At 38.6% G+C, this 144,179-nt stretch overlaps 3 protein-coding genes across 4 annotated transcripts; all 3 read left to right on the forward strand.

The window, feature by feature from the left end:
- Nucleotides 1-333: 333 nt before the first annotated feature.
- Nucleotides 334-21,446, forward strand: sptlc1 (serine palmitoyltransferase, long chain base subunit 1). Its single transcript, XM_084745780.1, has 15 exons — nucleotides 334-484; nucleotides 2,159-2,266; nucleotides 2,352-2,446; nucleotides 4,743-4,836; nucleotides 4,965-5,037; nucleotides 8,320-8,452; nucleotides 8,646-8,775; nucleotides 8,979-9,068; nucleotides 12,528-12,635; nucleotides 12,757-12,852; nucleotides 14,118-14,214; nucleotides 14,618-14,672; nucleotides 17,673-17,790; nucleotides 18,684-18,757; nucleotides 21,236-21,446. The coding sequence occupies exons 1-15, from the start codon at nucleotides 431-433 to the stop codon at nucleotides 21,330-21,332; spliced, it is 1,422 nt and encodes a 473-aa protein (XP_084601906.1). The 5' UTR covers nucleotides 334-430; the 3' UTR covers nucleotides 21,333-21,446.
- A 16,695-nt stretch (nucleotides 21,447-38,141) lies between these two features.
- Nucleotides 38,142-119,080, forward strand: ror2 (receptor tyrosine kinase-like orphan receptor 2). Of its 2 annotated transcripts, none has more exons than XM_084745743.1 (9): nucleotides 38,142-38,539; nucleotides 83,955-84,026; nucleotides 96,777-97,064; nucleotides 98,712-98,742; nucleotides 109,693-109,814; nucleotides 109,944-110,258; nucleotides 113,286-113,540; nucleotides 114,235-114,440; nucleotides 117,123-119,080. In XM_084745743.1, the coding sequence occupies exons 1-9, from the start codon at nucleotides 38,476-38,478 to the stop codon at nucleotides 118,578-118,580; spliced, it is 2,811 nt and encodes a 936-aa protein (XP_084601869.1). In that variant the 5' UTR covers nucleotides 38,142-38,475; the 3' UTR covers nucleotides 118,581-119,080. The 2 variants fall into 2 exon arrangements, with proteins under 2 accessions (XP_084601869.1, XP_084601868.1); XM_084745742.1 differs by lacking the exon at nucleotides 38,142-38,539 and adding an exon at nucleotides 67,641-67,716.
- An 11,163-nt stretch (nucleotides 119,081-130,243) lies between these two features.
- nfil3 (nuclear factor, interleukin 3 regulated) lies at nucleotides 130,244-132,184 on the forward strand. The gene has a single exon (XM_084746392.1). The coding sequence runs from the start codon at nucleotides 130,698-130,700 to the stop codon at nucleotides 132,069-132,071; it is 1,374 nt and encodes a 457-aa protein (XP_084602518.1). The 5' UTR covers nucleotides 130,244-130,697; the 3' UTR covers nucleotides 132,072-132,184.
- The last annotated feature ends 11,995 nt before the right edge of the window (nucleotides 132,185-144,179 follow it).

Raw genomic sequence — 144,179 nt, forward strand, 5'->3', positions numbered from 1 at the left:
AACCCCATTGTTCTCAGGTCTGATCTAGAATAATGTCTGACATTACTCATTACTCATAATGTTTTTTCACATTGGTTTAAATAGGACACTAGTTCTGCTGAGGAAAAGTATATTCACAAGTATGTGCACAGACACGTATTAATGCAGTGTCATATAGGGGTATGTTTGAAAATATGGTAAGCGAGGCTGGACAAGGATTGTATTTAGAGGACATACGGAACAGAGACACTGTGTGGGGAAGTGCTTTTGAGAATTGTTTTTTCTTAGCCAACTACCATAGACAGTGTAATCTTTAGGCTTTTGCAGACCAATGTTAACTCCGGCCTGTTGTACATGGTCCGGTACGGTAGGTGGCGGTATGCACGTAAAAGTTGGTATTTCAATCCACCAGCAACAGAAAGAAGAAAAACGCTGCTGAAAAAAAATAAACATGGCGTCCGGACAGCAATGGGTGTTGGTGGAAATGGTTCAAGCGTTTTATGAGGTAAAATTGTTTTCTCTACAAATCGGTCCGTTAGAACAAATTTCAAAAGTTGAGTCCTCGTATGTTTAGCTACACGTTGATGTTTTCATTTTGTCCTGGCGGTTGCTTTAAAACTTCTCAGTCAGGAAGTGTCCGTGGCCTGGGGAAGGTGTTTGATTCACTCCCGCAGCCACTCGCCTGATGTGCGTTAGCTGCTCCCTGTGGTAACATTACTGTTCACGTAAGAACTAGTGAGTCAACAGAGCAGCTAAAGTAACAAGGAAGTTAGCTGATCCGGGAAAATCCTTTGCTTTGTCTGTACCTCGCGTTAAAAGTAGAAACTAGTATTGAAACGGTTTAATTTTTCGAGTATGGAGTTGACGCTGAAATTAATACTTAAACTGAAAGTAGTGAGATTATTTTCTGATGGCCTGATATTGTGCTTTGCATTGGGTCTGAAGATGGGCGAGTTCAAGGAATACATTTAGAGCAGTTTTCATTATTATAAATCTGCACAAGTGGTATTTTATGTAAATAGCCGGTTAGTGACGTACAAACCCCAATTCCAATAAAAGCTGGGTTAAACGTAAATAAAAGCGAATGTAATGAATAATTCATTTTCATGCATTGTATTGAACTGAATACAATACCAAGACAAGACATTAAAGGGATAGTTCACCCAAAAATGAAAATTCAGTTATTATCTGCTCAACCTCATGGCGACTGAAGGTCGGGTTTATTTTGTTAGTCCACAAAAGACTGCTGGAGTTTCACAGGAAAACAGCATTGCAGCATTTTCCAAACAAAAGAAGTGACTGGTGACCTGTATGAATGGTGTGCAATGAAGCAGGTTTTCACATACCCAGGGTATCTTTAAGTGAGCTAGCTTGACTAAACCTAACAAAGGCTATCAAGGATAAGCAGTCACATAAAGCTGGTTATCAACCTCGTAAGTACACCCAGGGTTCCCCAATCTAGGCATGAGTGTTTGCAGCATCTGACCAATCACATCATGGACAAGACTACTAATGGCACCCCAGCATATTTAACAAATGAAGAGTAAAATATAATTCTAGACAGATAATAGAGAAGGCGATCATAATTCAGACAGAAAGAAACACTCCTGCATCTGCCACATGCAAGGAAGGACAGCTGACAAAAGCTGCAAAAAATCACAGACTTTGTGAACAATAATAATAATAATAATTATAATAATAATAATAATGATAATAATGATAATACATTTATTCTTAAAGTCCTTATTTAGCAACCAGAATTCCCCTCCATATTTAGTTCATGTGTGAGTTATGTATTGTTACAGCGTTTGGTTTGGTTTAGTGACAACATACTGCCATGATTGAGTCCTGGACTTCTTTCCATCATTGTCCCGAATGTTTTCTCACAGTCTAACATCTGTGTATCAAGCTGGAGATGGACATTAAATGTCTGATATGAAGAAATATTAGAAAACAGGAGCTTGAAAACTAGAAAACTAAATCATATGAAAAAAATATTTTTCATGGTAACAAATTCAAAAGTTAAATATATTGAAAGTAAAGTCTGACTGGTCCACTCTGATGCAGTGCATTGTGTGTGAGAAGAATGCAAAGAAACAAAGACAGTTAGTCTGAGCTGTGTTCAAATTGAATATGGAAGTGGAGAGGTTACTTTTCTTCATGTCCCTGTCCTCCACAGGCTCCTGCTTATCACCTGATTCTGGAGGGGATCCTCATACTGTGGATCATCAGACTTGTGTTCTCTAAGACCTACAAACTTCATGAGACCTATAAACTGACGGAGAAGGTAAACTCAGCAGAGTGCAGTGAAAAACAAATGGTGTTTGTGTGTATGTTTCACCAAACAGCTGTCATGTGGTTCCCTGTTACAGGAAAAGGAGGATCTGATTGAGGAGTGGCAGCCAGAGCCTCTTGTTCCTCCTGTTTCCAAAGATCATCCCTCCCTCAGCTATGATGTTGTGACCGGGTAAAACACACAGGATACCCTTCTTCTTTACTTATTCATTTTAATTACTGGCTGAAACCAAATGTCCACAAAAGCCAAGGGTCCATCTTAGTCTGTTCACAGATGTGACCTCTGCCATTACACTGGGTCCGCGAGGGGATAAAATTCAATTTGAGATGATAGGGCCTCATTCACTTACCATTCTTAAGAATAAATGTCTTCTTAAAAACCACTTACACAGTTTTCACAAATATTTTGACATTCACCAAATTTGGATTTGTTCTTAGGTAAGAACAAAATCTAAGAACACTCAACAGCGTACTTACGCACAATTGAGTGCTGACATACTTGTGCAAAATAATTTGTAATTGCATTTTCTTCAATTCCACACTTGTATAATATTGTAGAATTTAAATTACCAAAAATATTTTATTTTATGATTTATAATATTTTTAATAATTATTTTCAATATTTTAAAAACTATTATGGTTTTTAAAAATGTAATTTTAAATAAAAATAAATAAATAAAATAAAGTTAAATTCTTTATAGTGTGATTATTTAGAGCTTACATTTTATCTCAAGAAAGAAACATATTACAAATCAAACAGATTTCAGTGCATATCTTTATTTTTTTTTTTTTAAATATGTATTCATTTTTAAGTGTCTCAGAGTTCTTGAGACTGTGCAAGTTTCTGTGGTTGTGAGAGAGGTCAGATCTGGGGCAGTTGAACAGGACATGGTGGTAAAAAAATTATAAGAATAGAAACATTGTAGTGACCTTTTTGGTGTTTTTAATTCTATAAGATAAAAGCAAGTGTTTAAAAATTGAATACAAACTAAGCACTTTCACACTTTTTAAATACGACAACATGTATAAGAGAAAATTTCATTAAAATAATCACCTGCTTTTAGTTTTCTCACCTGGGTGTTTACATGTGTCAAAAAGTTATGTGGTTTTACAGCTTTTAGATAAAACATAATGTCAAATTATGTTAACTCTGGAAAAAAACAGCTTACTTTCTGATTCTGAGATGGGGAGGAGATAAATCTGCTGACAGTGGTCCACCATCTTTAGATTTTTGTTTGGGAATTCTTGACTTGTCTCTCAACTTGTCTGTGTTCACATGTCCCTGTAGTCTCATGTCCTTATATGTGCTTTGGTGGGGTGTATACCAGTGCAAATGAAGAACAACTGGCATTTATGAGGACATTGGCATTCATGATTCTGAGAAAACAGACTGTTCTGTGGTTTAACAACACCTTTGTGAATCTGAGTTAGACTTTTCTTAGGACCTTTGTTAAGAACAAATATAAGAAAAAATTTGCAAAGACATTGTGAATGAGGCCCAGTGGTTCTAAACAGAACTCGTATTGTAAATTTTAGAGCAATATCAAGCCTTGCTATATAAATGTGATGAAGTTAAACACTGATAATAAAGAGTTTTGAAATTTGTGTCTAATGTGAAAGTGGTCCCCAGACAAAATAATAGGAACACCTGTCAGTATAATGAAGTACATTTCAACAACACCACAAACTACAGCCTCCAAAATGATCTCACACTTAAATAAGCACTTGTCTAGAACAGTCTGAGCAAAAACTGGCCTCGCTAACCTTTTATGAAGGTAGAATTTATTGCAGTACTGTTGTATTAGACTTCTTTAGCTTGCGTGCTGTGGAGAATAAAAAATTCAGTCCACAGGACTCTATTTTAGATTATAGTAGAGATCCTAAAGTTTCTAAAGATACCAAATCAGCTAGGCTGAATGTTTTGTCTAAAATAATGCTTCAAACATGTTATATATTTCCATCTGGTAAAATCCTGCAGTGAAACAAAATGGATCCGTTTGAGATGACCTTGCAGCACTAAAGGCTCCAAAGCATGTAGTGAGGAGATACAACCATGAAGACATTAAATCTACATTCATATTGGCAGACAGTGATGGTTAGCTGAAAGCACAGTGTGTTGAATATTATGATTTTTTTTCTTTGTTCTTCTTCACGTTGCGCCATGCCATATTGGTGTTTTTTCTAAGTTTTTGGGAAGGTGTTCCTTTCTAATGTAGCTAATCTGGAGACTCAGATACTTGAGAATGCTTAGTGTCTCTGTTTGTCACATGCCTTTCTGTCCAACAATAAACATACCAATGTTTGTGCAGGTTCTCGCCACCTCAGCCAAAACTCACCTAAAACTCTTTACTGATGGTTCACTCCCATGTGACACTGTTATAGTGCTTGGACAAGAAGTACATGTTTTTTGTGCTCTGAACTCTATTAATTGTTACTGTAAGTAACTCAAGTAAACTGTTCCATTACAGACCTACCAGCCACAAAATCATACTCAATGGAAAAGAGTGCATTAACTTTGCATCATTCAACTTCCTGGGCCTCCTTGATCATGAGCGGGTTAAGGTATTTATTGTTCAAGCTATTACTACCTGTAGTTGTATTTTTTTCCCCTTAATTTTTACAATGAGAAAAAATGAAACAGTGTATGATTGAAACTCTGAATAAATCTTCTTTTCTCGTCCTCATCACAGCAAAAAGCTTTGGCATCACTGAAGAAATATGGTGTGGGCACATGTGGTCCAAGAGGCTTCTATGGAACTTTTGGTGAGAGAAGAATTCTTTGCTTTTCATCTTCTGTTAATATTCAGCCTTCCTATATCTAGATAACACAATAGACGGTGCAAAAAATACGGAGACTGTCAACCATATTTTTCTAGAGGTTTGTTCAAATTTGGATATTCTGGCTCCAGTGTCGTTCAAAGGAATGGAACCTCAGTAGAGCTAAGGTGAGACCAGCTAGTGGCAGCCACCAATAGGGCTTTTCCAAGGGCGCTTTTTCCTGCGATGACTCAGACCGTGCTGCACTGATTTGCATTTCTGTTACCACTTTTTTCAAACTGAGCTGCCAGCCCATGACAACCCTCCTTTTTCCCACTTGAACAAGCAAGTGTGTGATACTCAGCTTATGTGTGTGCAGGAGAGCAGAGATGAAGACGTTTCTTAAAGTCTCTTTATGTTTAGCTCTCAGTACATTTCCTGTTCATGCTGTTTCAAAATAAAAATGTTTAAGCCGTGAAACAACAGGGAAATTTTATTGTAAAGAATTTAAGGAAATGGCGTGCTTACGCCAGAGATGTGTGTGAACGGTTTATCTAGTTTATACAGCTGCTTGACTCGAGTCTCCTTGAGCCTCCTTGAGCTTGCCTTCATTTTCATATTGTTCATATTGTTCAGTTAAATAACATACCTTCAGATGGGTAGCCCTGTTGTAATGGAAATGCAAACCCCCGCTGTGCTGGGCTGATGAGCTGAGTCAAGCCACACCAACCCTGTGCATTGAAAAGGGCCACCAAGGCTGACAGTCATAGACTGAGACCTGCTTTATTGTGTTAAAGTCTTGTCCTGCCCTACATAGGGCCACCTGTGGGGCACTGCCTCAGTTTTGCCACACCCACTACAGAGGCAGAAATATTCATTGTGAAATGTTTAATCAATTCATAAAGAAACAGAAATTAGAGAAATCACAGCTCTAATTGACAGCACACTCTCCAGCCTATTAACCTACAGATTATATTCATCATCTGAGACACTGAAGTGAGACAAAGTTAAATAAATATGATTTATGTAGGGGAAATAAACAAACAGTTTGCTGATGTCATCTTTATTATGCAATCTTTATTTCACTAAAATTCAGCTTGAATCCTTTTTTACCAGTTGCTTCCCCAATTATTGTTAATACTTGTGGGTTGTGAACTCTTATCAGCTTCTGAAGGGGGAAAAGTTTGGGAACCACTGCTCTGAGGAAGCCTACAGAAATCTTACCTGTAGTTCACATTTCAGTGTTTCAGCAAAGCTCTGAGCCTCGGCTCACTTCATATGTACAAGGTTCAAATTAGAACTGTCTTCAGTTGCTTCCTCTCTATTAATATAGCCAAAAATGCGGACCATAAGTATTAGTGGATAAACTAAACAGGTATTTGAGGCAATGGTATTCATTAATTTTTTAAAAATATATCATGGATAATTTGAAGAAGCTGTTCTTGTCAAAAAAAAAAAAAATCATAGCATTTGGAAAGACATTGAGGCTTATCCCCTTAACCAACATATGGTTAGTTCTGTTGGAGCCATCATACATGGAATCTTTGTGCAGCAAAGCTACTTTTTTTCTTTTTATTTGATTTTTTTAAATAAAACATAGGCATATATAAACAGACAAAACCACCCAACATAAACAACACATTCAAAATAATAAATAAATACATTTTGAAAAAATTACAATGAATATACATACAAAACAGAAAAGTCCCACCCAAAAAGTACGGATGCTGCAGGTAGGAATAATAAGAATAAATAAATAAAAAGATTTTGCACAGAGATGGAGCAATCAGTTACTGCCCTCCAGGGGTAGGCAAGCCAGTCAGGCAAGTAGACAAGAGTTTCTGAGAGAAAAAGAGTGGGTTTCCAAAGTTGCCAGACCTTGTCTGATTTGTTCTTGAGATCACGAGTCAATTTCTCCAAAAGAAGCACAGCTGATATCTGTGAGATCTATGTCAACCGTAGGGACCAGTGGGGCAGAACATTATATCAAGATATTATCTCAAATAAAAGAAGTGTTAACAGAGATTAGGCATCCTTATCAAAGAAATTGTCCAAAATATGGTGCAACAAGTAGAACAATGGAGTCAGTGAGAACCATTTGCAGGTAACCTGAATTACAGAATGAACCTCTTTTCTTGGATACGACGACATGACCAGAGCACATGGAAAAATGTAATGTTATGTATTTTACATTTAAAACACAGGTCACATTCACATTGGTGTAACCTGTGTCACCAGTGTGCATGAAATAAAACAAAACCGTGACTAGCTTATGAAGACATTGCTTCATATCACTGCTAGTGGTCCAAAACTACAGGATACCAGTATACAGTGGATATAAATCTGTAGTGGTTGAAATAATAATCATATTAAAAATGACTTGTTTTTATTTACACCAAACGTTGTCCTTATAATCTGGGAATTTCAGTGTATTGTGCATAGGGCTACCTGGCCAGTCGCATGCCCAAACTTAGAAACTGTTCCATTTACTTAGGAAATCAACTTAATATATTGTGCTAATCTTCCAAAAAAGGAATATAATTGACATAGGACAGAATCAGATCCCAGGTTTTGTAAAAAAAAATTTTAGAGTAACCCTTATACTATACTTAATTTTCTAAGTATAGGACAATGAGTCTTCCAACCAAGAATAAGAAGATGGAGGCCTCTTATCCTTCCAATAAAGTAAAATACGCCTGTGGGCGACGACAGAGGCAAAGGCAATGATATTGCTCTCCTTTGAGATAAAACAGATAAGTAAATCAGGAACACCACAAATAGAGGTCAAGGGGCTTGGGGCCACAGGTTTATTGGGGGTTTTCAAAAGTGTATCATAAAAAGAGGACCAGAAAGAGGTCAGCCTTGGACAGGAGAAAAACGTGTGATTGGCAGGAGATAAACAATATATTTCACACACATCACCTGTATTGAACAGTTTGTCAAGTTTGACTTTGGATAGGTTTGTCCTGTGCAAGACTTTAAACTGGATCAGTGTCAGATTAGCACAGGATGCAGTAGAATTGACCCTGTCAAGGGCCCTCTGCCACCACTCTGCTGAAAAGGGAGTACCAAGTTCTTTTTCCCAAGTATTCCTGGATGTCAGAGGAGATGATAATAATAATATGATTGATTCACCAGAGCTGAAATGAATCTGCAGACAACAGGGGAGGCTAGAATTGTATTAAAAAGAGAATCGTTTCTAGACTTAATATGTTCTGTCATTGCAAATGCAAATAAAATCTGCTGTAACATATTAGTGCCAACTACTTTCTCGTTTCCCTCCCCTAGATGTTCACCTGGACCTGGAGAGTCGTCTGGCCAAATTCATGAAAACAGAAGAGGCCATCATCTATTCATATGGTTTTGCTACCATTGCAAGTGCAATCCCTGCCTATTCTAAGAGAGGGGACATCATCTTTGTGTAAGCACTGTCTCTGCTAATGTATCTAGAGCAATATTAAACCAGGATTCAGTGATCAGATTATACATTGAATGTCAGTCAGGCTCAGTCCCTCTGCACAGAAAAGCATGTCTACTCTATGCAGCCTTTTTGGATTTATATTCCCTAGTTGTGTGGCTTTAGTTTTCTGTTGTGTGATTGGTTGCATGTTCAGGGATGAGGCAGCCTGCTTCTCCATACAGAAGGGTCTTCAAGCATCCCGCAGTTTCATCAAATACTTCAAACACAATGACATGGAGGACCTGGAGAGGCTACTCAAGGAGCAGGAGTTGGAGGACCAGAGGGTTAGTACAGTGTTATCTACTTTAAGAAAAGAATTATTGTGTGTGTCTCAATGTACCCTGTGGTTCCATGCATGTAAATGTAGTTCAGAATGATTAAACTGCAAATTGTATTTTTTTTTTAATCCTGTTTTCTCCTTTTCTTTTAATGAACACTGTATATATTTCTGTCACATACACCAACATACGTTTTCTTTCTGTTGCAGAATCCTCGAAAAGCTCGAGTGACTCGGAAGTTCATTGTAGTGGAGGGGCTGTACATCAATACTGCAGACATCTGTCCTCTTCCTGAGCTGGTAAATGGCAAACTAATGGACTTCAAAGGAAGCTAATTGTCCTCTACAGTAAACCTAATCTCGTTGATTCTTAAAGTGGCCAGGTTTATTTGCTGTCAAAGAGCTTGAGATTTAGTGATTAGCAACAGGCACATGCACATCCATAAATCTTTGCCTGTGCCAAGTAACATTCTGCACAAAAAAACTAAAAAATATCTGCACAATTCTATCTCATTCTCAGATCATGGACATGACAACTAGGACTGGGCAATATGTCAGTATCATATCAATATTGTGATAGACAATGGGTCTCATGCAAGAACATATTATTATTCTTGTCTTAAATTTGTCTTACGTTTTTTTTGTAGAAGGGCTCATAGGATTCCATGTCAGATTCAACAAATGCTTGTGATCAACCTGTGCATATTTGAATGCACATGCATGAGAGTTGTGAATTAGCATAATTAATGCCCCACTAATACCAAATATGGCTGCGCTCCCTGCCCCATATATCAGGAAGGGTTCTTTCATGAAAATGGCATCATGGAGAAAAAAGAAGAATTTGAAGAGTTTGGAGTTTGATATCCTGCTTTCAGAGATCCATAAAAGAAAATCTGTCATTATAAGAGAGTCAGCAGTGGAATTAAAAGACCTGCTAAAGCAAAGGAGCAGGAAAAGCAAGTGCTGTAATGCTGCGTTACAATGGAGGGTTGGGCTGTCACTGAAATAAAGAAGAAACGTCTCGATATGAAAATGACTTAAGAGAAAGAAAAATGTTTCTATGACAGTTCAGGACCTCATAAATTGTGTTTATATCTAAAAGAAAATTCAAAATAGAGAGAAAATTGGTGAATGACACAAATTCTCTTGAATCACTTATACACACCACTGAAGAACAAAGCTGTTTGTATGAGTGGTTCGTGCATGAGGCCCTATCATTATTTCATGGTATGTACTGTCGTTTTCTGTTTTTTAAGGCTGCATTACAGTATAGTAGTGATGTAATTTTCTGAACTTAACAGACTCATAGCTTTTCTATTATTTGTTCTTACTCACTTAGCCATTATCCACATTGCTGATGTTTATTTAGCAAATATATTAGGACACTAAAGTGTCCAGGATTTGAACCTGGGACCTCTCACCATACCAATATTGAGCTATTTGGACATTTTGATACTTGAGTTTCCCCATTTAGTATTATAATTTGCAAATTATTGGCCTGCATCAAGCAAAGAAAATAACTAAGGAGATTGCTGATACTCAAATTGAGTCAGGAACTGTGCATGCATTATTAAAACCTGGAAGGATAGTGGTGAACCATCATCTTTTAGGGGGAAATGTGGTCAGAAAAAAAATCCAGAATGATTGTGATCTGCGATCACTTAAAATGTTTGGTGAAATCAAATCATAAAAGATCAGCAACAGAACTCACAGCTATGTTTAATAGTGAAAATAAGAGCATTTCCACACACACAAAGTGAAGAGAAGTCAAGAGATTGGGACTAAACAGCTGTGCAGCCTTGAGAAACCACTTGTCAGTGAGGCTAATCAGGAAAAAGGGCTTCAGTTTGCTAGGGAGAATAAAAATTGGGCTCTGAAGCAATGGAAAAAGGTCACGTGGTCTGATGAGTCCAGATTTACCCTGTTCCAGAGTGATGGGTGAATCAAAGTAAGAAGAGAGGTGGATGCAGTGATGCACCCATCATGCCTAGTGCCTACTGTACAAGCCTGTGGGGGCAGTGTTATGATCTGGGGTTGCTTCAGTTGCTCAGGTTGAGGTTCAGCAACATTATGTGCCCAAAGAATGAGGTCAGCTCACTACCTGAATATACTGAATGACCAGGTTTGTCCATCAGTGGATTTTTTTCTTCCCTGATCACACGGGCATATTCCAAGATGACAATATCAGGCTTCATCAGGCTCAAATAGTGAAAGAGTGGTTCAGGGAGCTTGAGACATCATCTTCACACATGTATTGGCCACCACAGAGTCCAGAACTTAACCCCATTGAGGATTTTTGGTATATGTTAGAGAACACGCAGCTGTATCATCAATACAAGATCTTGGCAAAAAGAATTAATGGAATTCTGGACAGAAATAAATGTTGTGACATTGCATAAGCTTATTGAAACGATACCATGGCGAATGTGTGCCATAACCAAAGCTAAAGGCGATCAAATTAAATATTAGTGTCTGACTCTCTTTTTGGCCAGGCAGTGTATGTTGGCACTATTTGAGAATTTACATTATGTTATTTTAGAGAAAATGTGTTTATCGAGATACATATTGTATGTTGTTGAATAGTCTAAAAATATTGAAATACTATTTATAAGTCATATCGTCCAGCCCTAAAGTCTCAACCACATATGGCTTTACTCAGGCAAACAAAAGCATTAGTAGCTTTAGTTCATTCAACTTAAGAATCACTTTTGAGACAACAGTCTCTAATGTTGGATGTTGTAACCACAGCTTTCTTCTTTTCTTTCAGTGTGACATCACTTTTTTTTAATACTTTTTTACCTTGGATTTAATCATTGATTACAGGCAAACCTGAACATAGCTTATTTCCAAATGAAATGAACAATCAGTTATCCTGTGCTGTGTATACATTTAACATTTAACTGAATTTACTTAATTAGGTTAAACAAAAATGAAGAATTTAACCAGCAGGCTGAAAGCAGCACAGCGCCAGCTGACAAATGCAGGAAGGACAGCTGAAAAAAAGCTAACTGTGTGAATAATTGAACATTTATTACGTAGAATGCTTTTCAGGAGATTAGATGTATTCTTATGACTTGTGAGACGGTTACCCTTTAAGGTTCCAAGTATCAATACAAATGTGTTGAGTTGTTTTATTTATTTATTTATTTATTTATTTTTTACAGTTTTTTCTGAAAATGTTGTCATTCATCATTAATGTTTGCATCAACAGATTTAGGAGATAAATTTATCATTTAATAAATTTATTGATCTCTCCATCATCTGATCTGCCACAAAGATGATTAAGTAAATGTATTTAATGATACATTTCTAAGTGTGACCCCGTTTATATTGGTACATGTATTTAGGATAGCAGTCAGTCGAACCAGTCAGTCAGAGTGCAGGAATAAAACTGACTTTGGAGCATATAAAAAATAAATTTAAAAAAATATCATTCAAAGCTGTCAGTAGGCTTATTTACACAAATCCTGCTTTGCGGTACAGGCCCCAGTTATCCATGACTGTTGATCACAAGTGAACAATCAGTAGTCTGTGCCAGCTTGACAGAGGTCTAACAGTCAGCCTCTCTACAGTGAGCATTCAAGACTAAAGATGTACAGCATATACTACACACACACATACTCTGTGTCCATGCCTGAACTGGTGCTGCATAACTCACAACTACACAAAATGTCTCTAATATGGAATGATACTCCAGGCCTGTCATGTTTCTGGATGTCTCTGCACTATTGCCCATTTATTCTGTTTGTGAACCTTCAGGTGAAACTGAAGTACAAGTACAAGGTGCGGATTTTTCTGGAGGAGAGCATGTCATTTGGCGTATTGGGAGAACATGGCAGAGGAGTCACAGAACACTTTGGGGTCAATGTGAGTACTCTCAACTCTAAATATAGAATTACTGTATATTGGCATAGTAAAACATTAAGCAACTAATTAAAATGTTCTGAGTAAATGTACAATAACTTTTCACTATTTCTGCCCCATACAGATAGATGATATTGACCTGATCAGTGCTAACATGGAAAATGCCCTGGCCTCCATTGGAGGTTTCTGCTGTGGACGCTCCTTTGTCATCGACCACCAAGTAAGTATTATTTATAATTATATTTATACTGTATATGTTGAAAAAATGACTAGAAAGCTCTACTTATTAGTGTTGCACATTATGCTGAAGGCTAGGTACTTTCTTTAAATCAAAAACAGAATTTTCCAACGTTCTTTTCAGGCTTTAGGACATCTATACTGTGACAGTAGACAGGTCATCTGAGAGACTGGGCCTCCTATTGGCTGTGCTACTAGTGCAGCTGCACATACATGTTTCCTCTGTGAAACCCTGTATCACTGGCGGAAGCTCCTGCAGGAAAAGTCACTATAGAACGTAATTATCAGGAAGAGAATCTTAAAAAGAGACCAGCTAATGAGCACCATGCTCAGCCGAGGAGTTTGTCAGCTCACCCAGTTACTTTTGACTTCACCTTCAGTTGCATTCATTCATGTCTATTGTGGAGCTTTGCTGAGGGCCAAGAGGACCAGGTGGAGCTGAGACAGTGAGCTGGCAGACAGCTGCTCAGTGCTGGGGAGCTCTGGATGACAGGGTTGGTGGCAGACTGGAGCTTCTGGAGGAAGAAACACCAGAGTCACTCTGATGCTGATTCCTTTATTGGCAGGAGGACAACTCAGAGTGTATTTTCAAACTTTTTGGATTAAAAAGAGAATTTATTTTCTCTTGTATGCCTTTAATTGATAGGACAGGAAGGGGGGAGAGAGAGCAAGTGGATGACATACAGCTAAGGACCACAGATCATGGCTACTGCAGAGGACTGATGGCCCTGGCACATGGGGCAAACACTTCACCAACCAAGCCACCAGAAATGAGCCTTTTGTGTGCAGTCTCGAGATACTCCAATTTTGTACATGGTTACCGGAAATTTAGCCAAAATTCCAGTAGCCATAGTGAACATTATGTCCCTGGCTAAAAAACCTGGGTTGCTAGAGTAACCCTGAACTGGAAATGACCTGTTTAGAGAATGAGAATCATGTTTTCTCATTTTGGAACTATTCATATAATAATACAAGGGTATTGTGCAGGGTTGGTCTATAAAACATCATGTATTAACATTTAACGAAATTAATATAACTACAGATTAGCAGTTTGCCCCCATAGGTAGTGCTGCAGCTACTGATTATCTTAGTAATGGAGTATTTAGCAATTGAGCAATCAAGCAGTTGGAGAAAAACTATATATATTGAATTGGTGACACTTCACAAGTAGTGGGCAAATCCTAATGACATCCCCTGTGATCCCCTGTGTGCACAACAATTGACATAACTGTCTCCTGTGTTTTGTAGCGTCTGTCGGGCCAGGGCTACTGTTTCTCTGCGTCTCTGCCTCCCATGCTGGCTGCTGCTGCCATTGAGGCACTGAACATCATGGAGGAGGATCCAGGTACAGACTCGCTCTTTGATTTCTGTCTCCTCCATGCACCTTTCAGTTTTCAGTTTTTGTGGTTCGTGAACACTGTGCACTGTACTTGGGTCTACTTGAAAAGGTAGTCTCGAATATGTTTAATTTTTACTAGAGTATGGTTCACATTAGGTGTGAAAGCTAACCATGACAAAACAAGGAAGTGTAGGTGATGATGCAAGTATATTCGGGTCCAGAAGAACATTACTAATGTGAAAGCTCAGCAGGAGAGTGATTAGGGGGCAATCATACTCATGCACAGTACAAACCAATCTTACCTAATATGAAAATACCTTAATTCACACTGGACTACAAGTTCATTGTAGTATGAAGAAGTTCTCTTTTCAAATCAGTACCCAATCATCCATCTTCATCTGTTTTGCAGATATTTTCACTGTTCTGAGGGAAAAGTGCAAACATGTTTACAAGGCTTTACAGGGGTAAGTTCATTGTTTCTATCACTACAGTCATTTTGGTAATAGCTGCTAGCTTGTTAGTATTGTTAGCAACCAGAAGGGTGCTCCGTCAATGCGGATAAAGAAAAAGCCTGGTTTATCTTGATAAATTTTAAGTGACAGATCTGTTCCACGACTGTGGCTTATAGGGATCCCTGCTCAGTTAAGATGGCAACTCATACCACTGAACAAGCCTGCTCTGTGGCAGACTAACTGTCAAGCTTCATTTAGGTGTGTGTCAGAGAATTCCAACCAGGCAGAAACAGGATCTCAAAAGAAAGTTCCATCAAGTGTCTTTTTGTGCTCCTGTTACATCTGACCAAGTAGAAAGACAGGTTCAGATCTTTTTCTGTGATCAAGCATGAAATTACATATTTACTTCCGTTCCAAAGAACATATTAATTTAAAAAAAGTTAAGTAAATCATGTCCTACAGCTTTTACTGTCTTTAAGGACCAACAGGTTATTGGACATGGAGTGAATCACTTTATTTGAAACTTTAATTTAAGAAAAAAAGTCTGCCAAAGTTGTGAAGAGGTTATTTATTCATTCACTGATTTTGCTCAAACTATAAAGACAAAAAGCATTGAAGTCCAATCCATGATGTTCTGCTGTTTTTAAATGTGGACTTCTCCAGTTTCTTTCATTTCCTACTTCAACTTATCATTTTTAAATTTCTCTGCTTTATGTCCAGTTTCTAACTTTTAATGCCAATTAGCACATAATGATCAGAAGTCAAATGGACATCCTGTGAAAGAGAAAACATTTTAAAGAGAAGCTGATTATGTGGTGGGTAATATCAGTATGAACAGTTATTCACTTATGTGCTACAGCAAGGTTAGACATAACAAACACAAATAAAACAATAAGTCAGCTTGTATATTTTTTTCTAAAATAATTTTTGTGCTGTTTTGTGATGTTTCTATTTCATTAGTTTGAAGACATTTTGAGCTTGAAAATAAATTACACTTCATAATCATGTTGACATTATCATGTTTGACTACATTTTAAATTAATATATATATATATATATATATATATATTAATATAATTGTTAATGAACACACAAAGTCTCTAATGATTAATTTAGAAAGAATTTTAATTTAGAATTTATAATATAATATATATAATATTTATAATATAATAATAATAATAATAATAATAATTTAATATTATAACCTGCTGTCAGGTGTGTTGGCTGTATCTTCACATGCAGATTAAGTCATTGTCCAGGGGATCGTCCTCACTATTCTGTCCTCTGTCTCCATGATGGAAACTTCCCCTGACCGTCATCCCGCTGCAGTCATTGATCACGTTTTTGTAGAGAGATTTCTTTTTTTTTTTTTTTTAAGTCATTTTCATATGGAGACATTTCTTCTTTTTTTCAGTGACAGTCTGACCCTCAGGTAAAATGGCATTAACAACAACTCATTTTCCCATTCTTGGCTTTAGCAGATCTCTAATTCCACTGCTGACGCTGTTCCTTTATAAATCTCTCAAACCATCACGTTGAAGTCCGGACTCCTAACGTTCGTCTTTTTACTCTTTGATGCCATTTTCCTGAATGAACACTTCCTGACATATGGAGAAGGAAACATAGAGTTATATGATATTATTGGAGTGTTATTTATACTGATTTCCAAGTTTGTTGCATGTGCACTCAAATATGAACAGGTGAATCATTTACATAGGTATCTGAAGTTACAAGCATTTGCTGAATGTGAATCTGAAAAAAAAGTCAAAGAAATTTAAGATATGTGAAAATATTCTTGCATGAGGACCAATATTTGGACCAGGGACCTAAGTGAACCTTTACACAGGTTACAGCCTCCCTGTGAAGATCATTTCTGGCTGGAGGAAATAATAGTATCAAATAAATACATGACTGTCCACACCATAACCAGGCCAGCAGAGGGAGCTAACAGAGACAACTAGAAGAGGTCACTTATTAGAGTGCAGATTCCCACCAGGGAACAGATGGTGAAGCACCTACTGCAATGCCACCACAATTTCCATTTGGTGGCTGGTTAAGAAGAGTGAGAAGTCAGCTGCTAATGGTTGTATAAAACAGAGCAGTCAAAAAACAAAATTATTGCCTTGTATGTGAAGTTGCATTTTACATCCATGTCTGTCCAGACTCATATAATGTTTGTAGTGAAGACTGAAGGAATTGATAATGGAACTGTTAACTATATTGACCTGTAGCAAGAGGAATTTAATGAAAGGTTTTAAGTGTATTTTTTGAGAAAGTGGAAGTTCTCACTATACATGTGTGATTCCAGTTTGGTTAAGTTTAGAATGCAGAACCTTTACTTGTAGTGGAGATATGGTCATCAGCTGTATTGCACAATTATTCATACTGGAATATAATCAATATAATGAATATATTGCTTTGCCCTAATTCCAGCAAATAATTTTCATTGAGAAACATGCTATCTGCAGTTGGAGACTATTTTTACAGAGGACAGAGAACTTACACAGTGAACTTTTGGTTATAAAATGTCATCACTTCATCATTTTATCCTATTAAACATTTGTGAGTAATTTTGTTTAATTAGAATATGAATTATTGAGATATGGACAAATATGTGTTTAACGAGATCACCTTGACTTTTGACCACCAAAATCAGTTCATGCTTGAGTCCAAGTGGTCGTTTTTGGAGAAATTTCTTCAAGGTGTCTTGAGGTATTGCTTTCAAAAGAATGGGATGACCGTGGAGGCACTAAAACTGTTTTTTCATTTAAAAAAAAAAAAAAAGTGAATCACAGAGGTCCTTCAGCACACAGTTAAGAACGTGGACAAAAAATTTGGCTGATCAGTTCAGCAGTATGTGAAATTAACTGCAGGTCTGTCAATCACACACGGAAGCAATCACATGGAAGTGATAAAGATACAGCATTGCACATCAAAATGATGTTTCAGCCTTGCTGTTGTGTTTTATTTTGTCCTGATTTTTATTTGTCCTGATGTATACATGTGTGACAGAACTCCAGGTCTGAAGTTAGTTGGAGAACCATTTGCCCCAGCTCTTCACTTACAGCTGGAGAGAAGTTTGGGCTCCAGAGACTCTGACATGCAGCTGCTTCGCGCCATTGTCGATTATGTAAGTCCTCTTTGTTCCAGCTGATTAAACCAAGGCACATAATTATATTTAAAGTTTATTTATACATTTCTTTCACTTGTACTCTTAAGTATTCTATTTTGTCAAAACATACACAAAATAGAACTTAAGATCTGTGCCTGAACCCAATGGGACCCAACTGGTCTGGGTCAGGTCAAGCTCTCTTTCTTACATATTTCATGGGCTTACATCGGGTTTTGGCTGTATTGTTATTATCATTTATTAATAATTAAGTCATTTTTTAATTAAGTGAAGTAAGTAAGTAATTATGAATTATAATCATTTCTAATAAATTGTTATTATTATTATCAGTAGTAGTAATATTAGTCATATCAGTAGTAGTACTTTTTTGTTTGTTTTGTTTTTTTCCCTCCCCAATTTAGTTGTTGCCAATTCAAATTCCCTCCATGTATTGTCCCTGTCACTGCCAACTCCTTCTGTTTGGTACATAGAGGAAAGCTTGTTAAGAAAAATGTTGGGCTGAAAATGTGCTAATGAGGGATGGGGTCAGGTCAGGTCAGGTCAGGTTAGGACAGAGATTTGTTGGGCTTGGTCCTTTTCAGGCTCATCTTTTCAGGCCCAACGAAAGTTCTAACACAGAGATTTCTGTAATGAGAAACTGTTCAGAAGTCCAAATGTAGCAGAACAATATCAAGATGAAACTTTTTTGCTGACTTTGGAGAGGCTCCTTGTAATCATTCACCTTATGCCCTTAAGGTAAAAAGTGGAGCAGAAATATCTTTTGTGTGCTCTGTAGTGTTTTTTTGTTTGTTTGTTTTTTTCATTTTCATTGAAGTTTTTCCATATGATTTAGTGTTAAAGTACAAAGATTGTTATTTAGTGTCTCATAGTATTTTCCGTGTTTTGTGTGCCAGTGTTTGGAAAGACATGTGGCTCTGACCCTTGCTCGTTACCTGGAAAAAGAGGAGCGTTTTCTCTCTCCACCCAGGTAAGGGACTCTGCCTCACTGTTCACTTGGTACAGTGTTTGATACAGTCAAAATGTATGATTGTCTCTTCTAGCACTTTTTTCACTAGGTTTCTCACTTTCCCACTGTAGACCAGCAATCCTAAATCCCTCACCCTGGAATCACACACGATCTCCATTCTATTCATTCTGGCTGCACCTGTAATGATTTAGCTAAGTTGAAATTTATACATGTAATATACACTTATACCTTGTGGCAATCAGCACCTTTAAGTGGGGCTGAACGATTTTGAAAAAATATCTAATTGTGAAGTAATAATTTTTACATCATTATTCTTATTTTCATTGAAAAACATATTAAAGTTTTGCAGTGAAGTTTGCAGTGATCAGTGCCAAACCATGTAGAACTGTGATGATTTGTTGATTAATCAATTAGTTGTCAACAATTAAATTACTATTTCGATAATCGATTAAAACTGCAGTAGGTAGAAAGCCTAAAAACTGGTGATTTTTGTCCTCAGTCCCTCCCACCAGATGATAAGCACACACTTCATGAGTGCAAGCAACAGTTTACGGAGGCAATTGTGAGTGAGCACAGACCGACAGACATCAGCCGTGTGAAATAAAACAGACACTTGACAGTAAAAAACACCAACAGAGGAGAGAAACTACATTTAAAGACATAAAGATTCAGTGTGAAGGTACAGAAATACTGAGAGCTGAAAATAAAGAGACATTTAAAATTTTCTTTCTCTCTGCTGTCCTTCACACACAAGCTCAGTATCCCAACACTTGCTTGTTGGAGGGGAACATAAATTAGGCTCAAAACCGTTGCAGGCGAGTCGGGCTCACGGTTCATGTCAGGTGCAGCTCATTGTCATATAAATGGTCATAAAAATACAACTGAGCAGCAACACGGTTTGACTGGTACAGCTAAAAATGTCAGTACAAAAGCACGGTGTGAGTAATTGTGTGTCATTTACTAACCCTGTAAACAGTGCGGTAGGCTCCTTGTGCTGCTGCACACAGGTTTACAAGCAAACATGAAGATAAATCCACTTTTTAGTCCCAAAAGTTTAAAAAACAAACTCTGAGCTCTCATCTGGCCGGTCAGCACATCTGGAATTGTTTCATGAACCGCTGCTGCAGAGGGGCTGAGAGGCAGGAGTAAAAATAAATCCACTTTTTCATCTCAAAAATTTCAAAAACAAATGCTCTCATCTGGCTGGTCTGCAGCTCCATGATTTCTTTGTTGTTGCTGCAGAAGGTTGAAGCAGGAGTGAAGATAAATCCTCTTTTTAATACCAAAAGTTTGAAATATACACTCTGAGCTCCTCTCCTGCCAATAGCCCAAGTAGCACCATTGCAACTCTGGTGCTTTTTCCTTCAGAAGCGCCAGTCTGCTGCAGACCCTCCTCTGCAGAGCTCCCTGGCTCTGGGCAGCTGTCTGTCGGCTCTGTGTCTCAGCTCCACTCAGTCCTCTCAGCACTCTGCAAAGCTTTGTAATACACGTGAATAAACACAACTAAAGATGAACTCAGAAGTAACCAAGTGAGCTGACAAACACCTTGGTTGAGCATGTTGCTCATTAGGCTCTTTTCTCTTTATTATAATGCTGTTGTATAGGGACTTGCATCCTGCAGTAGTTTCTGTCATTGATTCAGAGTCTCACCGAAGGAATGTGCACACACAGCTGCACTAGTAGGAGGAGTCCCACAGGTCTTAAAAGACATGTTATTGGTTTAAGTGTACTGTCACAGGTCAGATTGTCTAAATGCTGAAAGACAGAGCCATGGAGGAGGTGCAGAAGTCTAATCTGGTCTCAGAACACCTGATTTAAAATATGCAGATGGTTTCTATTAAATTATTTTTCAATTATACCGCAGTGTTGCCTGCTGTAGCTTTAATCAGTTTGGGTCTTTATTTTTAATAAAAAAAAAGTCCAAATTCTCAGATTACAGCTTCTTTAGAACTGTATATCTTTGAGTTTTGGACAAAACAAGACATTTGAGGATGTCATCTTGGACTTAACTACAGACAGAAATCAGTCCCACTTCTTTTCTCTTTTGCTGATCCAAAACATGATCTGCTCCGTATCACAGTTTTGAACCATGAATTTTGTGATCTGTTGCACCCCTACATACAAATATCCACCTTCCTTTCTTTCTCTCACTTCAGCTGCCCTATCCAAGTAAAGCCTCAAAGAAATAAAGATCATGTTACAATGGCAAAGGGTGAAGCGAACATAGAGTGCTTTGTGTTCACAATGCACAGGTTTGGTGAACTGCAATGGGGATTCTAGAGTGAACTGTATTCATACCTCCTGAGGAGGTATGAATACAGTTCACTCCAGAGGGATCTGGGTCTTTTTGGGGTATTCACATATGCGCAAAAAATACCGATTCCTCACTCTTGTTAAAAAGAAATAAGTTGTTGTGTAAATGACATTAGCTTTGACACTGCCTTTTTGTGTCTGACTGTTCCATCTGTGTGTGCTCAGCATCAGAGTGGTGGTGACCGTCAAACAGACAGAGGAGGACATCCAGAAGGCCGTGTCTTGTATCAGAGAAGCTGCTTCAGCTGTCCTCAAAGGATGATGTTTTTCACAGCTGAAATTAAGTGGACATCACTGGAACTTCAGCAGTGGACGGGATCACTCTGAAGCACATGCTCTTATCCACAGACTGAGCCCTAGTCTTAGCTTTGCTTGTCTCTATATAATTATTTGCTTTTGTTATCATCTATCATGTGTCATAATCATTTTACTTGTTGTATATTGTTGTGAAAGTAAGTGTGAGCCTTCAGCCGGAGTGTTAGCGTTTGTCTTTCTGCTGCGAAAGATAATGGCCTCCTATCACTAATAAAGAAAAACAACTCCAGTGAGAAGTAGACTTGATTTCCACTGACCAAATGACTTATTGCTTTGTATATAATGACCAAAGAGGAGACACTGTGCTAATTTTATTTTTAAATTTAAAATGTCTGCTGTCTTTTTTAAGCCACTGGTTGCTTTACCACAGATAGACAGATTTTTTTTTGTTCTATGTTTTTCAGTGGATGCTACTTGTTTTTTGTCAGAGGTCATTCCATTTATGACCAATTTATTTTCATGATGTGTAAATACATCTGATTTAAATTACGTTGTAGTGTCTTTTCTGTGGAATGATCATGCGTCTGATTTGGGACAGGATGATTTAGGTGTTTGTAGCTCTACAACCACATATGAATGAGTCCACCAACTGAAAACTTAACAGGATTCTTTGTTTTGTTTTTTAACTTAAAGGGATAGTTCACCCAAAACTGAAATTTCAGTCATCTACTCACCTTCATGCTGATTCAGGGTCGGGATTATTTTGTTAGTCTGCAAAACACTGCTGGAGTTTCCCAAGAAAACAGAGTTGCAGAATCTCCCACACAATGGAAGTGAATTGTGACCAGTTTTCAAATGTAAAAAATCAACTGGGAGTCCCAACATGCCATTTCCACACCGTCACACCACACACACAGTTAAGGATCTACAGTGAAGATTCAGACTAAAAACGGTGTAAATGCTTTTTAGTCAACTTGGTATGCTGGGACTTTAAGAGACTTGGAGGCAGTTTATGTTTGTATTCTGTTGTTTTTGTACATTTGAAATCTGGTCATCATTCACTTCCATTGTTTGGAAGATTCTGCAACACTGTTTTCCTGTGAAACTCAGTGTTTTGTGGGTTTAAAAAACTAAATCTGACCTTGAATTGGCATGAGGGTGAATAGATAATTACTGAATTGAAAATGACTGAACACAGCATCAACAGTACAGCATCAATTCTTCTGGGTACACTTACACACAGTTTTTGAAGGAACTTGGCAGGTCTTGGCACAGACCTGTGGATGTAGGCTGCCTCAAATCCTCTCTCTTCATGTAATCCCAGACAGACTCAATGTTGTTGAGATCAGGCTCTGTTGGGGCCATACTATCACTTCCAGGACTACTTCTTCTTCTTTACGCTGAAGATAGTTCTTAATGACATTGGCTGTATGTTTGGGATTGTTGTCCTGCTGCAGAATAAATTTGGGGCCAGTCAGACGCCTCCTTGATGGTATTGCACAATGGAGAAATATCTATCTGTCCTCAATGCTGTGTCACAGCATTGAAGACGTCATTAATCCTGACCAAATCCCCAACTCCATTTGCAGAAATCCAGACCCAGACTTGCAAGGAACCTCCACCATGCTTCATTGTTGCCTGCAGACACTCATTATTATACCGCTGTCAAGCCCTTCAGCGAGCAAACTGCCTTCTACTACAGTCAGATATTTAAAATTTTGACTCCTCAGTCCAGAGCACCTGCTGCCATTTTTCTGCACCGTGCGTTTCGTGCGTAGTTGAGTCACTTGGCCATGTGTCCACGTCAGAGCTATGGCTTTTTTTTGCCACAATTCTGCCATGAAGACCACTTCTGGATAGACTTCTCGGGACAGTAGATGGGTGTACCTGTGTTCCACTGGCTTCTGCTAGTTCTGAGCTGATGTCACTGCTGGACATCTTTCGATTTCGAAGGGAAGTAAGCATAATGTGTCTTTCATCTGCTGCACTAAGTTTCCTTGGCCAACCACTGCGTCTATGGTCATCAACGTTGCCCGTTTCTTTGTGCTTCTTCAAAAGAGCTTGAACAGCACATCTTGAAACCCCAGTCTGCTTTGGAATCTTACCTTGCTGATACAGTATAACCACCTTGTGTCTTGTTGACATTAAACTGTCTTCCACAACCTCACCTTGGTAGCAGAGTTTGGCTGTTCCTCACCCAGTTTTAAGCCTCCTACACAGCTGTTTCTGTTAGTTAATGGCTATGTTTCAACCTACATATGAACTTGATGATCATTAGCATCTGTTTGGTATAATTGGTTAATCATACACCAGACAATGATCTCACAAAATCCCTGACTTTGTGCAAGTGTACCTAGAAGAATTGATGCTGTTTTGAAGGCAAAGGGTGGTCACACCAAACATTGATTTGATTTAGAGTTTTCTTCTATTCACTCACTTTGCAATTTGTAAATCGATTAAAAAAAAAATAAACAAATTTTATATTTTTGAAAGCACTCTTACTTAACCACATTTCTTCACACCTGCCTAAAACTTTTGCACAGTACTACATATTCATGTAAAAAAAAAAACGTCTCTCAACCGCCCTTTTCCATGGGGACTTGGTGTGTCTTCTTCAAGCTCGGGTCCTCTACCAGAGGCCGGGAAGTTTGAGCATTCTGCACAGTATCTTAGCAGTTCCTAGGATTGTGCTCTTCTGGACAGCGACCTCCGATGGTGTACCTGGAATCTGCTGGAGCCACTCTCCTAGTTAGTGGGTCACAGCCCCCAGTGCTCCGATCACTACTGGAACCACTGTTGCCTTCACTCCCCACATCTTCTCCAGCTCCTCTTTTAGCCCTTGGTATTTTTTGAGGTTCTCGTGTTCCGTCTTCCTGATGTTGCTGTTGTGTTGTGCCTCTGTGCAGTCTTTCAATCCAGCATTTTCCAGCCACTGGTAGGATTTCTTGACATCAACTACTTCTTCTATCTGACGGTGGTACATGTAGTGGTGGTGCCATGTAGGGGCTTGTCCCTCCATGATGGTTCATCCTCCTCCTCTGCATTATTGGGTTTCTGCTGCCTGAGGTATTCACTTAGAATCTCGTCTTCAGGGGCCATCTTCCTGATATATTTGTGGATCTTGGTTGTTTAGTCCTGGATAGTGGCTCAGACACTCACCAGTCCCCGCCCTCCCTCATTCCGCTTAGTGTACAGTCTCAGGGTGCTGGACTTGGGATGAAACCCACCATGTATTGTGAGGAGCTTCCTTGTCTTGATATCAACTTCTGGCCTCCATCTCTTACTTTGGCCAGTTTATTATGCCAGCAGGAAATCTGATGACTGGCAGGGCGTATATGTTGATGGCACGGACCTTGTTCTTCCCATTCAGCCGACTTTTCAGGACCTGCCTTACTCTGTGTAGGTATTTGGCTGTGCCTGACACTCATTGCGGCCTCCTCATGGTTCCCATTTGCCTGTTGCCTTGTAGCTGTCCTGGATATCTGTGATGCTTCCTTCTGGTAGTTCAACCCCCTCAGTTCTGATCATCTTTCCTCTCTTTGATACCATCCGACCGTACTTCTCTAGCCCGAATGACATTCCAATGTCACTGCTGTAGATACTGGTGATGTGGATCAGTGAGTCGACATCCTGCTCATTCCTGGCATACGGTTTGATGTCATCCATGTAGAGGAGGTGACTGATGGTTGCTCCACTTCGGAACCAGTATCCGTAGCCACTCTTGGAGATGATCTTACTGAGGGGATTCAGGCCTATACAATCTCCCGGTCCACTGATTGGCTGAGGTAAAATCCCTCTCTCCACTGATTTGCTGAGGGAAAATCCTCTTCTCTTATTGGGTGAGGGAAAATCTCTCTCTCCTCTGATTTGCTTTTGCAGGATGCCCCTCTCCTCTGATTGGCTATTGTAAAATCACCCTCTCCTCTAGCTGGATGATGTAAAATCCCCTTTTCCTCTGATGAGCTGTGGAAAAAAAACCCTCTCCTCTGATTGGATGAGGGAACATCTCCCTGTCCTCTGACTGGCTGACAGAAAATCCCCTTCTCCTCTCATTGGCAGAGGGAAGATCATGCTCTCCTCTGATTGGCTGATGGAAAATGGCCCTCTCCTCTGATTGGCTGAGGGGAAGTCATCCTCTTCTCTTATTGGCTGAGGGAAAATCTCCCTCTCTTCTGATTCAGTTTTGCAGGATGCCCTTGTCCTCTGATTGGCTATTAAAATCACCCTCTTCTCTGGCTGGATGATGCAAAATCCCCCTCTCCTCTGATTGAATGAGGGAACATCTCCCTGTCCTCTGACTGGCTGACGGAAAATCCCCTTCTCCTCTCATTGGCAGAGGGAAGATCATGCTCTCCTCTGACTGGCTGATAGAAAATGGTCCTCTCCTCTGATTGGCTGAGGGAGCATCGCCCTGTTCTCTTATTTGCTGAGGTATAATCCCCTTCTCCTCTGATTGGTTGTTGCAAAACCCACCTCTCCCCTGATTGGCTGTTGTAAAATCCCCCTCTCCACTCATTCGCTGTTGCAAAATCCCCTTATCCCCCTGTTGAGAGAGGGAAATTCTGCATCTCCTCTGATTGGCTGAGGGAAAATCACCCTCTTCTCTGATTTGCTCCCTCAGTCAATCAGAGGATAGAGGGATTTTGCAACAGCCAGTCAGAAGAATGTGGGATTTTGCCATAACTAGTCACAGGGGAGGGGGATTTTCTTTCAGCCTTTCAGCGGAGAGGTGAATTTTGCAACAGCCAGTCAGGGGAGATGGGGATTTTGCAACAGCCAGTCAGAGAAGGGGGGGATTTTCCCTCAGCCAATCAGAGGAAAGGTGATTTTGAAATAGGGATTTTCACTAACAAATCAGAGGAGAGTTCAATTTGTCCTCAGCTAATCAGAGGAGAGGGTTTTTTTTCCCCTGAGTTAATCCAAGGACAGCAGCATTTTGCAACAGCCAATCAGGGGAGAGAGGAATTTTCCCTCAGCCAATCAGAGAACAGAGGGATTTTGCAACAGCCAAGCAGAGTGGAGTTAGATTTTCCCTCAGCCAATCAGAGAATAGAGTGATTTTTTCAATCAGCCAGTCAGAAGACAGGGAGATTTTCCTTTCCTGTGGGGGACTTTCCTTGAGCCAATGACAGGAGATGAGTATTTTCCCCCAGTCAGTTGGGAGATTTTCCCTCAGCCAATCAGAATAGAGGGGGATTTCCCCTTAGCCACTCAGGGGAGAGGTGGATTTTCTAGGAAGGATCAAGGATCAAGGATTTTTATTGTCATTTTCACTGTGCATTTACATACACAAGAGAACAGTGACTGCAGTGCAATGATAAAATAGTAACATAATAAAATATAGCATCATAATAGACAATAAATAGGAATAAAATCAGATAAAAACAGTCCATTCTCTCAAAAAGTGCATTCAGTATCTTAACTTGACAGGTGACTAGCTGTCAAGGGTGAGTGTGGGTGTGTATGTGGGGATGGGGGACTTCGCTGACTCAGAAAGTTGTAGACCCATTTGCAGATGCCGTTGTCCACTTTTAGCAGCTGCAGCTTTTCCACCAGCTGCTGTGGGATGATGGTGTTGAAGGCACTGCTGAAGTCTAAGAACAAGAGCCTGGCATGTTCTTCTTCTCAAGATGAGACAGCGTGAGGTGGAGCATGGTGGAAATTACATCTTCTGTGGATCTGTTTCTTCTGTAAGCGAATTGTAGTGGGTCCAAGTCAGCAGGGAGGCAGTTTTTAATGTGCTGCATGACCAGGCGTTCAAAACATTTCATCACTATGGGCGTGAGGGCTACAGGGCGAAAATCAGAGAAGCCGGTGGCATCTGTTTTTTTCGGGACAGGAATGATGGTGGCACTTTGAGGCAGGTGGGCACCACAGCCTGGCGGAGTGAGATATTAAAGATGTCTGTGAAAACATCCTTCAGCTGCTCAGCACAGTTTTTCAGAACGTGTCCAGGGATGTTGTCTGGCCCTGCAGCCTTGTGTGGGTTGACGCTAGCCAGGGTCTTCTTTACTCCAGCTGGCAGCGGTGTCTGTGAATGACCTCACTGACCACTAGCTTCTCCCACTTCACTCTGGGTCTGTATGCTGGTATGAGTCTGACAGTTATATGGTCTGAGTTACCAATATGGGGGAGAGGCTCTGCTTTGTAAGAGTTTTTAATGTTTGTATAAACCAAGTCCAGAGTGTTGTTTCCTCTGGTCGCAACATTTACATGTTGGTAGAATTTAGGCAGAACAGATGTAAGACTTGCCTGGTTGAAGTCACCAGCTGCTATGAAGAGAGCATCCGGATGTTCCTGCTGCTTTTCGCTGATGTTGTTGTAGAGCTCCGACATAGCTTCTTCCACGTTAGCACTCGGTGGTACGTAGACAGCTGTTATGAAGACAGCCGACAGCTCCCGCGGCAGGTAGAAAGGTCGACACTTCACAGTCAGCAGCTCTTTATGTTGTGAGTAGCAAGTGGAAACAGAGACGGAATCCTGACACCACAACCTGTTGATGTAAACAGCCAGGCTGCCTCCTCTCCGCTTGCCAGTTAGCTCAGCTGATCTGTCTGCTCGGTGTAGCATTAGCTCCTCCAGCTGTACTCCAGCATCTGTGATGTTCTGATTCAGCCAGGTCTTGGTGAAAACAGTAATGCACTGGTCTCTCACATCTCGTTGGGAGGCTCTTCACAGTCTAATAAGGTCCATCTTATTGTCGAGGGATTGGACGTTCGGCAACAAGAGTGTGGGTATGGCTGGCTTGTGTGGATTAGCGGCTAGCCGAGCCCGGACACCGCCGCGCTTGCCCCGCTTCCGCATCCTGTCACACCGCTTACGGTGCCTCGCCCTGAGCTGTGCTCCCGGGGTGTGTCTACCTTGGCTCCTGTGGCAAAGCAGGCTGAGTTCGCCCAGTACACTCAGCAAGCGTTTGTCACAGCCACAGACTCTGCTGTTAATGTCCAGCAGAAGCTGACGCTCATACCCTAGCACAGACACACACTTTCCTTCCACACATTGTTCAGTCACACTATTCGCTCCACTAACATTCGAAAGCACTGTATTCCCACTGAGAGAGGCCGCCGCAATCGTCAGTTGCGCCGCCATATTGGATTCCCAACAGCCAATCAGAAGACAGGGGATTTCCCATCAGCAAATCAGAGGACAGGGGGATTGCAACAGCCAGTCAGAAGAATGTGGAATTTTGCAATAACTAGTCATTGGGGAGGGGGATTTTCTTTCAGCCTTTCAGTGGAGAGGTGAATTTCACAACAGCCAATCAGTGGAGAGGTGGATTTTCCTCCAGCCAATCGGTGGACATAGGGATTTTCCCTCAGCCAGTCAGAGGAGAGGTTGATTTTTCCTGCAGCCAACCAGAGAATAGGGGGAGTCAATCAGAGCAGAAGGGGGGAGGGGAGGAGCCAAAAAGGGGACAAGGGTGCAGCCATCTTGCTACCACAAAATCATCAATACCCCACATGTCCCTTTGGCTGCCCAGCTTCTCTAAGCACGTGTTTTCCAGTCCATTCAGTTTTTTTTAAACACTTTTTTTATTCATTTTCCCAATTTAACACAATAAAACAAGACATCCACAGCACTAATAAAACATAAACAAAACAAACAAACAAATAAACAAAAAAGGTGGGACAGACATATCAACGAGACCCCCATGAAGCATTGACATAAAATATAAGTATAGGCTTAGAGTCCACTTAAGGTTCCTCAGAACAAATCAAGTCTATCACATACAGCGGTGAACTATCTCTGTCACAGTTAGGTAGGTACAAGAATACATTGGGGGGGAGGCAAAAAAACAAACAAACAAACAAACAAACAACAACAGCTGTGCAGTACAGTAAATGCATCGTACAAGTTTTCAGCACTCAGAAAAGTTAAAGAATCAGAATCAGGTTAGATCATTAGCTCATGTGCCAAAATTTGGCTTCAGACTGCTGGGAAAGCCAAGTTCTCCACATAGTCGATAAAGGGAAACCAGGTTCTGTTATAAATTTTAAGTGACCCTCTCAAAGTGGATCTCAGCTTCTCCATTTTAAGGCACATCATTACTTCCTTAATCCACTGTATAAAAGAGGGAGGGCTGGCAGACTTCCACCATGTTAAGATTAATCGGCGTGCTAGTAATGAAGTAAATGCTATAGCATTTGATTGACATGAAGTGATGTTGTCAGCTGTGGAGGGTACACCAAATATCGCCACATGTGGATTAGGATCTATCGTTTTGTTGCAGATATATGAATACACTTAGAATATTGAGGTCCAGAAACTGTTTAGTGTGTTACATGACCAAAACATGGGCCATAGTCGCTGGTGACTGATGGCATCTGGGGCAACTGTCATCAGAAACCAAAAATATTTTGGACAATTTTGCTTTAGTAAAGTAGAGACGATGAAAAACTTTGAACTGTAACAAATGGTGGCGAATGCAAATGGATGAGGAGTAAATGCAATTAATGCTAAGATCCCAGATGGAGTCGGGAATAGTCAACTCCAGGTCCTGTTCCCAGTCGTCTTTTATCTTGGTCAGTGTTGGAGGATTGATATGTTGAATTATATCATATAGTCTTGAAATACAACCTTTAAGGTTTGAAACAGGCTTTAAACAATCCTCTAAAGGGCAGTCTGGTGGAAGAAGAGGAAATGTAGAATAATGTTTTGTGGCAAAGTTTCGAACTTGAAGATATCTAAAAAAGTGAGATTGTGGAATATTATAATTTCGAACCAAGGTATCAAAGGAGGTAAATGAGTTGTTTATAAAAAGATCTTTAAAGAAAATAATACCATTCCTAAACCATAATTTAAATGTCGGGTCTATCTGAGCCGGGAGAAAAAGAGGGTTAAATGTTATCGGAGCAAAATTCAGCATTTGTTTATAGCCGAAGTGACGCTTACATTGGAACCAAATTCTTATGGTGTTCTGAACCACTGGGTTACTAAGGTAGTTATTTAGGTTCAAGGGTAGAGGGGAGCAGATCAGAGATATGGGTGAAACTGGTAGACTTGAATGTAACTCCATAATTGACCAGACAGGGCCTTCACCATCTTGGAACGTGGAAAGCCAAATTGGGAGTTTAGTGATATTTGCTGTCCAGTAATAATGTAAAAAATTAGGTAGGGCTAGACCGGCAAATTTTTTTGAGTTCTGAAGATATGTTTTACTGATCTGTGCAATTTTCTTATTCCAGATGAATGTGGATATCAATTTATCAAGCTTTCCAAAAAAAGATTTGGGCAAGAAAATGGGAATAATTCGAAATAGGTACAAGAATCTTGGTAATATCGTCATTTTGACTGAATTTATACGACCTGCAAGAGAGATAGGTAAAGCTGCCCAGCGTGTCAAATCTTGTTTGGTACGATCCAATAAAGGGTTAAAATTATGTTTAAACAAAGCTTTAAAGTTGTGTGTAATTTGCACCCCGAGGTAAGTGAAAGACACTAACTCCACTTTAAATGGAAAGCGGGTATGATTAATGTCTATTGCTAATTGATTTACAGGGAAAAGCAAACTTTTCATGAGGTTCAATTTGTAGCCTGAAAAAATACCGAATGTCTATAACACTTCCAGAAGTTTAGGGATGGACTCGTCCGGGTCCGATATATATAAAAGGAGGTCATCTGCATACAGTGACAATTTATGGATGACACCGTCTCTGCTCATACCCATAATCTCATTGTTTGACCTTAAGGTAATAGCAAGAGGTTCTATAGCTAGATCAAACAGTAGGGGGCTGAGAGGGCAGCCCTGTCTGGTCCCTCTATATAGTGGTAAATATACCGATGTAATATTGTTAGTGCGAACTGATGCTACAGGTGAGGAATAAAGTGTTTTAATCCACAAAATGAAATTTAGCCTGAGTAAAGGTTTGTGGTAATAAGCCTTTTGTGTGTATTTCAGCAAATACTGCACATAGCTGAGGAGACAATTTAGACGATAATGCTTTGTAAAATTCACACAGGAACCCGTCAGGGCCCCGTGTTTTCCCACTTTGTAAAGAACTAATGGCCTGTAAAATCTCATGTTCTGAAAAGGGGTTCTCTAAAATTGCACGCTGATCTTGGCTGATAGTTGGAGTGTTCAAATTTGTCATAAAAGAGTCCATGTCAGAAGCCTCTGCAGTACTTTGAGAGCAATAAAGGTTTGAATAATATTGTTTGAATGTATCATTTATCTTTATGTGGTCTGTTTGTATTAGTCCACAATTATCGTTGATTTCTGGTATTAACCTACTAGATAATGACTGCCGTAGTTGGTGCGAAAGAAGTCTACCAGCCCTCTCCCCATGCTCATAAATATGTTGTCTTGTCCTCAACATGAGTCTCTCAGTTTCTTTAATTGAGAGGGTTTCAAATTCAGACTCAAGCATAAGCTTTTGTTTGAACAAGTCTGCAGAGGGTCTGTCTGCATATTGAGAGTCAAGGTTAGAAATAAGTTGAGTTAGATCAACAAGCCTTTCCTTATGTTTTTTATTTTTATATGAAGTATATGAGATAATTTACCCCGTAAGAAGGCCTTAAGAGACTCCCAAATTGTGGATTTAGTAACATCTGGGGTATCGTTGACCTCTAGGAAGAAATCTATTTGCGTTGAAAGATAAGCAAGAAAATCTTCATCCAATAACATCAAGGGATCAAGTCTCCACACTCATTGGGGTACATGACAATCTGGAAGGGAAATATCAATCTGTACTGGGGAATGATCTGATATTACAATTGCATGATACGTACAAGACGATACTAATGGGATGAGCATACTGTCCAACAAGAAATAGTCAATCCTAGAATACAAATGGTGTACTGGTGAAAAAAAAGAGTAATGTCTAGAAACAGGATCAATAATACGCAGTGGGTCTGACATATTATATGTTTGCAGGAATGAATTAATAGCCATAGCTGATTTAGAGAGTGAACTATTTTGTCTGATCCCATATCTGTCTAAATTCGGGTGTAGGACACAGTTGAAGTCCCCGCCAAGAATTAGGTGAGAATTGTTAAGGTTGGGCAGCGTGCCTATGAGTTTTGAAAAAAATTGCGGGTCGTCCCAGTTTGGAGCATAGAGGTTAGCTAAAATGACTGATGTATTATACAGTTTCCCAGTAACTATTATATAATGACCATTAATATCAGAAATTATATTAGTGGAAGTAAAAGGCACATTTTTCTTAATAAGTATTGCTACTCCCCTAGCCCTTGAATTAAATCTAGAATGATATACTTGAGTTATCCAGTTCTTCTTTAATTTACATAGTTCTGTTGCTCGCAGGTGTGTTTCTTGTAGATATATAATATCTGGTTTATAAGTTTGAAGAAGTTTATTAAGCCCTTTAACATTCCAGGTAATGAAAGTTGTGGAGGGAAGCTTAGACTTAGAGGTTAAAGTATTAGAGGTAGTCACTGAGTTGGTAAGCATTAACAATATAAAGAATGAGTGCCAAGTAAGTTGTATTTACAATCAGCAAAAATATAACCAGACAGCTGAAGACACAGAAATAGAAATAAAAAATACCGACACAGTTCAAGTATACATAACATTTACCCTTTGGTTTGTCTCCCCCCAAACGGAAGACCACCCCCTCCCACCCCTTAAATGAGCTATTGTCTAACATGCAAAACATAGGTTTGCAACCACACTCCTAACTCTGCTGAACTTAGCTTTTTGCACTGCCCCTGCAGAGAACAGGAAGGTAGAACTCAAACTCAAACCTTATTGGTAATATTATGTTAACTTGAACAATCTGAATATTACTTTAAAAGAAGAACAGAAATTAGGAGCACCAGGATTTTTTTTTTTTTTTTTTGATAATATTTTTAAACTTGGTGTCCCTTATTATATGACCAAAGACACTCCTCTGGTAATACCATTCACAGAGGGAACATAATAACAAATATAACATTTTGGGCTGTGGTACAAAATATGAGGTTTACACTATTTTCTAGCCCACGCCTTGTTTATCACTTGTCAATTCACACTCTGTGGGTGGACCATGTTGTGATTAGGATAGAGTTAACAGAGAGCACTTAGCTGTCAGCTGTGCGATCCTGGTTTGGGGTAAAGTTTTTCGTAACATAGTCTCTGGCGGCTGTTGGGTCGGTGAAGACTTTTTCCCCCTGCGACGAAGAGACCCTGAGTCTTGCTGGGTAAAGCATCCCGAATCGTACCCCCTGGCAGCTGTGTAGAAGCTCCTTTACTTCTTTGAAAGCAGCCCTGCGCTTCACAACTGAATGGCGGCAGGTCCGGGAAAATCATTATCTTATCACCGTTGTATGACAGTGGGCTCTTCCTAGCCGCCCTCTGGAGTACTTCCAGCTTCTCTTGATAATAATGGAATTTAACGATGAAAGCTCTGGGCCGATGTCCTCTTGCTGGTTCTGGCTGTAGACTTCGATGTGCTCGGTCCAGCGTCGGTGCCGTGTCCAGACCCAGTGATTCTTGAAGTAGTTTGGCCACCAAATGGGTAGGATGAGAGCCCGCTTCGAAGTTTTCTTTTATCCCTATAATTCGGACGTTACACCAATGCTGCCTGCCTTCCAGGTCTTCCGTTTTCTGGTTAAGATTGGTCACTTCTCCCTTTAGCTGGAGTACTTGGGCCTCTAGGTCTACCACTCTGTCGGAGTATGTGTTTGTAGCATCTTCGAGGCTATTAAGGTGAGCGTGTTGAGCGGCACAGGTAGAGCTAACCGATTCAATTTTAGCCATGAGATCAACACGGACCGCGTCGATCTGGCCTTTCAAGTCCGCAGACAGAGAATCAATCAAATTGTGCAATTGGTGTGATTCCATAGCCCCATGGCTCGTTTCTGGGTGTGTCTCCTCAGGTGGGCTCTGTGCTTTACAGGCCGCTTTCGAAGTGTCTATTTTCTTCTGCATTTTTGCTCCAGACATTGCAGGAAGATGAATGAGGAGTCTCTACGGCCAACTTTACTGTTGTAGCAGTTCACAAGTAGTTATCAGGATAAAACCATACAGGATTTATGTTGAAATTAGCTTTTCTCTGCGGAGCGGCAGGCTAACGCGTCTTCACATGTTGCTGCTCGGGAACGCCTCCCAGTCCATTCAGTTTTAACCAAAAACTCAGGCAGAGTTCCTCTCCTTTGTCTGGGAAGCAGTCCTCTGAGCGCCAGCATACTACTGCATGAAAAAGGGGAGAGATGCAATCAGAAACCCAGCAGCAGCTGTATCATTCAACTCACCTGACACTTTTCTTGTGAGCAGTGTTGGGGCTAGTTACTCAAAAAACTAATATATTACATATTACTCTCAAAAAATAACTTACTTTATTACTCCCTGGAGAAAGTAACTAGTTATATTACTAGTTACATTTTTTTTCTTAATTATTCTATAACTGCCTGAGATGCATCAGATGGAGGGAGAACAGACAAAGGACTTATCTTTCGAAAAGACAGTGATTCGACGGTGGAAAGAGGTAACATTCTTCTACTACGTACGAGGCAACAAGCTTATTTATCTCGGATTTTGATGTTGGTAGTACTTTATGTTCAAATGAAAGTTTTTGCTGCTTGCGAGGCTGCTCGTTCATGTCACTCCGTCGCTTCGCAACAAGCTTGATGTGTCTGTGCTGTCGCTCCAGGTGCTTCTTCAAGTTGGAGGTAGAGTTACAAGCAGTGGAGAGCAGCTTTCTCCCCAGGCAGAGTGTGCACTTCACCATCAAGTTATTTTCCTTCCGTTGAACATATTCAAAATAATGACTGAATCTCCACCCATCGAAACTAGCTTTCTGCTGCTGGGAACCTTCCTCTGAAAAAGAGCTTGCAGTTGTTGATGCTTCCATTTTTTCTCATCTGTCTTTGCGGGTGCCGCTCTGCTGCTGGCTGCCGGGTGTCGACCAATCGGTGATGGTAAATGATACCTCGTGCCAAACCCAGACCAATCACTGTTCCATTCACGTCCCCTTCCCCTTCCCTTCTGTTCTCTGTGTTGTGTGCGTTGTGTGTGATGAAGGTGCTACTGGCAAATGTAACGCAAGTAACTAGCTCGGAAAAACTGTAATAATATTACCATTTTCAGACGAGTAATGCCTTACACTACTAGTTATTGAAAAAAAGTAATGTTATTGCAGTAATGCGTTACTTTGCAACTCTGACAATCAAAGGAAAGAAGGGTTTTGCAACAGCCATTCTGAGGAGAGGCCATTTTCCCTCAGCCAATCCGATAAACTTTACTGTGATTAGTTGTTGTAAAATCCCTCTGTTGTGATTTGCTGTATTAAAACTCTCCTGTGCTGTGATTGGTACTATTTATTTGGAACACCCATGGGCTTACAGCCATTACATACTTTTGACATATTTTGACAAATTAAACAATAGAAACCTTAAAAATGGCTAGAAAAGAATTGTAGGCATTTCAAATGAGAGATTAGACGTTTATTCAACTTCATTATAACAAAAGTATTCACACTTAAATTGGGGCAGTATAAATATCTGAAAAGCAGATTTTGTGGTCTTAATATGGACCCCATTTCAGGCAAAATATTTCAATGTCTATTTGTGAAATTTACTTGGCTGTGACTTTCCAAAATTGCTCTTTGATTACAGCTGTCATGTCTCTGGAACAGTATGTATATGTAAAATGCATTTAGATATCTAAAGCTTTCAAATTTGACTCTCTTTCACCCAATTTACACACAGTGAGCAGGCTACTGGGTACTGACCATGACTTTCACTTCCTCATAAGGAGTTGAGGATTGAATCACCAACTCTGTGACTAGTATTATCTGCTGAGCCTCCAACACACTCGATCCTTGCCTCAGGCTAAAGTTTGATCCCACAAACTTATAAATATTAATACAGTTACATGAAAGGACAGCTGATGCCAATAGTAATCTGGGAGTTGAGGAAGCTAGCACAATCATGTCAGATGATCAAACATATTGTCTTTTTAGATATGTTAATATTAAAGTTATCAAGTTCATTTCATAATCTTTTAGTTTGAGACTGCATAGATGCAGGAATCTTTTCAGGATTTCAAAGTTACATTGTTTGAGTGGAGAAAAAAAATAGAAGAGGGGCATTATTTTGCACATTTAAATTCCTAGCTTTACAGGTCAGACAGGGGAGACGTACATGTTCGGCCTCTTGGCACTTTACCTTTTCAAATTTGGCCCTTCTGAAAAAAACATATCTGAATAGGCTTGACATTTGTGTTTTATGTGCCAACTAAAATGTTTGATCTGATGGCAGACACAACCAACATTTTCTGCTTGGTGAGTTTCAAGTCTGATTGGAGAATATTAGGATCCTGATCAGCCTTAAGTCATCTGTAAAATTAAATACAAAGATAAAAACAAAGCTGCTGACAGGATTCTCCAATAGTTTTATTTTCCAATAAAAATAAAACCATGACCTATATTTGTAACAGTCCCACTATGTTTATATTGTAAAGGTTCATGTTTAACCAAATTTAGGTTATTTAGTTCAACAACAAACAAAACATTCTCCAAGATCAAAGAAATCATTCAGGTCCTCATGTTCATAAATAATATTTTAAGACAATATAATGGAACAGTTAGAGAGGAGGAGCAATGTGAGGAGCTCATGTTAATGCTGAGTTTGGAAACAGACAGTGTTTTGTAGAGGGCAAACTGTAAACCCTGTATGGTGCAGTGTTGCCTTAAGGTAACATGCCCATTTTTGGCCCTTTACACTCAAACAAATCCTTGATTATGGAACAGTACCTTAAAAATAGGCAGGACCCTTAAAAGACAAATAGCAGTGTTTTAATGACCTCTGGAAGTCATGTTGAGTCCCCGGCTTGGTTCAGCTCTATCATCTCTCCCCTCAAAAATGATCTGAAAACATATTTTTCTGTCATTCTGGAAAGAATTAGATTCACATTTGTAGTGGAGTCAAGATTGAATTTTAATTGTTTAATGTACTTGATTTGATAATAAAGAGATGGAAAACTATGTAATGTAAATGTTAATGTAACACTGTACCATGAGGAATTCACACCATTTTTGTTATTGTGTACTTAAGTTTATATACTGTTCAACCACACAAAGAAACTGAAAACAAACAAAGAAAAAATTAAATGTAACACAAATGTGTAACACTGAAATGTGACATAGTAGGCTACCTTGTTTTAAGGAGCGTTATGATTGTTTGGTTTGATAGACTGTTGATGTTAAGTTTGCTGAAATATGCTGACACCCTTAATACATTCATTTCTAAAGACATGTTTCCCAAACTTTTTTTCCTGGGGACCCACTTTTTTAAAAATGACAAATGATTGCGACCCAATTCACAACAGGCCTTGTGAATAAATCTCGAGAAGAGTTCATTTATACATAAATTAACATTCCTGACAGTTTTACTGCCATTTTCTCATCACCTTTTATTATCTTCATGTTATTATCTAAATGTTTGAATTAAAGACATTTCACTTTAACAAGATTAAAAGTTTTACTTTTTAAGTCCATTTTGGGGGGTTTCTAAAACTCAAAGATTCAAGTCTATCTAAAAAAGGAAAAGTAAATCATCTCAAAGAAACATCATTAGCTGGTTTTTTAAATAATGAGTTTCAACTGGCCTTAATTCAAAACTATTAGTAAGTTGCCTGGACATTTTGAGTTTTCTCAACTTTTTGCTTGGATATTTTAGCCTACTTCATAAATGATACAAAATAAACACATGTCGGCGAAATTAAAAATGTAAACAAAAAAGGAACTTTTTTTTTTTAACCAAGTGGCATCATAATGCGCATCACAGAGAGTGAAGCTTCCTTGGTTTTGTCTCTAGATGGCGCCCTTTACAAACACGTCACAACACGTATGAACGTTCATGCCAGTACGCGTGTGCGTCCGCTAAAGTTTTCCAGGCTCGAGGACAGAGGATCTGCGAAGGAGCCGTGGCTCTCGACGTCTGTAGCAGACTTCACACGGGATGAACGCGGCTTTGTGTCCGTCTGTGATCCGACATCTGTCCCGCACCTTCCTGTTTGAGCCCTCCGCCACCTGGAAAGTGCGCTCTCTTCCTGGGCCCTGTTGCTGACTTGGAAAACAAGAAAGAGAAGATCCAGCAGAAGAACGGCAGCTCCTGAAATTGGACGAAACTATTTTAGCCCGTATTTTTTTTTTTTTTTTTTTTTTTGTATTTTCCTGCACACTTGACTGTTGTGAGTGTGGACTGACGCTATGGCCGTGTCCTGGAGGAGTTTGCTTTGGATGCTTTTCTTGTTTCCAAATCTGAGATGTGACGGTAAGTCTCTTTATTTCATGCTGCAAAATTCTAAACGTCCAGATTAAACAGAAGGGATGCCCTGAACAACATGGAGCACAGAGAACTGAAAAATTTAAAAAAGTTTTGCATGGACTTCCTTCACATTTTTCTGTGAAACTTGGAAAAGAGCTTGTCAATGCTGGGATTTCTTGCACAATAGATGGAGCCTTTTCTCTTTGCCTTTTCTTGCAGGGGTTTCAGTAAAACGTTATCAGAGTCGTATCAGAGCCATTGTCCTACCTGAACTTGGACATTTCACATATTATTCGCAGAAAAGGACTCGACGCATTATTGCTTTTCACTCATTGCATCCCTTAAAACCGCGTAAAATACCTTAATCGTCTCAACTCTCAAAAAGTGGCACCCACTTAATTAAGAGTTTCAAACGTTTGAACATTTAAGAACAGACTGTTTTAATTTTGTAGTTTAAAGGATGCGTTTCGCTTGAATATTGAAAATGTTTTTTTAATGGTTATTACGAAAAAGGTGTGGGGTGGTGGGGGCGGGGTACCCCCCCCAACATTCTGTGATCACTTAAGGTCTTTGTCCTCTTTCAGCTTGTTGACATGTGTTCCTTGCAGCTCTGAGTCTTCATAAAAAAGGTCTGACTCAAAGGGACACTGTGTCGTTGTCATGTTAATTGAATGCATAGCTCGAGGTGATCTCGCCTCTTTGTCAGTCATGCTAATTCATTTACTCTCCCTGCGGGGGATGAGAGCGCTGGAGATTTCCTGTTTTCAGCTTTGGCTGAGAACTTACCATTTGGTATGAAGTGAAAGGGGCACAGGAGGTGGGGTGCAGGAGTCTGAGCGTTTAAAGAACAAAACACAATGAGGTTCCTCTTCTAGGAGGAGTCAAAACGAAGCCCTTGTCTCTATTAGTAGCTTATGTGATATATTTATACATCAGTAAATGTGTCCATCCTTTTGTGCATCAATTTGTCTCAATAAGACATCGCAGTATTTATCCATGTTTGAGACCAGGGCAACAAGCCTAAGGGCTGGGACAATATGGTCAAAACCAATACCATAATATTAAGGGATGTTTTTCAGTATTGGAAAACATCACTTAAAGGGGTTGTTCACTCAAAAATGAAAATTCAGCCATTATCTAATCACACTCATGCCGACTGAAAGTAAGGTTTATTTTCTTAGTTCACAAAACACTGCTGGAGTTTTGCAGGAAAACAGTGTTGCAACAGTGCAAGTGAATGGTGACCAGTTTTCAAACATAAAAAGACAACTTAAAAAGGCTTTAGGAGACTTGCATTTCACCAGATGAGCAGTATTGAGGCATTATATATATATATATATATATATATATATATATATATATATATATATATATATATAGTTTTTTTTGTTTGTTTGTTTGATTGATTGTTTTTTTTTTTTTTTTTTTTTTTACAAAACTGGTCACCCTTCTGCAACTGAGATTGTTGCAGAGATTCTGCAACACTGTTTTCCTGTGAAACTCCAGCAGTGTCTTATGGACTAAAAAAGTAATCCCAAACTTCAATCTGCAAACATCATTTCTGCTTTTATTGTTTGTATTGTTTATTGTCTATGCAATATAGTTTTCATAGGTTAGTGCAGGGGTCTTCAACATTCTTCAGCCTATGGAGCTCTTAGCAGATTGAGAGAATGTGAGCAGGGACCCCCTTATACATATATTTCATTGAATAGTTTTGGGTATTCTCTTGTAGCTGCTAATTCAGCAACAATTGTACCATGGCTAATGTTAGTTGTGGTAGCCTCACCTGCTGCACTTTTCACTGGTGGTTTCTGAGGTAAAGAGTATGTCAGAGTCTCTTCCTAATGAAGTTACAAAATGATCTATTGTGGCCCACATATTGTCTGTACAGCTAATTGGCCAAAATGTTTCATATCAATAACTAGCTAACTTGTTCGACATTGTGGAGAGGTGCCACACAGTGATATAGTAAGTAAGCTTGGTCACATGCATGCACAAAGATTAGAGCTTGAGATCTGTGCCCAAATGGTTTGAGTTATTTCATGAGCTTATGTTGGGTTTGAGCTTCATTATTAATATCATCATCATTATTATTGTCATCAATAGTAATAGCGGTAGTATTCATTCCTTTTTAATTTTTCTCCCCAGTTTTGTTGTTGCCAAATCAAATTCCCCTGAGGTATTGTCCCTGTATTATTTGCTACTTAGAGGGAAGCTTGTTAAGAACAATTCTGGGCTGAAATGTGCTAATGAGGGACTGGTTTGGGATGGGTTCAGACAGAATTTTGTCAGGCTTGGGTCTTTTCAGGCACAACTTTTCTGGCCTGATTAAAGTTCTAACAAAGATTCATGGTTAGGCTTTTTATAATGTTTTGTATATGTATTTATTTATTTATTTATTTATTTTGTTTTAAATAGTCTGGTTTATTCTTTGTGTGTTGGATTCATGTTAATGTATACTTTAAGACATTTAAATTTTTGAAAAACCTGCAGTAACTCTGAGGCCCCCTAGGAGTCCTGGACTCCCCGTGGAGGACCCATGTTTTAGGGAAACTAATGGAAACCAGTGGTTGCCTAAAAGTAGAAAATACACTTTCAGAAAGTAAGGGCACTGACACACTAAGATGACATCCTAAACAACCACATGCATATGAGTGTTGCAACCGCGTGTGTGGAGACAACTTCTGAATAGTCTCTGTTCCAGTACTAAGAACATATTGGAAAGACAAAAAGGCCAACCTTTTCCACACCACTGTGAATCGGATTCAATTAAATTAATGACTTTTATCAGCTGTCATGTGCTAGGAATGGTGGTTTGCTTTGCACAGGCTGTGTCCTAGATTGTGGATAAAGAAAACAAAAGACAGAAATGAAGATAAAGAGAAATAGCAGCCATTTAGTGAAATCACTGATTTCCTAGGATGACAGTAGGTGACTCAACTTGCTAGTGGGGCGGTCAGTATTTAAAGTACATTAATTCTGTGAGAGTGATTTTAATAACAAATTGACAAACTGAAATGATGTGAGAACTCTATATGGAGGAAGAGCCACAAACAGCTGAAAGCACAGAAGTGCATGAGGTGGAAGTTACTAATGAGCACTCACAGTGACATGACTCACCATGTTGGGGTAAAGTAGAAAGTCTGAGCTGCTGGTGGTAGAAATGGGGCCTTTCTTTGCTGTGGGGGGAGGTTTTAAGGAGAGTTCTGTCATCCCTGTGGTCACATTTAACAAAAGCCTGCTGGGGATACTGAAAAACCAGCCCAGCTGTGTATCATTGTTCATTTAGCAAAAAAAACAAGTACTGAATCTCTAAACATAAGCAGCTGTACAAGAGCTAGTCATTATGGGCAGTCTTGAGCGCTACATTGTCATATCAGGGTCGACTTGCAGGAACTCTACCTAACCAGGAATGTCTGGAGCTGAATTGCTTTTGATTTCAGGCAGGGACAATCTGATAAATGATGATTGAACAAGATAACAACTCTAAACAATCACTAATCGCCACATTTTTATATTTGTACTTTGCAGTTTTTGATACAGTTAGTTACATTTCTGCTACTAAATTATTGTTCAGTACCAAGTCCCATTCATAAATCTACAGGGTCTTTTTCTAGTACAACCAAGTGCAACACCATGTAATGTAGGGCTTGAGATCTGTGCCAGAACCTGATGGGACCCGACGGGTTTGGATCAGGTCAGACTGTATTTCTCACATATTTCATGGGCTTTTGTCGGGGTTGGGCTGTAATAATTATAATAATTATTATTATCATTAGAATTATTATTATCGTTATTATTCCAACTCTTACTGATTGCTACATAGAAGGAAGCTTGTTAAGAGAAATGTTGGGCTGTAATCGGTCTTGGCTGAAATATGCTAATGAGGGACGGGTTTGGGTTGGGTTTGGACAGAATTTTGTTGGGCTTGGGCTTTTTTGGGCTCAACTTTTAAGGTACGATTTGTCAACAAACAATGGCGGAAGAGGTTAGGGTAGACACTGTGATAGCATATCAGAAGTGGAGAGTATTTCTTCATTGAAAGAAGAGCAAAGAATGACAAGTCTTTCCTCCGTGAAAAAGATGTTTTTGCTCTCCCTCTGGCCGGCTTTGGAGTTTGCTTTGTTTTGGTGAGTTGATTTGATTAGTTGAAGTTGTTTGTGTTAGACATGACAGATGACATCACCTGCCAACTGTTTTTTTCCTAAAGTGCATGCCCTTTTCCAAACATTTTCTATGGACAGCTTCCCAGATGGTTCTGTGTGACAAACAATCTGGCTTGTCAGGTTAACAAATGTCAACGTAGTGTCAAGGGGTATTGAAATTAATCGCTTCTAAGACGCATCACGGTGCGGATGTGGAAGTTTCTGCATTGATGCAGTGACAGAACATAATTGATTATAGTGTAGAAACATTCCGTTTTGATTTTCTGTCTGCGGCTGGACAATAAAGTTTTAAAATTCAAAATAACTCACTTGTAGCACCCAGTGCTGTAGCAACATCATATTGAATTGGGAGAGACCAGGGTGAGGGCAATATGTTGGAGGAAGGTGAAAATCAAGAGCAAGTGATAAAAAAACGCACCTAGTACTTTCAAAGCAGACCTCTGGGCACATTTCTGATTTTATGAACTTGCTGAGAAGCATAAACTGGACAAGACACATGCTGTGTGTGAAGTCTGTCACACAAAAATCAAACAACTTGAAAATACCACTAACTTGAGAAACCACGTTAGCCATTTTCACTCTGAGAAGCTAATGCCTGGCACAATTAAGAAAACAGTGGACCCAGCCCAGCCAAGAATTTAGGAGACGCTCTCAACTTTGCCACCCAACTCTGAGAAGGGGAAGAGAGTCATCCAGTCTTTCTCTGTTAATTAAACAGAACATTCAATTTAGACTACTCTATCAGTAAGAAAATATTCAGAATGCAGTTAAAGTTGAACACAGCTTACTAACTAATAATTTTAAACGCTGTCCAAAAAATACTGTGTGTATTAAGAGCCATTTGAAGCTGTTAATCACAGTCTACAGTCGCCAAATCGTATTTTAAATGCGCCAGGCAAAACAAACTTTGCACATTAACAAAACATGACAACATCTCACTAAATGCTTCACTTTTTTCAGACCAAAAAGGATCAGAGTGTCTGGTTTTTTTTTTTTTACCCGGAGCTGACATTAGCTGACAGCCTGCTTCACAGTGTGGCTAATGTAAGCAGAGCTAGCGGTAGCAGCTGCTCTGCTTGTAGGTTAATGTCTGTATTTGTGCTTAATGTGGTCACACATCACTCCAGTCGAGTGATTATGTACCAGTTTATTCTGTCACAGCCTACATTCAAGTTTATTTCCATTTTCTATATCAAAACACTGCGAAACCGTGCTGATTGTATGAGCCATTATCTGTCCAACTTTATTGATATTGGGTGGGCCAACAGGACATACATGCTGGACGAGAGGGGCTGATGTCTGGTGCAGCTGCAGCCCCGACTAGTGGCTGGCGGCTGCATAACACCTTAGAGGCAACCGTTAACTGGCATTGTACATGAATAAAATATTGATAAAGAGTTAGAACCAACTACTATTTCTGGTGCCGACTAGCAAGGGTGGCGACGTTTAATCATGTACATCCCTAGTCTGTGGTAAGGCTGCAACTAACAATTATTTTAATCTTTGATTAATCTGTCAATTAATTCTCTCAATTAATCAATCACAAGTTTGGTCTGTAAAATGGTAAAAATATGTTGAGTGTTATTTTCCAAAGCCCATGTTGATGTCCTCAAATGTCTTATGTCCAAAATACAAAGATATTCAGTTTAGTGTCATAAGAGGACTCAATAAATAAGACTAGGCTAGACTTTATTTACTTTACTTTATTTATTTATTTACAATTTAATGTTAAAACTTTTATGTTATTGCTTTCTGAAGCACTTTCTAAACAATAAAAAAGGGAAAAAAAGGGATTTATCTGATTGGTTGTATTCTTTGATGAAAAAGGAGCCATGTGTAGTAATATAGAAAATGGAGGATGCAATGCATCATGAAATTGAATCAAATCATGCGACAAGTGAAGATGCACAGCCCTAATAGTCATACCTTTTTATGAAATTCTTCACTTCTTATATTATACAGAAATGGATGTAAACTGGAACCTGTCTGGTTGGTGGAGGCATACAACCGCGAGGCAGTCATTCTAGTTACTGATGTAACTATATTAAAGCTTACCTATTGCTTTAGTAATAGTTGAGCTTTAATATAGTTCACAGTTTTACATCTATAATAACAAGTTATAAAACTGTAGTTTTTCTTTAAACATGTGTGAATGAAGCACATTCTAAACAATGTCAGGCCAGCCAGTTTGTTTTTTGAGGGTAATAATCTGCTCCTTTCCTGAAATGGTTTAGAAAGCAGACAAAAACCAGCAGGTGGTAGTGACTAATGTGCAGTCTCATTCTTAATTTGGGGAAACAAACCATTCATGCTGTCATAATCAGGTGCCCCACTAATTAAATTAAAAGCATTTTAACAAATACATCTGCCATTGTGGGGCGGAACCTGCTTGTGGTTTGATGTACAGTATGAACTAATGGCTTTGTTATTTAGGTACAGATCTGGCACTGATGTAACTCACAAACATAAGGAGAGATGATTAACTGTTGCATGGCACACACAGTATACACTTTTTGCCTACTTTTATCACCCACGCCATCTACTATATTACTCTGTGGTTTATGCTGGCAGCACTGAACAAGCTTCACAACCTAGCCAGTGGTCAGTCCATTAATCTGGAGTTTGTGGAAGTATGAGGGAAGTGTTTATTGTCTTGACTTTTCCCTCAGTTTTTAGAGTAAGGAACATTGTTCTCTGCTTAACTTTGGAGCAACAGTAAGGAAGACAGTTGAGTGGCTGTCTGTCAAGGGCCACAAGACAATAAGCAAGATCATATAAGCAACACAATATTCCCTTTACAAATGAGAAACTGGTTTCATAAGCAATAAAACACACCGTCTTTCAGCTCAATTCTCTCATGGATTTTTACTGCTACACTCTTACTTAATCTGGTATGACCTCATGGTTGTGGTGTTTGCTGATGTTAATAGACTTGGCTTGATAATGCTGTGTAACTGACATTACTCAGTCAGTTCACTGATGTTATGTTAAATTAATAAATACAAACCCTTCCTGCTTTAAGAAATTATAATGTAAGCAGTAATTACTGGCCTTTACAGCTGGATTTGTCAGATCAAGTTTTTCAGGCATCTCTTTTACAATGGTGATTTCCAGGGAAAAGGCTTTTTGGGCTGCAGGGGGGTTATTTTTTGTTGCAATATTGCCAATAGTGTCCACTAGCGCACCTTGGCAGTAAGACTAGTGGTCCTTTTCCAGACACAGAGCTGGCCTGCCTCAACTCGATTTCACTTGGCTTGTCAGCCCAGCACAGCAGGGGTTTGCATTTTCATTACAACAGGGCTTCCCGCTCAAGTGTGTCTTTAAAGTAAAGACAAGTTGAGTGACTGTAAAGCGGTGGATAAAGCATTCATACACGTCTCTGGGATAAACACACCATTTCTTTAATTTCTTCACAATAAAAGTCCCTTGATGTTTCATTATTTAAACACTTTTATTATGTAGCAACACAAACAGGAAATGTTTTCATTCAGGGGTTTCATCATCAGTAACTTAATATGACAGTGATGCAACAGAAAGCGAATATGAAACAGTAAATGAATAATCTGCAAGTACAAACAGCATCAAATGAGAGAAACTACATTTCAGAGAGATTCAGCATCTTCAAACTGAAGGTGGAGGAAGGCAGTGCTGGAAAATAATGGTTGCCACACAAAATATTGACACTTTGGGCCCAATTTGGACATTTTCACCTAGGGGTGTACTCACTTTTGTTGCCAGCAGTTTAGACATTAATGGCTGTGTGTTGAGTTATTTTGAGGGGACAGTTAATTTACACTGTTATACAAGCTGTACACTGACTACATTGTATCAAAGTGTCATTTCTTCAGTGTTGTCCCATGAAAAGATATAATTAAATATTTGCAGGAATGTGAGGGGTGTACTCACTTTTGTGAGATACTGTACATACAATTCCGGGCAATAGCATGCACATATACACACACGCATGACAGCGCGCACACATGCACACAATGACACACACAACTTCAGCGATACATTTACTGCTATTAATGAGTAGTATATTGGTATGGGAATACAAGGATGCAAGCATTGGACGCACTCAAAAATTTGTCTGAAATTTTCTAGTCTAGTTCTTCATCTTCATCTTTTTATTAGTTTTCTTCTGCTGGATTTTTGGCATGTAACTATTCCTGCACCGGTGGGGGCATGTACACAAAAAGCACATCAAAATGTGCAGAAAATTTGGGAATAGTATGCTATATGATTTTTGTTAATGAAGCAAAGTCATTCAAATTTTGAACGTGTCACAAGACAGAAGACTTTATTGGCATGAAACGGTATTTTCAACTACTTTCAACAGTTTTAACAAAATTGCAGTTTATGTTTCAGGAGATTTTCAGTCCATTTCAGACTTTATAATGAGCGTGTATGGCATGGAATCGTTAGCGCTAGAGTGGGTGATGTCATCGGTCACCCACAGTGTTCACTCCACATACGCAATTTATACATCAAATTGTAGTAAACGCCATGCCGGACACAGACATATGACCACAGAAGCAAACAGACTTATAGTTTTGGCTTGGTGAGGTCAAAAATGACACCACAAGAATACAATTTATGTGGCCACATTCAGCGTCTTCTCTTCTCACTCAACATGTGTCTGGTTCGGCTGAGGGACTTGCTGTCTGCCACTCAGAGGCAGTAGTTCGAAATGTATATTTAGATGAAATGCCCATCTTGCCTACACAGTGAATACATGTCCACTCACAGTTGCTGGGCAGAAATTGACAAAGCTGATTGTGACTGGCTTAATTGAATATCTAGCTCCAAGTCTAATATCCATGGCTGCAGCAACCCATTTTGTAAACGCATTTATTTGTATATATTGCGGGGAAGTGAGATCCGATTATGTTAAGTGGTCCCTGGAGAAACATCTGGAGATGCACTGTAATGCCAGAGGTGTGACCTCATGTACATACAGTACTGCTGTCCACTTATGACCTGATCACCGAGGATGATAATAACAATAACCTTACTTTGTCCACCCAACACAGTGCAAAATCCAAATTTTCCATGATCGTCAACTTTGGTAGAGCAGGTCATATGGATAAATGTGACATATAGTTTAAGAGGACGATACATTATACACTGCAGAAAACCAGCAAATCTTCACATCTAACTAGTGAATGTTGGGTGTTCTTATTTTAAAATGTTTATGTTAACAGTTTAATATTCAAAACACTTGCCATGTTTATTTCCTTGTTTATTGATTTCTTTTTCTATGCATGAGGATAAGTAAGTTATCCCTTTATTTTTAGAGTGTATTATTTGTTGCATACTGCCTCTCTGCCAATAGAAGCCTGAAGTCATTGCTTTATTAATTATAATATGTGTTTATTTTTGTTCCTAAATTTCATCTGTGGTACTTTTAATATTCTGTCCTCAGGTGCTTCATCGCATCAGGTTTTATACAGCTGACCCTATCAGTGCTAGTGCCTAGTCATCCTGACTGCAACAGTGGTGTCTTTGTTCTACTTGCAACTGGTTTCTAGCTGGTGACAAACAGTGTGAAACTGTTGGAGGAAGGCTGCAGGGTGCTATTGTGTTATTGATATATACAGAGCTGTACCACAACGTAAAGACAGAGCCCTTGAAGGATCCAGACTCTCTGGTATTTTTACATTTCCAATAGGGCTACAACAAACCATTATTTTCTCAATTAATTGATTAATAGTTTTTTGTTTTAAATAAATAATGGTATGAAATGGTGAAAATGCGTTTCCCAAAGATGACATCCTCACACGTCTCGTTTTACTCACTATCCAAAGATTTTCAGTTAACTCTCAGAGCAGAGTAAAGAAACCAGAAAATATTCACATTTAAGAAGCTGAAATCAGAGAATTTGAACTTTTTTTCTTTAAAAAATACTTAGAACAATTAATTGATTGATTAATCCTGTCACAATCTTGTTGTATTTTTGGACCTATTTTTCAAGGCTTTTCTCAAACAATTATTCTCACAGTAAATCGATTAATTATTTGGTCCATGAAATATCCAAAAATGGTGAAAAATTAATCTTGTCAATATCTTGTCAATTGAAAAATAGGTTTCAAGGCAACTTATTTCAAGGACTTTACTCAGTTTTTGAAATACAACTTTTGGTGGTTTCTAAAACTCAAAGATTCAAGTCCATCTAAAGAAGAAAAGTAAACATTATTCATTGGTAAAACTTTTTAAGAGTTTGAATTGGGCTTAGACACATAAATTGCCTTGAAATTTTAAATTTTTTGAACTTTTTCATTTTTACAGTATAGAACATTTTAGCCAACTTTATAAATGAGACTAAATAAGTGCATGTAGGCGGAATTAACAGGCTCTTGTTTTTTTCCTCTCATCAGTAAAACAAGCAAAATTTTGGGGAATGACTGGTCAAAATGGATCAGCAAGCCACCAACAACAGCACAGCTGTACTGTCCATAGTCACAGCCACGGGTTGACTCATATAGACTATACATACAGACTCAACCACATCTCCAAAAAGTGAGGTTGACAGTTATTGCAACAATGCAACAATCTGTTTCACAGAGTTTGGTCAGTTGTGTGGCACTGATAATGTAGTTAGGTTGAGATCTGAGGTTCTACAAGGGAAGCTCAACACAGCCAGGCTTTCTTTACATGAGCTGGCTTGACTAAACCTAAAACGTGAGTCAGAGATAACAAGCATCACAACAGAGGTTGTTAACTTGCTTTGTTAACCAAACTTTCTTCTTCAGGCTCTGTGTGCATTCACATAAAAGGGGGTGTTTGCTGCGTCATTTGACTTTTTTCCTGCATCATGTGCACTGATCCTGTGATGCCTACTTCAGTCAAGATGAACAAGTCATTAAAATGTAATGCTGTGTAGATCATAAAAAATATATCACATCAAAAAGCAACACTATTACTGCAAATAAGGCAAGAGAAGAATCCTTGCAGAAAACTACTAATCGACCATATGCACTCTTAATGCCCCCTGTTTATTTCTAATGTGACAGCTGCACATTAAGCAATTAAACTTGATATGACAGATTTAAACATGATACTGACTTTCCTATAATGAAGAATATGTGGACATCACTTTAGTTTTTGGCCAGATCAAAGTGAAATAAATTTCAGTGTTGAAACAGACTTGGCAACAAATCAAACTTAATAACATCATTCAGAGTTGTCTGAGGCTGTATAAAATTTGAAGTGTTAGTATGATCTGAAGCAAGTGGAAAAAAATATATTCAGCATACTACTACCTACTGATATCATTTTTTCCTGTTTGCTTCACTAATGCTTTAAATTTTGCACAGCAGATCAACCACACACTAACAGGGTGATGAAGCAGTTTAAGACCACTTTGAATTATTTTTTTAAAGCTTGACTCTCATTTGCTGCCAAGTCTGTTTTGCCCTGCTGATACTGCAGCTCAGAACATTGAATAGAAAATTGATCAGTTTATCCCATTTATTATGGATAATAGTCAATGAATAAAAATAATTTCACCTTGAAAAACTTAAGTGGTGTAAATGTCTCTGTCATCATGGGACAGCATTAGACTGGCAATAATATCAAGTTTATTGTTTAATGTAAAGTTGTTGAGTTACAAATAAAAAGTAGCATTAAGATCTGTAATTTTATGACAGCACTCTTTGCACCTTATTTGCAGACAACAGTGTTGCTATTTGCTGTAATATATTTATATATTATTCTTATGTCTCCATTATAACCAGTGGTGGACAAAGCACTCAACCCCAGTACTTGAGTCAAAGCATAGATACTCCTGGTCAAATATTACTCAACTACAAGTGAAAGTTGCTCAGTCAAAATTTTACTTGAGTTAAAGTACTAGAGTACTTGCTTTTAAAAATACTTAAGTATTCAAAAGTACAAATTACAAAGTACATTTTCTAATATCAATACATGCTGTATTGTTTTCATGATGCATTTACAGAAGCTTGTAACTCTCTGAAACCATCTAATGATGCACTGATGCTTGTAGAACCACTCTGCTACACAAAGTCTATAGAAACACCTATAAAAACTTCAGCATAGAAATACAATCAAAAACAAAAAGCTGCTGTCATTTTCTGATGTAACTGTATTAAAATCAGATCATAAAATTAGATTGAAGCCAACTGTAAGGAGTTCTCCAAGTTAAATAACTGAGATTTCTTTCTGTCTTCAGAGGCAGTATATACATGAATTATGTGGTATTTTTCACCCCGATAAAAACAATCCCACTTTAAAAGCTGCCTGGAAAAATTAATAATTCTAATAACATCTTGAGATTTAATTTTGTCTTTCTCCTGCCGTCACCATTACTGCTTTTTGTTTGAATGACAGAGGGAGAGCTTGCTTGTTCTTGTTAGTGCGCCTGGACGTATTTCTGCTTTTACATCAGTCCCATTTGAGAGGAGCTACTGTGATTGGTTTGTTTCTGTGAGGAACACAGCATGTGACCAGCTGCATTTTAGTAAAGAAAAAACAGTAACAGCTGACTTCATAGCTGTGCTTAGTCAAAAAGTAACAACAACCTTCCCAGAACTGTAGTGGAGTCAAAAGTACAATATTTGTCTTTGAAATGTAGTGGAGTGAACGTCAGAAGTTTCCAAAAAAAAAAAACAAATACTCAAGTAAAGTACAGATACTCAAAAAAATGTACTTAAGTACAGTACTCAAGTAAATGTACTTCACTGCTGTCCACCACTGATTATAACAACCTGGTCCTCTAGACTGAAATAGTCATCATGTAGTCCACTTTGTGCAGAGAGAATAATGCACCAAACACCTCTTTTTATTTGAACATGAACACAGCCTGAAGAAGAGCCTGGTTAACAAAGCAAGTTGATAACTACCCATTATCTCTAACTGACATCTTAGATTTTGTTGAGCCAGCTAATGCAAAGAAATCCTGGCTATGCTGAGCTTCCTTCGTAGTACAGCCCCCTGTGCTGCACCACGTAATGTGTTCAGCAAAAAAAAAAAACACTTTTCAATGTCACCTTTGTGACATTGAAAAATTTGGCTAGAGGCTCACTATATCTTGGCCAACGCTGTGAATTCCTCTGGGGAGAGACTGCTTGAAAGCATCCCTCATTTGTATGATTCATTATGTCAAAGGCTGACACTTTCTGTATTGGTCGATTGGGTGGTTGATATTAGGGGTGTGCCATATTGTATTGTTCACAATATATTGTTGTGTTTTTTTCACCACAAACAGTCATTGCGATAATGGAAATATTACGACATGTTGACAGAATAATGCCACATCATCACACACAGCAACAACAAGTGTTACTAAAAGCACAACCAGATGTACAATAAATCACAGTAATAAGGAAGAAGTGCAGGAGAGTGTAACAACAAATGGGGCCAAATATAACAAACATACTTCACCACCTCAAGCAAATAAGCACCAGATTGATTACGAGGCGAGCCAAAAATCTCATGAAGAGAGCTCAACAGTGTGAGTTCTTAAACAAAAAATATTTTTCAGTATTTTGTCATTTTGTCAATCAATATGTTGACCCTGAAAAATCATTATAGTAACCTGACATGCCAGACAGTTTGTTACACAGAACCAATGGAGAAGTTGCCATTAAAAAAAAACTGCTTGGAAAAGGGCAGGCACTTTAAAAAAAAACACTTGGTAGGTGATTGGATGAACCATCTGTCTGTCACTTCTAACAGGGGCTGCCTTCAACCATTTAGATCAATCTCTTGCCATAGCTGGTTGAGAAAAGAACAAAAACAGCTTTTCCATGGAGAAAAGTCTTCAGTGTTGTTCTTTGCTTTTCTTTCAATGAAGAAATACAGTTCTGATATAACTTGATGCTATCACAGTATCTATGCTAACCTCTTCAGGAGCCAAAAATAAGACTTTAGAAGAAATTCTGCCAAATTCATGATGACAGGAAAAAACAAGCCTGTTGCATGCACTTATTTAGTCTCATTGATGAAGTAGGCAGTGGGTCCCCAGAAAAAAAAAGTCTAGGAAACACTGACATAGACAGACCTGCCATTTAATGTCTTCAGTTTATCCTTTGAAAGCTTTTATTGCTGCCCACAGAGAGGAGATTCATACAGTTCATCAGTGAACATGGACTGTGGCAGGAGTAGGAATGTGACAACCGTGATGGCAAGAATGTGCCTGGTCACAGTGTTCAGTCAGATACATCAGTAATACAAGGTCTTTTTAACTCTGTATGTGTTGATGTGAAGTGCAAACACAGAGCGAATGTCAGGAAACAGACTGCAGTATGCTGGTATGTCTTTGGGTCTGGTACTAATTATAATCCCAGATCTGGGACTAATTAAAGCGATGCAAGACATTCCCATGGACCAGGCTCAGTGTGGGTTGACTTGTAGACGGGACTCTGTTCGTGTAGTGTTGTAACAAAAGTTGTGTGTTTAGACAGATTTGTTTCCTGGCTTTTTGCACAAACGTCCTCAGTTGTTTAAACAATCATAGAGCTAGGTTTTAATATAACTGTGCCAGCACTGCTGCTTTAAAGACTTTATCTGATCATAACATACATTCATTTCATAGATGGACTTATCTTGATTGCAGTTTGAAACAAAACCATGAGGTATGAGGTTGACATATGATGCTAATGACTGGAGCTGGTATGCAGAAACAGAGGAAGAGGTAAAATGTTTGTCGGAAGAAAGGCAGCATGACATGGACTGACTGTAGAACACTGTGTTCCTCTGATGCTTCATTGTGTTGCTGTGCTGTGCATGTTTATTTGTTTGTGTGTGGGGTGTAAACAGCACACACACTTAAGAGCTTTAGAGTACAACAAAGCACTACAGAGGTCAACAAATAGAGGAGAGAACAATTTCAGAAGAAAACTAACAAAAGCAGAGAACTTCTTTAATGCACAGTGTGAAGTTGAGACATTTCTGAAGCTTTGCTTAGTGAAAAGGATTTTCAGGCCATGTTGGCTTATAAGGCTACTGCTATATGCCAGACAGTAAGATAAAAGAAACATTTGGGAGACAAAAAAGATTCAAAGTTGACCCAAATTAATCAACAGAGACAGGGCACAGGTACAGTAAGTGATTCTGGATATAGATAGTTGTTTGTTGTTTGAAAGATAGTTTGTTTGTTTGTTTTTTGTTGAGTCTCATTTCCATATCAGTCCAAACCACCAATGCTATTTGACAGCCTGGGAATTAGACTTAACAACCAACTATCATTCTCCAGAATTCTCTATCTTTAATGCTGAACTTCAAAAGTAAAAAGAGATGAAATGATCTTTCAATAGAGTTTTAAGGTTAGTCAAGAAGGCAACAAGACAAATTTTAACAGGCAGGAGTTACAATGTGCAAACAATTCCATGTGTGCAGACATCCAGTGTAATATAAAAAGAAATGCATGCATATCCTCTGTAGTGGGGTATATTGATGGACTATATAACCTTTCTGTTGAAAACAGACCAAATTAATCATTAAATTCTAATGAGTTTAATCACCCAAACAGAACTGTTGTCATATTTTTCATCATATACATGTAAGGAGTTATTGGACATTTGAGGTCAATCAGAAAGTTTGTTGCAAATGTGCTTGTTCCTGATACAGTTACATACAATTGAATCAGGATGATGGTTTTGTCATGATTATAATTACTATTATGATTATTATCCAGTGAAGAGGGAGCATGTAGATACCAAATACAAGAGGTCCAAAGACAAGCCTTGGACTTCACCACAGTTCAGAAGGGAGAGTGTCTTAGCCTCAAGGGGCTTAACAATCTATACAGTTTGGTTTGGGCAATAAAACAAGAGCAATCTGTGATAGACACATCATCAGTAGTGATAAGGAAATAGATTGGTAAAATGTTTGATAGGTTCACTTAAATGCATTAAATTCAAACCACCATGAAAGCACATAACAGATACTCCCCGGCTCATAATTGGCATGTCATATCCCTTGATAATGGAGTATGCTATGAGTGACAACAGCCAAAACTCCAAGCATGCTCCCACCCTGGCTCATAAACAGCCTATCATATCCCTAGGTGCTATAAGTGATACACAAATAGCCAGTTACTTAATTGTTGTGTATAGGTGTAGAGTTACATTATTTTACATTACATTATTATACATTATTTTCCACTTTAATTTTCTAGCATGTATAATGTGTTTTAGAAAAGAAAGAAAAACTCTGAATTATGTTTACTTGGACTTTAAAGGGATAGTTCACCCAAAAAAATGAAAATTCAATCAATAAACAGCAGGGAAAAAATGACATGAAATGCCTCCATACTGCTCATCTGGTGTAATCCAAGTCTCCTAAAGCCCCAACATGTTGATTTGAAAGATGTAATTTACACCATGATTTTAGCCTGAATCTTCACTGTACATCCTTAGCTTGGAGCCACTTTGACATGCACATGTTCACTGTCTGAACAGGGTGCATGTGGTGTGACGGTGTGCAAACAGCATGTTGGGGCTTTAGGAGACTTGGATTTGAGCGGTATGGAGGCCTTTTATGTTTTTATTTTGTTGTGTTTTTTACATTTGAAAACTGGTCACCTTTCACTTCCATTGTTTGGGAGATTGTGCAGTGCTGTCCTGCTGTCCTGTGAAACTCCAGCAGTGTTTTGTGGACTGAAAACTCAAATACCCTCCAAAAAAACCCAACCTTCAGTCAGCATGAGGGTGAGTGGTTAATGACTAAATTTTCATATTTTGGTGAACTATCCCTTTAAAGCATACTGGGCGCTAAAGACACATTGCAGCATTTTGGTGCTAATAGCTTTTGTAGTAGTCTTTTTTGTTCATATGTTGATACCTACACTGTCTTGGCAGTTGTCTGTCAAATACACAGTGTCTGATTTGACACCTATGGCTACCTAGCGTATTAGTGCAAGAAGTGGGTGTAGCTGTGGGGATACACCCCCTCTCTAAAGGCAAATGTAGTTAATACTCAAAAGAAGAGGTCTTCAGACATTCTACAGGCAATGAAAAGCTCCTTTCAGGCTCATATGGAGGGGTAGGGGTTCTCCTACCAGCACCTTTTTTGGAGTATATAATGTCCTGTGCTCACTGTGCTCAGAGCTCCAATTATCACTCCCAGCTGTTATGGAAGGAACTGTGCTCAATCCTGCATGGAGCCGGTTTTCCACCAGTGTTCTTACTCACTGAAGAAGTTCATTTAGGCAAATTGGGTGAATTTATAGAGTGTGCAGACTTGAGGAGGTAGAGCATGTCTTTGGAAATTTGTCTGGCTGGATTTTTATGGAAAGCACTAGACAAAACACATCATAGATCACACTCCCTTTAGTGTGATCCTGTGGGAGATTTTTATGTTGGGAGGTTTTATCAGTTGTTTGGATGGGAAGTTGGCTGAATCACCTCTTGAACTGTATTACATAAATTGTATATTCTGTTAAGTGAGAGAGAGCCCCACCCCTCCCTTCCCCTCTACAAACATTCTAAGGTCAAAGGTCAGCTGAAGCATTTGGGAAGCAGGCATTTTGTGACTTAGTTTGTATATTTAAGACAATTTTTCACAACAGTTATTAATCAAAACTGTTTTGGTGGTGAAGACAAAAGTTTTTTTTATCTATGTATTTCCCAGAAGAAGAAGCAGTCATGGGTGTTTTTAATCTCGCTGAATTCCAACATGTGTGTGGCAATCTTTTTTTTTTTTTTTTTTTGGATCAGAAGATGTTTGAAGCCACAGGCAGAGTAGTTGAGTCTGTTCATAATTATCCTGTTAAAGTGTCTCAGGATGTGTGCTTGTATTTTATGGTACATTCTTCTCTACCTGTGTAATTGTCTTCAGAGTGTGTTTTTTGTATTTTGTATCATATTTGATTCCAGATCTCTCACACGTTCCCTCTTAACTTAATTAATAGAAAAGAAGTTTATTTCCAAACATTTGCAGTTCTGTTTAGCCCCTTTCAATCATGCACTTATTTAGACATTACCTGGAGGAGCTCTAAGTGTGAACGAATCAGTAAACATATTTCACCCTACCAACTCCCTAGTCCGAAGTCTGTGTGAGCCCATGTCTGAATAGAGCAGGCAAGGACGCCAGATTCAGGAAAGCGGGGGGCCGAAATAACACACATTTTATTAGAGCAGTGGTTGGCATAGCATGCCCCCCTTAAAAGGCTGAACACCCCCCACTGATTATCTATTAATAGTTTTGGTAATTCTGACAGTAAACTGAATATCTCTGGGTGTGGACAAAACAAGACATTTGAGGATATCATCTCTGACTTTGATCAATTTGATCAACATTTTCTGGCATTTTATGAAACAAAACTAAGAACAGCTCTGACTCTTCAAATGTATGTTAACAAACATACTTTTATTGAGCATTTTGCCAGAGAAATCAATCAAATATTTTGACATAATCTGTCCAATCAGATATTATTATGGCTGATATTTTTATATATATGCTAATATCAATATAGACCTATGTAGCTGTGCTACAGTTGGGTGATAATAATTGATATGATATTTCAGTGCAATCTGTGATAATCGTATTCTTGACAAAATGATGAAATATTGAGAAATATTTTTAGTTTATAACTCACAGTAGCTGTTGAGCTCGCTGTACAGGATTTTTGGCTCTTCTCATATTGAACAGGGGCTTCTGTTTGAGATGGTGAAATACACTACCAGTCAAAAGTTTTAGAACACCCCAATTTATCCATTTTTTTTTTATCGAGAATTATACAGTTTAATGTCTCATTGTACTCTGAAATGAAAGCATTGAAACAAATAAACAATTGAAGTTAAAAAATAAATCATGGAATCAATTTATAAAACAAAATGTATTCTAAACTTTTGACTCATCAAAGTAGCCACCTATGACAGATTTAACAGCTGAACACACTTGTGGCATTTTTTCTACAATGGAAGTCAAATATTCTTCAGAAAGTTCTTCCCAACTGTTGCAGAGGTTCCGGGAGACTGTGTTGGCCACTCCATGTTTCCAAGCTTACCATCTTCTTCTTTTTTCCTAAGCTAGTTCTGGCATCGCTTGGACTTATGTTTTGGGTCATTATCTTGCTGTAGGATGAATTCCTGACCTGTTAGGTTCATACCAGAGGTTACAGCATGGTGCTGCAGAACAGGGGTGCCGCCAGAAATCTTGGGCCCCCTGAAAGATTGCATAGATAATACTATTAAAATAATATTGATAGCCCTCAAAGGGCCCCCTGTCAGGCCCGGGCCCTTAGAATCGTCCTGCCCCTGCTGCAGAATGCTGTGGTAGTCGTTTTGGTTCAGGGTGTCTCTGTACAAGTCACCGACCCTGGATCCAGCAAAACAGCCCCAGACCATCACGCTTCCTCCACGTTTGACAGTTGATGTCAAACACTGAGGAACCATCTTTTCGCCTACTTGATGGAGTACAAAAATCCTGCGTGATGAACGGAAGATTTCAAATTTTGATTCATCAGTTCATAACACCTTCCAGTCTTCAGTAGTCCATTGGCAGTGTTTCATGGCCCACGCACGCCTCTTTTTCTTATTCTGACATCTTAGCAATGGCTTTCTTGCTGCAACTCGACCTGTCAAACCTACAACTCAAAGTCTTCTCTTCACAGTTGAAACAGACTTGTTTACTACGACCACTATTAAACTGTGCTTGAAGCTGTTGTCCTGTGAGCTGCCTATCACACAAGCTGTTGACTCTCAGAAACTTGTCTTGTGATTCTGTTGTGGCTTTGGGTCTGCCAGACCTCTTCCTGTCAGAGTTTCCTCCAGTTTCTGACAGTGCCTTTTGATGGTGAAGGAAACTGTACTCACTGACACCTTGACTTTCTTCACTGCTTCTCTGTAGGAAAGACCTACTCTTTTAAGTGTTATGATGGTCCGTCTCTCTTCCATTGTTAATTGCCTTTTTCTCGCCATTTTTATGGCAACACACTACTTTCTGCAGTACAGTACTGTTCAAATAATGCTCATGAAGGTATGGTACCATAGTGTGTTCAAATATTACTTTTATGCAGACAGAGGGGGTTGTAAGGAATCAAGAAAAGTTGGGACACCTGTAGGAATTGATAGCACCAACTTTCAAGGCTTGATTAACCTCCATTGCTGCAGAACACCTTTCAGTTGTTAACCCATTTCTTCTTCTTCCCTGAAAAAGGCATTTTTGTATAATTCTGAAATGTACATTATTTTTCAGTTTTGGGTAGCCTTACCATTTTTTTTTAACCTCTGGCAGTTCACCACTTACGTTTGTATCATTTCAAGCTATTCATTGGACTCGAATGCTTGAATTTCAATAAAAAACTGGAAAAATTGGGGTGTTCTAAAACTTTTGACCAGTAGTATATGTTTGTTGTATTTGGCCCCTTTTGCTGTTCAAGTCTGCTTGCACTTCTTACATGTTACTGTGGTTTATTGTACATCTAATCGTCTTTAACCAAACCACTAGGGTTGCACAATTAATTGAAATGTTATCAAAAGCACAAGATGACTTTGCAATTTTCACATTGCAGGAGGTGCAATATTTGTTGATGGCAAAATGTATGTAAAAAAAAAACATTTAAATGAATTAGTGTGGTGATCATTAAAACTCTTCATTTGATACAGATTCCTGCAAAAAAAAAAATCACATCATAGTCATTTTGATGTTTTTCAAATTAAATAAGAACAATGATGTAAAAATTTTCATTACCTCTAATATCACAAATCATATCACAATATATCAATATCAGTCAAAATAATTGCAGTTAGATATTTTTTCACAGTCATTCAGCCTTACAAATCACTTCCACAACACAGAAGTTGCTCCCTTTTTTGGAACGAACTTCTCCACAATGGAGCCTGTAGCAATGTTATTTTCACTTTCAGCCACAGTTGTTGTTGCTGTGTGTGACGTCATAATATTGCCATTATCACAATATTCTTTCTTTTACAATTTTCTTGGCCAATTCTGATTTTCTTAAGGGTCCGACCTGCCAACTACAATTAACAGCATTCACAAATATTTTGTGCAATTTTTCTTGTAAAACTAAATTGGATGTTCATAATAAAATACTGACTATTAAATAACTTATACATTTTCTCCAAATATAATATCAGACCTTACTGATTATGTATATAATATTATGCATGTAGAGGGAACATGATCTCACAAGATTTCATGGGATGCGATTTCTCATGATCTCGTCTGGAAGCAGATGTAAACAAACTGGAGACAGACACACTTTGCTGCAGTATAGCTTTGCAGTGAGAAAAACAGAAGTTAAATGAGTCTGGATGAGAAAATGTTTGAGGAGACACATCAACACAGGTTGTTTATTCTTCATCCAGAACAGGAGGTGAGATTTTAACTGTCCCCCTGTGAACAGCAGTCTGCTGCTGGCTAACATTAGCATGAAGAGCTAGAAAGTTTACGGCTGTTTGGCGACACCGTCAGCTGCTCGGTCTCATTGTAGACTGTCTGTCTTCTCTTTGTTCTGTTCTTGGAGTCTGTTGTTAACACTGATTTCATTTGAGCTGAGTGTGTGTGGCTGTGATCAGAACTGTGAGTGTGTAGTTAAGTTCGTACGAGCCCTTCATATGGAGAAGAATACGAGAAATTTAAGTATGAGTATGAAAATGTTCTTGTATTTCCCCTCTCACCAAGAAAACAAACCTAAAAAAAGTCAAAAGTCAAAATTTCAAGTCAACTCTGATTTTTGAATTCTGAGCCCAACTCAAACTCTTCAGTTTTCAGAATCAGAAGGAAATTGTTAAGTTCTGACATAAACTAAAAGAAAGTTTTGTCAACCTCTCATCCATAGTTGAGATAATTTTATAATAAATTTTCTTCTTTCAAAAATTGTTCACAGTGAGCTGTGAACTTGAATTATTTGAGTGCCTGAACTTGAACTAAATGGTTTTAATTAAAAAAAATATATTAACCATTATTCACTTTCATTTCAAATTGAATTAATGATCTTTGATCCCCAATTCTGGGGGGTTTCTAAATCTCAGAGATTCAAGTTTATCTAAAGAAGAAAAGTAAAAGATCTCAACAAAATATTATTAGTTGGTAAAACATTTTCAAAACATAAGAATTTCAGGTGGTCTCAAAGCCAAAAAAAAATCTATTGAAGTAAATTGCCCAGAAATGTTGAGTTTTCTCACCTTTTTTTCATTTTTACAGTGTTGGGCATTTTAGCTTCCTTCATAAATGAGACTAAATAAGTGCATTTAGTCCGACAGGTTCTTGTTTTTTCCTCTCATCAGTAAAAGATTTTAAATGCTTTATAAAATCTCCTGTGAGTCACAACCCAGTCTTTGGGACTGACTGCTCTATTGCTTCAAGTCCTTCTTGACATTTTACAATGTATGACAGAGGCTTGTTTCATTTGATTTCACAGAATTTGACCTATTGGCAGACCTTAAGAAATAGAAAAAGGCAATCCTCTTGTGGAGCATCTTGTTTGCTTATGTAGGTCTTTTAAAGGCATCAATATTAAACTGAGACTGTTTCCTAACCAGTTAAACAATACTTTAAATGAAATGAGGTGCTTAAGTTCTTTTTTCAACATCTTTTTATTTCCGAAGAGTGTACCATAAGCCAGCACCAGTATGTAATCATGCAATCATAACAAAGTACCCTGAGTTTCTGCATTAAATACCAAATAAATAAACCAAATAAACCACACAAAACTGACAGACAACAAGCAAGACAGCAAATTACAGACAAAAAAACAACACCAAAAAGTATACTTAGAACTGCACAGAACAAAACAGAAACAAACAAAAAATAAATAAATAAATAGATAAAATTCTGAAAAAGAAAGATGAGACAAAAGCAGTGACAGGGTTAAAGGTAACAGTAATTTCATAATCCATCATTTATGGTATGTATATAAAGGCTCTAGGCCATGAAGTTCAGGTTAAAGAAAGTCCACAAAATGTCCATTATTGATCTCTTCTTGAAATATAAGAAAATAATGGAGACCAGAGTTCTTTAAAGACATGCCCCCGATTATTTATTTCTAAAGTCAGTCTGTAATGATAGGAACTGTGATAACTGGTCCAGGAACAGCTGAAAAGTGGAGGAGATTTCTTTTTCCAAAATAAAAGAATACTTTTCTTTTCTAAGTATGTTATGGTAATTAGCATTTTGCATTTTTGAGATCTAACTGGAAATCTGGCATATTTAAGAAATACAAACACGGATTTAAATTTCATTCTATTTTAAGGACTGATTTAGTGAATGAATAATGAATTCCAATAACTTTTCAACAGAAGACATTGCCAAAACATATTTATGAATGTTCCTTCTGCAGCTCTCCATCTTGGATAGTTGGGTGTATTTTATGCATTTTTGTGGGCATGACATAGAATTTATGGATAAACTTAAAGAAAGTTTTAAACTTCTAAATGTATTTTATTCTCCCACACTGTGGAGTTTTAGATATGGTCAAAGTGAAACTGTGGAGCCTGAACCACAAGTTAATAGCAAACATGGAATGAAGGGTATGTGTGTGATTCAAAGGACTGTTATGGGCTTTACACTTCAGTTGGCCTACAAGAAGCAAAATAAGACTAACAAAATTCTGCTGGTGTAGAAAGAAGAAAAAGGTAATATTTTGTTTATATGTAATATAAACAAAATAGTCTGTTTATAAAGGTAATATTTTGTGAGTTTGTGTTGATTGATTCATCTGAAACTGAAGCATATCTATTCATGAAGACAACTAAAATATGCTGAAAGCTCTCAGTATGTGGTGGTTGACTTTATAGTCTGCCATGAGTCTGTGGAAAGATGTTAACAGCAGGTTTGTCAAACTAATAGCCTGTTCCACCTCCTGCAGCAGATGCTTTGTTAATCATAGTTCAGAAAAGGGGGCCAAAAAGAATGTTTTTGAGAAAAATAGGAGCAGTGTTTTCTCATTTGTTCACAACTAAATCTCTGTAATATTCTGCAGCATGGTACCGCTCCACATTCTGGCTTTACCCTCAGACTGCTTGGGTGAAGGAAAGAATGACTAAGAGCTGGTTTTGTGAAAGATAAACAATTGACACTAGAGCTTTGTTTTACGTGCATCCAAATGCTTTCTTTTTCACGGCTGACCCTAGTTTTCCACAGACTTAGCTTGGTATGCACACACTTAATAGAGAGCCAATAAAATTCAAATGACTCAGCTTGTCCCATGTCACGACCTTCCCAGTCTTTTTTATTGTCTTGTCTTTGAGCCTCCAAATGGCTAAATATTTGAAGGGAAGTGCCTGCTTTTTATGAGATGGCTATTGTTGTTTTAACTCAGGGGGATGGAGTTACCCCTGTGTATGCTGCCTCTGTGATGAGGGCTCTCATGCTGGGAAGATAGTATCAGAGCCAGTAAAGTGGAAATTCCATTGCAGGCAAGTGATCTGACAATCCAGAGAGTGCCATGATACAGCCATTATGTCAGAAGGATTGTAAACTTGTTTTACATGTGTGTTTATGTCTAGATGATAAGAATTATGGAGCCTGTGTGACAAAAGTAGTCACAGCTGGATGTGGTTTGTTTCAGAGGAACTTAATCACTGTCACATTTCTGCATGGAGCTTGGTGTTGTAGTCTTAAAAGTTCTTCCAGTATGGCTGGAAGTTCTCAGTGCTGTGTAATTATCTCTGCTAGGCATAAGCCTGGAGGAGATCATGTGATGGGTCCTGTGTGTGTGCGTGTGTCTTTGTGCATGACCAACAGGGCGGGAGCTTGTCCGCAGCTAATCTCGCATACTACCAGACCAATTAGCAAGTAGCCATTAGGGATGTTCCAACTAATTTCCCTACCAATTCAATGCAAATTTTAATTTATACTAGTTGACTAGTCAAATGGGAAGGAAAGACTTAGAAATCAGTTAAACTTGAGCACAATGTATTAATTGTTCATGTTAAACACTGTCTGAAAAAATATTGCGTTTAAATGCTGGTGAAATGTGTGCCACTTTGCACTGTGCAATATGAACACTGCACATCTACAAAACATGACAACAACTCAGTAAATGCTTCACCTTTTCAGACCGAAAAGGATTATCATGTCTGCAGGTTAACACCATTGTTCACCCAGTGCTGGTGTTAACTGCCAGCCTGCTACACAGTGTGGTTAATGTTAGTACTGCTAGCAGCAGCAGCTCTGTTTCCAGGTTAATGTCCATGTCTGTGCTGAATGTGGTCACATGTTGCTGCAGTCGAGTGGTTATATACCAATTAATTCTGTTACAGCCTACATTCAACCTTATTTCCATTTCCTTTTCAAAACACTGCCAAACCGTGCTGGTTCTATGAGCTGTCATCTGTCCCACTTTGCTGATAACATCCAAGGTTGCATGGGCCATCGGGGCATATGCACTGTACAAGAGGGGCTGCCATTTGACAGGGCTGCAGCTGGATAACACCTTCAACTGACATTGTACATGAATAATATATTGGTAAATAGTTTAACAGACTAGTGTTTCTGGTGCCAACTAGTGAGGGTAGTGACATTTAATCGTGTAGTTTACAGTTGGGTGATATGTTCAAATTTTCCAAACGATCATTGTCAGTCCATCCATCAGCGATTGGCGACATCTTCGTCCCCACTCTCACTTCCTCTTGTCCTTTCCGGTCTCAGCTGGAAGATGTGTGCAAGCATCAAATTCACTATGTTACGCAACAGTGTTGGGCAGGCTACTTGGAAAATGTAGTGAGCTCAGCTACAAGTTATTCTACATTAAATGAAGCTTCACTACACTGAAGCTACCCACCTGAGGAATGTAGCAAGCTAAGCTACAATACAATGACAAAAGTAGCTTAACTACATCAAAGCTATTTTTTAAGTAAAAACAAAGTATCTATGTACCTGTCTGTCTGTGTTTAGTAGTATATTTATTGTACTAGGTGGCTCCTAGTACAAAAGGGACCACAACAATTTTGTTTTGTAGAGAAGTTTGTAAAGTAATAAAGTAATATTTCTGAGTAACACAACCCAAAGTTATACTTTTCAGCTTCTCCTGTCTTCTCATTTTTCTTACCTCTTCCTGCCTAAATTCCCTTCACACATGCACACACACGCACACACACACACACACACACACACACACACACACAGTTTTATTCTTTTTGCTGCCAAAGGACATGTTGCTAGCTAGCGCCATGTTAGCTGTTGGTGTTTGCTGACTGAGTTGTGATGATTAGCTTAGTTAGGGATGGTTGTGTTAACATCGGGAAATACCTGAATGTGTGTCCTTAAATTTGCTGGATGTCTTGGATGTTGACAGGAACTTTCTTTTAGGGTTCCACAGTAAACACCGGAACTTGTAACTGTTCTGTGAGGATTCGATAAGTAACATGAACTTGTTAAGGTTTGGCCATGGAGATTCATGACACGTACACGTCTCTGCCCCCTCCTCTGCCATTATCTCCTGCTGCGCGCTTTCCATCCCGCCCCGCTGCATCAGACAGTCTTTTTATATCCAGTCTATGGCGGGCATCAGCAGGAGGACAGGTACGTGACGTCACATGGAAGAGATGCATTTAAGGTTTAGAAATGCATGGGGAAATGTAGCTCTGTGGGCACTACTGCGTTATTTGATCACTAAAGTAGCTTCACTACTGAAAAGCTATTTGATGTAGAATACAGCGACGTTACGACCACGTTACTGAGAAATGTAGCTAAACTAGTAACGCTGCTACTTGTAACACCGCTGCTGCCCAACACTGTTACACATGCTGTGTACATTCACTACGTCCAGTAGATAAAACAAACTCACAAACTTTCTAGAAATTACATGTTCTCACCTTTATTTTCCATTTTAAATTGAGAAATACAACCATACATCTTCTGAATTCAAGTTTTACTCTTTTACTGAACTAAGATAACCTTAATTGGCGTGTTAACACCTTGAAAAACACACTTAATTCAAACTCGACAGAAAAACGTAAAATTCTTTGTTAGTCTGTCCACTCTTCCAACAAGCACCAACTCTGGTTTGGTCAAAATAAATCCTTAATTTACTGCATGAAAAGAGTTTACTCTGCAAGCTGTTTTCCTCTCACTCATCACCCAGCTCAGCGCGCTCATGGTCAGCTGAGTGGATGTGTACTGTGCCACCAGATGAGAGCGCGGTGCAGAGCAGAGGCTGACACTCTGCAGACTATTACATTAGCAAAATAAAATGACAAATATTGCTCTAAAACTTGGCCAAAAAAAGTAATTAGCGATGGATTCAGCCCATCGTTGATGGACAATATATTCATCTAATCACTCAACCATAGTGTAGTTGACTAATCATGCACATCCTTAGTAGAAAGTAAATTATGACTCTATGCTCATGGATCTCTTATGGTTGCGGTGACTGACAAATTTTCAAAAACTCATATAAAGTCTATATAAAGCCTATACCGCCTGCCTACTCTTGACTCCTCTTAACCAAATGTTAAGAAATGTAAGTCATCAACAACTGCTGAGTTACATCTGAATATTCTTTCTTGGTTGCCTGGTAGAGATCTGCAGTCTATTGAGTGGCATCTTCTAGTAGCAGTAAGTTTATGGGTCAACATGGAAAATTACAGATGTTGGGCACCATAAAGGGACAGTTCAATTGGCATGAGGATGGTTTGGACATCACACCATACACACCCAGTTCAGACAGCGTGCATGTGCTCATGAATGTGGCTCCAAGCTAAGGCTCAGCAGTGAAGATTTAGGCTAAAAACATGGTGTAAGTAACATTTTTTAGTCACCTTGGCATGTTGGGGCTTTAGCAGACTAGGCAGTGTTGAGGCATTTTATGTTCTTATGTTTTTGTTTGAAAATTGGTCACCATTCATTTCCATTGTTGGGGAGATTCTGCAACACTGTTTTCCTGTGAAACTCCAGCAGTGTTTTGGACTACAAAAACCCAACCTTCAGTCAGCATGAGGGTGAGAAGATAATGACTAAATTTTTATTTTTGGGTGAGCTGTCCCTTTAATACTTGATGTATTTTTTTTAAAACCGCAGTTCAACATTTAGGAAGCAATATGTCCTACTCTGTCTGAAGCTAAAAAAAAGTACACCTGCCAGCACCCTTGTGGATCGCCACCTTGTGTTTTGTTGGTTAAAACCTTATGGACATATTTGTGATCACAGCACAGCAGTTTGGGATTTTAATGTGAGTTATGTGCTGGAACCTTCATTTAATGACCAACAGTTATATGCAGTGGCTGTGTGTAGCTTCCTGAACATTTTTTGTCATCACAGTTAGATGGCCAGGTTTGTTAGCATTGTGCCTGTACAGAGACTAAAACCTGTTATCAACGACTGTATCTGACAAATCATGGCCGGGCAAGCCCTAGGCTGTGGCTTGGGTGTTTTGGTGTCCTTTAGGCTCTGCACAGACACATCAATGATGCTCAGTAGGTGGATACCGATTATGTTCTGGGTGGTTTTAATCACCCACAGCAGATTCTTCCTGTCTTGGGTCGTACATATCCCATGATGCCAGTTTGTGTTGTTTCCAGTCAAGATGTTTTCTATTATTCCTCTGGAGAAGTTAAAAAGAACTCGGCTCTGGAATTTTGCCCTCTTACGTGGCCTTAAGAAAGCTTCAGCTCTGTGCTTAACACACAGACATGAGACAGGTTTCAGTCTTCTCTACTCACTCTCAGAAAGAAAGAAAATAAACTTGTTTCCCAAAATATTGAAGTATAGTAGACAAAAGTGCTGTCGGTCTCTGAACCAGCTAAAAACAGACAAGTTCTGATCATGCAATCATTTTGTAAACCCACAAAATGTAAGTCACCTCTTTTACATCCATACTGAGTCACAGTCTGCTCTACAGATTCCACCTCAGACCACAGCTGCTACAATGGCAGTGGGGCTGACTACAGGGGTACAGTCAGCATCACTAAATCTGGTCATCACTGCCAGCCGTGGAGTGCTCAGTACCCTCACAGTCACCACCTGTCCCAGGAATACCCTGAGCTCTGGGGAAGTCACAACTTCTTCCAGGAGGCCAGATGCAGGCACCCTGGTGCTTCACTCTGGACCCTCAGGTTAGGGTGGACCTGTGTGACATCCAGCCCTGCAGTAAGTACCATCATGTAATAACTGTACTCTTAAAAGGATAGGTCACCCAAAAATGAAAACACTGCTGGAGTTTCACAGAAAGAAAACAGTTTTGCAGAATCTCCCAAACAGTGGAAGTGAATGGTGACCAGTTTTCAAACTGAAAAAACAAGAAAAAAACCCATAAAATGCCTCCATACTGCTTGTCTGGCATAATCAAAGTCTCCTAAAGCCCTAACATGCCACTTGCACACCATCACACCACATACACACAGTTCAGACAGTGTGCATGTGCATGTGAGCATGGCTCCAAGCTAAGGATCTACTGTCAAGATTTTTTAGGATAATTAAACCAGATGAGCACTATGGAGGTATTTTATGTTTTTTTCCAGTTGTGTTTTTTGTTTGAAAACTGGTCACCATTCACTTCCATTGTTTGGGAGATTCTGCAGCCCTGTTTTCATGTGAAACTCCAGCAGTGTTTTGTTGACTAAAAAACTAAACCCAACCTTCAGTTGGCATGAGAGTGAGTAGATAATGAATGAATTTTCATTTTCGCGTGAACTATCCCTTTAAGAGTTCAGTATATTTCAAAATAAAGTGGGCATCCATCTTCTTAAGCACTTAATTTGAAGCACTCTGTCTCCTCAACATCAACATTAAGGTCACAGTAATCAGTGTGTTTTTGATTAAGTTTGGCTAAGTAAGTCACATCCATGAGACACAGAACAGCATAATCACTTATTTAGAGTCAGATTTGTATCCACCTGATGAATTTAAGCTTAATATTCACCCTTCATTCAGCTATTGCTTGGGCTGCTGTTTGGTCCTGTGCTGGTTGTGTACAGTGGATGTATCAGACTGAAAACTGGTGGAAATTTGAATATTACTTCTGGATATGTAAGATGCATTTCTGACTTAACAAGGTCACAGAAGGTTGGCATTGTTGCCTGGTTTAGTAGTTACATTGTTAACACACTGATGCAATATAGCTAAGGCACTGACAGTTTGCAATCTAATTAGAGTGACAAGCATTCAACAAAAAAAAAACAAGTTTCAATTTTGGAGACAGAACTTTATTGTTATTGTGCAAAAGGGAATTCAAGTGGTATTTTTACATATAAGTCTGGTTACACATATCAGCAACCATGATCAGCCACAAATGCTACTAGTATGTGAAGGGAATGCAAGCTGAGCTCTGCAAAATCCAGCTTCAGTCTTGATCTTTGGCTGAATACCGAGGTGCAGTTAGTACTACCCTAATAGAAACACCTCAACACAATAGGAAGGTGAAATGTGTAGTAATGTGTACCATGCCATTTCAGAAACAAAATTTCTTGTGTTAGCAGTTATATTGCTCATGCTGTTTTGGGGCATGCCCTGAAGTAGACAGGAAATAGATCTGCCTTAATCTATATTTTAGTTATCAAATGACTACTCTGTCAGTTGAGTCTAACACACCCATGAAGTTGTGAGAAAGAAACTGTTGTTAAAATTATTTTTTTGTAGATTTAATGTCCATTGAGCCACAGAACCTGGTCAGACATGATAATAACATGCATCCTGAGTAATCAGATCAAAGGTGGCAGCTTTTGTTATTTTTAATTCGGTGCCACACTAAACTGCTCTATTAGCCCACAATCAGCCTAATATCTTCCTGCACTGTCAGCAGCCCGTGGCACACTGGGAGCAGGACATATACTTTTACTTCTTCTGACTGTGTGGAAATACAGTATTTTCACATCACAGATGACCAAGAAAGGCTATAAAGGAGAGTGTCTGTACTTTTCAAGTACTTTTCACCCATGCGTATGTGTGTGTGATTGATTGATACAACTCATTTTGAAACTGGTCCAGCACTGAAGGAGACCAATGCAGCTGGCAGCTGAAAAACAAGCTACAGTGTTTTTCCTGGGGCAGATGTGGACTGGCCAACTAAAAGTGCTTGTTTTCACCACAGACAGATTGATAGTATAGATCTCTGACAGCATGGAAAGCATTTCTCTTACCCTCTTGTTATGGGCTATGTGTAACAAGTCTCCTTCAAAGGAAACTCATTCTCGAAGTTTCACAGGATCTTGCATGTTGCTGGAAGACAGTCACACCTTAACCTTCCTTTGAATTGGCCTGTGATGTGCTGGCATTGGTGTTATGGTCCATGTTTGTCAGCTGGGTGTAGGCCCTCATGGAGTCATATCTGATGTGCAGCCTCTTCTCAGCATCCTGCAGGTACTGTATTGGTGCAAGTTCAAATACCACAGTTGGTGCAACATCCAAACATAACAAAAATTACCTTATAGACAAGTTGGCAGAAATTTTCTACAAAAATGGACATATAGGCCATACTATACCTCAGCATAAATTATATTTTTACACCAGACACACACACTTTGGCAACAATATTAGATAGATAACTTTTTTACTCTATCATCATGAATGTTTACTACCAAAAGGAGAAAATAATTAGATCAATTTTTTATAATCAGGCATAAATCTGTTTATATTTTGCACATGCTACTGGCTTATTGAGTGATTATTTTGCCGTTATCCTATACCATTTACTGATGTTCCAACTGTGAAATGTGCAAATATAAACCATAGTGGGGTTTTTTTTTATTGTTTTCGTAACACTAAACTACATTTCTGTGCTCCAAAATGACTCACTCGGCTCCTGATCAGTCTCACTCACATCTCCTCCATTGTTTTCCTGCAACACGCAAGACCTCGCAAGACTTCAAGAATGAGACTTCCATTTGAGCGAGATTTGGTTACACACAGCCCAGAATATGTGAAGAGAATGTTAAGAGAAATGCTTTCCAAACTGTTGTCAGAGATTTAAACTAATGACTTGAGCCTGTCAGTGGCGAAAACAAGCACATTTAGTGGACGAACTTTGACGGTGCACATTTGCCCTCAAGAATCACGTTTTAGCTGTTTCTCGGCTGTCGGCTACAATAAAAGAAAGATATTTATACTTTGAATTTAATGTCAAATTTACAAGAAGGCATGAATGTTAAAGACTTTCCTGTAGATGTTTCACTTGCCTGCTCTTAATGCAAAGAAACACATTTTCAGAATGTGTTGTTTCTAACTGGCAGCTCAACAGTGTGTTTGACACACTGGGACAAATGGGCACAATCATTTTTTCCATAAAGAAACTAATAACCTAATGTACCTATAATATTTGCTGAATTTACAATAAGGTGTACATAACTGATAATTTGTTGTAGACAGCATATCAAAAGTTTATCAAGTTTTTTCTTGACTCAAAAGCTCTCAAAATAGCATAATTTTTTCAGAGAGTCTTGGAATATGGCTGCAACTAGTGTGTTGACAAACATGCTGAAGGTAAGAGAGCCCAAATACATCATTTGCATTACAATGAACTGAATGATTAACTGTCAGAACACCAGTTGAGCAGATAGTCCTTCAATGTTGTTCAGGCCATATTGTCTTCACACTGCTAAAAGAATGTGGTCACATGCGGACCAGACCACCTTTGAATGTGGTCTGAGTGATCTGATGTGCTTAGAGCTGTCCATTTGTGAACTGATCACCCAGGACACATGTTAACACCAGGTCTGAACAGGCCTTAGGGCTGGAAGCGGACCAGAACATACACTGAATGCTGTGTTACCACACAAGAATGATGCAGGTCTTATCTTCAGCAGTTGAGCCTGGCTAACTTTCTGCAGTCATTCCCTGTAAGTCTAAACGCTTCGCTCAGCTCAAACAACGCCATTGCCAAACCAAAGTCTGTAGAGCAGCACTTCATATTGCGGCAGTGACATTCTGTGCTTACTACTGAGCAGAATGGAGGGGCAACACGGCTTCTGATAAGGCATGTCTTTGAAAAAATATAAGTCAAAGGTATGTTCTCACCACCATTTAGAGATCTCCAGACAATCAGGTTATTGGTGATTGTCTGGTATAACAAGACTGCCTGCAGTTTCATCCTCTCAACTATGGCAGGCACGCCCCTGAGAACTGAACTTAACTCCATTGCATTCAGTTAATTTGGATTAAAGATAGAAGAGAAACATAGATAGAAAGTAAGCCAAAATACTTAAGGGATGAGAGTTACACAGTTATTTGCAGCATGCCAATCTCATGCACCCTCATTTCCACTCTCCTCTTCACCTGTGACCTCAGACCAGCTTGTATTAAGTACTTAAGTTACTTAAGTTAAGATCCTCCAAGATGAATATCCTGGTTTTTAGGCCCAAGTGTGGCTCTAAAATGATATGCAAAAAGCTAAAATGTGTTGTGACAACTTCCAAAGGGACTTAAGACAATGTTGTGTTGTTCATATGGAATTGTAGCAAATGACTGTACATGGGCAAAAGGGACAGTCATACACAAATACAGACATTAACACTCAACCTTGCAACTCTACAGAGCTTTTTAGACTATTGTTTTGTTTTTTATAGCATGCAACTTTATTTTTTATGTTCTTCCATAGCACTCTCATCACCTGTGTTTCCAGCTGCCGTAGGAAGCTGTTTTAGTTAAGAAGCTCCCATGTACCCGCAGTACTCTAGCTGCCCACTGAGTGAATGAGTATAGACTAGCTCAGTGGTTCACAAACTCTTTTTGGCATGCCCCTCCCCCCCTGGGGAAAAACTATTGCCAGATTGATCACTAGTTGAAAAATAGGTCCAAACTGTTTTCACATGTTTGGACTTGTTTTTCATCTGACAGGATTATGTAAGGATTCATTTTTCATCATTTTCTGATATATTATGGACCAAACAACTAATTGTCTATTCGAGAAAACAGAAAAGACAGAAAAATAGGCCCAAAAATACAACAAGATTAATTAATCAATTAATCATTCTGAGTTATTTACAAAGAAAAGAAGTTCAAATTCTTTCAGCTTCTTAAATGTGAATATTTTCTGGTTTCTTTACTCCTCTCTGACAGTAAACTGAATATCTTTGAGTTGTGGACAAAACAAGACATTTGAGGACGTCATCTTGGACTTTGATCAACATTTTTCACCATTTCCATTTTATTTTATGACACAAATAACTAATAACTAACTAATAACTAACTAATTAATCAAGAAAATAATGAACAGATTTATCAATAACAATGTCTAGAAGGTCCATAACATCCATCATATAAGTAAATCATGTTATTTAATGAAGTTTATCTTTTATTTAACCTGTTTTCTCTTGAAGATACATTAAAAAAAGCCTTGAGTGGTATGAAGTGTTGTTTTCACCCAATGGTGCTTCCAACAGCTACACTTACCCTTAGCTTTTATGGCAGGCCATAACTTCAGGGCTCTGTGTCTTCTTTCACAGTCAAGAGAGGGTGTGTGGTGGACAAGACAAAGGAAGTGACTTCTTGAAATACCATTAACACATCACATTCAGACTTTTCATCCCACGGTTAACAGGCTTTAGAGAGTAATAATTTCCGATTTCCACTCTCATTGTTTTTGGCTTCATTTCATTCATTTTCCCTGATAGCTCAGTACCACCAGACAGCATTACTTGTGGTGGTGTGTAAATAACTCCTTCGCAAAATTGCCTGTTATTAAGTTTATGGAAGGGGAGTTCACCATTTCTGTTTTCTGCCGGTCCTACATCTGACTTTTCAGTTACAACCAGTAACAGAGTGAGGACAGTATGCTCAACCCACATTGTGTACTTATCTATTTCATAACAGTTCTGCTTCAGCTACCAGCTCTGTCACGGAAGAAAGCAGAGTAAGTAGATCTTCTGAAGGTTTGGTTTCTTAGCAACAACAACAACAAAAAAAAAAACTCAACAGGAACAGGTATTGGCCAGATATACAGTATATAAAATGTGCTTTTCACAATCATTTGAAGATGATTCATTTTGGTGACCTTTCCTCATAGTGGCATCATCATTGCCCAAAATTTCTGGTGTAGACCGTCAGAAAATATTAAATGTAGTGGACATATTGCTATTAAATTCACTGGACGCTTTCTTTTTTTCTCTTGCACCACTGTCATAATCGCACAGCTTTTAATTTGCTGACCACATTGACTCAGAGATCTAAGCATGGAGGGGATCATGCCTTTTGGTAATTTGTGTGCAGGTTGTGGGTGTGAGTGTAACATCTGTCCATCTCTCAAAATCTGGTATTATACTTTCCATGTCTGTGCGTGCAGAAAGGTCTGCTAGGGTCCCTACAGAAGCCGATCTACTGTGCATTGCTTGCTTCAAATGAACTCCAAAAAGTACTATAAACAGAACTGATAGGCGTCTGTGGGATCTGCAATTGCCTGTGCATGCGTCGGCCCTGACCTACAGCGCCAACTGATACCAGCCCTGTCATGCAAGCTTGCCAGGAAGGGAGCTAAATAACACTCCAGACAGTATCTGAATTGCATTTAATTAAATCCATTAAATCACCAAATTTCTAAATAAATAACAATGTTTAAACTGAGAAGTTTAAAGTTGAAAGAATTATTCTCCCGTTTAGTGTTCCCTTATTAAGTTACCCAGAACGCTCAGTTACAAAACCATTACACAATCCTATGCAAATCCTTTTCAATAAAACTGAGACAATACTATACAAAAACACTTTGCATACATCTAAATAAGAAAACTTGCACTATACTACACTGCTATAATTGCTGGTTTCATATGGAACCAAACAGAGCTATACCTGTATGAAACAAAAATTTTACTATTCTGAGAATAATCTAGGGATGCCTGAATGCAATGATCCCATTAATACAAAACCTCAAAACAGCAGTGCGGGCTGTCTTTCTAAAAGAGCACTTATCTCTGTAACTGAGGAGGCCCTGAATAACTCCCATGATAGAAAATTGAGAGGCTAACCAGGCTGACAGAGACAGAGGAGGCACACAGTGTGGTCTGAATTGGATATCTTGAAGAGGGAGGTTGACCAGGACTTGACTTATTTAGACTGGGGAGATAATGTGTGTCCCTCCAGCTACTCTGAGACCATAGCAATGTATACAGAGTCTGAACTGCAGCAGGTCAAGTGCCAGATTAATAGATAGAATGCAATTGGTTGCGCTTATACTTTTGGAGCAAGAAGAGAAGTAAATCTGAAGGTAATTCAGAGATTTGTTTCTGAACATATAATATATATATATATATTATTATTTATTTATATATATACATATATATATTTTTTTTTTTTGGGGGGGGGCTGTGTTATTACTGCTATTATTATTATTATTATTATTATTATTATTATTATTATTGCTGTAGTAGTAGTAGTAGTAATTTCCTTATGTTGCCAATTCAAATCCCCCTATGTATTGTCCCTGTCACTGCCAACTCCTACTGTTTGATAGGAGATTGAGAGGGGTTCAGGTCAGGTTCAGACAGAATTTTGACAGGCTTGGGCCTTTTCAGGCTCAATTTTTCAGGCCCAATTAAAGTTCTAAGATAGCATAAGCAATCAAGTGATGAAAACAAGACACAAGAGAACTGACTTCTGAAAAACTGGGTGGTTAATAACATTTTTTTTCTGTGTGACAAACTCAGAACACATTTATTATCGTTTCACATGGATTTTAAAATAAAGGAATGCAGTCTGACACATGACACAAGTTAGTACTGTGGAGGCAAAAAAAAATGCTGTAGAGAGAGCCATATAAGAGCCATGTAAAAGTTTGTAATGATTAAGGGAAATAAAAATTGGCAGTCTCAAATTATGAACACTTTAATGTAGTTAAATGACAACTTTTTCTTCATGCTTCGGACTTTCCATTCACACTAGTAGTTATTTTTTTTCCACAGTAAGTACTTAACGCCCTATAACCTGGACTTTCCTATAAACTGAACTTTTAAAAACTTTGTGAGGTCTTGATAAGGTGTTTCTACAATATTTTAAACATTTAATTATTCAGTGTATGGCAAACAAACCATGGAAAAAGTGGTCATAGGTCAGGGGTCTTTCTGAGAAAAAACTCTTTTTTTGATGGAAAATCAAAAAATATGTTTTCCCATATTCATATTGAAGTGGATAAACAAATAAAATAGAAAACCAAAAACAAATCTGGTCAAAGAGTGAAGTCTATAACTGACTTGAATCCCAACAAAAAACCACTATTATGTTCAGATTTTAAAAAAATACAAGGCTACAACTGGGCTCACTGACTCCTCAAGAGTCTCAGCATTCCAGCCAAAACCAATTTATGAAATTCCAATACTGTTTAGGTACTGTTAAGCCTAGTATGCATAAATATTTGAATACACAATTTTTAGAATAAGAGAAAATAATTCAGTTATACTGCATGTTTTTTGTCCCAAACGGCATGGAATAAGCATAAAGTAGGTATGTCTGTTTGGTATTTCTTGGGTGCCCACAGAACCCATAGTACCCATTTTCATTCAGATATTTTGAGGTGAGAGGTTAAGGGACCCCTTTGAAAATGGCCATGCCAGTTTTCCCTCGCCAAAATTTAATCTTTGGAGCATTATTTAGCCCCAAAGCTAGCATGACATGTTTGGTACAAATGGATACCTTAGTCTAGGCTTGGGCAGTGTCCAATTTTTCATCCTGTAATATTCTTCTGACATTTTACCTGGTACATTATATTATGACAGTATTTATGTTAAACAACTCAACTAGACTGTACTCCACTTTACTGTAGTAGTCCTTCTGCAGCTCTTATTCACTGGCAAACACAAACCTAAATTGTACCTTTACATTTATACCACATTAGAGTTGGGCAATATGTTAAAATTTTCCAATTGATGATAAATGATATTTTTGTCTCCACTCCCACCTCCTCCTGTCCTCTCCAGTCTCAGCTGGGGGATGTGCTCGAGTGGCGTATTCACTATGTTATGCATACTGTGTACGTTCACTACATCCAATAGACGAAAAAAAAACCTCTAAAAAGTGTCTAGAAATTACATGTTCTCACTCTTATTTTCCATTTTAAATTGAGAAATACAACCATACACCTTCTCAATTCAAGTTTCCCTCTTTTATTGAACTAAAACAACCTTAATTAGCTTGTTACGCACTCGACAGAAAAACGCAAAACTCACCAAAACTGTCTTTGTTGGTCTGTCCACTCTTCCAACAAGCACCAACTCTGGTTTGGTCAAATGAAATCCTTAATTCACAGCATGAAAAGAGTTTAAAGAGTCTGACTCTGCAGGCCGTTTTCCTCTCACTCATCACCCAGCTCAGCTCGCTCATGGTCGGCTGAGTGGGTGTGTACTGCGCCATTGGATAAGAGCGCGGTGCAGAGCAGAGGCTGTCACTCTGCAGACTATTACATTAACAAAATAAAATGACAAATATTGCTCTAAAAATTGGCCAAAAAAGCAGTGTGTGATGGATTCAGACCATCGTCGATGGACGATAAATTTGTCCAATCTATATTAATACCACCGCCACCGGACCAGCAACTTCATGGTTCACCTTTCCCTCTGCTTAGCATGCAGTCACCACCACACTCTGTTACCATAGACAGTAGGGATGCATGCGATTAGTTGACTATATGATTAAACTTCCCCACCCTCTATAGTCAGCATATGCGTATCCCCCAATCGCCTAGGCGATGTTTATATCAGCAAAGTTGGACAGATGACAGCTCGTAAAACCAGCGCGGTTTGGCACCGTTTTAATCTAGAAAATGAAAATAATTTTGAATGTAGACTGTGACAGAATAAGCTGATATATATTCATTCAACAGGAGAAACATGCTAACATTCAGCACAGACATGGACATAAACCTGCAAGCAGAGCTGCTGCTGCTAGCTCTGCTAACGTTAGCCACAGGCTGGCAGCTAATGTTAGCGCTCGCTGAAGACACTGTCATCCTCTTCTGTTTGAAGAGGTGAAGCATTTAGTGAGTTGTTGTCATGTTTTGTACGTTAATGTTTAAGGCTTGTATTGCACAGCGCAAAGTAGCATTTCAGTGGCATTTAAAGGATGATTTGACGATTGAAGTGATTAATGGCTTCAAATGACTCTTAATACATACAGTATTTTTTCAGGCAGTGTACAACATTATAAATTAATTAATTCTGCTAAGTTTAAACTGTTTTCTGAGTGTTTTCTTAGTGTTAGACTAGTCGACTAGTCTACATTAAATTTAGCTTTTTACAGGGTAGTCACCAGGAACATCCCTAGTAATTAGCCTGTCCCTTGCCCTCTGTCATGCTTGCTGAAGTTACACACCCACTGTGCTATGCCACTCTGACCAGTCAGTAGTCTGTTTGTTGGCTTAACTTAATCGTCTGGACTAAACCTGAAGTATTCCCAAACAGAAGCATTTTTCCTCTTTTTAACTAGTTAGGCCTGTAACTTTATCCCCCAATTGCCATCTTTGTTTGCTTAGCTGCATTGTGGCATGGAGATTAACCCATGGTGGTGTGTGCTGCGCACTACACTACAGCGCCTCCCTATCAGTTTGGTATTAACAATCATACTATCTGGATTTCTTACCCTGGCATACTGTAATACCTTTATACCGCCCAAATCTAGTCAGCTAGATTCATGTGATACCAGTATATAACAGCAAATTCAAACTAACCTTTGAAGACACCAGTGTCACACAATAATGCAAACAAACAAACTGATCAAGGCAGTGGTCACCTAGATAAAAAAAAACAACTCATGTTTTGCAAGGTAAAATGTTTTTGGCAAAGGAGTTTGGTCGCTTCGGACAGAGTGGTATTTGGCTTATTCAACAGCAGTTTCCTGTGGAAAAAGTCTGCCTGACACCAAGGTAAAGTGGTGAAAATATTCTAAATATAGCCTACATTTAAATTGATATTGGTGTTTTGAGATGGCTAAAATCCATTTTACTACTGAAAAGAAAAACATAATAGCTGCTTGTAGCTTTAAAGCACACCAGTGACCACTCACATTCTTAAAAAGAGAAGAAAACCAGAGATGGAATTTTCAGGCATGTTTTCCTCCTTTGACACTCTGTGGTTATTTGTTTCCATCCATTGAGGTTTAACACAGCCAATAACATAATTCTGCATCTAAAGTAGCTCTGCTTTTAAGAATTGTTCATATAATTCCAGTCTGCTCTCACTGACCTGTTAAATAGACCCTTGCTGAAAACTCAAGGAAAGGTTGGAAGAGAGGGCAGAAAATGTAGAGGGGTGGAGGATGGGGAGTAACAGAGACAAAGGTTATAGGGCTGAGAGGCAGGAGGACGGACACACACACACACACACACACACACACACACACACAAGCGTTTAAACAGGAGAGGGAAGGAAAGTGTTGAGGTGTGCCAGAAAGCCCTCAGTCAAAACCCCAGTAGATGGAGCCGTGGCCTGGCCTCTCAGCTCTCAAAGGGCCCTTTCATGGCAGAGGCAGTAGGCTGTTGGAATGCAGCAGCCAGGAGTCTTATTCAGCTCTTGGTGGAAAAGCATCCTATTGCCCCCAATCCCTCATTTTCCAAGGATGTGGATACATGTAATCAGTCACAGCCACTGCCCGATGTGATACCTGTGACCAGGATTTAGGAAGCTGAACTCAGCTCCTGGTTGTCTTAGTTTTCTCTATACTGACAAAACATTAATATACTCTAAGACACAGTACAACTTTACTTTTCTTCTTCGTATAAACTTAAATCTTTAGAAACCCAAAAAAATTTGGGCGATGGCTAAAATCTTAATATTTTAAATTGAAACCAAAATAATGACAAATAAAGTTCTCAACTCACTGTGACCAATTTTTTGAAAATATTTTGTTTCTAAAACTCAGATTCAAGTTTATCTAAAGAAGGAAAGTTAATCATCTCAACTAAAGATTACAGGTTGGCAAAGCTTTTTAAAGTTTATTTCATGGCTCAAGAGTATAAGTTGGACTCAAAACTATAAAACAAACTAAAATCAAAAATCTGTTGCAGTAACTTGACTTGAAATATTGAGTTGTCTCAATTATTTTTTCTTACAGTGTAAACTGATTCTTACATTTTTTAACAGCAGAAATATGTAGCCTATACATTTTGTCAACAAAATTTTAATGCTGGCTAATCTGCTGCTATGGATGCCAAATCAAAAAAGAGAAGTCCTCGAGGAAAAGGGAGAATTTAATAGTTGTGACTCCAGATTTTCTTTTTGGTCTTTTTTTGGCCAAAAATGGCTCTTTTGATCGTAAAGGTTGCAGACCCCTGGTATAGACAAAACCCCCACAAGTGGCTTCTAGAGGCTACAGTGTTTGTTACAGCCCACAGTACAAGAATGTTGGAAAGGAAACAAAAAAACTACAGATGATTTTGTATTTTAAGAGTCATACTGGTAGTGGCTGTTCCATTTAAATTCAGTGCTGAGTGTGCCACTAGATGAAAGTTCATTATAACAAGTTATTTAACTTGAATTATGGCAAAAAATGTGTTTAGTGAGGTAACCATTGACCTTGACTTTTGATCTTAAAACACCACCCAATCTAATGAGTTCATCCTTAAAGCTGATAAATTTGAAGCGTTCCAGAGACGTCACCTTCATAATATTGGAATGGACATGAGTTCACAGTGATCTTGACCTTTGACAACCAAAATTTAATCAGGTCCCTCAAGGTGTTTCTGAGATATCGAGTTCACAAGAATGGGATGACCTGAAAACATAATGCCTCGGGCCCTAAAAATATAAAAATATAAAGCTACATAGGTCAAAAAAGGGTTTTTCAAGGTTTTTCAATCACAGAAGCACAGCATACAGACAGCAATCTGCCAAAAAAAAACAAAACCTTAGCGATCTAGAAGTATTCACACACGTACTCACTCGAGTCAGTTCTTAATGTAAACAGTAATATTTTTAATAATGTAGTAATCACAGTACATATGTTCAGTAATCACAAACAGGAAGTAATCATACAGTATATTTACATTACATTTCTCTCCTATGTAAACTATCACAGCATTGCAAACAATAATCACAGGGGATTCCTATGCATATTAGCACTGTGTTATTGGAACTTATTGCTAATGTTCACAACACTTCCTGTTATTTAGTAGAGGTGTTATGTCTTCCCACTGCTGAATGGACAGAAAGCCTTTAATATGAAAAACCAACAGGCATGCTATGTTCTGTCATGTAGCCTTAATTTGCAGTATAGTTAACAAAGCTTGGCAACAGCAACTTTATATTTCAACTTAAACACAAAGCAACTGACAGCAGTACTACCCATATAACATAACCAGCAGTGGATGCACAGATTCCTGAACAGCACATTCGATATTGCCAACATTACTTCACCATCATTAACTTGGGGCCTTTTCTACATTTTATATCTGTTAGAGGTACACTACATAGATTTTAGACATAAAAGTCAGTTAGTTTACTTGTCGAGAAGTAGTAATCAGAAAACAGTTGCAGGGGAGGGTTTGTCAAGTCTGAGGAAAAGCTCTGAGGATGTAATTAATAAATCTAGCTTTTTCTATTTAGATTAATCTCTCAAATGTTAAAAATAATTAAAACCTTGTTGTTTGTCATTTGAACTGAAAAAAGTTGCAGCTATAAAGTATGTACTTACTTACTATTTAATTATTTTTGACACCATTAATCAAAAAAAACAAGGAGAGGCAAAAGATTTGAGAGAGGTTCTTTAGCCGCAAAGCTTTGTGAATCCAAGATCACTCCTTGTTGTTTCCATTCAGTTTTAGTTGGTGACTTCTGCGGTACACCTGAAACCTATGGGAATAGTGGGCTATGTATGATCAAGCAAAAAATCAAACAAAGAGTTGTGTTCTGTTTTGATACCTGTACAAAATATTTGTAGTGTGATCATAACTGTTGGGATGTTTAGAAGACATTTCAATGATGTCTGTAAAACTGTTAAGATGCACTCACCTAATATCTTTGAGGACTGCGCTTAAGGTAGCTGTGGCTCATTGGGTAGAGAGGAGTTGTTGGAGAAGATCAGTGGTTCGATCCCTGGCTCCCTTGAGCCTGCATGCGGAATCATGGGCAAGATACTGTTGAACAATTAATCACAATTTTGTCAAAATCGCAATATGGTCTACTGCAATTTCAAAATCACAGGAGGAGCAATATTCAATAAAAAAAAACATTTTTGTTTGTAAAATTATTGTGGTGCTGCAGAGATTTGCAGGCCTACACATCAGATTCTACTGACTGATAATTAATTATTTTCAGTATGTCCGTGTGCTCCCCTTGTTTTCTCATGTGGGGACCCATTTTTCAACTAGTGATCAATCTGGCAATAATTTTTCCACTGATCAATTAGTTGTTTGGTCCATAAAATATTGTCCAATATTCAGTCCAAGATTATGTCCTCAAATGTCTCGCTTTGTTCACAATTCAAAGATATTCGGTTTACTGTCAGAGAGGAGTAAAGAAACATTAAAAAATTATTTAAGAAGCTTTCTTAAGGAAAAAAGATCCAAAATGTTTAATCGATTATGAAAACAGTTGCCAAGTAATTTAATAGTTGACAGCTAATCACTTAATCAACAAATTATTGCAGTTATACATCATTTGGTATAGGTCAATACAAAAAAAACTTTTTTCAATGAAAATTAGAATAATTATGTAAAATTATCATTCCTTCTGATATTGCAAATCATATTGCAAATGCAATTCCAGTAAAAATAATCATGTGAATTGTTAGTTTCTGAGCAGAGGCACCTTACATGGCAGCCTCTGACATTAGTGTATGAATGTATGTGCAAATGGATGAATGTGACTTGTGTTGTAAAATGCTTTGAGTGGTTGGAAGACGAGAAAGGCACCATATAAATGCAGTCCATTTACCATTTATATGTCGTGGCTGTACGAGAAGACTAGAGATGATCTCCAGAGTATGGCCAAGATAGAGTGAAGCCAATCTAGCATCTGCATCTGATGCAGAAATCTTTAGTGAAATAATCCATCCTTCTTATACTGAAGGAGACTTGTCTGCCTACATCTATGGCTGAATTAAACTCCAATCTATACAGGGAAGTGTGGCTCCTGAAAGGAATGCTGTAAGGGTTTGTTCACTGAAGTCCTCAGCACCACCAATTTCCTCCACCACCCACATCTGTCAAGCACATGCTCTGTATCACAGGCAAGGCAAGAGCCAATGCCAAGTCAAGTCGAGCTAATAAACGAGCCATACATTGTGTCTGCTCACATGTGCCTGATCCTGATTAGCTCCCAGGCAGAGCCAGGCCCAATCATGCAGAGCAGCCAGGGTATCCATTACACATATTCATCATTTGCATGTATTGTGTATATCAGAGCAAATGTCCAGTTTGCCTCACAGCTGAACTGAGGTGGCAGAAAACGCTTAAAACTTTTCAATGACTGTTATTGTACTTTACCGTTATGTTGTGTGGATAGTTTTAACAAAATGCCATCATTAAATCTATATACCCATAAGCTATTTTATGTATGTCATGTTTTTCTGATGCTGCATTATTACCGGTGTGGCTCTTTCTGTATTGTCACCCTATCAGTGCAGAGGCCTTAAGGTCTCAGTATGCTTCAAATAAACAAGCGAAATCTTTCTTCATTAATCTGGTTTATGTAATGCCTGCAGTTAGGGAGAGTTCACCATGCACTTTGAAGTCTCCACAAAAACACAACCTTTTAAACGGATATATAATATATGTACATTACCCCAAATATGCTCCCAGTGGCAAACAATATCTAAAAATCCTGTTCATTCATGAAATGTTTTTGTGCGCTGACACAACTACAGAAACTTACGAGTACAATAAAATGAGTTTTAATTTTTATTATTTGCTGTTTTACTTCATTTTTCATTTTAATAGAGAGGTTTTGTTCTGTGTATGAATACACTTACATATGCAGCATTGTCACTACTGCAAATATTGAATAATTGCGAAAAAATAAAATAAAATGTTTATTAATCCCCTAACACGACAGAAAGAAATGCAAATTTGATTTCCTGATGGAGCACAGACCGTACCCTGAGGACGGCTGCTTTGTTCCAAATGATTTCACCATTAAACTATTAAGCTGTGTGTTACACCTTATCTGTCTGATATGTGTGTATGTCTGTATAAAAACACTGAACATTAATCGCTGTACTGAGATGAAGGGGGCTGAATATTCATGGCTCAGTGGCTTTTCCAAGCACCACCCTCAGGACAAACTTCAATTTTTTACCTCCACTGCTGCCCCCAAGCCTCCACAAATAGTCACCCATGTAGTTCCTTTTGTCCAACTCTTTTGTATTGTTTGTAATAAGCTTTGCTGCCTCAAAGGACCACCACCACTACAGAGTCAGACATGTCTTGTTTGATTTCAGCTTTAGTTTTAATTCTTGTATCCTCTTTATGGCTGTTTCTGCAGCTGATCCAGGTCTGTCAGTGGAAACAGATGGTCTGGCTGAAGCTCAGAGTGGAGCTGCACCCACATCTGAAGGTAAGATAAACACTTCTCTTTTTGTTTTCTGAGCTGTTTTCAGTTCAAAATATCACCTACCGACATTTCTACAGCTTGCTAATCAGTATGTTGTATGTCAATTGTTAGTTCCATAAAAAATAGAAATGTAGAAATATTTTAGGGGGATTGTGTCCAGCATGTGGCATGCTGGATACAATTCTTGAAGAGTAACAGCCAGGCTCAGTGACTCTGTGCAGTTTCTGGAGTCTTGTCATCATGCTGAGGGTACCAGGTTTGGCACTTTTGTGCTTATACAGAATCTCCTCAGGTGTATCTGACAGCTAGCACTACATAGTCCCTCCAGGATTTCATTGGCTGTTTTTGTGATTTTTGCAGCCTCAAATGCCTGATTTCACGACAGGTATTTTAAAGAATTGCGATGCATGTTTCAATGTTTTGAGGCAGTTTTGGCAGTGAAATCGCAGGACAAAGTGAAAATTGCAAAAGAAAGTGGTGATTTTGCAATAATTAATTAAAAGGCAACTTGTTCCAGGGACAATAAACACTTAACACTTTATTACTAGTCTCAGGATTACAAAAACTCTGACAAAATATGCTCTTTTGTAGATAGATTTTGTAGCATTTTGTAGTTGCACCTGCAGGGGCACAAAATTCTAAAAGAGAAATGTACAGAGCACTGATAAACATCAATAACAATGAGAAATGTCACAGGGAGCAACAATGATTGGTCAAATTTACAGAAAAGTTGCAGAGTGTGGACAAAAGGTCACACAGAATTCACTAGGCTTGGTTGAATTTGCTTGAATTGTTGCGATCGCAACATCACAACTTAAAGTTGATATAGATTATAGAGTATAGTTGGTAATGCTGCTCAGAACAACTTTACAGATGGATAAAATGTTGTTTGTGAAGAAATGGTTCCAGCACATAAATTGTAATTTTTATTAGTTGGTCGGTATGTTTTTGAACTTTGGATGGAGGTATGAAAGCTGTTTCTCAGTCTTTTTGCTAAGCTAAGCTAACCAGCTTCAGCTGAGCATTGACATCTTAGGCACCAGACATGATCAATGCAAATAACAGAAGCTTCACTACATGGTTGCAGACAAAGATGTGTGAAGAAGCTTAATGGAATGCACATGCAAGCGGGGTGAACATTGCAGCTAGCGGTGTTATAGCATTAAACCTTTTCTGTTTGGATCCTTGTTTGCTCAAAACAACCATGGCTGACAAATACTACTCTAGACTACAAAAGTACTACTAATTAAATACTTCAGATACCAAAATCTTGTCCCTTGCCCACAGATTCTGCATTTATATGCAGATATCTGTTAGTAGAGATTAAATATGATGTGACTGTGGTGATGTGCAGATTGTATGCCCTATTACTCCCAATGTAAATCATACAAAGTGGTCCATGAGTTGTCAGACATTTTTATAGTGTCTGCTGTTGATGTTGATGTTATTCCATTATCTAGAAATTTTGCCATTGAGGGCACTAAATACACATGCATTATACTAGCAGTCCTCCAATTTACCTGATTTAAAAACTTGACATGCTGATCTAAAAGGAATAAATCATATTCTGGTGAAGCACAACCTTATTAACATGCCTATTCATTAGTTAAGCATTAACTCTTGCTTTCTTAACAATGTGTTTATTTATGTGTTGATGTCAGCAGAGATACATTTGAAATCAAGAGTTTCCCTGAGTATGACTCTGTAGAGAAGCCTGTAGTATCATGATTATCAACTTCTGTCTTGTCAGCTTCTGTTGGATAGATTGACTTTCGTTACACTGTAAACCCGAATAAATCTGGAGTAGGTCCATCATGGACGTGACTCGACACAGCTCAACACAATAAAAGTGGTAATGGAAATGCAAATCAGTGTGGAACAGTTTGACTCAGCACAGCCAAAAGTGCCAGTGGAAAAGCCCCACAAAAGTCAGTTATGAAGCTTTTCCATTGGCACTTTTGGTCGCCGCATGTCAACTTGTGCTGCGCTGACTTGCATTCCCATTACAATTTTTACTGAATTGTGCCATTGTGTGGTCACCATTCACTTCCATTGTTTGGGAGATTCTGCAGCACTGTTTTCTTGTGAAACTCCAACAGTGCTTTTTGGACTAACAAAATAAACCCGACCAGTGGCAGCTGGTCAATAGAGGGCGCCAGGGTGCCGCCCCACCTCTCTCTACACCTTAAAACTTCATTGAAGAAGACTTAATTACTTAAAAATGTATACTGTATATTTCTTTGAATGAGCAGCGATAACATTGTATAGTTAGTGTGTAAAATGTATAATCTGCAATAAAATGTGTTGTTAAAAATGTTTTAAGATGTCCAGGTAGGTCACACGTTTCCGGCTTGGGGCACAATTTTTTGCCCCATTTAAGGCGGAGATATACTTGCTTTTAACTACGCTTTCGCATATGCACCCCTACGTATCCCTACGCTTCATGGCTGCCTCACGTATCCTGCGTCCATTTGGAGTGGTGGTTGTGCGCGTCCTCAGAAATGAACGCTACACATACGCAAACGCAAACGCATGGTTAAGCAGCAAGTATATCTCCGGCCTTACTCTTGCTATAAGTTGTAGATGCACAGTTGGATCCTCGAACAACACGAGCTTCGTGGGGCCACATAATCTGCGCCCTCAGCATTTATCTGAATGCTGCTGGTTTACACATTGTCAACCTCTGGGTGGCAGCAGAGAGCGACTGGCTCGATCTACATCTGATATTTAATACAGCAGAGTGAGATGTGGTGATAGTTGGAGGAATTTAGCGCGTTGGCTGTTAGAATGGAGATATAAATACACAAAGTCACCAAAAGCAATGTGTTTTGAGAGGAGAACATTAGAAGAGAAGCTCAGAGTTAAAGAACCTGATCCGCTGACATCGTAAAGTAAAAACAATCAGAGGAAGATGATAAACTCTCTCTGGAGAACATAGTGACAGTGGAACTCAGCCTCACTCTGGGACCAAGTGATCTTCATAGAGCTGAGCAGCTGGATAAACTATTCACTCTCTGCATTGCAGTAAAAATACAGATACCACACAGTGAAAATACTCCACTACAAGTAGAAGTCTTGCGGTCAAAACCTTACTTGTGAATATTATCAGCTGTTAAGTACCCACTGTGCAGTAAAATGCTGCCTGTCAGTAACTAGTAACTGTACCTGTCAGGTAAATGTAGTGCAGTAGAAAAATTAAGTAGAACTATAAAGTAATATAATATGGTTGTAATTTGAAATTAGACTTAGGTAAAGTACTTCAGTAAATGTACTTAGTTACATTCCCCCACTGGAGATGTAACAAGCTGAATGTGTGGTTTTGGTCTTTTACAAACTTTTAAATAGTTGCTGTTTTGTGAAGAAAAATGGGTGACACACCTTAAAATAAGTACTTCATATAAACCTGTCAAAGACATTTAACCACAGAGTCTCTCAGAAATTTAAATCTCTCAGGGAGAATTTAATGCAGAAGTATGTTTTAAGCCACAAGATGGCAATTTTTAATTAATTAATTTATTTATTCTTAAATCTTATTTTCTAATAGGTTTTTTGTGTGTTCATGATTTTCTTCCATTGTCTGAAGGTTTGTGGTATCAGACTTCTTTCATACTTATTGAGGTATTTTGCTTACTTTAGTCTTTCAGCATAAATTGTAAAATGAAATATAATTATTATAAAAGATTTGCACAAATTGAAGTACCTTAACGTACCTTAACTAAGTAAGTTCCATTAGGTTATAAAACATGTTCATTTAGTTCTGCACGTACAAATAAAGGTCCTTTTCATATATTAATATACACTGGTGCGATACCTTAAGATGCTGCCTGATTTTTGCTATAGCAACCCCCTGGAGAAAAATTCACCAGCCGCCACTGAACCCAATCCTTAATTGACATGGGGGTGAGTAGATAATGGCTGAATTTTCATTTTTGGCTGATTTGTCCCTTTAGGTACAAATTCGGTACGTGCCTCACAGAAGTACAGCCAAGTTATGAAGGGCTCCAGAATGTGACATTATGTAACATCATGCTTCTTACTCTGTCGTTCCCTTGTCATGTTGCTACTGATCTGTCAAATAAAGTCACTTTTATTTATATTTGAAATTTAGCTCACAGACCTTTACTGTCTGTACAGTATATGACACTTAGACCCATGGTTCACAATATTTTTGTGGTCAGATTATCATGATGTTCCCAGAATTCATATTTCCTTTCCAGTCCTCACACACTCACATTTACCATTTCAGAGAATTGTAGTACATCTTTAAATGGATGAAATTGTTATAATTAAAGAGCTACATGGTGACATCACTCATCTGGAGTCTGCTCTGTGGAGAGCTCTGCTGTGGTCAGGATAGGAAGCTGGCCACACATCTCTGTTTTTCCATTGCGTAAACCAGTCCAGAGCCAGGCTGCTGCTCGAAAAGCAGATGGTACTTAGAGCCAGGGGACTTCTAAGTATATGTGTGTGTTTATCATTGTCTGTGCACACCAACCATTCCTTTTTATTTCCTTATACAGTAATCTGCATAACTGACAGGGATCCTAGCAGAGTCAAGAGTACTGTAAAAATCTCCAAACATTCCTGTGTCAGCTCTACGGTGTTGAGGGCCTGTCAAAACACTGTTACTCTGACTGACATTAGTTTTGGTTGATCCTTGCATGTCTGAAAAGTCAAAACCAGGAACTCAGATATTTAGTTGGACTAATTGACCCTTCGCTAACCCCCACCTCCAAACAGCAACTGCCCAATCATAGTTTAGCAACTGTAACTAGAGCATTCAAGCTTTCCATTTCTCTACATGTTGAAGGTGTGCAAGAGACTCTGAGAAGAGTGATAGTCTCATGAGTTTGATGAGTCTGAACGGTAGCATCTTTTTGGTTGTCCCTCAAAAACGTGAAACACAAGAGCACGTGTGGGGAATGGATTAAACTCTGTCTTCATCTGCTCTAACATAAGCGGCGAACATTAGCATGTTCACTGATACTAGCTCACTAGCTGCAGTAACTTTACCTCCAGAGAAACTTGTTAGATCCCACTGCATCTGCATTTGTTCTGTTGGGGTTTGAGGAAAAGGATGTGGGCTGATGCAGAATCAAAGTGGGTCGATGATGATGCATCTGTCTCTGGCTCGCTGTCTCAGGTCTAAGCCGGGTTACCTTAGCTCTTAGCCCGGCTGTCTTCCGCGATCACGGTCTGGCTAGTCTGGCTGAGTGACCTGTCTTAATGTCCTCTGCACTAAACCAGTCCCAGCGCTTCCTTTTCTCACGTTAATGAGTGTGTTTCTGTCATCTATCATGCAGATATACAGTATCTCACAAAAATGAGTACATCTCTCACATTTCTGCGAATATTTAATTATATATTTTCATGGGACAACACTGAAGGAATTACACTTTGCTACAATATAAAGTAGTCAGTGTACAGCTTGTATAATAGTGTAAATTTACTGTCCCCTCAAAATAACTCAACACACAGCCATTAATGTCTAAACCGCTGAAAACAAAAGTGAGTACACCCCTAGGTGAAAATGTCCAAATTGGGCATAATTAGCCATTTTCTCTCCCCGGTGTCATGTGACTCATTAGTGTTACAAGATCTCAGGTGTGAATGGGGAGCAGGTGTGTTAAATTTGGTGTTACCGCTCTCACACTCTCTCATACTGGTCACTGGAAGTTCAACATGGCACCTCATGGCAAAGAACTCTCTGAGGATCTGAAAAAAAGAATTGTTGCTCTACATAAAGATGGCCTAGGCTATAAGAAATTGCCAACACCCTGAAACTGAGCTGCAGCATGGTGGCCAAGACCATACAGCGGTTTAACAGGACCAGTTCCACTCAGAACAGGCCTCGCCATGGTCGACCAAAGAAGTTGAGTGCACATGCTCAGCGTCATATTCACAGGTTGTCGTTGGAAAATAGACGTATGAGTGCTGCCAGCATTGCTGCAGAGGTGGGGGGTCAGCCTGTCAGTGCTCAGACCATACACCACACACTGCATCATATTGGTCTGCATTGCTGTCGTCCCTGAAGGAAGCCTCTTCTAAAGATGATGCACATGAAAGCCCGCAAACAGTTTGCTAAAGACAAGCAGACTAAGGACATGGATTACTGGAACCATGTCCTGTGGTCTGATGAGACCAAGATAAACTTATTTGGTTCAGATGGTGTCAAGCGTATGTGGCGGCAACCAGGTGAGGAGTACAAAGACAAGTGTGTCTTGCCTACAGTCAAGCATGGTGGTGGGAGTGTCATGGTCTGGGGAGCTACAGTTCATTGAGGGAACCATGAATGCCAACATGTACTGTGACATACTGAAGCAGAGTATGATCCCCTCCCTTCAGAAAATGGGCCACAGGGCAGTATTCCAACATGTTAACGACCCCAAACACACCTCCAAGACAACCACTGCTTTACTAAAGAAGCTGAGGGTAAAGGTGATGGACTGGCCAAGCATGTCTCCAGACCTAAACCCTATTGAGCATCTGTGGGGCATCTTCAAATGGAAGGTGGAGGAGCGCAAGTGTCTAACATCCACCAGCCCCGTGATGTCATCATGAAGGAGTGGAAGAGGATTCCAGTAACAACCTGTGAAGCTCTGGTGAACTCCACGCCCAAAAGGAGTAAGGAAGTGCTGGAAAATAATGGTTGCCACACAAAATATTGACACTTCAGGCCCAGTTTGGACATTTTCACCTAGGGGTGTACTCAGTTTTGTTGCCAGCGGTTTAGACATTAATGGCTGTGTGTTGAGTTATTTTGAGGGGACAGTAAATTTACACTGTTATACAAGCTGTACACTGACTACTTTACATTGTATCAAAGTGTCATTTCTTCAGTGTTTTCCCATGAAAAGATATAATTAAATATTTGCAGAAATGTGAGGGGTGTACTCACTTTTGTGAGATACTGTACCTGCTGTGTTTGCTGAGGTGTAAGCTAGCTTTAGCCTCAGTCTGTTGGCATTAAAGTTATATCACGTATGTAGCTGATAGCTAATTTTGCATAAACACAAGGTTCTTGTTTTAAAACATGTCAGATGGAAACATTAAAATGTCAGCTGGAGAAGGACTTCCCAGGCAACTCAAGGACATGAAATCTGCTTGTGAGTCATTATTTTAGCAGTCTAAATCTATTGTTGTCAGCTAGAAATGAGAAGTTGCTTTTGTGTACATCTCTCAGGAATCATAGACCTAGTGTTTCAACAATTACTCCCAATTTTGATGTTAAACCTGCCACTGTTATCACTGTAAACTGAATAAATGCAATATGAGAATGGAAAGTTTGGCATGCTTGGCAACAGTAACTAAGGAGGGCTGTGCTTGGCGAAGGGTCAATTGCAGTGCTGTTTTAAGCCCGTTGGGGGTCAAAAGCTTCACTTTTCATACCCTGTTCGTGTCATGTTTCTTTTGCATTGTTGCTGAACACCAGCATGCTATCACAAAATATGTACTGGTCCAGCATTATGCATTAGGCATTGTTTGGTTCAGTGTAAAAATGCACTAAATGATTTTTGAAGAATTCATTTTTAAGTAATTAAGATTCATCCTCATGAGATCATGAACATGATTATATACAAAACATCATGGTAACACAGTAAGAGATAGATATGAACCAAAACATTGGAAAGATAATTGACCAACATCACCATCATTTGGTCCTGCGTAAAGGGCAAGAACACATGGGGAAAAAAACGATGGTCTGTTTTGAGAATAACAAGAACCATATATCTGTCTGACTCCAAGGCTGTTTAAGGCAGAATTGTTTGAATCAACAATTGGTGAGCAGCCAGCTACTTTTCAGGCCTCCAGCACTGGAGTCATTTTTCCACTGGAATATGAATGGCTCACTGCCCACTGTCTAGTGGCTCACTAAAGTTTTTCCCTTGTTTACCTTTGTTTTTTCTCCTCATTGTTTTTCTTTCATTACCCAAGGCCAGCTTTATTTCATCTGCTGTCATCTACACTCAGATGCTGCCTCCTTCTCACTGAAGAACTCCAGCATGTTGTCTCTAATCACTTCTTGGAGGGAGAGCTGTTCTGGGGATGGTAGTGGCTGGTTGGGAGAAGGTTGGCCGCTGTGTTGGTCAGTTGGTCCATCTGTTCCCAAATACATACCTTTACCACAAAATACAAAATGTAAACACATTTTCACACCCTACCCACAGAGAATGAAGAATGAAGAGAGGGCATTGTCCTCTTAGTGACCCAGACCAATTTCTGTCAGAGAAAACACTTCAAATTCAGGGGAGGGTGGCATTGTATTGTGCTGTACCATTACATCACCACCAGCAGCCTGAACCATTGATACAAAGCAGGATGGATCCCTGCTTTCATGTTGTTTACGCCGAATTCTGACCCTACCATCTGAATTGGGCAGCAGGAATCAAAACCAGACCAGGCAACATTTTTACAATCTTCTATTGTCCAGTTTTAGTGAGCTTGTGTCAATCGTAGCCTCAGTTTCCTGTTCTTAGCTAACAGGAGTGGTACCTGGTGTGGTCTTCTGCTGCTGTAGACCATCTGCTTCAAGGTTCAACGTGTTGTGTATTCAGAGATGGTCTTCTGCATATCTTGGTTGTAACGAGTGGTTATTTGAGTAACTGTTGCCTTTCTATTGTCTCAAACCAGTCTGTCCATTCTCCTCTGACCTCTGACACCAACGAGGCATTTTCACTCAGAGAACTGCTGCTCACTGGATATTTTCTCTTTTTCTGATCATTCTCTGTAAACTCTATAGATGGTTGTGAGTGAAAATCCCAGTAGATCAGCAGTTTCTGAAATACTCAGACAAGGCAGTCTGGCACCAACAACCATGTTCAGAGTCACTCAAAACACCTTTCTTCCCCATTCCGATGCTCATTTTAAACTTCAGCAGGTCATCTTGACCATGTCTATATGGCTACATGCACTGAGTTGCTACCATGTGATTGGTTGATTAGATATTTGTGTTAACATGCAGTTGAACAGGTGTACCTCATGAAGTGGCTGGTGAGTGTATATGCACTGACCACACGTGCAAACAGGTCTGCATACACAGACACCCAGCAAATAAAACAAGGCCAGATTTGCATCTGCTGTCCACATCTATGTTTCTGTTGGAGGATATCTGGGCCAATGGCTGGCACACAGCAATTATTATGCTGACTGTTTAGTATGTGATTCATGTGTATAGTAGTATATTGCAGGACACTGTATTTTTGAGATTAACTCTAGGTAGGACCCATGGATTAATCATAATTAACTAGATAGTATATGCACAGATGGTGCCCACTGAATATGCACAGTAGTGTTTACATCCTTGCCCCCAACCGTGAGGTTCAACTCACCCTACAGTCTGGTCATTTCTCAAAATGACATCACTTACCTGTAATGCAGCCTTTAAAACTAGGAAAAGACAACACTTATGACATATCACGATATTCAGAATCTATCTATCTATCTATCTAATATGTAGTCTGATATCACAATACAATATAATATCATTATATTGCCCAGCCCTAGGTCATCCTATCCTGAGCAGTTTTATTGTCCTTACTACAAACAAACATCAAAAAAACAAAAAACAAAAACAGTTTCTTGAGTTCTGCAGAACTCAAACATCTTTTATCTGCAGTTTTGGCAAATAAGACAAATTCGTGGTCCTGAGGGAAACACAGGAAGGAAACATTTATTTCATTAAGAATGAATGTCTGCTTTGTGTAATCCACATATTCTTATCACCCGAAGATAAATGTGCTTTCAGTCTTGGACAGTCGATTCTTGTTCATGTTTGTGCTCTTATGGAGAAAACAGATAAACTAATGTGAGGAGAACTAAAACAGAGAAAATTACAATATCTGAAATCTTCTTTTAAACTCTGTTTTGCAAATTATGTTGTGCTGATTCCACATAAACTCAGGTTAATGCGTGCAGATCTGACAGTTTTAAGGAAATCATGCACACCTCTCCATTTTCAAAGCCATTTTATTCGATTGTTTTCTCATTTCTCCTGCTGGATATAATAATATCCAAGTTAGTGAAGTGTTAGAACACCTGGCTGACCACATGGAGCACAAACCTGCAGACTCTCTGTTCATTGTTCTTGGGGACTTTAACAGAGCAAACCTCAGCCATGAGCAACCAAGATACAGACAGCATATGAAGTGTTCCACCAGAGATTAAAAAAACACTGGATCATTGCTACACTTGTGATGAAGAGCACCTATTGCTTTGCTCCATGTGCAGCAAAGAGGAGCTGTGCCAAAAAGCTGAAAAACACATTTTAAACTAACAACCCTATGTCAGTGTGGACAGGGCTGCAAGATATCACCTACAGAAACCCCACCACCACACACCCTGTAGTGATCCATCAACTAGTTGACGGCCTGAATGTGTTTTACTGCAGGTTTAATTAACTAGGACTAACACCCCTCACCCGCTCCCACTCAGACATCAAACAGCCATTGGCACACTAGTGTGGCAACTGTGCTGGTCAACAAGTGATTCTGCTTCTCTCCTCTTTTCTAATGACACACAGAGCAAAGCCAGCCCTCTCACAAATTTCATGTTCTTACCTTTTACACAGAAGATAGTGAGACAGTGAGACAGAATAATTGTGCAACATTCCCACCTTGACTAGGCTGTGTAAAGGGAGGTTTGGATTAGGCAGAAGCTCAGGAAAGCATCTTGCCCAGATATCGTTTCACCCTCCTGTCTGAGAGTCTGTGATGAAATGAAAATATATCAAATTCCTTGTCCATTCACATATGCTGACTTTGCAAAGGAAGTTGTTACAGAGCAACAGTGTTCAAATATAATCACGAATAATGTTCAACTGAAAAAACTCAAGAATCAGGCCATTGTTCTATTTTTTTCTAACTGTCAACAAATCCCATGAAAAGACTAAACCAACAATGTGTTTGAATACTTTATGACCTTCCCACCAAGATCTACTAATTTCTAAATTCCTTTAAAAGTCCCCAGGGTGCACTTAGAGCTTGGTAAAACTGCTTTCTCCTTTTATGCACCCTGGGCATGGAATGAGCTGCAAAATAAGATTACCTTAGAAGCACTCTCCTCTTTGAATACCTTTAAAGGTCGCTCACAGTACAACCCGTCCTGAAGGAAACTGTTTTATGGAACCCTTGACTCAAAGTGTTATGAATTTAGCCAGTATGGCCCATTCTGTTACTGTTTCTCTTGTGTTGCTTTTAAGTATTTTATTTGTTCTGAATTATAAAATTGTTTTTTATGTGAAAATGATTATGCTTCTGTCTTGACCAAAGCCTTTACACTGGACAGAACCCCCACCCCACACCCCTTGCCAAAACTCACTAACATTTGGCTTTCTTCAAATGAAAAGGATACAGTCGGTGGTTACTTCCAGCTCAAACAACTCTGCAGTGCCCAGGGTTATTTATGGGCCCCAGCTCCAATTGGCAGTGATGTAAACATGGCAACACGGACACAGAAATTTTTACCCCTTTTTTTTGGTAGAGGCAATGAAGACTAAAAATGAAGACTAAAAATTCAAACAGTGATGCAGGAAAGAAGTTAAACTTCAAACCACAGAAGTTCAGTTAGAAGCTACAAAAGTACTGAGAGCCAAACACAGAAATTTTTCAAAAACCTCTTTCTCTCTGCTCTCCTGCATATAGTTGCACCCACTTGAAGCTGAGTCTCAGCTTTCCAGCGAATATCAGGATGAAAATGATGCCTATTTTTTAAAAAACCTGCATGTACGTGCTAATTTTGTAATAAAAATGGTGTAGGTCACTCTGAAAGAAGATGCATTCTATCTCTAAGTATATGCATCAGAACCTGCACACATGCACAAACATACATAAAAGGCTCATCCATCTCCAACAACAGCTGATAAATTTTCAGTGTTGGATTAATCCACATGTGGTGCTCTAGTGAGGCAGCAGAAGGGTGTATGTTGCATAGAGTCAAAATTAACTCCACTGTGCATGTTCATTACGTCAAGCTGACCAAGCTTGTTCACAAGCTTATCAGTATCAGCGTACATGTCAGCCAATAGGTACCACAAAACTGTTGCACTGAAATGTCATGACAGACATGTTTGTGGTAATTTAGAAAATGGTGTTGTCATTACATTGTTTGTCCAGTATAGCAATGACAAACTTACTTTTAATATGTCCTGCTCAGTAAATATTTTGGTGGCATTTCTTGTGTCAAGTGTGGGGTCCTATCATGATTATGATACATATATATGAAAAAAAAAAGATATAAACAGTAACAGAGTGTACATCCTTAAACAGCAGATACATGCAATTTTAAGTCAGAGATACTTGCATCAAGGAAGTGACCACTTGCACATTTAGATTTGGCTCTGCTCTTTGAAGGAGCACCTAAAGAATCTGAGCAGCAGGAATCCTTATCAAGGAACATATCTCCACATACATGAATATTACATCTTAGTGAAATCAACAATACCAGAAATGTAGCACATAAGGAGCAGGTTGAGGTCGTGAAGGCAGCTGCGGGAGCGATCATTGTTGACATGAGTGCATCACCAAAGTAAAAGTGAGAACTGTCAGGTTTGGCTGTGCTGTACACCTGCATGAATATGACTGGACATTGCTGAAGAATGAGCAAATGATTGTGAAGAATGAATGAAACAGCTGCTGTCAGCGGTCTACCACTACCACTGTGCTCTGTCATGTCAGATTTCTGTGCACCCCCAGTTGCCCACTTCTCAGCTTTACTGCCTCCTTCTACCTTTAACCCATCATGTTTCATCTCCCCAAGGTTATTTCCTGGAGTTCCAGGAGCCAGTCAACAACATCACTCACTTCCAGGGCCAAACAGCCACACTGCACTGCAAAGTAGCAGGAAACCCACGACCATCCATCCGCTGGCTGAAGAACGATGCCCCTGTAGTCCAGGAGCAGGGACGCGTAACCATCCGCAAGACAGAGGCAGGATCCAAGCTCCGCATTCAGGACCTGGACACAACAGACACCGGCTATTATCAGTGTGTCGCCTCCAACTCATTCAAGGTCATCTCTGCCACAGGTGTCCTGTATGTCAAACTAGGTATGGTTCACACTGATATTTGTACAGCTGTACATTCACTTAGTTATTTAAGCCTAAACTATATTGACTCAATGTTGGTCACTAAGTGTTTGATTTAGACATTGTAAAATTTGAATGCATCAAACAATGTTTTTTTTTTACAGGGAAAGAACCAATGTATTACATTTAATGACCAGTTTACAAGAAGGTACCAATGATAAAGAATTTTTCGTAGCTGTTTCACAAAGTTTAGCAAGTTTATCCTCATTCACCAACTAGTTAACTCCACCAGACATAAGGCAAGGGGAGATCCTGTGATTGGACATATGTGTGCATGTATGTGTATGCATGTGTGCAACCCGGCATTTAAAATCAACCACTTGTCAGAACTGTCATGTAACCTACTAGTGCTTTGTGAACTTTGTGAAATATGAAATCAGACTCTGGAATGTGCTCTGAAAATGAACACTCTTTGTTTACCATTTTACTGTCATAGTTGTTTTAAATATATATATTTAAATATAATATATACCGACTTTTGACTCCTCTAAACCGACCAGCAGGGGCAACAAGTCATCAAAAACTGCAAGGCCAAAATTAACTACTACCACTGAAAATGTTGGTAATTACAAAGAGATTACATCTGAATTATCTTTTCAGTTTGCCTGGCAGAGATCTGCACTCTGCTAAGTGACTTCTTCTGGTTCAGTGGTGAAACAGTGTGTTCACAAATATCTGCTGTTTATCTTGGCTGGCAAGAGAGCCCAAACACATCATTTGCATGACAGTGAAGCAAATGGAAATCAGACAGCTGTTTTGTGTACACTTACAGGATGTCAGTTAAGTAGGTGTTCCTTCAGTGTGGCCCAGGACACAGTGCGTACACACTGCTAAGAGACTGTGGACATATGCCTCTGAATGTGGTCTGAGCAATGGGGCCTCAATGTGTCCTAGACACTTGTACTCAGAGCCGTCCACATGTGATCAGACAGATGTTAATTAACAGCCTCATTAACAACTCTTAAATGTTTCTAACAACTGTAAGATTTACTGGATCAATAAGAGTTTAAGATAAAGATTAGATAAGATAGTTATGTATGTGTGTTAAGCAGAGCAACTAAACAAGATAACAGACCCAAAAATGCACTGAGGCTGAGCAGAAAGAGTTCAAGGCGATTTAATGACAAAAAATTAAATGATTTAGTCCAAAACACAGAAAACTAAATCTGGCCAAATCCAAAAACAAGGAAGAAGTCCAAAATCGCAAGGAAAACATTTAGAGTGCTGGGAATCGCAACACAAAGAACAACTACGAACTGACAGAGAAACAGAGAAGCACAAGGACTAAACAGACAAGCAACTAATCAGACACAGTGGAATTAATCAGACAGGTGAAACAATCAAAAAGGGTGGGGAAAAAAATTACAAAAACAGGAAGTTAAGTGAAGACACACGAGGGAGGACCAGGACTACAAACTAAAACAGGAAATGACTAATACAAAAACCAACACTATCACAAAGATAAGATAATTCTTCATTAGTCCCACTAATAGTAACAGGGAAATAATAGTAACAGAGTAATAAAAGTAAATATTTCTGTCTTCAGTATGATTCATGTGCTTATTAACATATTTTAATGTTTTATTTGTTATTATTTTGGATTCACAGGACAGATGCCCACACATGGCCCTGATGAACCGTAAGTGAGCATCTTCTATACATTAGTGTTTGTCAGAATGTGTGTGAGAATAAATGTCTGACAGCAACAGAGAGTAAAGGCACAAAAATCATCAGAATGTGACAACACAACATTGAAGCAGTGTATTTAGCCACATGAGGTCAATACTGTGACTGATAAGAACATACTGAGCAGGGGGGTGAACAGTGGAGAAGTAGGTTACATTGCAGGTGTGATTTGAAGAGGATCTGTGGATAATTTGCAACTTCATTCTGTTATAGAAAATACATGATGGAAAGCCTTTTAAGGATTGAGCTCAACAACAGCACTCTTCATTTGATGGCTTTTCCAAGGAAATTCCAGATGCAACCAGCAGAGCTTTGCAAAGTTTTGAATTAAAGTTTTTTATAGTATAGTCTCTCTTTTCTTTAACATGCCTAAAATAGTGTAATGGTTTTGGAACCAGGTGGCTCGGTTTATCTAATTACATAAAGTTAATAAGGAAACACAAAAGGGGACAGCAAATCCAAATTTCCAAATTTAAACTTTAAATTTAACTTAATTTAAACTTGAATTTTTGAGTTTTAGTGAGCTGTGAGCTTGATTTGCATGTATGTTGTCATGAAACTGTAATTTTTCTCAACTTTTTAATTTTTACAGTGTTGACCTATTACATTAACAAAACCACTTTTATTCATTTTACTGTTGTTTTTGTCAAAGCCACAAGGAGCCATTGGAGAGGGTTAAAGAGCCACATGTCACTCCAGAGCTGCAAGTTACAGACCACTGGGTTAAGGTTATGTTTGGTTTCAGATTATGTTTAGGTTTTAGAAGTATCCTGGGGTAAGGATTAAAGCTTTAGGGTCAGAGTTCACTTTAGGTTTAGGAATAACCACAGCTAACAACACTTTAGACTAGCAAAGGGATTGTAGTTGAGAATTGATTCAAAGGTTGATATTTTGGAATTGACTGTAGTTAGTAAATATCCTCAGTGTAAGTGTAAGTGTAGTACTACAAATACATGCAGAAGTGCCTGCCCAAAGCTAAAAAGGGCATGCAAAGACATGTCAACTAACATTCATACCTCCATTGCTTTGCCTGGCTATTACAAATGTTGAAGACCTTGTGCAACGCTGCACTGATTGATGCAGCCAAACCATGAGAGTAGAAGGACATGCAGTTTCTCTTCTCTCCATCTTGCGGGTTTGACTCACCAAAACTCAGAATAGATTCCTCGAGCAGTAGTCAGACACTCGCCAGTGGTTTGGACAGGTCTACTCTGGACTGGAAAGAATGCTGATTCATGTCCTCAGTCAGACCAACTGTTTTTGAATGCCTCTTCCAGGAAGCTTATCTCATCAGCCTTTAATGCCTTTTATCCAGACTGCTCATTATGAGGGGCACTGGGGAGGGTACTTTTTTTTGACTTTTGTGTCTACTTAAGCAAGAGTTTGTTAGGTAGTATATCTTTACATTCAACTGTAGTAGTAATTAGGATTAGGTGTTTTCACTGCATATACATGGATATATATTGGATATATGAAGTATCATGTATATGATGCATGTATCAATGTAACTGTTTGAACACTGCCGGCTCTAGACATTAGAATTTATTTGTTTCAAACAACAGGTGAGGGTAATGTTAAAGAAGTCAGAACACAGGCAAAGGTTCAGCTGTTTAAAACAATGAAAGGGTATGTTCACCCTTCTCTTTTTTTTTTAAATAAATCATATAGCCTTTAAGCTTGATGTAAGTACACAGTCTGTCAGTTTAGCTCTCTGTTCCACCTCATTCACACTGCCCACACACAGAGACACACAACCAGCAGAACATAACAGAGCTTCAGACCAACATAAATCACAGTCTCTGCTTAAAGCTAGCTCACACGTGCACACACATACTCACACTCTCTTAGATAACAGGAGCTTCTGACATACTTTGGAAACATGGAAAGACATAAATACAAGTAATACTGTAAATAGTTCTTTCCAAAGTGAGATGACAATTGTTTCAGAGAATGGTGGACTTTTTGATACCACTCTCATATCTTTATTGTAAGAATGTAGCTGTTGCCAGCAGCGTGTTTGCTTAACATAGAAAATGGAAACGGGTCAAAACAACTAGCCTGGCTCTTTTCAAAGGTATCCTCAGGGGACCAGTAACTTCCTGGAGTTTTCGCTGGTTGTCTGCTGTGCTCTAATGAGCGATAACATGGACTGAGGTTTGCTGCAACATTTGGAATATCAGAAAAAATTCTAAGTGAAGCCTTACCTGTAATTTACACCAGTGATGTCACGTGTGTGCCGAGGTTTTGTTTCGTCATACAAGCAACTGCAATTTCCACCAGCAGCGTTTCAGAAGTGTTTCAGCAGCGCAGTGTTTTGCCCGTCTGATTATGTTTACTTGCTCTGATTTTGTTGATTAAGTCCTCTTTCCTTGCTCTTTGTGCTTCTACCATGGATTAGCAGGCTACGTAGTTAAACTCTTTATTTTCTGTCTGTCTTTATGATCGTGAGTCTGCACGGGGGCTTTTATTTTGAAAATAAACTGGATTCTTCCTGTCTTTTCCATGCCTGACTTCCTACCCATTCAATCTGCTCTGTGCTAACTGGCGCGCCGTCCGTCAAAAATAGACTTGCTGCATATTCTCTGCAGAGTGGAGCGCCGAGGCACTTCTGGGACTCAGACAAAACGCGCTGCAGCGCATCTGGTGTGAACACAAGCGTTGACTAGAATGGCTGCGAATTGATCTGAGTGCCACGGATCAGCCACGCCTGGTGTAAATTACCAGTAAAGCTTCAAGAACACTGGATTCATACTTCATCCAAAACACTTGTGGGTGAAATATGAGCAGAGATTGGCAGCATATGGCAGATTTGCAGTTGAGGAAAAAATTATTAGCCCCTCTATGAAATTTAAAGATTTTTTTCAAAATTTTCCCAATTGCTTTTTTAACAGAGAAAGACATTTTTAACATAACATTTCTAAATATACTATTTTCTTTAGAAAGCATAAATTATTTCTATTTGCACACAATAACAGAATTATTTCAGATTAAACAAAAATTACCAGGGTCAATATTATTAGAAACTGAGGGTTATCTTCCAATTTCACACAGTATAAAAACTTCAGTAAGTGTTTGAGCTGTCACTTGAGAAAGCATCGTGCCAAAACCAAAGGAAATCAGTTTAGACTTGAGAAAAAGAATTGTTGACACTCACAAAGCAGCAGAAGAGTATACAAAGTTATCACAGCATTTCCAAATGTCAAGAACTGGAGTGAGAAGTATCATCAAGAAATTCAAAGAGAGCTGCACAGTACAGAACAAGCCTAGCAGAGGTAGGAAGCCAAAGATTTCAAAGACTCTGGAAAGAAAGCTAGTGAGAGATGTGTCTAAAGACCCCAGAACAACTGCCAACACACTAGTGAATGACTTAGCCAAGTCAGGAGTTGTAGTCTCCAAGAAGACAATCATTCAAGCCCTGCACAGGAATGGACTGCGAGTTCTGCGGTTGCAGACCAAGAAAAACTCGACTTCTGCAGAAGAGACACCTTCAAGCCAGACTGAAGTATGCTAAGGACAACCTGGAGAAAGATTATGCATACTGGAAGGGTGTCCTTTGGTCAGATGAGACGAAACTAGAGCTCTTTGGCCACAGAGACGTTGCTTATGTTTGGAGAAAGAAGATAGAGGTGTATAACCAAAAGAACACCGTCCCCACAGTGAAATACGGTGGTGGGAGTATTAAGCTGTGGGGATGCTTCAGTGTGTCTGGAACTGAGAATCTCGTCAAGGTGGAAGGAATCATGCTTTGTCTTCCAACACGACAATGACCCAAAACATACGTTGCTCCTGGTGAAGAACTATCTCCAGAAGACCAAAGTGAACATTACTGACTGGCCTGTGCAAAGCCCTGACTTGAATCCCATTGAAAATCTGTGGGGTGAACTGAAGACCAAGGTCCATGCCAGAAGACCATCAAATCTGGAGGAGCTTGAGATTTGCCAAAGAAGAATGGGCTGGGATTCCTCAGGAGACGTGTCTGAGACTTGTTGAAAACTACAACAGTCAACTGCAGGCTGTTATAGCAAAAAGGATACACAACTGACTATTAGATCAGGTGGGCTTATAATTTTGACCCTGGTAGTTTTTGTTTTTGTGAAATAATTTTGTTTCTGTGTGCAAAGTAAAGTAATGTAAGCATCCAGAATAAAACTAGGATGTTTGGGAAAAAAAATATTTTTTTGAGTGATGACTTAATTAAGCTGATAAATTTCTAACATAATGGTGCATACGGTGCCAGCCTTCTGTTGGAGTCACAGCAGCAGCCTCTGAATGCCAACAGAATATGGAATCTGTCCCAGCTCAATAGAATAACTTTGAAAACACCAAATAACTTGTTATAAAAACTTTTGTTTATAATATGAAGAATTGTAAAATTTCACTGTCATGAGACTGTTCAGTCAGACAGTGACAAATACATTTGTCAGCAATACATTTGTCATGTCATCCTTGCAGCAGTGGCAAAGGTCAAGCTGCTGCAGTTTACTTTCATTATAATGTTGAAGAATGTTGAAATGGCGTTCTTCTGACTCAATTATTAATAATATGCTAATAAAGTGGTCAGGTTTGAAACCCTTAATTATCCTTGCTAATATTTGCCTGAAATAGTCTATGACTGAATTGTTTTGACAGTATAGCCAAAATTAGACCTTAACAAGTGAACGTCTATTCCCAGGACAGAAAATGTCTAATTTTCAGTTAAAATATTAATCCCGGCTCACCATGTCACACCATCTAACATTACAGAGGCTGAAATTTTTTTCTCTCCATATGTTTAACCCAAGTTGGCGCCCATGCTGCTTATAGTGTGTATTAACACAAATTTGCTGTGTTCTTGTTCACAGAGTGACAAGTAGGAAAAAGGAATAAAGTTAGCCAATAATAAAACAGATGTCTGAACTCTGCCTCAATTTGATCGACACACACTGTCTGCTATAAGATGACAAGAGGCAGCAGTTAGCAGAAATAATGCCACGACTCCCCCCACTCATGTTTTTACAGTTAAACTTTAGTAGAGCACTGAAAAGGTGACACAGTACAGAGGAAGACCACACTGTTGAGCACTCAGCACTGCTCCTCTGCCAAAGAGCCAGAGAACTAAAATTTCACCAGTTTTTCATACTCAATAACTTTTAACCTGGAAAACGTTCCAGGACTTGTGACTCTTCAATAGTACGCAAACTGTGCAGTAGCTGACGGAACCCCTCTTTGGAATGTATAGAGCTGATCCAAGCTTCCATCAATTTCATGACATTTATCAGGGTTGGACTTTTTAGTGGCAGCACATTTAGCAGGAAAGCAGAAAATGAGTTTAGCCATTCAGCCATTTTAGGACATTCATGCTGACATGGTTGTTACATTAGGGGATGATGCTCCAGCTTTATCAGTTGTGCAGAAGTGGGCAGCTGAATTCAAGAGGGGTAGGCAGAGCCTTGAAGATGACCCAAGGTCTGGATGTCCTGCCACAGCCACCACCCATGTTCACCACATGTTGATGGATGACATCCATTTAACTGTTAATTAGATAACTAATGCTGTAGAACATTCAGCACAACAAACTTGGCATGTCAAAGGTTTCCGCTCGGTGGGTGCCACAGCTTTTGACACCTGATCAAAAGCACACCGGGCTGGTCGTGTCGCAGACAAGCTTGGCACTTTTTGAAGCAGGTCCAGTTGGTTTTCTGGAACATTTCCTCACCCAAGATGAATGTTGGGTCCACCACTTCAAGCCAGAGACCAAACAGCAGTCCATGCAGTAGAAACACCCATCTTCTCCCCCTCCAAAGAAGGCCAAGGGAAGGTGATGGCCTCCGTCTTCTGGGATGCAAAGGGCATGGTGTTCATTGACTTCCTTCAGAAAGGCCAAACTATCAATGGAGAATATTATGCCAACTTGCTGAGGTGGCTGCGAAAGGCAATCAAGTGAAAATGGCCTGGAAAACTGATGAAGGGGGTCTTGTTTCACCAGGACAATGCTCCTGCACACAAGTCTGTGGTTGCAATGGCTGCTGTGTGTGACTGTGGCTTTGAACTGGTTGATCACCTTCCATATTCTCCTGATTTGGAACCATCTGACTATTTTCTGTTCCCCAACATGAAAAAAACACTTGGCTGGGAAGCACTACCGGACCGATGATGAGGTTATATCTGCTGTTGAGGACATTTTTGAGCGTCAGGATGAGAGCTTCTATACCACAGGAATCCAAGCACTGCAACACTGATGGAAGAAATGTGTAGACCGCAGGGGAGACTATGTTGAAAAATAAACAACATTTGGTCAAATTCAACCATTGCATCATGGTCAGCCTATTAACTTTTCAACCCCCCATATTACGGAGAGAAGAGTTGATCATGAGGAGAATATTTCAAGCCACTATATTGAAAATGAAGCAGATGACAGTGCACTTATGGTTGTGCTAGTGAAAAACCAATGAAGTCTCTTCAGCAGCTGCTAACACCAAATGGCACAAAACAGTTAGGTGGTACTTGGAGAGTTCAATATTTTCTGAGGTGGTACATGGTATAAAAAGTTTGAAGAACACTGCTTTAAAACATTCCATAAACACTGGCTTGGTGTAGCTGTGTTGTTGTCTGTGTGGAGACAATAGAGTACTGTAGGACGCTAGAGAATTGTAATCGTAGGCCTTGTATACACCGTACAGTGTCAGAAACAGGTTGTGATAATTAAAAGGGAAAAAGGTGTGAAGAAATTGGGAGAAATACAGGAGAATTGTGATCCTGGGCTGAAATAGGGAGAGGACAATGAAAAAGGGGACTATGGCCACCAATTAGACCAGGCAATAAATATGACGCTCAGTATCTGTAATATTAGATTACTTACTTTGATCTTAAATAATCCTCTACTGGAAAAAAACAAATGCTTAGAGGGTTGATTCATTTAGTTTAGAGTTGTAGGTCTGTCAAACATCACTCACACAGACGGCAACAACTGCAGCTGACATCTGTTGACAGTTTGCAGTGCAACATTAAGCACACACCGGTTATAATGTTAGCTCAAGGCTAGCTCTGTTTGGCATGGCTAGCCCTAGTTTAAACACATGAGCACCTTAATGGTAATGTATTGAATGACATAATATTCACTTTTATGTCTGCCCATACTCCACGACTGTTTCCTGATGCTATATAATTGCCCCTTCAGCAGATTTCAGTCTGTATAAACATGTCCAGTTGTCAATGTCCAGTAACCTTTGTGATTACCTGATGGCGTACCGTGGTGTCGTTAGTTTTAAGTTGGATATTTAACTCCCAAGTCTCAGTGAAACTGGGTAAGATCTGGAGTGAATACATCAAACCATCACAAATGGGTGCCAAAACATTCCTTTTGGGGCAAAGAAAACTGGAAATCCCATAGACAGCAATGCAAATGTGTGTTTTTAATGACAATTTTGACAAGTTTGTATGAATTCATGATGAGGTAAACAAACCTTTTTTTTTATGTCTAAGAGTTATTCTGTGACCTTGCCTCAACTTGAGGGTTCACAATACCCTAATAAATTAAGGTTACAACATAGCCAGACACTGTTAATATTGAATTACAAAGTATTTTTAGGCTTAATGTTGTCTGTAAATAACAAAGGTTGTCAAGAGAAAACTGTTGTTCTAAGCTAGGCTGAGAATTAGTCAAAGACGACAGTCTGGTGCTGCCGTACTGTAACATTATGACTGAACTCCAGCAGCCTCACACCCAAGCTAACGTTAGCGCTCCTTCAGTATTGACAATTCATGTACTGTGGAGGCTCAGACATTTTTATGTCCTCTCTTTTGGATTTTTTTTTTTTCATGGTCACTGAAAAGAACACACTAGTTATTGTTATTGACATTTATCAGTGTTCTGTGCACTTTCATTTTGTGCTGTTTTGACTGAGTTTGAGCTCCAAAAAGAGTCTGCTTCTTTGTTAAAAATCCCCCTGGTGCACTATTTCATTTACAAATAAAGCAGATTTTTATCATTTTTGTAATTCTGAGCCTTTTCGGTGAGGTTAATTAGAACACTCAGAACAGAGTGTGGTTTTGTTCTCCCTGGAACAAGTTGCCTTCAATTTTTAATTAATTATATCAAAGAAACCACAATTTTCCTTTGCAATTTTCATTTGGTCCCGCAATTTTATTGCAAAAATTGCTTAAAAACATTGCAACATGCATTGCAATTTTCCAGAAAAGCTGCCATGTAATCAGGCATTTCAGGCTGCAACAATCTCAAACAAAGCCCAGGAAATCCTGGAGGAACTGATTAACATGCTTAGAAGTAGGTAGGTAATTAGGTGTATTTCCAGAGACCATGTAACACCACTTTTCAATCTGGATGTCCACTGACCTGAAATTTGATTAATATGATGATACTGAAGTTGGGACAGGAACACACTTCCACATCCTTTCCAAAACCTATTTTGACAGGGAAAGAATGCATCAAGACCTGACACTTAAAATAAATACAGACTTCATTTATTAGTAGATGGTGGAATGCAATAAGATGTGACAGTACACTAGTTGGTAAAATCAAAAGCACCAATAGGTTTACTCTATATCAGTAGGGTCAAGTGCTGCAGCCAGGTAAGAATAGAATTATGTGGACAGCAAGAGTCATTGTCAGTATTTCTTCCCATATTTAGCATCTCAATGAAATTACCTGTGCTGCGGAAATCTGATTGTAGGTAATTAAACGCAAAGAAGACTCCCAGCTTTCTGTCCTAACAGAATAGGACAGAGAAGCCATCAGCCAGTTGAGTCAGTGTCTAATTTTAGTGAGCATACTTTTACAATGTGTATGTCCCCTGCTTGTTTGTTGTATGGATTAAGACTCATGTCTGGTCTGGGAGAGTAAGCCCAGCACAAATATAAAAATTAACTTTACTCACTTTAGCTTTGCCAGGCTTCATGTTAATGGACTTGTGGCTGAACCACAGTGATTCGGGCCAGTCAGCATATGAGGAACTATGTGCAGCTACGGGTGTGATTTTGGTGTGACAACAGTGAAAATAACAATGGTGGCTCCTTAAGAGGTCTATATGCTGCTATGCATCAGGTTTATCAGAGAGAATTTCTCTTCTCCCAGTTTGACTATGTCTTGTGGTTCATTGATCTGACTGGTTGACATTAAGCTGTGATGGGGACAGACTGGTGATTAGTTCATCCAAGTCCCTGCCTTTTCAAAGCTTCCAAGGATGACTTCTAGTAGTTTTGTGTAACAAACCATTAGGAGCATTAGGTTACAGAAGTTCAGATTAGTTGGGTTAAGCAGCACTTCCTGTACAGTACCAACACTGACCAGCCCGTTCTCATCCCATCTCGTCCCATACCAATGATTCATCACCTTCCTTTTGCATCTGATACTGAAGAACAAGGTACCCTTCAGTGGCTATATGAGATGCACATGCCTAACACTGTGAAATGCTTGCAGTTTAGGTGGGTTTAAGTACAAAAACTACTTGAATAGGTTTCAGCTAAGACCATGTTTGGGGTGGAAACAACTATATTATGTTATATACATTAGGGGACATCACAGAAGCGAGCCATCTTTCAACCCCTCCTTCTCTTCCCTTTTTATACTACGTCAACAGCTCGATGTGTCTCATACAGCCACTGAAAGGTTTAATTTGTGGTCGCTTTAAATGCAGTGTATTACTTTCAGCCATAAACGGGCACCATGGGCATCTGTATGAGTCACAGAGCGGCGGTGACAAATTGCCAGTATGTGATGAGTTGGAAATGAGACCAGGCTGCACTAACCCAGCAGCACAACATGCTGGCATGCGGCCAAAGTGTCTTGTAATTACTTTTTGGTTGCTTTTTAATCAAGGAGTGGGTCCACCACTCACTGTTTATTACTATATAATAGATAGGAAATGATCTATCCCAGTACCCAGTGCACAATATGTGCACTACTTTTCTGTCTTTCAGTGATCCTATATTCTGATGTCTTGCTTTTCAGGATATTATTTTAACTATAACCATTTATACCTATTATACCACTTATTACTATTATAGACAACCCATTATAATTTTACATCATAAGACAGCTTTACCCAAAAATAAAAAAATGAAAATTCAGTCATTATCTACTCACTCCATGCCAATTCAAGGTCAATGTTAGGTTTTCAGTCCACAAAACACTGCTGGAGTTTCACAGGAAAACAGCAGAATCTCCCAAACAATGGAAGTGAATGGTGACCAGTTTTCAAACATAAAAAAAAAACAATAGAATAAAAAACAAAAGAAGCCCCCACTGTTTGTAATCCAAGTCTCCTAAAGCTCCAGCATGCCAAGCGGACTAAAAAAATGTTATTTACACCATGTTTTTAGCCTGAATCTTCATTGTAGATCCTTAGCGTGGAGCCACGTTCACATGCATACTGTCTGAACTGGGTATGTGTGGTGTGACATTGTCCGAACTGCATGTTGGGGCTTTAGGAGATTTGAATGACACCAGATGAGCAGTATGGAGACACTTTATGTTCACTTTATTGTTTGGGAGGTTCTGCAACACTGTTTTCCTGTGAAACTCCAGCAGTACTAAAAACCTAAACCTGACCTTGAATTGGCATGAAGATGCGTAGATAATGACTGAATTTTCATTTTTGGGTGAACTACCCCTTTAATATCTACCCTGATTTGTTATTTCATAATAGGTAAATTAGCCAATTACAAACTTATGCCCCCTGAAAGTTAAAGATGCAAAGTAGAACTTGAGATGCCTAAACCCAACAGTACTTGACTAATGCCAGTGCCTGGCTGTTAGGTTAGTGAGATGTTCTTATATGTTTATAAGTCAGCAGTAGATGTGAGTGGCTGCTGCTAAAATGTAACTACCCATTTCCTTACTTTTGGTCCCTTTTATGTGTTTTGCTCTGAAAAAATTGTACCTAAAGCAAACTGTTTTCTTTTTCAGGTTGCGCGAAAAAGGTTTCTGCCAGCCATACCGAGGCATTGCCTGTGCTCGCTTCATTGGCAACCAGAGCATCTATGTTGAGTCTCTGCAGATGCAGGGGGAGAGTGAGAACCGCATTACAGGTAAGGCAATCCACTGACTCTCATAGCTGGCATATAACACTATTATCACCAAACAACTGGGTATAAGATATCTGAGATCACATGAACAAGTGGGAAAACTCAAACCCGTGTCTTTTTCCTCCCTCCAAGCTGCCTTCACGATGATTGGCACCTCCACCCAGCTATCAGATCAGTGCTCCAGGTTTGCCATCCCTTCCTTCTGCTATTATGTCTTCCCACTGTGTGACGAGGGCTCTCGGGGCCCTGGGAAGCGGCAGCTCTGTCGAGATGAGTGTGAGGCCCTGGAGAATGACATTTGCCAAGCAGAGTACACGATTGCACGTTCCAATCCCATGATCCTCATGCAGCTGGAGCTTCCAACCTGCCACCTGCTGCCACGGCCGGGCACACCTGATGCTGCCTCCTGTATGAGGATAGGAGTGCCACCAGAGAAACTGGGTCCATGTAGGTGGAAGTTACAGCACACACACATTACAATTATTGATATAAAAACACCCTACTCGTGAAATTAATTAACAAATGAATACAACAACTTGCAATTGAATCCCTCAGACAGGCTGTTGTTTTAGCTTTCCTGCTGCATGAATCTCAAGCTGCCCTGTCAGCTGGGGACAGATGTTACAGAATAAATCCCACTCTTCATCCTAAGTGTAAATAGTTGGGGGTGTAACAATTCACTCATGCATCGGACTTGACATCGTTTCAGACGGCCTGTATCGGTTAAAAGCTGAACATTAATCGGAAACAAATTGATGCAGCACTAGTGTATCAATACAGCGACAGAAGTGACATTTTACCGCATTGCACTACCAAACTTTCAAAACGATCAAGTGTAGAATAAGTTTCGGGCTTTATAAGAAAGATGAGAAACACGGAGTACAGAGCTACGAGTCTCACCCACAGAGACGTCATGTCACTGTGAGAGCAGGTAACACTACACTGTTCCTCCACACTAATCAAAACCACAGCACTCTTCATATGAAACAGAGCAGCAGATCATCTTACTGCAAAATGCTCATAAGAAGATGTTAAGACCACTGTAATGTCTCTTTCTCTCGGTCTCTCTTATTACTAGTTAGTAAAACTATCAGGATTTTTTGGCACCTAACACCACTCTACAAATGTAGCATTAATTGATTCCAAATGTAAAGACTCACACATTGCTTCGTCTTGTATTGCATCATATTGTATTGTATTGTGACAGGGCTGAATCGTATCGAACCGAATCGTTGGCCCTTTAAAAATTTTTAGATATATCATATCATCGAACATGTATCAAGATACAAATCTGTCAAAATCTGTCTCAGTCAGTGAGATACACATCCATAGTAAATAGTTATGGTGTCAGATATGGTGATTCACTGAGGGTGTTATTTTTACAAGTGCTTATCATCAGTTATACCATGAAAGGGATAGTTCACCCAAAAATGAAAATTCAGTCATTTTCTACTCATCCTCATGTTGATTGAAGGTCGGGTTTATTTTGTTAGTCCGTAAAATAAAACTGGAGTTTCACAGGAAAACAGTGTTGCAGAATCTCATAAGCAATGGAAGTGAATAGTGACCAGTTTTCAAACATAAAAAACAACTGGAAAAAAACATAAAATGCCTCCATACTACTCGTCTGGTGTAATCCAAGTCTCCCAAAGTCCCAACATGTGCTTCAGACAACGCTGCACCACACACACCCAGTTCAGACAGTATGCATGTGCACATGAACGTGGCTCCAAGCTTAGGGTCTACAGTGAAGAGATTCAGGCTAAAAACATGGTGTAAATAACATTTTTTATTCAACTTGTCATGTTGGGACTTTAGGAGACTTGGATTACACCAAACAAGCAGTATTGGGACATTTTATGTTTTTATGTTTTTGTTTGAAAACTGGTCACCCTTCACTTTTATTGTTGGGGAGATTCTGCAGCAGAGTTTTGTGGACTAAAAAACCTGACCTTCAATCAGCATGAGTAGTAGTAGATAATTACTAAATTTTAATTTTTTGGTGAACTATACCTTTAATACTTGATTCAAATGTTTTAACTGCTAAAATAATTGTTCAACATTTGGGTTGATACACTTATTTGCTGTCTTTTGAGATTGATGTTCAGATGGATATCAATCACAGACAGAGGTGGAGTATCCTTTAGGCCAAGGGCGAGCAATTATTTTCCTAGGGGACCACATGAGAAGACCTGATTGTTGCTGGGGGCCGCACAAATTTCTGTCACACTGTACCTCAATTTTATGACTAAGATTAAATATAGAAAACATACTGTACACTTACTCTTAGTTTTCAGCATTTATTATATTGAAAATCATTCCAAACAGCATCTTATTAAGAACATTATTGAAAATACTGTGCAGGTAATCTAAAGCATCACACCAGGGATGCTACAACCCATCCTGTATACATGTTTTATCTTTGGCAAGAACTGCATAACAGCCAGGTTTATGAGAACAGGGGTACTTTTGTTTTGTTTTTTGAATGATTCACTTGTTAATACCAAAAAAACAAAAATCTTGACAAAAAAATAATACCGTTTCCTACACAGCAACATGTTCGTTGCAAACTAAACACACAGCCTTATTGCTGACCTCTGTGAAAAAATACTTAACAGTCCATGACTTATTAAACACTCGACATTCGGCATCAACGTCACGCTTTTTAGTGCTCATTTGGTGACTCCAGTGTATTCCTCCATCAACTGTGTTCCATGAACAAAATGAAAATCCCCATACACTCAACCTGCCGTGGGCGTGTCTCAGTCACCTCAGCAGAAGATGTAGCAACTGCAAACATCACTTGTGTCGATCAATAGTGACAGGAGGAAGCGCACTCGGACCACACAAGCATTTCAAAATAAAAGCCAATTTAGATAATTTCATTCGTCTCTTTAGCCTCCAAAGTAAAATGGTGTGGTTTGTCTTCGACCTCGCGGGACGGATAGAACCATCATGTGGACCGGATCCGGGCCGCGGGCCGTACAATGCCCAGGTCTGCTTTAGGCTCTGCACAGACACATCACCTCCCTGATATCACTGATGCTCAGTAGGTGGATACCGATTATGTTCTGGGTGGTTTTAATCACCCACAGCAGATTCTTCCTGTCTTGGGTCGTACATATCCCATGATGCCAGTTTGTGTTGTTTCCAGTCAAGATGTTTTCTATTATTCCTCTGGAGAAGTTAAAAAGAACTCGGCTCTGGAATTTTGCCCTCTTACGTGGCCTTAAGAAAGCTTCAGCTCTGTGCTTAACACACAGACATGAGACAGGTTTCAGTCTTCTCTACTCACTCTCAGAAAGAAAGAAAATAAACTTGTTTCCCAAAATATTGAAGTATAGTAGACAAAAGTGCTGTCGGTCTCTGAACCAGCTAAAAACAGACAAGTTCTGATCATGCAATAATTTTGTAAACCCACAAAATGTAAGTCACCTCTTTTACATCCATACTGAGTCACAGTCTGCTCTACAGATTCCACCTCAGACCACAGCTGCTACAATGGCAGTGGGGCTGACTACAGGGGTACAGTCAGCATCACTAAATCTGGTCATCACTGCCAGCCGTGGAGTGCTCAGTACCCTCACAGTCACCACCTGTCCCAGGAATACCCTGAGCTCTGGGGAAGCCACAACTTCTGCCGTAACCCAGGAGGCCAGATGCAGGCACCCTGGTGCTTCACTCTGGACCCTCAGGTTAGGGTGGACCTGTGTGACATCCAGCCCTGCAGTAAGTACCATCATGTAATAACTGTACTCTTAAAAGGATAGGTCACCCAAAAATGAAAATACTGCTGGAGTTTCACAGAAAGAAAACAGTTTTGCAGAATCTCCCAAACAGTGGAAGTGAATGGTGACCAGTTTGCCTCCATACTGCTTGTCTGGCATAATCCAAGTGTCCTTAAGTCCCAACATGCTGTTTGCACACCATCACACCACACACACCTAGTTCAGACAGTGTGCATATTTACATGAACGTGGCTCCAAGCTAAAGACCTGCACTGAAGATTCAGGCTAAAAACATGGCATAAATAACTTTTTTTTGTCAACTTGGCATTTTGGGGCTTTAGGGGACTTGGACTACACCAGACGAGCAGTATGGAGGCATTTTATGTTTTTATTCTGTTACTTTTCCCATTTGAAAACTGGTCACCATACACTTCCGTTGTTGGGGAGATTTTGCCACACTGTGAAACTCCAGCAATGTTTTGTGGACAACACAACTGAACCCGACCCTCAGTTGGCATGAGAGTGAGTAGATAATGACTTTTTGGATGAACTATCCCTTTAAACCAGGATGAGTATTTTATGCTTGTAGATACCACAGATGATCTGTTCAAAGACAAGCAATGAATACTTGTACAAAGAACGCCTTACAAATCAGACTTAACATGCTACTATTTCTATTCTCTTGCTGTCTCTAGAGCCTCCAGAGAACCCCAGGAAGGAGATCCTGTTCATTCTAATACCTGCAATTGCTATCCCATTGGTCATTGCTTGCCTCTTCTTCCTGGTTTGCATGTGTCGCAATAAGCAAAAGACGTCGATTGACACCCCACCTCGCTGCCAGCTCAGCAGCTCTCCTACCCAGGACATGGAGCTGTCACTCCTCAATCAGCAAAAACACCAGGTAATACACACACAAAATACAGAGTGTCATTTATGGAGCTATATTGGGGCCAAAAGTTTTGTACCTGAAAAAGTAAAATTTGAAACTGAAAATTCAAGTTTTGATCTTGAATTTTGAAAAATACATCAATGTATTCAAAATAATAATAATAATTCAAATCTTATTTTTTACAGTTTCAATTTTTTTTCACTGTCAGATCTTTCTTTTTCAGTTTCAGATCTTTTCTTTTCAGTTTCAGACTTTTGGCCCGGATTTCGCATGGGGGGCGTGGTGAGAGGGGTGTGGAATCATGACAGACAGCTTAACAAAAAGGCTAGGGACCGTCCCCTATCATGGTGCCTTCAGGGAACGTAGGAACTAAAACAATTCAACTCAACACTTTATGTAGACTACACCATGTGATTGGCAGTGAAAAAACTAATGTCAGTGACAAACTTCCATTTGCACGGCATGCAGGAATATCCTGCACGGCTAAATCTGTTTTAATTTCCTCTGTAAGTCTAAAGCTGCTAATATATTACTTTATATAAGTTTTATATTCTTTAATACGTGGTAAGTTTATCCAAATATCTCCGTTTTTGAAATTTACTCTGACGTTTTCAGAGATGTGAGATGTGAAAGCTGTTTTAGACAGTACTGAGGACCAATTGCAGAAGCGGAGGGATAAATTATGCCAGATTGTGCACTTCAACAGATACACTTGAATGCTTTCCACGTAGCACTGTGAACGCAGCGCAGTGTCCGCTCATAATGATGGCGTCCAGCTCTGCAGGCCCACCTGCTGGAGCGGCGCACAGGTGAGAAATGTTCAAAATGAGAGGTCATTTTGTGACAACATGCAATGTGCTGAAAAAACCTGCAGCAGTCTGCGGTGGAAAAGGTTGTAATCCATGCTACAGTATGAATGTGGCCTGATGCTATCAGCTAGTGTTTGTGTATTGTACTCCTTACAGCAGTGGTTACCAACCCTGGGTCAGGACCTCACATGGGGTTGCCAGATACTTAAATCTGATCTGATGCCCTGCTATTTATGTGTTTCTGGTGACATAACGAATGTGAAAAACAAACAAAAACAATCCTCAAATAATAAGTCAAAATGGGGGACACGGGATGTATGTACGAGGGTGTGGGTGTATGAGTGACAGTATGGGTATAAAGAAGAAAGCTAGCGACATGCAAATAAACAAGAACACAATAAACAGTTGCTATGGTAATGCTAAACAAACCCACAGCTGGTATGGCTCTGGCTAGTTGTTGATCACGAGTCCTACTGAGTTCATATCACAAATAGATGCATGGTGTGAGTGCGAGTGCTTTAGCCCTGTGCTTAACTTCCAGCTTTGCCAATTTATCACTTAAAGATGTCAGAAACATTGCATGTTGTCACAAAACGACCTCTCATTTTGAACATTTCTCACCTGTATGCCGGACTCCATCATTATGAGTGGACACTGCGCTGCGTTCACAGTGCTACGTGGAAAGTATTCAAGTGTATCTGTTGAAGTGCACAATCTGGCATAATTTATCCCTCCGCTTCTGCAGTTGGTCCTCAGTACTGTCTAAAACAGCTTTCACATCTCACATCTCCGAAAACATCAGAGTAAATTTCAAAAAAGGCGATATTTGGATAAACTTACCACGTATTAAAGAATATAAAACTTATTTAAAGTGTAAAGAAATTTTTTCTTATGTAAAGAAAATTCAAACAGATTTAGCTGTGCAGGATATTCCTGCATGCCATGCAAATGGAAGTTTGTCACTGACATCAGTTTTTTCACTGCCAATCACATGGTGTAGCTACAGTGTTGAGTTAAATTGTTTTAGTTCCTACGTTCCCTGAAGGCAACGTGATAGGGGAAGGTCCCTAGCCTTTTTGTTAAGCTGTCTGTCATGATTCCACACCCCTCTCACCACGCCCCCACACACAAAATCAGGGCCAAAAGTCTGAAACTGAAAAGAAAATATCTGAAACTGAAAAAGAAAGATCTGACAGTGAAAAAAAAATGAAACTGTAAAAAAATAAGATTTGAATGTGAAAAGAAAAAACATGCAACTGAAAAAAATAGGATCTCAAATATCAAAAAATATGAAAGTGAAAAATGAAAATAAATAATTTATTCAAAAGAATGACCAGAGTGAATCATAATTCTATTTAACCTGAAAAAAGAAATTGTGTATTGTACTTATTTTTATTTTGAATACATTGATGTATTTTTCAAAATTCAAGATCAAATCTTGAATTTTCAGTTTCAAATTTTAATTTTTCAAGTACAAAACTTTTGGCCCCAATATAGCTCCATACTCATTCATGTTCTGACTGAGTTTAGCACTGCTTTATAAAACACAGCGCCCTATTCATTTGAACATTTTGGAAAATTAACAAGGGCGGCACGGTGGTGCAGTGGTTAGCACTGCCGCCTCACAGCAAGAAGGCTGGGGCAGGGCTTTTCTGTGTCCGGAGTCTGCATCTATCGTCAGCTTGTCTGCAGCTGACACAGCAGATGCTTTTATGTTTTAAATGCAGTGCTGATTTTGGTCTGAACACCCAGTAATAAAAAACAAAGTGACTGTACACTTGAATTAAGAACTGTTGCATTTCAGTGCTAATCTATTATATTAGGCTTTATTGCTGGCCATACACTTTGATGACAAGTATTTATATTTACTGCTTTGTGGCTGCAGGCCAAGCTGCGGGAGATTAACCTGTCAGCAGTACGCTTTATGGAGGAGCTTGGCGAGGATCGGTTCGGCAAGGTTTACAAGGGCCACCTGTATGGCACTGCACCTGGTGAGCAGACCCAGGTGGTAGCCATCAAGACATTAAAAGACAAAGTTGATGCCACTCTCTGTGAGGAATTTCGCCATGAAGCCATGCTTCGTTTCCACCTACAGCACCAAAATATTGTTTGTTTGCTGGGTCTGGTCACTAAAGAGCATCCAATGAGCATGATATTCACTTATTCCAGCTTTGGTGACCTGCATGAGTATCTGGTGATGCGCTCCCCCAACTCAGATGTTGGCAGCTCAGATGATGACAAGACAGTGAAATCCACACTGGAGCAGGCTGATTTCCTTCACATTATCACCCAGATTGCTGCTGGAATGGAGTACCTTTCCAGTCAGCAGGTAGTCCATAAAGACCTTGCTGCTCGAAACATTCTGGTCTTTGACAAACTCAGCATCAAGATCCTGGATCTGGGCTTGTTCAGAGATGTCTACTCAGCTGATTACTACAATCTAATGGGTACAAGCCCTTTCCCCATTCGTTGGATGTCCCCAGAAGCTATTATGTATGGCAAGTTTTCCACCGACTCCGACATCTGGTCTTATGGTGTTTTGTTGTGGGAAACTTTCAGTTATGGTCTGCAGCCGTATTGTGGCTACTCCAACCAGGATGTGATCGAGATGGTGCGCAGCCACCAGCTACTGCCTTGTCCTGATGACTGCCCAGCCTGGATTTACACCCTTATGCTGGAGTGTTGGAGTGAATTCCCAGCAAGAAGACCTTGTTTCAAGGACATCCACATACGTCTGCGCTCCTGGGAGAGCCTGTCCAACTATAACAGCTCTGCTCAGACTTCTGGCACCAGCAACACTACTCAGACCAGCTCTCTCAGCACCAGCCCTGTAAGCAACATCAGCATGAGCACAGCAAATGCGTCGCGCTACACCAGCCCTAAAAAGAGTTCGCCATTCCATCAGCCACAGTTCATGCCCATGAAGGGTCAAATCCATCGGCCAATGGTGCCCCCACAGCTTTACATCCCTGTCAATGGATATCACCCCATGCCAGCTTACCCATATCTGCAGAACTTTTACCCCATGCAAATACCTATGCCCATGCCCCACCAGCAGATGCACCACCCACCACAGATGGTTCCCAAAGCTGGCTCTCACCATAGTGGCAGTGGATCCACATCTACAGGCTACGTCACCACTGCCCCTTCCAACACTTCTGTCACAGAACGAGCAGCTTTGCTAAATGAGGACTCCAAGACCCTTGATGAGGATCTGGCTGACAGGACGTCCCAGGAAGAACTAGACCAAAACAAGGACTTGTCAGTGCCTGAAACAGAGTTGCTAGGTGACAATGACTCACCACAGACTGATGAACTGGGGATCCACTTGTCAGACACATAAGTGTGGTGCTGTTGAAGAACAGTGGAACTGAAATATTCTGTGAGCTGTGCTTGCCAATAATTCAAAAGCATCATCAAGTGAAGTTAGCATTTTTGCAGAACGGTGACTGACTTTTTTTATATGAGTTTTGAACAACAACTTGGGTGTGTCCATATAGTGTTTTTCTCTGGTAGAAAAGCACAAATTTCATTGTCTTTACGACTTCACTTCAAAGATAATGCAAATGAGTTCACTCAATTCTCTCCTCCCAAACACCGTCCATATGCAAACCTACACCCTGCATCACTGATTAAAGGTCTAATGTATAGGATTTAGTGGCCTATTTGCAAACACTCAATGTCTTACTCTCCTCTTCCAAGTGTGTAGGAAAACCTACGGTGGCCACGAAACTCACCATATCTAGAACCAATGTTTGGTTGGTCCGTTCTGGGCTACTGTATAAACATGCTGAGGCAACATGGCAGCCTCATAAAAGAGGAGCCTCTCCCTCCGTAGACATAAAAAACGATAACAGTTAAGTTAGATAACAGTTCTTATTTTCAGTTGATTATACACAAATGAAAACACACATACATACTCAATGTTAAATACAAATTCTGCCACTAAATCCCTCTAAATCTTACACACTGGAGCTTTAAGTAAAATTAAATGTGCAATCAATTTTAGAATTGTTCATGTTCTTGCCTTTGCTGTGCAACACAAAAACATTTTCTTATCCACAAGTACTTCAGAGGTTGCCTTGCCTTTACGTGGTGCATTTCACAGGGAGGCCATGCAACCAGCGCCCGCACTCCCACCTCAGATACCCTGTACGGGCATCCAGACCTACTAGCAGGAATTGAGGAATTGCCAGTTTAACAAAAAGTGACTTGATCCCTCACCCTCCTTGCATCCACTTCCAATACTAGTTGTGTTTCTGTAGTAGACAAGTGTTTTGCTTGTTTACAACTAGCGCCCCTTAATGACAATTTAATGTTGATTTTGCTGTTAATATTCTATGGTTGGTGAAAGCCACAATCATAGAACAATAGAATGTATGATGAATATAAATGTTGTAGGAGTTTTGAAAGAAACAGTGTATGAGGTAACTTTGTTAATAATTATATTCACTGAGTTGTATTTTGGAACATATTACCATCAAACAAATCAAAGAATGAGAACAAATAATCTTGTTTTTTTGTTGTTGTTTTTTCAGGCCATTGACAAAGGTTTAATTCCATCTGACTTATTTCCCATGAAATCAATACTTGTAACATCAACTTTGAAAACAAAGTTGTACAGATTTGTAATTTATGTACTTTGATTTGAACATTTAATTTGCTTATAATTTTTCGTTATTGGTGAAGATTTCTAAGCCTAGTGTTAATACAGTGTCTTTTCCACCACTTGTTTGCTTTGTTTAAGCTGTTTTTTTTCTCACCATATAAAGTTCACATAAAGTCATATGAATAAAATGGTGTATTTTCCTGAAAAAAAAAAAAAGTGCTGTCACTTCATTATATTTAATCATCATCAATCATTGCTGATACTAATAAAAGAACCTGTGATCACATACTGTAATTTTCCACTGGGGTTCAGAAATATGTTGGTTTGTTGGGATTAAACTCCATAAAAACAAATAAGCATTTGATGAATGTTGGTCCTTGTAAAAACTCAGCATGATTCTGCTCAAAGTATCTTGTTCCCTCCTCTGTCTTTACACCAGTGAACCTGGTGTGTGGGTTGATGATGTAATTGATGAAGCGGTTTGTACTTAAAGGGATAGTTCACCCAAAAATTAAAATTCAGTCATTATCTATTCACCTTTCAACCTTTGAAGGTCGGGTTTAGTTTTTTAGCCCCCAAAACACTGCTGAAGTTTCACAGGAAATCAGCGCTGCAGAATCTCCCAAACAATGTAAGTTGCACATGCACACTCTCTGAATTGGGTGTGTGTGATGTGATGGTGTGTACAGCATGTTGGGACTTTAGGAGACTTGGATTATGCCAGACAAGTGGTATGAAGGTATTTTATGTTCTGTTTTTGTTTTTCAGTTGTTTTTTTGCATTTGAAAACTGGTCACCATTCACTTCCTTTGTTTGGAAGATTCTGCAACTCTGTTTTCCTTTGAAAATCCAGCAGTGTTTTGTGGACAAACAAAATAATTCCAACCCTCAATCTGCATGAGGGTGAGTAGATGACTGAATTTTCATTTTTGGTAGATCTAGCCCTTTAAGGGGTGGGGAGGGAGTTCAAGGTAATTAAACTATTGAGTGTACATGTTCGCTAGAAGAAGTGAGATGGGTGACCATGTCTAAAAGTGTCTAAATCAAAAAAATGTTTGGTAAGGAGCAGTCATAGCGGATTTGTTTGAGGTGATCTTTAGAGAGGGGCATGTATACTCAAAAACCACAAAAAAAACTCCCAAGACACTATCTTTAAAATCAAGTAAAAAAAGCTTTATTGATATGGTGTGGTCATGTCAGACCTTAAGAATTCTGAGTTTTTTGTGATTTTTGAGTAAAAATTTGTAGCCTATTCACGAAATTAAAAAAAGGTTTTAATACTCAATCAACTACTGTGCATCACACCCTACATCCACTGTTCAGTGCCTTTTCCTCTAAATTTTTCCAGTGGCTAATCTTGAACCTCCATGGAGTAGCTATGAGTGCGGGTTGCGGACCCATCTTCTACACCAAGTACATCTCCAATTTGCTGAGGAAGATCATTGCATGTGATTGAAAGTACTGGAAAAAGTTAGTAATTGGACTATGAGTGACATTGTTTTGTCATTATGCTAGTAACAGGTCAAGACTTTTACACCCCCAAAGACTGGGGCAGCAACAATGTTTCACTGTGGCATGCTTGGTTGATACTAAAATAATTCATAGTTTTATCATGCTTACTTCAAATTCTCACCAGACCGTTTGTCATATGCAGGTTTTCAAAATTGCAACTCGTATTGATGGAGATCTCTTTCTTTACCTGGAAGCTCACCGGTCCATGGCCAACAGAATGCAGGAACTCAAAATCAAGTGAAAAACAAGCCCTCAAATCTGATCAACCTGCGTCCAACCAAACCTGTCGATTCAAAACATTTGTGTAAATGTTTAAAAACAGACTCCAGGGCTCAGTCATCTGTTTTCAACTGGTCTGACTTATTTAGCTAGCTATTTAGCTAAAGAAAATCAGTTGATGACCCATCTGAAACAGAAAGTTCTTCATATTAAAGAACATATTGATTTAAGTCTATGACCCTGATGCACTGCAGAAAGTACTTGCATATTGAGTTAAGACCGGGTTTGTTTGTTTGTTTGTTTTTATGAAATCAAGGAAGTCTGTATAGTGCACACTAATAGTGAATAATGAGTGTGATTAATGGGCCAAAATGAACTGTTACCAATGAGCATGGATTAAATGTTTTTAAGTGTGAGCACCCCTGACAACTCAGCTCAATGAGAAATAAACAAAGCACTCAGTGAGAAGCAGTGAGGCCAGTTTCTTCTTTTAATCAAGACGTGAACAATAACTTTTTATAATAGTGGTTAAGAGGGTTCAGTCTAATATTAAATCATCTATATGGACTCATATAATGATGACTTGATTTGTTTTGTCGCATCTATGTGAGCAACATTTGATTGAGAGTAAATGAATGGCTTCGTAAATGGTGCTCAAACAGGCATGCAAACTTCTCAGGAGCACATATCTGAGTAGAGACTCTGGTATGCAGCAGCCATCTTAACTCTGGACCTTCAGGTACAAGCAGCAACATTTACACTAGCTATCCAACATTGACCCCTAGAGGTGTAAAAGGGTATGAGAAAATGTAGTGAAGCAACACTACAGAGAGTGGGACAATATCAGTCCCCCCCAGTCATGTCTGTCATTCCGTGTGGGTCACACAAGCACATGAAGTAGATTGAAGTGATTTTTTTTTTTTTTTTGGTCAGGCTGTTTCACAGTATCAAGGTTAATTTATTTGTCATGTTATAGCAGTGCAGCACAGTAAAATGGTCCCTTCATGCTACAAACTCAGAAACATTTTAATTAGAAAGCAATATAAACAATCACTTATAACTATAATATTACGCAATTACAAGTAAAAGTACAGATGTTTGAAAAATACAAAGTATTCTTATCAAAACCTACTCAAAGTATCAGTTACTTTTTAATTGATGAGGTTTGAAAGCAGACATTTAATCAAAAGAGTGTCTGTTTCTCCAAATCTTCAGTCTAAATTACTCCAAACTCTTAACCAATAGTTTAAAACGCTATCAAACAATTAATGATTAATGTTTAAGATTTTTTTCTTTCTCTTGTCATTTTAAGTTTAAGTTTCCTTATTCAACAAATGGCTTCACCAGACGTTACTGCCATTCTAGACTGTTGCTTAATTAATACAGTTTAATACATTTTTAATTGATTAAATGCTCAGAATCAATTAATGATAAATCATTAACCACTGCCATCCTTATTTCAAACCTTGTTGCAGTGTTTTGTTTTTCAAATGTTATTGTTTTCATTGGCTTGTTTGCAATCAGATCACCTGATTGGCTACAAAAATGCAGATAAAAGGTATTGAATTATGATGTTAAAGTTAACTGAGTAGATTACATGATGTAATGAATACCCAAAAAAGCTACTTAATAACAGTCATTTGAGTATTTGTAATTAGTTGCTTTCACCCTGCTTATATAACATTAACTTCTAAACACATCTTACGCACCTAGACAGTATGTGCAGTATGTTTAATATTAGTGTGAAGCTCCATGTCATTTACCTCTGTTGCAGTAAAGAACATGAGAGAGCCTCAGCATGAGAGAAGAAGCTGCTCTGCAGTCAGGTGGTACGTCAGCAGATACTTCTGCATCTCCTTGCAAGCAGCAGCAGGGTGGACAGTGATGCTGGTAGGCAGTTTATTACCTGCTGCAAATTATTATTATTAATTTACACTTTTTTTTACTTTTATAAATTTATTTGTATTTGTCCTTGTAATTACTTTATTGCTTTACCGTATTACTTAATCCAAATATACAAAATCATGTAAACATGGTTTTATTTCAAGCTGGAATATTTTGAACATTGATTTGATAATAACTACATGACAGTAAATATAATATTTTGGCTGGTAAAGCTCCATCTATCCATTTAACACAGTGATTAAACAGCATTTGACAAGTTATATATAAATGATGGAATAATAACTGGATTTGACTGACACAAACTAGTATATAGGCCTGCTATATACCAGTTTAATGTACAAAGGTTAAACTTAGCACATTGTGAAGAACTTTGCAACCTTATTTAGGAGTGTTTAGAAAAGTCAGCAGTTGTATTAGAAACTTTAAATAAATATGTCTGAAAGATTCATTGTAAAATCATGAAATTACACATACTGTGTCGTGAACTGACGCACCTTTTTCACCTTTTGTAAACCTTGGTCATCAGCTATTCCTGAGAGTCTGTATACATAGAATTCTTGGTGTGTGTGTTTTTTAAAAGTTATTGACAAATGTTAATATAGACAAACAATTCAGACGTGCTCTGCCAATGGTATTTCAAAGAAAAATCAGAGAAAAGACTGTATATAAATAAATATGCATTGCATACATAAATAAACAATCATCTTAATAAATAAATAAATATTAATTTTAAAAAAAACATATGGGGTACATAGACTTTTTGACCAAGTTTTTATTATATTTTCCATAAGGTTTGCAGGTGTACATCAGTTAATAAACTCACCTAACATACAGTATACCAAGGCATTGAAAAGGAGAGAAGCAATACACTACAAAACTAGAAAACATATTAATACATAATAATATAGAATGCAAAAGCAATTTTTCCGCTTCTCTTCATAAATTCATCAACTAACATTTAATCACATTATTGTCCTATAACTAAGACAACTGAGGATACAGCTGCACCAAGCATACCTCTACACTACTGATTACTCATTTACTCCGATCCTACCCCTTCCCCATGGGTCTCACAAAATCACATTACACATTCATGATATTTCATCTTGATGCAATGCATCAGTAAAACAGAATGAATTTTTTTGTATTTATATCATATTTCTAGCTGTTTGAGTGCCTCCTTCCTAGCCTCCTGTATACACTGGCCTGTCCCGTTCATCCTGAGACTGAGAGCTCCATGGTTAACATCTCTATTAAAGAGTGATTCCCCTGATGAATAGAGAGAGTGCGCAGTGGTTGCCAACATCTTTTTAGCAGCAGGACATGCTGATAGCCACAGCTGTCTTGGACCATGATTAAAGTCCTGTCCTGAATCGTCATTCAACAACATCAATTCTGGAGAACAGTTAATATCTAAGCCACGTGCCTCTGATAGACATTTTTCAACTTTTAACTTTTTTTTAACTGACAGACAGTCCCACATAATGTGTAAAAATGTCCCCAGTTGATTCAAATCACATAAGGTGCAGTTTGGAGAAGTGGTTATATTTATCATCAAGTGCCGCTTTGGTGTCAAATAAGTTTGGTATGTGAAATTCAAATTAATTAATGAATTATCGTATGTATATGTAGTTATATGTATATGTAGTATTATTTTATAATTTGGGTTTTGGAATGACTGAAACATTAGTCCAAACCAGGGTCAGCAGCTTTTATTATCAAAGGAGCCATATCTGGTCAAAAAAAGAAGGAAAAAATCTGACTGGAGCTGCAACTACTAAATTCTGTATTTTCCTCAGAAACTTTTGTTTTTTGGATTTGGCATCCATGGCTGGTCTAGGGAGACATAAGCCTAGCAAGTAACAAAATGTAAAGGAACAGACACAGAGCTATAGATGTATGCTAGGATGCACAATTTAGTTGACAAAATACCAACACTTTTTTTCTTAGGCCACTAGGAATGATTGATGATTGATTAATCTGTGGTTAAGAATTTGGTGAATCAAGTAGAATTTAATTGACTTACTAACAACTAAAAATCCAAAATATAACAGATTATTTTTATGAGTGTGCCCCATGTTATTCATTATTCAAATATATGTGTTTAATATTAATAACTATTTAACTACTAGAATTAATAACTATTAATCAATTAATTGATTGTGAATATTATCAATGATCAATTAAAGACTTACTTTTTTTTTTTTTTTTTACATTTTTACAGTTGGAGAGAATTAAAATATGAGCTGTTTTTCATTTCCATTTAATTTTTCGTTAAAGCCACAGGGTGCCACTGGAGAGGGCCAAATGCAGCTCTGCAGCCCGCAGGTTGCAGACCCCTGCTCCAAACTCTGGACCTGTCTATAAATGATTCAGAGCCGTCTTTGTTCCATATTTTTACTAACACTAATGGACTCATACAGAGATTTTGTCAATATGATAAGAAAAAAGAAAACAGGGGGATATTACCCTGATAAATCCCAATATGGTCCTTAAATTCAAATAAGAATCTTGTGAAATTGGGGTTATTACTTTCCATTCTGCACTTTTGTGTTCAGGATCAACAGGTTTACAATAAAATCAACTCAACAATTGTCATCTTTTTGAGTCCAAAATATGACTGAGTCAGATTCAGGTTACAAAGTTTGGGTTTGTTTTCAACGTCTAAATATTTGCAGAGTTATAAATGTATTGGTATATACTGTGTGACATATGTGTGTATTTTAATCTTATTGGTGATACAGAATTTATATGGTTACAATGAACTGGCGCACCTAAATGCCCCGCTCGCATTGTGGATGACGACATACGCTTACCGTGATTTCGGCTCTCTGCTAAAGTCAAGAGTCATTGGCTTAAGTTGGAAAATGCTGAATTCCGATTGGCTTCGGCGGATGTCATTCAATCTCACGCTGCGAATACATTTATCCAGTGACCTACTAACACAGATCCTGAATCAGTAGCCACCTTGAGGGGAAGAAGCCATGGGAGCTGAGCTGGAAGGTTCGCAACTCGGAGGATTTGGTCCGGTTCAGAATTAGCAGGACGGAGTCCGAGGAAAACCAGAGCGAAGCGTCTGAGCAGGTGGGAAAAAGGGCCCGTTTGGTATGAGCTCCAGCCCGGTTCTTCCTCACAGTGTCACAGAGGTGTGTACGGGATAGTGTGTGTTTACTGTGCTCTGTGAATCACAGCTAGCTTCTATTTCTGTCTTGTGCCTAACCTCTCTGTCGCTAAAACTTATGTTAGACTGAGAATAAGATTCAGACTAAAGACAGAAAGTTGGAGCAAATGTGTATTGGCTCTTAAAAAGAGACTATGCTATATCAGTAGTTCGCTTATTCACAGCGGATAACGGCGGGATAATGGCCGGGATATGAGACATGTAACATTACTGAATGTTCTTCAGGTACGTGGGCCTACCAGCAGCAAGAGTTTGCGGATTGCGACATAGTGTTGAAACCCAGAATATGATTCGGTTGGCTGGAGCGTTATGAACACTGGTGTCGGTGTGTGACTGGAGCGAGTCAGGAAGTTGTAACGTTATTAATACAAGCAGCGTTAACGAAGAAGCGTGTTCTACACTGTTTAATATGAAGTTAATCCTCAAATTATAATAGCTTACTTTTCAGGGCGTAGATGGAGCCCACGCTTCAGCCGCCAGTGTCATGAGTAAGCACGGCAGTGATGTCATGTAACAGTGAATGGCCACTTTGTAGTCTCAGTACACACACACACACACACACACACACACAGAGAGAGAGAGAGAGAGAGAGAGAGAGAGAGAGTTAATTATCTAACACGTTATTTATTCATTAAGAGATATGTTCACTTCCACACATACAGAGCAGAACACACAGGCCCGTTTTGTTGTTGCCACACTGGCACATATTGCATAATGTGTGCAGCTCTGGGAGGGGTGGTGGTGGTGGGGGGGGGGGTGCTCTTATTGTGTAACACAGACACAATGAAGGAATGTGGGGCAATAGGACGTGTTGACGGCCCGCTGCTGCGCGATACCGCGGGCCCGTATCTGTCCATCTACCCAGCTAGTCGCGGCTGAACCGGCGGTAAACTCCCGCGCCCCCTGTCGCACATCTACTCCACGTTGCGGTAATATTACCACCCATTTTTTTAATCACGTGTGATCCAAATTTAGTCTTGATGTCATATGTTGCCTCGTTAGGAAAGACAAAAGGGAGTGATCATCCCCGCAACATCTGGAATATCTCTCCCTAGTGATCTCACAGAATAGACTGGAATACTTGAGTGGATTTCTTGCTATATATCAGTCTACTTTTTTATGTTTTCCCTGTAACCCTTTACTTCGTGAGTGTAAACCACACTAAGGAAAAACTGAGGACACAAAGTCAGGGAACACTGAGGAAGATTTGTGAAATTTCACCACACCCGTAACCCTCTTTATTTCTGTGACATCCCATAATTACCATTAGCTATGTGGGACTATGTCAGGATGACTATATATAATGTAGGCTTCAGGTTACAGGCTGTGTGTTTCAGTGTTTGAGCTTCGAGCCACATGTTCTGATCACAGCTGTCTGTAGTCTTTTGTTCTTCTTCTCTGAATGTGTGGATGCTTCAAAGACCCAAACAGGCTAAATTGTCCCTTTTCAGCAGCACCCGACTTTAAACAAGCATTTCAAACCCAGGAATAGGGGTTGTTTTAAAACTTTATGCAGATGTCATTGCACAGAAAAGGTCTGGAAACCACTGGGCTATATCAGATTTTTTCTGAAAAAAAAAAAAAAAAGAAAGAAAAGAAAAATGCTTTCCAGACTTTTTTTTTAAAAATCTTTGGGGCTTTTATAACTTTATTCAGACAGGACAGATGTTGCAGCCTTGGTACATGTGGCAAATGCTCAGCCATCTGGCCACCTGCTTTCCACACATTTTTAATATATACTTGCAACTGACAATTATTTTCATTGTGATTATTTTCTCAGATAATTGATTAAGAAATCCTGTCACAATCTTGTTACTTGAAAAATAGGTCCAAACATGTGAAGCACAAGAACGAATGTCTGTGTGATGTTTGGACCTATTTTTCCAGTCTTTCCTGTAACAGTTATTTTCATTACAGATCAGTCTGTTGATCATTTTCACCACAACTTGAATAGTTGTTTGGTCCATAAAGCATCCAAAAGTGTTGATCATTATTTTCCAAAGCCCAAGCTGATGTCCTCAAATGTCTTGTTTGGTCCACAACCCAAAGATATTCAGTTTACTTTCAGAGAGGAGTAAAGAAATCAGAAAATATTCACATTTAAGAATCTGAAATCAGAGAATTTGGACATAATTTTCATTAAAAATGATCAAAATGATTAATTTATTAATTAATCTTATCGCAATCTTGACATCTGAAAAATAGGTCCAAACATGTGGACATAGGTCATCATTATTGATTAATCTGCCAACCATTTTTCCAGTAATCAATTAGCTGTTTGGCCCATAAAACATCAGAAAATGTCAATCAGTGTTTCCCAAATCCAAAATGACATTATCAAATGTCTTGTTTTGCCTATAACTAAAAGATATTCAGTTTACTGACGGAGAGCAATAAAGAATCTAGAAAATAGACATATTTACAAGAAAAGTTGCAAAAATGTTTGTGAATGCTGTCAATTACAGTTCTTAGAAAGACTGAAAGTCGGAACCGGCCAAAATCGGAATCGGTAGGTCAGACCCCTCAAAAATCGGAAATCGGAATTGGCTAAGAAAGTTGAAATCGGTGCAAGTCTACTCTTGGCATTTGAAATTGGACAAAATTTCTGGTCCAGCCAACTGCTTGAACATGCAAATGATACCTGAAAACCGAATGATTGACAGAAAAGCAGTTTCCAGGTTCAGTGCTAATGTCCTAATAAATGAGTCCAATTTAAAGATTATACAATCAATCATAGTTTGAAAACATTGTAAGAACACGTTTTAAAACCATTTCATTGTGAGTAATATTAATGAATATGCCTGTGCAGTATCACTGATATTTAAGTGTGAGTATTCATTATCTGAAAAGGGAGAAAATGGGAGAAATGTAACACAGTCAAGTGGGCTTAAAGGGAAATGTCAGTGAATTTATGGTTAAAAGACATAAAAGACTATTTTATGATACATGAAACAAAGCTATATGAAATATATCTATATATGGTTTACTAACAACAAAAATAATTAGTGATTCTCATTTACATCCACCCCAGACAGTGTGTTTTTTTTTTCTATCTTTTTTCCTTTGGCTTATGTTCCATTTAAGCCTACCAGGTATAAATGTTCATTTAAAAATAAATTAAGACAAATATACACATTTTTGTCTATTTAACAGCATAATACTATAAACTGCATTAATATATGTTGACTATATGTGCTTATCATCTATGATGTGCTTCATGCAACTAATGGTGCCCATATAGAGGTGTATTAAATGAGGCAAAAAAAACCCTTCAATATCTACTTTTCATTTTGTAATAATTTCCACAGATTTGTCTATTCATTTGCTTTTGTAATAAATTTGTTAAATTGTAAAGAGAATTTATGGACACCCTGTATTCTAACATGTCTTATTGAAAACACTAACCTCTTAAATTTTGATAAAAATGAGTACTTAATATATTCACTTACTGAAATATTGTCCACACTGAAAGAAATGTCAGAATGACTGTTACTGTCTGAGGCCAGCTAATGCTAGCCTTAGCAGTTGTTGCTACTTCCAAAGCACAGAGGCTCTCAACCCCTCCTCACTGAACGGCGCTAAATGCTGTATGGTGTCTTATTTATCAGGACATGTTATATGAGAATAAACTTTAGATGGATGACACTGTCCTGGAAATTGAGGTAAACAATACTTGATAGCATTTCAAGGAAAAAAATAAACATTACAAATGTATCTGTGATCTTTGTAATTATTTGTGGACCATGTATCTGGAGTAATCTTGAATCAGCTGAGAATGATGATTTTAATATCACTCTAGTGAAAATACATTATTTATCATACACAATATAGTATATTACTTGAAACTATTAGAACTTGAAACTTTGTTTTGACTTGACACTGACATCTAAGCCCTCTCTAACTGTCTGTTATTCCACAGATTTCCTCAATATACGTGGATTAATCCAATGTGGCAATTACTGTTGCTGCAGACAAGCATTATGGTATACAGTTAAAGACCTCTGACCACATTGACAGTAGCCAGCAGTGATAATATGCAATCAATCAAGCAAGAGGTGGACTCCAGTGGGTCCTACAGTGGAGAGGATGCCCTGGTCTTGGCTGTGGCCTTACAGGAGACTAACAGAGACCTGATAAGTCACAAAATCTCAGCAATTCCATTCAAGGCTAAAACTACCTGTCGCAGGAAAAGGGAGTTTATCCCAGAGGAGAAAAAAGACACCCTTTACTGGGAGAAGCGTCGCAAGAACAATGAGGCAGCCAAACGCTCCAGAGAGAAGCGGCGCATAAATGACATGGTTCTTGAGAACAAGCTGATGGCTCTCGGAGAGGAAAATGCCTCTCTTAAGGCTGAGCTTCTGTCATTGAAGCTCAAGTTTGGTCTGGTGAGCTCAACAGCGTATGCCCAAGAAGTCCAGAAGTTATCCAGCTCCACCTCTGTCAACCTCTACCAGGAGTTTGTGCCACCCAGTGCTGGTCAGGGTGCCAGCAGGGATTTGGAGTCTCTCCACCTGCGCAGCAGCTGCATATCAGTCATCAAGCATTCACCTCACATGCCCGAGACATGTATTGCAACTCAAGGTAGCTTCAGTATCTGCAGAACTGCAGAAGTCAAGCAAGAACCAGCAGAGAATGGAAGCTATGTGCAGGAGAGGAGCAGTCCCTATGAAATCTATAGAAACTACATGGCCAGCCCTTTGTCAGGAGTTTACCCCCAGCCTGCTCCATTCCTGCAAATCACCAGGTCATCCAGTAACTCCCCCAGGAGCTCAGATGATGGTGCTGTAAGCAAATCATCAGATGGTGAGGATGAGCAGCAGGTACCCAAAGGGTTGATGCCTTCTATAGCTGATCCAAGAAGTGTCATTGTCTCCACACACAAAGTGCCAGATGTCAGTTCTTCAGCTTTGCCACATAAACTGCGGATCAAAGCCAGAACCATCCAAATCAAAGTGGAGGCCATTGACCCAGAATACGAGTCTCCTGCAAAGTCCTTCTCTCCTGTTAGTGTCTCAGAGGGAGGATGCTACCAGACCCCTCAGGACTCTTCAGAGTACACCCAGTCCTCCCCATGCCCTTTGTCATTACAGGTCACTAACATGCAGGACTGGACCCACCGGCCTGAAAAGTGGCAAAAAAACAGCACAGAGACACTGCAGAATGGCTGCAAGAGTAGCAGGCTAACCCTAAGCCCTGTCTCAAACAAAACCGCTATGGATGTAAAAGAACCGTCCTATGCACACTCAGATGCTGAGGACTTGGATTTTAAACAGGGTCTTGCAGACCTGTCTGCAGAAGTGGCCTCTCTGAAAAGACTGATCAGAACACAGAAACAGTCTGTGATAGAGTCAACCAAAAGCACCACTGACCATCACGTGTCATTATCAAAAGGATGTTCCTTTAAATGACCTTTGTATGTTTTGCATTTCCACTGCATTTGATATTGCACTGTGTGGTTGATATTAGGGTTCAACAATGTCTCTGTTACTGTACATTTTTCAAATAAAGTGTGCTCAAATAAGAGCTGATGGAGCATGAACATAGCTAATATAGGCTGATTCCAAAATATTCAGGAAGAGCTGAATCACCTATACTATAAATGTTCACATGGTAAAATTAGTATAATGTAAAATACCACAGCACTAATTGTAACAGTACAACAACAGTCACATCATACTCACCACTCTGCACCTCATAGTTTCCCTACAAATAGTGTTTTCACATAAACTGTTTTCATTCACTTGTTAATTAGGGACGGAGCACTGACCTCAGTGCTAGGACCCCATTGAAACTGAAGGAATTATTCTTTGCTATTATTACTTGGAATGAATCACATTTTTGAGGGCTTAAACATACTCAAAAACTCACCAAATTTGGCACATCTGTCAGTCATGCTGAAAATTTATGTGTGATATGGTTTTCAGCAATGTTCCTCAGCAGCCCTAGCAACACGTTTCACTGACATGCACAAAAATTGATTCCCTCATGTATCATGCCCAGACACACAAAAAAGTCTCTTGGACCCATCCTCTGAACCCATTTTGAATTTCGTGGACAGTTAAGCATTTTTCACGTGTTGTATTTAAACAAACTCCTCCTACAGAATTACTTGTGTTGGCTTCAAAATCAGTCCAAACTACACCAAACTTTACATGTTTGAGAAGAGTCCCAGTCTGAACACATCTACATGACAATCAGGAGTCATAGTCGTAGCGCCACCTACTGGAGACAGGAAGTGACATCAAACTCCTTTCTGCGGTGTCCAAAGCTGGTGAAAATTCAAACCCTTGTCAACCAGTCAGCATCTGAAAGCCATCGCAGGCCCCGACTGGCACTGGGGTGTGAGGGCCCATCAGATGCTGCTTGCAGTTTTAATTCAGTTTGCTTCTACTTTGGCTTTTTTCAGCAGCTGTTAAATTACCATCAGTGAAACTTAACACACTTTTAATATGAATAATCTGAGCATGAAATGTTGAGTTTCACTGACAGTAGCTTGACCAGGGATTGAAAAAATGTCAGTGATTACTTGGTGATTGAAAGCAGTATTTCTGTTTAAAAAAAAACCCTTGGTGAAAGTAGCAGATTGGTTAGAATGACGTGACTCAGTAGTTAGTGTAAGTGCTGAGTATATGAGACTTAATCTATTCAGTATGACATTCAGTAAAATGTTCCTCCATTTTTAACAGGTAAACATGCACTGTCAGGTAATGAAAACAGGAGCAGGTCATAAAAACGGGGAGACTTTCATGTGATCAAATCTAGTGTAAAATCAGGAAAACTTTGAACTAAAGGCCTGCCTCCTCTGTAAACCTGTTTAAAATAAACACCTGGTTCTCATTGCAGTAGAAGTAGTCTTATAAAGGGTTTCTGGGCACAATTTGAGAATTTACAGTAAATCTATAATTGACAGATGACATTAATGTGTAGGACATTATGCATCAAACTTCATTTTTCTTTTACCAAATGATTTATACCTGCTGTCTCTGGGCTCTGTGCACCAGTATGCACCTACTGTAACTGAACACTGTTCTGCTTCAATGTTGTGGAACTGGAGGATGCCCCAGGTACTGTTATGTCCTGCAGCCACTATCATTACACATTCGGCTAGGGGGCAGTTTGGCAAATGTTGCCAAAGTTTGCAGTCTGGCCTTTCTTTGCCTTAAAACTGAAGTTGTTTATCTTTTAAATTAATGTTGTATGGTCGTTGTATCCATTTGAATGTTGGTGTTGTGACAGAATTGCAGTGGTTGAAGACACCCATACTTCTGAGGAATGTTAGTTGTGCTTTATGTTATGGGTTTGTAATTACTGAATAATTTCCTCTAAGAACTATGTCATTTGGTACCAGTTATGAGAAAATAATAAATAAATGTTCAATTCATACATTTCCAGCTACTTTATTAAACTGCTACTGTAGCTTAGAAGTTCTTTACCTGCTGTGTTCGGCACACAGCAGGTCACCTGAACATACAAAAAATATTGAATTTGTCTACAGACAACCACATCATTGAACATATATGGAGAATCATAAATGAAAAATGAGATTTTTTCTTTTGAGGACATCCCTATTTTCTCTAGAATTAATTCAACATTACATAGTTCTTTTCAGGAAACTTTCTAGGAACCTAGAAAATTACTAACCTGTAAAATACAGCATTTGTGTTCTCTCGTCCTGACTGACTGTTAAGCGTCATCATTTCAGTAATCAGTACTTTAGTCTTGAACATGTTGAAATCAATGACATTGTCACAGCATTCAGAAACAACTTCACAGAAACCAGGTGTTCTATCATTTGTGCTGTGGTTCAAAAAAGTTGCAGATTTTGGCTTTAACCTAAGTTTAGCATAACACTGAAATAGGCTCTGCTACATTCACTGGTTCACTGTTTGCCAAATAGCCATTGCTTTGCTTATGTTTTGTGTTGGATTTTGATTGATTATTTAAACCTCCCAGGCTGCTGGTTAAACTGAGAATATGTGTGACACTGGAAGAAGAACTGTGACCACCATCTGATGGAACTGACGAGTGTAAATGTATTTTAATTCTGAAAACATTCTGTTCTCAAATGTTTCCAAGTTATTAAAATTAACATTTGTATCACCAAAAAAGTCTCCAGAGATTCAGCATTGCACCTTTACAATTTCTTTAACTGCAGTATTAAGTGTTATGAAATCTGGAACTGTCAGGATCTTAATAAATGGCTCAGTAATTTCTCATAGCCATTTGGGGTGATTACAGTCTAACTCGCAGTCTAACTCTGTAGTCATGTAAAAATACATACTTCAGGCAGTTCCTTTCAACAGAATTGTGTCTGCATTAGTTGTCATGGATGATGATGATGACTGATGATAACTCATTTGCCCAGCAGCCTGAAGTCCAGCTACCTGTATTTGAATTTATCATTTATTGTAATGGTGAATTTTTATTTCCAATAAATGTCTTGTCCCTGAAACATGTATATTTCTTCTGTTTTTGTTTTTTTAGTAATGTAACATAATTTCTACAAAAATAAGTTTAAGTGCAAAACAACTACAGTTTAAGATAGTGTTGTGTTCTCAGTAAAAACACTGCTTTTCAGTCAGACTTACGAGCTAAAATTGTGTTTTGACACTGATACTAATATTGAAATGAATGTTTTCAAAAGTATAATGATTTTTGGTTGATTGACATTTTGCACTTAGGTCTTATGTCTTCAGGCAGCGAAGTCTCAAGTAAGTCAGATGTCATGGCAGATACTTTTACAAAGTAAAACCAAATATGAGTGGTTGGTGTCAGGGTGTTTCTGCAGCACACAGAACTGACATTGACAAGATACATTTCTTGTCTTTAGATCTATGAAAATTATGGAACTCAAAACAGAATATTGTGGTAATCACAAATCCATCGATTAGCATTCAAAATACACCCTCAACAAATACACAGAAGATTTTCCCCAACAACAAACATAATAGGAGGGATAAGCTAATTGAAGAGGTGTAGGCTGAAGCACATGCTTATTATGCCTACCCTTTTTACAGAAACAACTTTAACAAGGCGACTTCTTTATCTACATGGTTACATCATAAATAAAATTTTTAAAAAAGAAAAAGAAAACTAGAGAAAGAAACGAAAAAAACAAAGAACAGACAAAATCTCAGACATGTTCCAAAAGTAAATAAATAAAGTTCCATAACAGTAATACAAGTAAACACAACCAAAAGTTTCAGTATTTTCATTATTACTCTTCTTCATACCTGATTTATATATTTTTTATTAGTTTAGTTTTATACATATTTTTAAATGAGGAAAGTGAACTACATATTTTTAATTCATCCTCACAACTATTCCACAAATTAACACCTCTAAACAGAAACACATCTCTGCTTAATATATGTTCTTACCTTAGTTTTTTTGAAAAAACCTGTTCCCGTACCAACTCTCTGATTTCAAACAGCCTCTGAGTACTGCGGCAAAGTCAATTATTGTGTGCTTTGTACATTATCTGCGCTGTTTTAAATTCAACTAAATCATAAAATTTAAAGGGAATTTAAACTGACAAACAATAAGTTAGTTGATTCAAAGAAGTTTGATCGATTTATAAGTCTTATAGCTCTTTTTTGTCATTTAAAAATAGGCTGAGTGTTAGTTTTATATGTGTTACCCCATATCTCCACACAATAGGTCTTATATGGAAGTAACAGAGAACAATAAAATGTGTATAATGACTTCTTGTTAAGAACATCCTTTGTTTTATAAAGTATAGCAATGGTTTTTGACATTTTACTTTTCACATTATGTGGCTTCCAACAAAGTTCATCATCAATTATCACACCAAGAAATTTGTTCTCATTCACTCTTTCTATTTCAATGCAATTAATCTGGTCTTTTGTCTGGTACCAAAAATTATAAACTTTGTTTTGTTCAAATTCAGAGATAACTTATTAACGTCAAACCAGGTTTTCAGTATATTTAATTCATTTTCACCTGTAGTCAGAAACTGTTTTTACCAGAGCAGTAGAGAGTGGTGTCATCAGCAAATAAAACACATTTTAACAGTTTGGAAACACTGCAAATATCATTGATATATAATATGAATAATTTAGGGCCTAACACAGACCCTTGAGGAACCCCACAAGTGACCTTTAATTGATTTGATTTTACATTGTTTAATTGCACATACTGATATCTGTCATCCAGGTAACTTTTCATCCACCTGTATGCTAACCCTGGGAGGATAAAACAAACACAAAGACACAAAGAGCACAACAAAGACTGTTTGTTCTGAGGAAGCTAAACTCTTTTAATCTTGCTGCTGCTGTGTTTCTCTGAACCTGTGGCTGATTCTCTATCTAACAAAAATCTGAGGAATCCTGCATGAAACTCAAAATTTCTGCTGCTGTTTGAATCAAGAGACTTCAAACCAACTCAACAGTAAAAAATTGTGGACAAATGCTAGTATCTTTGGAGGTTTTCGCTCAGTTTAGGATCTATCCTGCTGAACTCTGGGCCTGGTAGGCCTCAGTGACCAACCGTGCCTCCTAAAGCCTCAAATAACATCACTGAGGAATATGTCACTATGGCTCAAGTGCGTGAATTGTTGGACCAACAAAAAGATTTCTACCTCAACCTTGCTTGATCAACAGGAAAAGCTTCAAAACTTGTGTGCAGATCATAGTTGACTCTTCAAACAAGAGGATTGATGATCTGTCAAAGCAGGTCTACGATTTCAAGGTGAGTCTAGAAATGACTCAGAAGGAATTTGATGATTTCAAAGTCTCATGTAAAACTTGGACCAAGAATTGTAGCGATACCAGGACTGATTTGGACACAGTTTGTAAAAGCTTGATCTCGATATCAGACAAAACAGAATATCTGGAGGGCCAGTCAAGACGCCATAATATTGTTGTGGATGGCATCGAAGAGTCTGGGAGAGAAAAGGTGTCTGAATCTGAACAAAACGTGAGAAAACTATTCAGTGAGAAACTACAATTGGATCATCTGAAAATAGAGTTGGGCTCATCAGGCTGGGAAGCCAATGTCATCATCAGGAAAACCTCGACCCATTATGGTAAAATTTCTGCGGATGAAGGACAAACTTGCTGTCTTGGAAAAGCTAAAAACTTGAAGGGCTCTGGCATCTTCATTAATGAGGACTTTCCTGAAGCTGTCTGGCAAAGAAGAAAAGAAATACTCCCTGCATTGAAAGCAGCTTGTGAGAGAGGTGATATTGCATATTTGAGATATGACAAACTTATTGTACATCCACCTGCTCAAAACCCATCTCAACAAGGGAAGGCCAATGCTCAGAGACTGGCTCATTAGTCTCCATCATTTGGCATATATACAGCATTTTGATTATTTAATCTTACTACGTTATATCGTCCCTCTCACATATTATGGTTCATAATACTTCTGATTTTGAAGGACAGACCTTTAAGCTTTTTGATCCTTTTACAATTGATTTTTATAATTTTGATGTTGACCCAGACCAACAATTTTTTCATCATTTGATGTTTCTAACCTTTGTAGTTATTATAACGAAACTCAGTTTAATGATTTATGCATGTCTTTACCTCCTGATATATTCTCTACATTTCATTTGAATATAAGAAGTCTTTCCAGTAATTATTCACACATTATTTATCTTCACTCAAACATGATTTTTCTGTTATTGCTTTATCAGAAACATGGCTTACAGAAGCATCTAAAAAGAATTTTAAATGACCTAAATACAATGTGGTTCACAATGTCAGGGAAAATAGATCTGGAGGTGGAGTGTCTCTGTTTATTCATTATGACTACGAATTTAGAATCAGGACTGATCTCTCTCTGAAATCTAATAAGGTTGAGGTGGAATCAGTATTTGTAAAGCTCTTTGGTGTTTCTGGTGGAAAGAATATTATTATTGGTGTTATTTATACTTTTTCCCTCTTATTCATAAGTCCACACGAGTATATGGAAATTCAGCAACTTTGATTGATAACATTTTAACTAACTCTCTGAGCAAAAAGATGAAATCTGGGGTTTTGTATTCAGATTTGTCAGATCATTTTCCCATATTTCACTATTCTTTAATCAAGGCTAATAGACCAAAATATTCCAGGAAAATAATGCACAAAAGAATAATGAGCAAGTTAAATATTTCTAAATTTAAGGATATGCTTGCCAGTATTTCATGGAATGATGTATATGAAGAAAATAATGCTGATTTTGCATATCAAACGTTTATGAAGGTTTTAAGCTTTAGTTTCAATGAATGTTTTCCAATTGACAGTTCTACCACGAAATACAGTCAAGACTTTAATAAGCCTTGGTTTACAGTTGATTTATTGAAGCTGTTGAGGAAAAACAATAAATTCTATAGAAAATATGCCATAAATCCTACTCCTCTCACCCATAGTGTTTATAAATTTTACAGAAATAAATATACTCATTCAATTAGATCTGCAAAAAAGAAATATTTCAGTGAAGAATTTAAGAGGTGTTCAAATGATATTAAAACCACATGGAAAATCATTAATCAGCTGTTGCAAAGAGAAAAGAGTACACCAGAGTTACCTCCAATCTTTCTGGATGGTGACAATTCTTTTAACAATCCATTTAATATAGCTCAACATTTGTTTTGTTAATATTGGTTATGAATTAGCAAATAAAATCACTCCTTGTCATGGTAACCCATTGGAATTCATCCCAAGTAATTTTTCTATTATCTCTTCTTTTAAGCCCCCTGATATCCATGAAATAAGTGACATAATTGATTCATTAAAACCATCATCAGCTGGTCATGATAATATTTCTGTATATCTTGTCAAACAGGAGAAACAGTTCATACTGCAGCCACTGGTTCATATCTTTTCATTGTCTTTGAAAACAGGCATTGTGCCTGAGGATTTAAAAATTGCAGAAGTTATACCTTTATTTAAAGCAGATGAACCATGTTGTTTTAACAACTATAGACCTATATCTATTTTGCCATGTTTTTCAAATATTTTAGAAAAAATTGTATATAAACAAATTATTTTTCATTTAGACTCAAATTCAATTCTTTACAAACATCAGTATGGTTTTTGAAAACTTCACTCCACTTATGTGGCTCTGCTTCACCTGATGGACAAAGTTCTTGTAGTACTTGTAGTACTTGTAGTATTTTCATTGATATTTCAAAAGCTTTTGATACAGTAAACCATCACATTTTATTAGCAAAATTGTATAAATATGGTTTTCAAGATGTTGCATTCAATTGGTTAACTAATTATGTCACTGACAGAAGTCAGTTTGTTTGTGTTAAAGGTTGCTATTCTAACAAAGCTAGATTACCCTGTGGGGTCCCCCAGGGGTCCATTCTGGGACCATTATTATTCCTCATCTATATAAATGATTTATCTTATGTTTCAAATTAGGGTTGTCACAAGAACCGATACTTCCGATACCAATTCGATACCAACACGAAAAAAATAGTTCGGTACTTGCTTTTTTCTGGTACTGTCAGAACCGAATACACTACTTCTCCCTCGGCGAGCCGTGTCGATTCTTGGCGGAACTGACGGGGGCATTATACGCATGTGAGCAGCACGGAGCAGTCAGTGGCGCTAAAGAATAAAACCTGCCGTCTTAGAAAAAAATAGCTTCAGCAAGTGAGAGTGGTACAACATGTCGGCTTGTCGACAAGACAGGTACTAAGAGTCGCGTGTGGAAATATTTTGCATTCGAGGCGGATGAATACGGAGCAGTGACTCAGAAGTTTTCAAACGAAAGGAGAAAGACAGGCACCCCGACTTGTTTAGAGAATTCAAAGTGAGTGAGTTTCCATTTACTATCACTGTTGTCACTGTCATGTTATACGTTAACCCGAATATGCCTGCTATGTTCCGTCATTTTGGCATGAAAGTCAGCTGAAGCGCAGCCATGCAGGCTTCGATTCTCTCCCTCAGTCGTTCCCTCGTGTAGATGACGTTTAACGTAATGTAACGATACGGTCTGCGTCATTATACGTAAAGTATCATGATGAGATACTGTCTGACAGTCTCTTATGTTATTTAAACTAAAAGTTTTTTTTCCTTTACAGTATCAGTGTGAGCCAGACCAGGAGAAGCAGGAGGAAAGTCACACACTAACACAGCCAAAAATCACTGAAGCTTTTTAAAGGCACAGAAAATATGACTTGAATTCAACTGAGGCAAAAAAGCTGAATAGGGCAGTAGCAGAGTTTCTGTGTTTGTGTTTTTTTTTTGTTGTTGTTGTTTTTTTTTAATCGTGGTATCGAATTGGCATCGAGAATCGTGAAAATTCACAGGTATTGATATCGACTACTGAAATTCTGGTATCGTGACAACCCTATTTCAAATATTCTTTGCCCAATAATGTTTGCTGATGACACAACTCTTGTTCTCTCTCATTCAAATTTTGATTCACTGATGAAGGATGCTAATGCTGGCTTAATCAACTATGCTACATGGTTCAGATTAAATAAATTATCTTTGAATATAAGAAAATCTAGCTTTATTATTTTAAGCGGCAAAAAAACATATTCTAAAAATTTATCCAAAATTACAATTGAGTCTGTTGAGATTTCTCAAGTTTCCAGTACAAAATTTTGGGCATTTTTGTTGATGAGAGTTTGAACTGGAGAGAACAAACTGACTGGGTTAGTAAAAAAAATCCATACATCTCTTGGTATAATAATGAGGATTAGTCATCTTCTTACCATAGACTGTCTTCTAACACTTTATTATAGTCTGATTTATCCCTATCTTTCATAATGTAATATAGTTTGGGCAAGTACTTTTCCAACTACTCTCTACAAAATTTTGGTCTTCCAGAAACAATTTGTTAGGATCGCAACCCGATCAGAATCGCACACCTCATCTGCCCCGTTATTTCAGAGACTTCAGATTCTCACCATTTATGATATTAATATATTTCAAATATGTGTTCTTATTTACAGAACATTTTTAATTGAAGGGAATATTCCTGAGCAGTTCACAACTTATTTTACAACAAATTCACAGTTGCATTTATATTTAACTTGTAAATCATCAGGTCTTCATCTTCCTAAATTCCTTACTTGTAGAGGTCAATTTTCAATAAGATTTAGGGGAACTAATCTACGGAATGAATTTTTCCACCTGGCAAAAACCTGTATCTCTATAAACTGTTACAAAAGATGCCTGAAAAAAACATTTAATTGCTGTTTTGTAATGGGTTTTCCTTATAGATTACTGTCCATGCTTAAATTTGTTTTATTCATTGTGAAGCTTTTTTACTATTGCTCAAGGGTCAACATAGTATAACTATTTTTCCATCACATACACATCATACACGTTAACATCATCATACATATCACGTACTCACATTTTTTGCTTTTAAATTGATTTTATAATTGTTGTTTTTTGTTGTTGCAATCAATCATATTTTGTCACTAGTAGTTTGCCATCACCTGTATTATGTTATGTACTCTTCTGTATTTTTCTGTATTTTGAGTTTTTAATTACTTTGTGAACATTTTACAAGGTGGAGGCTTCAAATAAGCCCTTTGGGTTGTCTTGCCTCTCCCTGCACTGTATTTCATTATTCTTTCCTTTTGTTACCTTTTATATGTGTTTTAATCATGCAAAAATAAACCAAACTAAACCCTCTTATACCATATTTCTCTAGTTTATTCATTAATATACTATGATCAATAGTGTCAAATGCCTTTTTTAAGTCTATAAAAACACCAACAGTGTATTCCTTGTTATCTATCACAGTAGATATCCCTTCCACAAGTTCCATCACTGCCATAGAGGTGGACCTTTTTGTTAAAAGCCATATTGGCTGTCACTTAAAAGATTGTATTTTTCAATAAATTTATCAAGTCTACGAGCAAATAATTTTTCTAAAATTTTTGAGAACTGCGGAAGTTGTGATATTGGTCTGTAACTGGTAAATTGATGTCTTTCTCCACTTTTATAGATAGGAATAACTTTTGCTGTTTTCATTTTTGAAGGAAAAATACCAGTTGGAAAAGACAGGTTACAGATGTATGTAAATGGTTGCACTATATATTATATAATACTTTTTACTAATAACATGTCAATATCAAAACAATCAGAGGACTTTTTATTCTTAAGTGTTTTCACAATATCAAGTATATCTCTATAATTTACAGCACTAATAAACATGGAGGAGGAGTTTTTAGTAATATGTTGATCTATTTCATTATTAGTTCCTGGCTCAGGAATTTCTTTTGCGAAGTTACAACCAACATGTACAAAAAATCATTAAATTCATTAGCTATTTCTTGAATTTTATCAATGATAATATCTTTATCTTTTGTAAAGTATTCTGGATACTCATTTTTTTAGAACCCTTTTTGATTATGCTATTTAATACTCTCCACATTTCTTGTGTATTGCTCCTGCCCTGTTCCAATAATGTATAATAATATTCTTTTTTACTTGTTCTTATAATATTTACTAATTTATTTTTATACGTCTTATACTTTATTTCAGCATCTTTTGTACTCTGTTTTATAAATCTCTTATATAAAATATTTTTCTTTTTACATGCATCTCCTATTCCCTTTGTGATCCATGGCTTATTTAAGCACTGGTGCTTCCTGCGAACTTTCATTAAAGGACAATGCTTCTCATATAACAGGTTTAAAGTTGACAGAAATGCATCATATGCATTATTAGGGTCTTCATTAACATAAACCTCACTCCAGTTTTGTTCCCCTAGATCCACCTTAAGGGCAGCAATGGTTCTTGGTGTCCTGTGTCTTATCATTTCAACTGTATAAGTCTTTTGTTTAGTTTTCGTCCCAAAATAATTTTGAAAAATTGCAAAAACAGGAAGATGATCACTAATATCATTTATGAGAAGTCCATTGTTATTGTACTTGGTTTTATAATTACAGGGGAAAGGCAGTTGCTATACATTGTGTGGATAAAGTCTGATGTTGTTTGGTGTCCATTTGGGTTTAACAAATCTATATTAAAATCACAACAAATTATTTGCACTTTTTTGTCATTTGAATTGCTAAACAAGGCAGCTAGTTTTTCATTGAATGTGTCATGGCATGATCCTGGTGTTCTATAAATACAACTTTTTTATATTATATTATCAGCTTTTTTAATAGGAATTTCAATGGTTAAACATTCCAATAAATTATCTATAGTATTTGACATACATTCAATCTGGCTGCATCTCAAAGCTCTATCCACATATAAAGCAACCCCCCCCCCCCCCCCCCCCCTTTTTTTAATTCACCCTGTTCATTGTAAATAATTCATATCCTTTCAATCCCATGTCACTGACTTTCTCCTTATCAAGCCACGTTTCTGATATTGCAATTATATTAAACCTATTAAGTTTACTCTAGTATTCTTTAATTTTAGAGAATTTTTTTATAAAGGCTTCTACTATTGAAATGTATAATTGATAATGCATTTTCCATTTTAATATTTATATTGAATTGGTCATCTGTGTAGTACTCACAAGTATTGTTGTTAATGTTGTTATTATAGAAGTAATTATCTGGGTCAAAATTACTTTCA

Source organism: Lutjanus erythropterus, chromosome 20 (genome assembly GCF_056507025.1).
Source record: "Lutjanus erythropterus isolate fLutEry1 chromosome 20, fLutEry1.hap2, whole genome shotgun sequence".
In the NCBI taxonomy this organism is placed as follows: Eukaryota; Metazoa; Chordata; class Actinopteri; order Lutjaniformes; family Lutjanidae; genus Lutjanus; species Lutjanus erythropterus.

Bases quoted from the DNA above. Each gene is read 5' to 3' on its own strand.
- sptlc1 (XM_084745780.1), top strand. From the start codon at position 431: ATGGCGTCCGGACAGCAATGGGTGTTGGTGGAAATGGTTCAAGCGTTT. The intron at 12,636-12,756 runs GTGAGTACTCTC...TGCCCCATACAG, and splicing joins CAGAACACTTTGGGGTCAAT to ATAGATGATATTGACCTGAT. The intron at 14,673-17,672 runs GTAAGTTCATTG...CATGTGTGACAG, and splicing joins GTTTACAAGGCTTTACAGGG to AACTCCAGGTCTGAAGTTAG.
- ror2 (XM_084745742.1), top strand. From the start codon at position 67,647: ATGCAGGCACCCTGGTGCTTCACTCTGGACCCTCAGGTTAGGGTGGAC. The intron at 110,259-113,285 runs GTAGGTGGAAGT...TCTGCTCTACAG, and splicing joins ACCAGAGAAACTGGGTCCAT to ATTCCACCTCAGACCACAGC. The intron at 114,441-117,122 runs GTAATACACACA...TTGTGGCTGCAG, and splicing joins TCAATCAGCAAAAACACCAG to GCCAAGCTGCGGGAGATTAA.
- nfil3 (XM_084746392.1), top strand. From the start codon at position 130,698: ATGCAATCAATCAAGCAAGAGGTGGACTCCAGTGGGTCCTACAGTGGA.